We start from the raw sequence: 125,000 nt of genomic DNA, 5'->3' as shown, positions 1-125,000 counted from the left end.
GAAAAATGTAACGCTCTGCTCCCCTCCCTTCCCTCTCTCTACCCCCTCTCTCTACCCCCCTCTCTATTTTTGCTCCCCCCTCTCTCTCTCTCTCTTCCCCCCCTCTCTCTCGCTCTCCCCTCTATCTCTCTCGCTCTCCCCTCTGCCTTTCTCCCGCTGCCTTTCTTTTGTCAGCGCTAGATGACTCTCTCTCTCTCTTGCTACCTCTCTCCCTCGCGCGATGGCACGAGCGGCCGCGTAACGAGAGTCGTGTCACCACGTCCGGAACGACGAAGGATGAGGGGCCTCTGATGCACTGCATCGTCAATCCGAGGAGCTCACGGTTTCGGGGTGATGCTCAGCAGACGCACGGTCTGGAAAACGGCCACGTCCAAGTTGCACGTCTAATTGTATCCGGAGCGCGTGCACTGTTTAAGTTTACATCCCACAGACTCCCCACCCACCCACGCCTCTATCAGCTGTGGGTGTGAACCCTCTTGGCCACGTTTGTTATCTTGGGCAGAACTCGCGGTTAGAAGGGACTATGACCGATGGTCAGTTGCGTAGCTAAAGGATGATGATGGTGGTGGTGGTGGTAGTGATGATGATGGTCATGATGATGATGGTGATGATGGTGGTGGTGGTGGGAATGATGATGGTGATGATGGTGATGATGATGGTGATGATGGTGGTGATGATGGAGATGATTATGATGATGGTGGTTGATGGTGGTGGTGATGATGGTCATGATGGTGATGATGATGGTGGTGGTGATGATGGAGATGATTATGATGATGGTGGTTGATGGTGGTGGTGATGATGGTCATGATGATGATGGTGATGATGATGGTAGTGATGGAGATGCCTATAATGGTGGTGGTGATGATGGTGATGATGATGGTCATGATGATGGTCATGATGGTGATGATGATGATGGTGATGATGGTAGTGATGGAGATGACTATGATGGTGATGATGGTGATAATAATGATGGTGGTGGTGATGATGGTGATGATGATGATGGTGATAATGATGATGGTGATGATGGTGATGATGATGGTGATAATGATGATGGTGGTGATGGTGGTGGTGATGATGGTCATGATGATGGTAGTGATGGAGATGACTATGATGGTGGTGATGATGGTGATGATGATCATAATTGTCATCATAACACCAAGCACGATTCTTCCTCCTCCACCCCTCCGAGGTTCCCTCCCTCCCCCTCCTTTTCTTTCCCCAAAGATGTTGGTTGTCTTCCCCACCTACCCTCCCCCCTCCCCATATGAACTTTCATGTCGCTGCTGGTAGTCCCCACTGATCACGACCAGTGACTGAATGGGGACTGGCAAACACTCCATCATCCAGCAGTAGACAGACCACGGCTAAACACGACCAGTGGTTTGAATGGGGATTGGCAAACACTCCATCGTCCAGCAGTGGACAGACCACGGCTGATAATGATGAGGGTGATTGTCAATAGCTGGAGAATTTCGTACAATGGTCAATCAACAATGCAGCCGATTCATTGCAACGTACGAGCAATGGATAAAAACAAGGCAACATGACTGACAGCAGAAATGAAAGGAGTTTATTTGGTATTAATTTTTAATTAATTTAGATCAGCCCAACCTTGGTAATCGTCACGAATTAAAATTGTCGGTACATTGCGTTTTCGGCCTCGTTGCATGCAGCGCAAGTCCCTTGGTGATATTTTCAAAAGTAAAAATGTGGATGTACATAGAACAATTTTGAACGTTGGCTCTGGTGGTGGTGATGCTAAGCTGGCATCCGCGTACAAACAACAACATCTCAACACGCTCGCCAATTCTGCGGCCGTCTGGAACGCTCTTGTTTCTGACATTCGGAAGCCACTGGAGCTACGCACTTTTAAATCATTCTGGATGGACAAACCCATTTCTTTAGAACTGCTGTTTGTCTTTATGTTGGTATCCTTTCCTCCGCGCCTCCGATTACGTACGGTGCGAAAGAAGTTCAATATAAACCCGTACGTACAATAACACTGCGTGTGGCCTTATAAGGAACACAAATAATAGATAATAGGCGACGTTTCGGGCGATGGCACTTCTTCATGGCCCATATGAAGAGAGGCCAGTAGAGAGACAGAGTGAATGATAGACCAGTTTTAAAATGTCAATTTGCATAATTACGCTCCGAACAGCTATTCAAACACATTGTCCTGCGGAGGGAGCTGGTAGGAACGTTGGGTTGCTCGGGCAATGGCCTGCAGGGTCAACGGCGGCGTGGTGTATTCCGCACATATGGCCGACTGTGAGGGCGGGCACAAGCCGGCGTGAGTAGGTTAAACGTTGAGTTTTATAAGGGCACCACGGGGTGACCAGCCCCTCCCCAACCAGCCCCACCCCTCCCACCTCCCACACAGCCCCACCCTCCGCACCCAGCCCCTCTCCACCCAGCCCCTCCCTCCCCACCTAGCCCCTCCCTGCACGACGGACGGACGGACACAATAATCCCCTGTGGGCTGGTGTAACCAGGAGGTTCCAACCAGTAAAAACGTACTACTACGACTACTACTACTAAATGAACTAATTTACGTAAACGGCAACGTTCTGCAACGTTACTGATCTAGGATCTGTCTCCGACACGTCCACAAACACGGGCGGTGGGTGGCAACGCCGTCGCAGGAGCCGTACCTCGGGGTCGCCAGGTGAAGGTGGGAACGGAAAAGTTGCGGACCAATCTCCATCTGTTCCATCTGCCTTCCCGTGAACGTCGAGGCGGAGCCGTTCCCCGGATCGCCAGGACAATGCGACAGGACTCAACTCTGCACCTGTTTCCATGTGAATGGGATCGAGGGTTGCCCCCTCGCACGCACGAGTAAAATTTACTCCGGGTGCTCCGGTTTCATCCCACGCGTATACACTCTCATCACGTGGCCGATAACACCTTCACATACAGAGGGCCGCAGAACTTGGGGAATTGTTTGGTAGGGGCGGGCGGATCACCGTCCGTCTGTGGGGGCGTCTCTGAGTCGTCTTCTCTCTCGCTCGCTCTCTTGGACAGCGAGCGAGCGAGCGAGTGTATGATGCCAAAATAGCATCGAGGAAACAGTCGTTGTTGTTGTTGTCGCACGTGTCGTGTTTCTTTCGATTTGTACATTTGTATTTCGTTTGCACGAGAAACGATCGTGCAACTCCACTGAAGACGACGAGGATCGTTTTTTTTTCTTTCTAAAACAGGATGCGTGGTATTCACCTGGGCCCAGTCGCGTAACGAGCGTGGGGGCAGGGGTGCCTTGGCCAAGCTACGAGTTGGGGAGGGGGGGCCCCCTTGTCAACCACCATGAGCGCCCCCCACAGCGTTCAACGTTCGGAGCCGGCGCGACCGTACGAGACAAATCACAATGTGGGGTGTCCTCACCTGACCGACCGCTGCCGGGTACGGGTACGGGTACCAAACGGTACCCGTTTGCGACCCTGGTGCGGCCGGGTACGGGTAGACCGTGAGTCACTGGTGAGTAACCGTTTGTCACTCATTTCTCAACGTCTTGTCTCTTCTCACAATTCAAGTTCCTAGAATCAACTCACCCGCGCCTGCAACATGGCTTCATCCCAGAGGTCGCAATCGGGTACCCGATACCCGTACCGTACCCGATACCCGGCTACCCATACCCGGCCGGGTATCGGCTACGGGTAGGCCGTGAGTCACTGGTGAGTAACCGTTTGCCACTTATTTCCCAACGTCTTGTCTCTTCTCACAATTCAAGTTCCTAGAATCAACCCACCCGCGCCTGCAACTTGGCTTCATCCCAGAGGTCGCAATCAGGTACCCGATACCCGTACCCTACCCGGCCGGGTACGGGTACGGTACGGGTACCTGTTTGCGACCCTGGTGCGGCCGGGTACGGGTAAGGAATCAAAACCCGTTTGCGACCTCTGGCCCAGAGGTTGACGAAGCCTTTGCTGCCCTGGTGCCAATACCGTAATCGTCTGCCTTGCACGGCAAACGTGCACGCGTTCCCCAAACCCTCGTTCCCAATCATGAATTTTGCGACGATGCCTGGCCCCGCTAATACCACGGCGGGCGGGAGAGGCAGGAGGAGGAGGGGGGGGCAAAAGAGCGAGCGAGCGAGCGGAGTTCTGCAAACAAATCCCAAAGCAAAACCACATGTGCTCGGAGCAATTGTGTCCAATGTGGGGTGGGTGCTGGGGGGGGGGTGGTAGATGGAAGGTGGGGTGGGGGGCGAGTGAAGTGGTGGTGGGGGGGGGGTTACGACGTGAATTAACTCCACACACGTGTTACTGTTTATGCCCCAGACTTTTCACCACGGAACGAACGCATTCCTTATTTCATTTTTTTTCTGTTCTAATTTAATACGTCCATGTGAAATTCTACAAATGTACGCTCATTTTTATTGTAGATATATATTTTTTTGCAAATGGAAACTCGGTTATTGTTGTTGTTGTTGCAATGTCGCGCGCGCAATATCACGTTTCAGTACAAACACGAGGAGGGAGGTGATGGTGGTCGGTCCTGGGCATCCCCTAGGTCGACTCAGCCTCAAATTAGTACCTGGTGCGGTGCGTAAAATCATCGCCACTGGTGAGACAAAGGCGGCCGGGCGTGATGCTGGCCACCCACCCCTCGTGTGACGTGTTGGCCTTCATAGGTTCTGCTCACTAACAGCACTTGCCCCAAAAGTCTGTTAAGGCTATACGGGGGATCTTTGGTGCATTTCTCATACAAACTAAGTTATATTTGACCAGGTAAGGCCCACTGAGATATATAGCTCTTTTTCAGAAGCGACCCGGCCACAAATAACATCTCAACGAAGTGGCTTATCACGTCGAAATGTGTAGAAGTCAAATACTCTTTAAATAATGTTCATAAATGTGGAGGGAAAACCCGGGGGACCCGGATAAAAAACCACGCGATCACAGGGAAAATACGCAAACTCCAAATATACAGCAGCAGGCGTCAGTATCAGGATAGAACCCACGACCTCCTGTATACCAGGTGAGGTTGTGAACATCTCGTCACCGCGTGTGAGTGGAAGTTTGTCTGCCCGCGTGTCACGATGATGACGATGAGAGTCTGTAACTCTCCCTGCGTCGAGAGGAGGTCCCAGAAGATGTATAATCATCATCATCATCAACATCTTCTTGGTTCCTTAGGTAAAGTCACGTAGAAGGAAAATAATAAAATAATAAAAATAAAACATAATAAAATAATTCTCACGACGTTTCGGCCACAACGCAAGCAGCCGTCCTCAGGTGAAGAACAGATCTGTCAAGTAGACAGAGTCATTCAGACTCTGTCTACTTATTATGTTTTATTTTTATTTTTGTTCTTCACCTGAGGACGGCTGCTTGCGTTGTGGCCAACACGTCGTGAGAATTATTTTATACTTTCTTTTTATTATTTTATTATTTCCCTTCTACGTGACCTTACCGAAAGAACCAAGAAGATGAATCCCTGCAGTCACGAAAGCTTTAAATCGAAATCATCATCATCATCGTTTTATGCAGAACACCGTTGTATAGACGGAGTGCTCTTGCTAACAACACCTGCAAAGGAAACCGCACGTGTGCTTAATTTCTCAATCGATATTTCCCGGAAGTTACTGCGATACTTATTGACTTCGGAGTAGTCAGACTAGGCTGCTGACGAGACACTGCGATGTCGAAACCGGTCCATTTGGGTCTCGCTTGTCTTCAAGTTCAATTTCTTTTCTTTGGTATAGCCCTGTGAGCCATTCGGCTCTTGAATCCGGTGCAACCGCAACAAACAAAAAACTAAAACATGAACAAGAAAACATCTTAAAGTGAATATGTGACTGTGTGCAAACAGAAAATCCAAGAAAAAACTGTAAAATATTGCAGAAAAAGCACCGTACACCAATAATGTGCAAAAATTCCAGTGGGATGCAAGTCAAACAACAACAACCACAAGACAACTTAGATTAAGGCCATCAGTCTAACTCTGTACTACAACAAACAGACATGGCCAAACCAAAAATCTTATCGAAAATCACCAAAATAAAGCTATTAAAGCAATGAAACAGTAATCATAGGAACTGTGACCGAATTTTCACAATAAACGACATAAACAACATGTACTAACTACCAAACTCTGCGGCCATAGCTGGCTGCATGAGTCACTCCACAACAGTAGGAGCATCAGTCAGAGTATCAACATTTTTCAATGCACCTTTAAGATCAGCACACTAAATCAAAACACAGATCATACTTTGAATCAATGCTGCTGAAATTATACAATCCGCAGAAGGCCATGTGCGTGGCTGATGGGTTGTGTCGGAAATATTTAGCATTTCTTTTATTAGGTGGTGCCATGGTGGCAAAGAGATGTTAACTACCTCGCTTGATATACAGGAGGTCGTGGGTTCGATCCCGACAATGACGCCTGCTGTACATTTGGAGTTCCCTCTGCACGTGATCGCGTGGATTTTTACCCGGGGTCCTCCAGTTTTTCCCTACACATGTGGAAACATGCGTTTAGATTATTTGGCTGCTATACATATCCGCATGTGGCCTGGCCGCTTCTGAAAAAGAGCTATGTAGCTCAGTGGGCCTTACCTGGTAAAAGTAGTTTAAAACAGTTTTATACTATGAGACATCTCCTTTACCAGTGGCAAAATATAGTAGTAGGTTTTTACCCTTTCAACTGGTACAAAAACTGACACCTTTATACAAGGCATCATGTTTGCAATAACCGCAACACAAGCAGTCATAATGCAAACAAAAAGAAACAACTCTGATGATGATAATGATATGCACTGCCCTTGAAGTTGATTGGTCCACACCCGAGACAGCTTTTCTTAGAGCCTAGTCTCCATTGGTGTTGGACCAGATGACGCTAAAAGGCGTACAACTCAAAGACAGCGCACTATCAGAGTATTGAGAGATCGGGATAAGCATTTACACTATGAGACATCTCCTTTACCAGTGGCAAAATATAGTAGTAGGTTTTTACCCTTTCAACTGGTACAAAAACATGATGCCTTGTATAAAGGTGTCAGTTTTTGTATATGTTGAAAGGGTAAAACCTACTACTAGTTTTATAGTTTAATGGATAAAAAAAAACATGTTTTTTACAGTAAGGAATCATGATCGGGGCAAGGCACTACCTTGAAGCGCTTGTCCTGAAGGGCATCTGGTGACCCTGAGACACCCAATATCCACGCACGTGTTTTGCACACCACAAAGACAAAGGTGCCCTGTGTAGCCCACACAGGATGTTGGGGCAAGTGCTGTTGGCGAGTATCACCTATGAAGGCCGACACGACCACACGAGATAGGGGGGGAAGTGGGGGAGGGGGTTTGGGGGGTGGCCAGTACCACGACCGGCCTCCTTTGTCTCCCCAGTGCTCATGGTTTACACATCGAGGCGCTGATATTTAAGGCCTAGCCTACTTAAGGGATCCCAGAGATCGGTACGGATGTTTGTCGCCTACCTTGCCCTCGATGGCCAATCGAACCCGATTCGCCGGGGGGTTTTCGCAGCGTAAGTGCTCCAACCGCGGCACCACCGCTCCCCGTGTGTGAAGTTGTGATCGGGGCTTGAAATCTCCTCCGTAAATCTGAGCAGCGTTCATTTGATCCCCAGCTAAGTAGTCGACCTGTGGCCCCATCTGCGGCGGGAAAGCCGTGCTGTTTCTGCGTGCTGCTCGTATTCGATCCTATGCCTTTATTACCTTAAATCAGCGGTCGGGAACCTATGGCTCGCGAGCCATATATGGCTCTTTCGGTGACGGCATATGGCTCCCAGACAATTTTGAGTTGAAAAAAATAAAATAAAAAATCAGTTTGGAACTGATTTTAAAATACTTGTGATATTGCTTAATAATACTGTGTCATTTTTAAGTAAACGGAAATTAGTTTTGAAGATAAATGTCACGGGTCACGGGGCCTCAACGCCTGCATGAAGCTCAACCTCACCACGTCGTACGAACCAGACTACAAGGCCATCAGCAAAACCATGCAGCACCAGAAGTCGCATTAAAAGTAAGACATATTTAATTTATTATACGTTAAAAATACTATATGGCTCTCAATGCAATATATTTAGAAATATTTGGCTTTTATGGCTCTCCCAGTCAAATATGTTCCCGACCCCTGCCTTCAATCAACGTGGAAATTCAACCTCTGTAGCCCCTCCCAAACCCTCTTCATCTTTAAGCCCCGCCTCCTTTTTCTTTGGACACGCCCCCTTCCCCCTGATGTCACTTCCCCTTACTCAGTATGCCCCCAACTTGTTCTCGAATAGGCGTCTTGTTTTTTACTTCCGGTTTCCGCCCCTTTCTGCTTTAGGCTCCGCCTCTTTATGTTTAGGCCCCGCCTCTTTATGTTTAGGCCCCGCCTCTTCCCTTGGACACGGAGTTGGGCTTGCTTCACTCACGGTGGACGTTGAAGATTCGCTGACGTCATTCACCTGCTAAAATTCCTATTGATATGCAAATTATTTTGTCAAGGCACTTTTCCTCCTCCCTCCCAGCTTAAATAGACGCTCCAAGCCTAGGACGTGTCATTCAGACTCTGTCTTCTCGACAGACCTGTTCTTCACCTGAGGACGGCTGCTTGCGTTGTGGCCGAAACGTCGTGAGAATTATTTTATATGTTTTATTTTTATTATTTTATTACTTACCTTCTACGTGGTTTCTCTGTGTCCCTATGTATGTCTCTCTCTCTATGTATCTCTGTGATATCTGTCTCTACTTATATGTCTGTCTATATGTCTCTGGTTCTGTGTTTGATCTCTCTCTCAAATGTAGCATTCTCAGGAAGAACGTAATCAACCAGGTAGGGTGTTGACCGTTATGTTATCCGACTCTCTGTTGTATTACATTACATTTCTAAGTATACTAGATTTGTGTTTCTATTTCATTTATACCTGATGATGATTGCTTGTGTTGCAATCGAAACGTCGTATGCTAGTATTTAATTTATTATTTTCTCTTTATACGTGACTTTACCGAAAGAACCAAAGAGTAATTCCCGCAGTCACGAAAGCTCCAAATTAAGTATGAGTGCTCACCTGACAAGGTAGAGAAAGATGAACGGAGGTGCGGGTGGTGAAGACAATGCACAGTCCAACAACGATGCCTCTGCAATTTTTTTTTTATATTTTTGGTGATTATTTTATTGATACTGCCACGAATACAGTGAGACCCCCCCCCCCCCAAAAAAAAAAAATTTGAGAAGTAAAGAAGATATATATTTAGCCGTAGGGTTTTCTGTACATACAACCTCCCTCCACGAAAAAAAAAGAACACAGTGAAACGTAAGGGGCAGAAGAAATGAAACAAAAACCGACAGACGACTCAATGCACAGACGCACGCTATTGTCTAAGTGATGACGACACGTCTACGCCTGTGACGTCACCACGTTCACTATATGTACCGAACCGACCACGTGGTTCCCCCGACTATACACGCACGAGTCGTTTTGCTATTTTCGAGTTATTAGACCTCGTTAATAATATATTCGCTTTAAGTGTGATTTTTTTTTTTACTATTTTCATTATCATTTCATTTGGGTTTAGTATTGCACGATCATCATCTTTAAGAACTACAGTACACAGGATTTCAACATCCACCTCCCACCTCTAATAAACAGCCCCTCCCCTCACCTACCCCACCCACCTAACCCATCCCACCCCAATGCAAAGCAAAAATGCCATTGCAACTACGCACCCGATTCAGGGGTCGATCGCTATTACAATTGTACGCAACAATGGCCGTCTTTCTCTCTCTCTCTCTGTGATTTCACTAGGGCAGGCGCGCAAGTTTACGATCCGTGTTATTTGAGAAGCGACGGAGCGAGATTATAACGTGTGCATGCGAGTGCACCACACACAAACCCGGCGACTACAGTTCGACTTCCACTTACGGTCACAAACGACTGATCCTGGGCCTCTCCTAAGTCGACTCAGCCTCAAATGAGTACCTGGTGCGGTGTGTAAACATCGCCACTGGGGAGACGAACGCGGTCGGGCGTGGTGCTGGCAACCCATTCCCATGCCGACATTCAAAGCTGCTCGCTGACAGCACTTGCCCCAACAGGCTATATATTATTTGGCAATGATTAGATTATTTGGCTGCTATACATTTTCACGTAAGCCACTTTGTTCACGCTAACATTTGTGGCTAGGTCGCTTCTGAAAAACAACATCTTCTTGGTTCTTTCGGTAAAATCACGCAGAAGAAAAATAATGAAATTATAAAAATAAAACATAATAAGATAATTCTCACGCTGTCTTCCCGACAGACCTGTTCTTCACCTGAGGACGGCCGCTTGCGTTGTGGCCGAAACGTCGTGAGAATTGTATTTTATTATGTTTTATTTTTATTATTTTATTACTTCCCTTCTACCTGACTTTGCCGAAAGAACCAAGAAGATGAATCCCTGCAGTCACGAAAGCTTTGAATCGAAATTTAACAGCTATATAGCTCAGTAGGCCTTACGTTGTCCGATGTATAGACTAGCCACCGTCATAGGAATGCGGAATTTCCACCACTATGGCTCAACACGGCTGTGAAACACACGAGCACCGATTGCCTCAATGAGCATGGAAAATGACTTTTGACTTTAAAAAAAAAACTTGTTTAACTTGCGCACGTGACCTAAACCCCGAGAGAAAGAGAGAGAGGGCCCTTCTTGGTATGACACGGGCCCGTGTATAGAAACTGCACTCGGCTGCACGTCACTAAGTCGGTAATATTACACTGGTCAACACACTTTTTCTGGCATAAGGTACTCCAATGGTTTTAAGGTAATTTTGGGGGGTGCTGATTCCAAATCTGGCATCAGTTTTTGTCTATCACATCAGGTTTTTGAGATATGAAATATAGCATTTTCAATAGAAACTGCAGAAGAAAAATATTAAATAAATGTGGATATCTACATAAAATGATATTATTAACACACTATCCTAAAAATACAGCACCATATTTTAACACTAAAGCAGTCACCGACTCGCAAACACTTGCAATCATAAGTGACAGAGTTAATTTCGGGTAAAATCAATGAAAATGAGGTATGCCGATAGCATAAAAATGAGATGTGATGGAGCAAATCTGAGATCAGATTTGGAATCGGCACCCTGAAATTAGTCCAGGCCAGAAAAAATGTTTTTTGTTGTTGTTGACCAGTGTTATTCATTACACGCACACACGCAACGCACGCACGCGCATACACGTGCGCGCGCGTGCCACCAGTTTTCCACCACTTTGTAATTATCATTATCATCACGCGGTCACTGATAGAAGCAGGAGGTTGTGGAATTGACAGCGAGACACTCTCGCAACGGTTATGTACACAAGTTTCCTTGGCGAATCCTGGTGGATGCTATCGATCGATCGGTTAGTTTGTTGTTGGTGTTGTTGTTGTAGTGTGTGTAGACCACAGGGTCTGGAATCTCACTTCAACATCACTGGCCGAAAGAGGAACACCCTGCTGTAAAGCTTTTTTGCAGTGATGGATTAGGAAGAGGATAGCATCCGAGAATTGTTGCCCCCTTTATAACGACAACAACACAATGGACGAGAACGCGAATCCCGAAAACGTTCAAAGTTTGGTTTCTGTAAGGGTTGTTTTGTCTTTGTGTTTTTTTTGTTAGTTCTGTTATCACGCGGTATAGTACATTATTACACATTTCATTTCCCACGTAACTTATTCATCATCGTCGTTATTATCATTATTGAACAATTATTACTGTATTTAAATAAAGCCAGACCAGTTTGAAACGGTAAATCTAACCACTAATTTATATTCAATATTCACACACGCGCGCACAAGCACCGTACTGATGATACCGAATAACTGCAAGACGAGAGAGGGTAATATTCGCGTTAAAAACTACACGCGAAGAAAAATACAAAAAAAAAATTCAAATCGAGGGAGAACGTGAAGTCGCTCGCCTCAAGCCTTCGCATCGGACGATATCGCAAAGGGATTAATGAGGTTAGATCTGTTGGAGGTTTGACACGCGGGGTCTCTCACCCAGTCCTGGAGCTCACCTCAACCTCCCATCGTTTGAAGAAATTTATCAATGGATGTGGTACCCAGCGCCGCACGTCCGACCCAAGGTCAAGCCAACGGCTCAACTCGAACAGCGCAGAGGTGATGAGTAAGGAAATTGACCGGCCGAAATTAAGAAACAGCAAAGAGGCACCCCCCCCCCACCCACCCCCCTATTTCTTGCAAAATGGTTTGTTCCGCTACGAGTTGTACCAACTGCTGGGGCAATGCAAGTTGTTGGAACGTATCATTTGAGTGTGTTGGGGGGGTGAAGATGAGGTTATGCTGCTCTTTCTAGATTTTAAGTTTTCGTGACTGCAAGGATCCATACTTTTTGTTTTTTTCGTTAAAGTCACGTAGGTAAAAAATAAAATAAAATAAATAAAAATGAAAACGTTTCTGAAGCAACACCAGCCTCCCGTCTTCAGGTGGAACCGCCACAGAAAAAATGCTGTAGTGAATAAATAATTTATTTTACTTTTTTACCTACGTGACATTACCAAATAAAACAAACTGTATGCTGCTTGAAGTGCCGAGTCGGTTTTTGCTGCTCGCTGGTGAGAGACCTTTGCTATGTATAAAGCCATACCTTGGAGGCAATGCTGTTTTGGTATTCTGATATTTTTTTATTAAAAAATGGTTTGGTTTTATTTTTTAAAATCATTATTATTTCTATTCAACGAGGTCCATGTCTGTTGGTTTATTAAAGCAGAGAAAGTGAGGACGTTCAAAGAATAACGCGTAATTAAAATAAAAATACGAGTTTTTACTCGGGCAGAGCATCTAAATCACGACTCTCTTGCCGTATCTTTGAACGAAGAAAAAACAACTTCCACTGTGAATACTTTTCAAAAGTATTCGTTTAAAGTAGTCTCCGAAAGTCATTTTGCTATTGTATTCCATTTCCACGTACACACATATTTGTTTTTTGGTTTTCATCTTATTTTTTTGAAAACGCCATTCGTGATATTTGAGGAGGTGGAGGTGGCAATATATATTTCAGTGGGAATATATCATATATACACACATCTCGGTAAGCGGTCTGGTTTCTTCTAGATTTGAAACTTTCGTTTACTGCAAGGATTCATACTCTTAGTTCTTTCGGTAAAGTCACGTAGGTAAAAAATGAAATTAAAATTAATAAAAATAAAAATTAAAAAAATCACGACGTTTCGGAGGCAACACAAGCTTCCGTCTTCAGGTGAAACTGTCACAGCAAAATATCTGTATCTTTTCACCTGAAGACGGAAGCTTGTGTTGCCTCCGAAACGTCGTGATTTTTTATTTTTTTATTTTATTTTATTAATTTTTAATTCATTTTTTACCTACGCGACTTTACCGAAAGAACTAAGAGTACGGTCTCGTTTCATCATGGGGCCCAGGGTTTCGGAGTTTCAATCCCATGCATACGTTCCTGTGCTCGGGACCTTCCAGAAACACCTACAGCCACGTACATCAGAGGTACGACCGCACGTCACACTGCTACCGAGACGAACGCGTGTTCACCCACTCTGCCGGAGCACATCCGGGTAAGGTGCGAAGCCCAGCACCTGCAATTGCTCCGCTGACACCGCTGCTAGCAGAAGGGTTGTTCTGCGAGGTTTCTCAAGAGCTCCCCTCTCCCTCTTCCGCACACACGCGCGCGCGCCCTTTAAATCCCGCAAAGCTGCGATCTGCTGCCAATCTCCAAACTGAACGCCCATTATTTAACCACACGTGTGTTTGCGCTTAAGATTCACGCGTCTGGCGAGAGATCACGCGCCTGGCTTTTGCGTCAGCGCGGGCACCGATTTGCCCGACGGTTCATCGCGCGGATCGACGCGTTCGCCGCTGACTCACGGAAGCAATACAGAAGGGGCAAAGCCAGACGAGAACACAGTCGGCTCCTACCGCCACCGCCACCGTCACCGATTAGCACGGCTGGCTACGTACGGTGCGAAAGAAGTGCAACATACTCACCCACATCATCACCAGCGGCAGCAGCAGCAGCAGCAGCAACAGCGCCACTTAAAAGCGAACCAAAACAAACAAACTGCAGTCCGGCACGGAAGAGTGCCTGGAGAATTTTGGGCAATTGAGGAGAATGCCGACATCAGGGATGGACCAACGCACGAGCAGTTGCAACATCGTCGAGCGGCGCACGGAGTGGCAGAGGTCGCAAACGGGTTTTGATTCCTTACCCGTACCCGTACCCGGCCGCACCAGGGTCGCAAATGGGTACCCGTACCCGTACCCGGTCGGGTACGGGTAGCCGTTCCCTACCCGTACTCGTACCCTACCCGAAATGAGTGACAAACGGCTATTCACCAGTGACTCACGACCTACCCGTACCCGTACCCGGCCGCACCAGGCTCGCAAATGGGTACCCGTACCCGGTCGGGTACGGGTAGCCGTTCCCTACTCGTACCCTACCAGAAATGAGTGACAAACGGTTACTCACCAGTGATTCACGGCCTACCCGTACACGTACCCGGCCGGGTACGGGTAGCTGGGTATCGGGTAGGGTACGGGTATCGGGTACCCGGTTGGGACCTCTGCGGAGTGGGCCCCATCGAGCGCGTGGGGAATCATCACCACCCCTACACCTGACCCTCAGGGGTGTGTGCGCGTGTGTGTGTGGGGAGCGGTAGTGTAGTGGTTAGCGCTACGCTGCGCTATGAACCTGGCGACCCGAGTTCGATTCCCGCTCACGGCCAACACCCAGTGACGATCATCTGAACCGGTGCTGGGTCTCCCCTAGGTCGACTCAGCCTCAAATGAGTAGCTGGTACGATGTGTAAACATCGCCACTAGTTCCAGAGCCGAATCACGCGAGGAGCTACTTGTACACACACACACACAAAGCAGTCAAAATGCAAATCCATTGGTTGTTCGGCATCTAGCATAGTCGGAGACTAGACTCTAAGAAAACAGTCCCGGGTGTGGACCAATCAACTTCAAGGACAGTGCATATCATTATCATCATCAGAGTTGTTTCTTTTCGTTTTCATTTTGACTGCTTGTGTTGTGGTTATTGCAAACATGATGCCTTGTATAAAGGTTGTCAGTTTTTGTACCAGTTGAAAGGGTAAAAACCTATTACTATATTTCGCCACTGGTAAAGGAGGTCTCATAGTTATCAGAGTTGTTTCTTTTTGTTTGCATTTTGACTGCTTGTGTTGTGGTTATTGCAAACATGATGCCTTGTATAAAGGTGTCAGTTTTGTACCAGTTGAAAGGGTAAAAACCTATTACTATATTTTGCCACTGGTAAAGGAGGTCTCATAGTTATCAGAGTTGTTTCTTTTTGTTTGCATTTTGACTGCTTGTGTTGTGGTTATTGCAAACATGATGCCTTGTATAAAGGTGTCAGTTTTTGTACCAGTTGAAAGGGTAAAAACCTATTACTATATTTTGCCACTGGTAAAGGAGGTCTCATAGTTATCAGAGTTGTTTCTTTTTGTTTGCATTTTGACTGCTTGTGTTGTGGTTATTGCAAACATGATGCCTTGTATAAAGGTGTCAGTTTTTGTACCAGTTGAAAGGGTAAAAACCTATTACTATATTTTGCCACTGGTAAAGGAGATGTCTCAGAGTACAAAAAAGTTGATATTTTGTTGTTCGGCATCCAGCATCGTCGGGTGTTCCAACATCAGCTCAGCTTTCTCGTGTAAATAGCTCCCTGATACGGGTCCTTCATGAGTTGCCCTGATATAATCAGTACGGCCCAAACAATAAAAATTATTGACATTATTCCACCACTCGATGCGACGATCTAACCCAATGGAAACGAATGACGAACCGTGAATATTTTCTCGCGAGAGGCCCACGACGTCGACAAAACGATCGCCTGCTTTGAAACGCAAAAAAATTTAACCCGCAAAAACAAAGTTTTTCACTATAAATCCTTTATATGCGTGGCGGCTAGAGTCCTCTCGTCCTCTGGCTTGAGATGGCTGCCACCTATGGGTCAGATGATTGTCTGCCCCCATTAAGCAATTGGTAATTAAATATTTTTTTTTCCCTTAACAGTGTAAAATTTTGGAATTTTTTTTTCACGAAAATGCATTGTCACGCACAACGAGTCTGTGTGCAAAATGTCAGCTCGATTAGATCACGGGAAGTGGGTTAAGAAACGACCGAAAGATTTGCACGGTCCTAAGCAAGCAAGTGAACTTAATATAAAGGATTTAAAAAAACACGAGCGCGAAATCATCATCGGCATCATCAGCAGTACTTCACGAGCAACGCAGATGCGGCGTTCGGTGAATACGAGACCCGGTGGTGCTTACGAGAGGGCATTAACGCTGCGTGATGGCTCGGGTTGATTTGGCGGCTACGCGTGCTGGCGAAATGCACCTTTGACTCATCGGATGGTGGTGCATCGAACAGAACGGCCTCGGTCGCTGTTGACGACACGTGAACATTTCGATTTAAAGCTTCTTTCGTGACTGCAGGGATTCATCTTCTTGGTTCTTTCGGTAAAGTCACGTAGAATGGAAATAATAAAATAATAAAAATAAAAGATAATAAAATAATTATTTAATTATGATTTTTATTTTATTTTTATTTTACTTTCATTCATTAAATTTTTTTACCTACGTGACTTTACCGAAAAAAAACCTTACACACACACACGCACTCAACTTTATCGTTATTGGATACTGACTCGTCTCAATACGATAAATCGTACACGGGCGGCCACCTGTGGCGTCAGAACTTACCACGTGCTCTGGCTACTTACTAAAGCGGTCACCTCGTGCTGTCTCGGGCGAGTTACCGGGCTGAGGTTTCATTGGGCAGGCGCCGCGTGAGGATAACGCCAGGGCTGGTGAAGATGTTTGAGGTCAGGCCTTTGAGCAAGATAGGCCCCATGAGCTCTGGCCAAACGTTCATCAGCACCAATGTCATTTTTGGGATAATTGCGAACGTTTATAGCATTTCACGCGGGGCACCGTGCAGCGTAATTGTATTCCGTCTGCACCGATTGTAATTATACATAGTGGTTTTTCTCACGTCAAAACTTTTGGTCCTTGGGTTTATTCTTTGGTAGCACGAAGGGCATGATCTATTTAATTATTACCGTATTCTCAGCATGATGAGGCGCTTCTTTCCACCTCCATCCTACCTCCGCACCCTCCCACCTCCCCAGGAATGTTGAAGCAAAAGGTAGGAAGTTGCACGTGTGTGTGTGCCACGAACCAAGCGACTCGAGTTTGATTTCCGCGTACGGCCACCAACACCAATGACGATTATCTGAACCGGTCCTGGGCCTCACCTAGGTGGACTCAGCCTCAAATGAGTACCTGGTGAGGTGTTTAAACATTGCCACTGGGGAGACAAAGGCGGCCGGGCGTGATGCTGACCACCCACCCCCTCGTGTGCCGCGCCCACCTTCATAGGTGCTACTCGCCAGAGGTGTGGACTCGAGTCATGTGACTTGGACTCGAGTCAGACTCGAATCATGAATTTGATGACTTCAGACTCGACTTGGACTTGCATAACAATGACTTTGTCCCACCTCTGAGATGTGGACTCGAGTCATGTGACTTGGACTCGAGTCAGACTCGAGTCATGAATTTGATGACTTCAGACTCGACTTGGACTTGCATAACAATGACTTTGTCCCACCTCTGCTACTCGCTAACAGCACTTGCCCCAGAAGTCTGTGAAGGCTACACGGGGGATATTTACCTTGTGTATGTGTAACCGGATCTGAGTTAGTTCATTGACATCGGACACCGGTTTGTTTTTGCGGGGCGCATCTTACTTTCCGAAGCGTCTTACAATCCGGAGAATACGGTAATGGTCACTATAGATTAATATAATTTTCAGCAATTACTTTTCTTAATTACCCACCGCATCTGTAGGTATAAAGGGGGCATGCACACAAGCTGGGACAAGAGGTCAAGCAGGTTAATTTCTTCGAGCTGTGGCGTTTGTCATTGTTCATCAACGTTTGAACGTGACACGTTGTATATTTTAATGGGCGCAATCAGTCGACTGGATAACTACTAAACGATTTACATTTAAATTTCGATTTAAAACTTTCGTGACTGCAGGGATTCATCTTCTTGGTTCATTACGGTAAAGTCATGTAGAAGGGAAATAATAAAATAATAAAAATAAAACATAATAAAATATTATTTTATATTTTTTTACCGAAAGAACCAAGAAGATTTACATTTATTTTATTTAACCAGGTAAGGCCCCACTGAGCTATACAGCTCTTCTTTTCAGAAGCCACCTGGCCACAAATGATAGCTCAACGAAAGTGGGTTGTCACGTGACATTTATCGTGGCCAAATACTCTTAAACGCATCACTGTGTGCAAACAACCACTTTACCCGTAATTATGATGCTACCTGCGATGGGCTGGGCGAGGAGCTATTCGATTTAATTGAGTGGTGAACTTACTTCCTATTTACTTTGTATTTACGAGCGGCAGATTTCCGAAAACCAACAACAAATGCCACCGGGGGAAAATAATTTGAATTTCGTTAACCTTTTCAGAGAAATTTCACGATGTTCTTTAACGTGGCAACAGTGGAAGGAACACAAATCCATGCACTCGGAATGGGTTGCGGATTAAACTAAAAAAAATTCGGATTTGTTTTTTCAGATTTGTGGATTGTTGACATCAGTCTGATTGAATCAAGGTAAGCCTCCTGTAGATGACGTGATTTGTATGTGACCACCCCCATTCTGAACCCACCCCCTCTCATCCATAGATCTCTCACTCGAAACCAGCTCAAGCCTACCGTAAATCACGTGACTTCTGTATGGCCACCCACACTCTAAACTCCTCCCCTCTCATCTATATATCTCCCCCTCTCTCCGTATAAACCAGCTTACACCTCCAGTAAACCACGTGGCTTCTGCGTGACCACCCCCACTGAATCCCTGCCTTCTCCACCTCCACCCCCTGTGAAAACAGACACTTCTCCCCTGTTTAACACGTAGCAGGCTTTCGCGACCAATATTATTCATAATCAACGTTTTTGGGTTTAGATCGCGTTATTTATAAATGTGTCGTAACCCTCCACCACCCGACACGGCCAATCAGTAAAAAAGTGTCACGTTGACAAAAGACAAATAGTTCACTGCTTTAGCCCACTGGTGTGTTGAAGCGTGAAACCACAACATTTACACTATTTGAGTAGTACGACGTTTCGCTGGTAATTGCATCCAGCATCATCATCGGGCAATTCGCCAGAATTGTGCAGAAGCAGCAGCGTCTGGGATCTTGTGTAGCCTCCTCCTCCCGATACTCATCTCTCCTGACCCTTCGCTCCCGATTTTTTTCCACGTCTTTTCCCATGACGGTATTCCTTCGTCATTCACGAACTTTCTCTCCGGTATTCTTGGCTGTCCGCGAATCGCATCTGGAACTCTACGCGACTGCATCGAGACAAACCGATGATATAAATCCATGAGATGAAGTGATGAAACAACGTGGCGAGATAAAGTGGTGACAGGTATGATAGCTCATTTAGGTATTTACTTGAGGTATTTAATTAAAAAGCTAGGTTTTCGTAGGGCAATATCATTATCCGCAACATTTGCCATTCACAAGTGTCTCCGGAAGGTATCACTCGCGAATAATGAGGGAATTACTGTCTTTTCCTTATTCTCTCGTCCCTCTCCTTCCCTCATTCCCCCACACATTACATCCTTGACTCCACTCCCATTCCCCGTGGTGTGTGCCACGGGTACAGAGTTGCCCGTCAGGTACGAATCTACCACTCAGTCGTGCACCATTGGAACCTCATTTGCCAGTAAAAAAATTACGATAATAGTTTTTTTACCCTTCTATCTGGCAACAAAACTGACACCTTTTTTAACAAGGGGTCATGTTTGCATAGACCACAATACCTGCAGCCATAATGCAAACAAAAAAACATAACTCTGATAATGTATGCACTGTCCTTGAAGTTGATTGGTCCACACCCGAGACAGCTTTCCTTAGAGCCTAGTCTCACATGGTGTTGGACCAGATGACGCCAAAAGGCGCACAACTCAAACACAATGCACCATTGCATACACTCCGTCGTGCTCACAATGGTGACGGATTACCCAACGCTGCGTGACGTCACCTTGGGCGAGAAGAATCATGTGAACGTGACGTTACTTCCTGCGACGAATTTTGTGTTTCCCCGGCGAAGTTAGTTATTTTCTACAAATACTCATCAAATTGTAACGTAAACAAAAATTACACTCAGAAAGTGAGAAAGCCACACAGAGAGAGTGGCGACAGACAGAGAAGAGGTCAAGGTCGCATCACAGCATTCGCTCGGTGCAAGTGAAATCCATAGCGGGTGGAGCATTGCATGCACAGCCCTTGCCAAGTAACACAACACCGGGCGTGATGCCAAGAGGTGAAACTGCGTCGGTGAAATGAGTAATGCTTCGCTTTCCCCCCTCCTCTACGTCAAGTCCACAGCACCAAACAATACAGGTTATTTGTAAGTGTATGTATAAATATCTATATCACAATATATATGCAGAACATTTCGATGGCTCTTGAGAGAGCGGACGTCGTCCGTTTGTGAAATTAGCCTCCCTTTCTTATTCTTAGGTTTTTTCGGTAAAGTCAAGTAGGTAAAAAAAATTAATTAATACAAATAAAATAAAAATTAAATTAAAATCACGACGTTTCGGAGGAAACACAAGCTTCCGTCTTCAGGTGGAACCGTATCACTTGATACAGCAATCGGGCTGTGACGGTTCCACCTGAAGACGGAAGCTTGTGTTGCCTCCGAAACGTTGTGATTTTTATTTTATTCTACATTTATTAATTATAATTTTTTACCTACGTGTCTTTACCGAAAAAACCTAAGAATATGAATCCTTGCAGTCACGAAAGCTTCAAATCTAGAATTAGCCTCCCTTTGTTTTTTCGACGGCGAGGTACGATGGGGGCGAGAGCCAGTGCTCGCCGAACATTCGACGGAGATATTCCCAGCGCTGTTCGTTTCCACAGCGATCGCAAACCTCCGGGGGTCATCGCACAGCGACCCATGGCAAGCCATTGGCACAACTACACCCTGACCAGCTGGCCATCATTAAAGCCCGTTTTTTTGTTCATGTTTCACGTGTGCCTAGAAGATTACCAAACCATATTCTTGGCTTTTTTCGGTAAAGTCACGTAGGTAAAAAAATAAAATTAATAAAAAATAAATAAAAATAAATAAAAATCACGACGTTTCGGAGGCAACACAAGCTTCCGTCTTCAGGTGGAACCGTCACAGCACGAAAGCTGCATCAAGTAAGACCAAACAATACTTGATGCAGCAATCGTGCTGTGACGGTTCCACCTGAAGATGGAAGCTTGTGTTGCCTCCGAAACGTCGTAATTTTTATTTTATTTTTTATTAATTTAATTTTTTTCCTACGTGACTTTACCGAAAAAACCCAAGAATATGAATCCTTGCAGTCACGAAAGCTTCAAATCTAGAATTACCAAACCAAACGCATGTCCTCGTGGCTTTCCAATGTGCTCGAAGCATCGTACCCGCGTTTTGTTCGGCACGATGTCCGACGTTTCGCTTCCACGAGCTTCTTCAAGGAACTTGATCGAAGCTTCTGCCTCCGCAGCCTCTAGCGGCCACGGAGGCAGGAGCTTCGATTGGTGATTGTCACCTTGTCGTTATCACGACCCACTCTCTCGCCTTGCCTTGCCTAGCTTCCTGCATCAACCCGAACTGAAGCTCACCGTTGCATGGTGGGGTGAAATGTCTGACTTGGCGCTGTACGACGCACGGCGCGACCCGAAGACGCATCGGAGAGATATCCAGCAGCGCAAATCGGCGATGCACCAATAAGCAAATGCGCGGTGTTATAAAAGTTAAAAAAATAACCCGTAAAAACTAAGTTTTTCACTATAAATCCTGTATATGCGTGGCGGCTAGAGTCCTCTCGTCCTCTGGATTGAGATGGCTGCCACCTATGGGTCAGATGATTGCCTACCACCATTAAGCAATTGGTATTTAAATATAAAAAAAATTCCTAAAAAGTGTAACATTTTGGAAAAAAATTTCACGAAAATAAATTGTCACGCACAACGAGTCTGTGTGCAAAATGTCAGCTCGATTGGATCACGGGAAGTGGGTTAAAAAACGACCGAAAGATTTGCACGGTCGTAAGCGCGCAAGCAAGCGAGTGAACTTAATATGAATAATTTAAAAATGACACGAAACAACGTTCATTACGAATGAGTGGGATGTCGGTTGGTGGGCTCCTGCTGTAAATACGTTGAGGTCGGCCAAAGGGAGGAGGCAGAGAAGGAGGAAGAGGGGGAAGAGACGGTAGGATAATGAAGAGGAGGAAGAGGAAGGAGGAGGTCTGTTCATTGTGTGCAGCCACTGCATCAGCATGAACGTGCCTGCACATTGAGATGGGAGAGGCGCTTTAACCTTGCGACTGACGATCAATGTCACTACTGACGATGCGCTCCCCAAATTTCACCAGGCTCACTGTTCATGAACTCTTGGAAGTGCTTGCACAAAGGATAGTAACATCTCATCCTGTGTTCTTTGGAATTCCGAGCGACCGATCTGGATTCCTCGCAGTGAGAGCATTCGCTGAGTTGAACGACGGCTAAATTTCGATTTAAAGCTTTCGTGACTGCAGGGATTCATCTTCTTGGTTCTTTCGGTAAAGTCACGTAGAATGGAAGTAATAAAATAATAAAAATAAAACATAATAAAATAAATTTCGATTTAAAGATTTCGTGACTGCAGGGATTCATCTTCTTGGTTCTTTCGGTAAAGTCGCGTAGAATGGAAGTAATAAAATAATAAAAATAAAACATAACTAAATAAATTTCGATTTAAAGATTTCGTGACTGCAGGGATTCATCTTCTTGGTTCTTTCGGTAAAGTCACGTAGAATGAAAATAATAAAAATAAAACATAATGAAATAATTCTCACGACGTTTCGGCCACAACGCAAGCAGCCGTCCTCAGGTGAAGAACAGGTCTGTCGATAAGACAGAGTCTGAATGACACGTCCTGGGCTTGGAGCGTCTATTTAAGCTGGGAGGGAGGAGGAAGAGCGCCTTGACAAAATAATTAGCATATCAAGAAGAATTTTCTTATTTTATTATTTCCATTCTACGTGACTTTACCGAAAGAACCAAGAAGTTTGACGACGGTGTCAGGTGACCGATTGTTAACGGCGGCGGGGAGACGCGCTTTGATGAGGTAGCTGTCCGATGAGGTGTTTCTCTATACCTGCGCGTTCGTTAAGTTTCGGCTCAACGTGCTCGCTGCGTATTGACTTCCTGAAGAAGCTCGCGGCCGATTGGAGCGGAACGTCTGGCTTCGCACCGAAACGGCAACGTGCGTGGCTCAACCAGGAGGGGAGAGGCACGCGGCATCAACAACCGCGGGAAATCCTGCACAGCAGTACGCCGAGTGGCGATGAGTATAGGGTTACTTTTGGGATTATAGCATTTTGGGAGCTTTTGATGAATTCACATTTTTCGGGTAATTTCCAAAATGTAATGATCATGTAATAGTATTACTTGTATTTGTGTTAGTATAAGCAACAGTGACATCGCGCCCGGTGAGATCGCCCATGGCAAGAAAAAGCCAGGAAATTACGCGAGGAATGGCATTACTTGCTGTTGACGTCACGTTTTGGGAACGTCCTCAATTGGGATTTCACGGATTAATCCGGAACATTTAAAAAAAAACTGCCGAGGTGTTGAGGAATGGCTCAGTTTATTACAACAAGGAGGGGGCTGGTGTGGGACCCCTTGAACCAGGTTGGTTTGTCGCCCAAAGCCACCAGGGAGGGACCACATTTCGCGCTCCGATTTGGACGCTCGATTTGCTTTCGCGGGTCAAGCAAAAGCGACGCACGTGAATTGCTCCCACGACCGCCTCCGGGCAGATCTACTACTTATGCGTGGCCGCGCCGATGCTGGCAACAGAGGGGAAACATAAAATTAAAGCTTAAGTGAAAGGTTAGAAATGTTCAGTGTTGCTGCCCGCGAGTTTGTAACCGCGAGCCGAGAAATCAAGGTAATTTCGGTATCGAACGACCTCGCAGCACCATCTTCGAAACCGCACTCACCGGCCGAAAGATCTGCTTTACGTGACCTCTCGGCCATAGCTCCCGGGCAAGGGTCACCAAGGGTCACTGGACACAAGCAGAACCAAGCCGATGTTTAGAGCCCCGAGCGGCTCAGAGGGCCCCAGATTTACGCCGAATGGGCGAGACCAACATCAGCTCGTCTTTCAATCCTAATCGACGGCCACGAGTAGAATTAACCCATCATGCGGTTCGACCTTTACTCCCGTCCCTCTCTTTCCCGCATCTCTCTAATGCACATCTCCTCTGTTATCTCACGCCCGCGTTTATACATTTAAAGCGGGGTGGTGGTCGGCGCGAATGGGACGTATTAATAACTTCGACTTAGGGTCCTCATTGGACCAGCATCACCAGCACTGTCTCCACGACGACTGTGCTCTTCACCGCCACGCCTGAGGTTCTTTTGCGTGGCTTCATAATTACCCTTGACCTGTGCTGTCATCTCTGATATTTGGTTCGTCGATTTGGGGGGGTGGGGGGTGGGGAAGGGGGGGGGGGCACCGGAATCTGCATGTCCAAGCCAGTCATGGTTGATGTTTGGTATCTCTTCGGATGTGTCCGTCCGTCTTTCCATCAATCCGTGGGCTTCGTTTTTTTTGGACGTTTTGCCGAACACTTTGTTTCAGCGCGGCGGTGCAGCTTGGCTTCAAGGTGAATAGCTGCATCTCCCGCTTGTTTTTGACCAAGTAGTTCGCAACAAAACGCGATTACATCACGGCTTCAGTTGTTACTCTTTTGTCTTGGGCTTTGTTGCCCAGCCACACGCGGTACGGGAGAGTTCTGCGTTCTCTCGTTAAGCCAAAGAAGAATTTGCTTTTACCAATACACCGCTCGAGCAAAACGCGTTTGCGCAAAAAAATAGAATTCCTGTTGTCCTCAGATCGATGAATTCGCACGAAAATAAAAAGTCAAAACGAGAAAAAAAGCATGGGTGGTAAAAATTATAATAAAAAAAACCAAGAAGACACGGATGACAACAACAACAACAACAAAAGTTGAGAGGTCAAAAGAAATACCGGCCTTAATTCTTTCAGACGCATAAATAACAGACGTGACCGCCGTCAAAAGGTAATCAAGTGCACAGAGAACGTGTTAGGGATAAACGCAGGCAGGCAGTGGCTGGTAGGCCATCACCGGCCCACACCTGCCTTTAAATAAGAAATTTAAACGCATCGCAAATAATCAACAACTAACAACAACAAATGTCTGGATTTAAATGAAACCCACAATGAACAAAAATCATAATCACGTAGAATGGTAGGCGATGGAGGACAGAACGCAGGATGAAAAACAACAACAACAACAAAATCGCAAGGATGAAGAGCAAATGTTGTCCGCGGTCTGCGTCACTGTGAATTAAACATAAGCGCAGAACTGTGAGGAGTTGGGGTGGGGGCGCTTTGAACATCCAACCCAGCTTTCGATCAGTCCTGCAGGGTCAGTGAGCCGCTTGACGAGTACACGGTTCTGTGCGCGTCTTCACTTGCGTTCCATGAAATTCACCGGGTCTACACATTTCCACGAAACGAACGTGCGTCTTTGAATACAGAAACATGGATTTTACATTGGCTTCGTTTGTTTGAAGTAACGTATTTTTTTGGCTGTCACCTTTTTCATGAAAGGTGCCGATTCATTGGTGGTGATTTCTCCCCCCCTCCACCCACCCACCACCCCCCCGATGAGGTTTTGCAGGTATACGTGTGCCGCCACCAACACCGCCATCATCATCGTCGTGACATCACAATCGTAATCTCATCATCGTCGTCGTCGCCACCATCGTCATCATCACCGCCGCCACGAACGTCACTCTCATGCAAATGATCATAACCATCGTCATCATCATCATCATATGCCGCGCATCGCCACCATTGCCACCATAATCATCATCATTTCCGGAAAATCCAACCCCGACCATTACGCACTCTGACAATGAAATCAGCTGCATTGTTCGAAAGCTCCAAAACAAAAATAATCATCGCAATCATCATTATTATTATTATTATGCAGTGATAACAATAACTTAAAAAAGAAAAAGCTTTACCCGACCAACTTTGGAACGCGCACGATGCTTGAGAGGACTAAAACTGAGCACGGGAAACGAGCGTGTGGCTTTGGCGACAGAGATCCCACCCGGTGCGGCTTTTTTTTTGATATAACGACGCGATTTCACGCGTACAATTTGGTTTCACTTGTGCATAAAACCAGCGTCACTAAAAGTATTGACAGACACCCCCAACGCAACAAAATGAATGTCACGCTGTGATTTGGAGTCACCGACCAAACATAATCCCTCTGGAGTGGGAAAATTCCATGGCCGGGTCTTCCACAGGACCTGGGGAACGTCGGGAGGAGGAACTTCCCTTTCTCCCTCTGCCCTATGAATCGCAAAGGTTTCCGCGCAAATTCTGGACCGGACTACCCTGCGGAGTTTGGTTACGGAGTTCCGATCGAAACTATTTTTTTTTTGTATAAAGGTGTCAGTTTTTCTACCAGTTGAAAGGGTAAAAACCTATTACTATATTTTGCCTACTGGTAAAGGAGGTCTCATAGTGTAATTTTTGGGGCTTAATCCCCCCCCACCCCAAATAAATAAAGGCAAGCGACTTGCTGTGGGTTCACACACACAGCAAGTCGCGCACACACACACTGCAGCTCTCACCAATAAAATGCAACTGGGCGGACATAGGGCAGAGGAGGCAGCAGTTGAGGCGCTGCGGTGTGGCTAGGAGATGTTAACTACCTCGCCTGGTGTGCAGGAGGTCGTGGGTTCGATCCCGACCCCCGACGCCTGCTGCTGGATATTTGGAGTTTGCGTGTCTCTCTCTCATCATCATCACGGTGGCTAGGAGATGTTAACTACCTCGCCTGGTATGCAGGAGGTCGTGGGTTCGATCCCGACCCCGACGCCTTGCTGCTGTGTATTTAGAAGTTTGCGGTGTCTCTCTCTCTCTCTCCCCGTGGCCGCGTGGAATTTTTTATCCGGGTCCTCCGTTTTTTTCCCCCTCCACGTTCAGTTAGAATCGCCGGCGCGAGTCTCAGAGTATTTGGCTGCTAGAAATTTCCTCGTGACGAGAAGCCACTTTGTTGAGCTACCATTTGTGATGGCCAGGTCGATTCTGAAAAACAGCGACATAGCCCAGCGGAGGCTTTAACTGGTAAAATAAAATAGTTTTTTGTTTTAGATTTCATAGTTGGGAGGGGGGGGGGAGGTAGCGGTGGTGAGAGATTGCTAAATTGCCATGATTGTGTGTGTCTCTTGCCTTTGGCCAAACTTGACGTAAAGTCAGAGGTCATAACCGGTTACCCGATACCCGTACCCTACCCGATACCCGGCTACTCGTACCCGGCCGGGTATGGGTACGGGTAGCCGTTTGCGACCCTGGTGCGGCCGGGTACGGGTAGGCCGTGAGTCACTGGTGAGTCACCGTTTGTCACTCATTTCGGGTAGGGTAGGGTAGGGAACGGGTACCCGTACCCGGGTACCCATTTGCGACCCTGGTGCGGCCGGGTATGGGTAAGGAATCAAAACCCGTTTGCGACCTCTGACGTAAACTCACTCTTTGCAGAAGACAGAACGGGGGGATGGGGGGGGACAAAGGGGGGGGGGGGCGAGATCGCTCGACCACCACGACGGTCAGGCGGTCGGGTGGCTGAGGGCTGGACGACACAGGACGAGGTCAGTTAAGAGAGATGCTTTCACATTTCACTTTGGGACATTTCCGGGGGAGGAGAGCGTCGTTACGCCACGAGTTATAACTCAAGCAACGCGTCTTTTGACCGCTACATTTTCTTTAGACTTTCTTGACCCACCAACCCCCCCTCCCCATCCCTCCCCCACCTCCTCCCAAAATGTAACAGCACAAAACGAAATCAATCCATTGGCACGCACCACAACCACTCGTTTTTCAAGCGCGATTAGTACAAAATGTTGAGTTTGGGGGGCGAGGGGTGGAGGGCTGGTTCGGCTCTGTATTTTTACTGGTTGCGACGTCGCAGAGTTGAACGCCTTCTTCTTAAAAACAAAAGCCAATGCCCCCCCCCCGCACCACAAAAGAGGTTAGTTTACGAATCGGGTGCCGTCTCTTTCACGATTCTCTTCCTCGTCAAAGTCTGACAGAGGCGGCGATGTCCGTGACATTGCCAATGGAGGTCACCGTCGTCAGGGTGGCAACATCATCAGGTAGAGCGTCGTTTGCTTGCGAGCATTGTTGTTGTTTGTTCGTTGTTGTGCCTTCTTCAAAGCCTCTTCTCGCTCGTAATAAATTTTATTATTCCGAGTGTTTGGGGATGCCCCCGCCCCCTTCACCGAGAGCAGCCTATTGTTGAGGAGACCGCGTCTGGCGAATGAGCCCCCCACTTTCTTGCACCCCCCCACCCACTCCCTGCATCCCCCCCACCCACCTTGCCCCCACCTCGCCCTCCACCTGTGCGGAGAGTGTCGGGAAGGGGGATTTTTCGTTGTCATGGAAATGCAAAATCTAGGCCGAGGCCTTGTCCACAGCCGCCTGAGCCTTTCCTAGAATGCAACAAGATTCCACAACAACAATAGCAACAACAACGAAACATCTCTCTACTCCTCAACAAATCAACGGAAGTGTGTAAAAAAGAAAAAGCTGAAGCCCTTACAAAAACCAAAAACAACCCTGCTGCACGCGGTTTCTGTTTGTTTGTTTGTTTATAACGTAACGAGTTCATTTCCCGGTAGGCCCAGCGGGCGGGCCAGACATCGTTCTCCGCCGCCGCCGTCGTGCGGGCGAACGGGGCCAAGGAGCCCACAACTCAGCGAGACGCCGCCGCTGCGCTCTCCACCACGATCGGCGAGTCGGGTCGTGGCGGTGGCGGCGGGGCAGAGACAGCGGCGGCGATAACCCCATCATCCGGTGAACCACCAACCCTACCTCCGCCGCCGCCGCTGCTGCTGCTACCGCCTCCTCCTCCTCCACCTCCTTTGACCGATCCGGCCGTTTGAACGATGAGGTCAGCTGAGGGTTGTGGAGATGGTTCAACCTTGGGCTGTTGTTGTTGCTGCTGATGATGACGCTGATGATGACGATGTTGTTCCTTTTGTGGTTGCTGCTGCTGCTGCCGCTGCCCGCAAACGTGGTGATGGCGCTCCCAGTCCTTGTGTTGACAGAAGGCGCCGCAGTAGCGTGCCGTGTTGCAACCCGAGCACGTCTCGCTCGCCTTGCGGCCGCAGTTCCAGCAGCTCTGCGGGCGAGGAGACACGCGCCCTGAGTACACGAGCCTGAGTATGAGCCCGAGTACACGCGCCCTGAGTACACATCTGCGAGCACTCCATGCGTGCGTGCTCCTCCATTACCCTCCATCTCATCCTCCCCTCTCCTCCACGTCCACCTCCTCATCCTCACTCCTCATCACCACCCCCTCATCCTCCTTCTCCTCCCCCCCCTCCACTTCACCCTCCCCAACTCCCCCATCCCTCATCCTCCTCCCCAACTCCTCCATCCTAACCACCCCCCTCCCCCACCCCTCGTCCACCTCATCCTCCCCCAGAGGTCGCAACCGGGTACCCGATACCCGTACCCTACCCGATACCCGGCTACCCGTACCCGGCCGGGTACGGGTAGCCGTTTGCGACCCTGGTGCGGCCGGGTACGGGTAGACCGTGAGTCACTGGTGAGTAACTGTTTGTCACTCATTTCCCAACGTCTTGTCTCTTCTCACAATTCAAGTTCCTAGAATCAACCCACCCGCGCCTGCAACATGGCTTCATCCCAGAGGTCGCAATCAGGTACCCGATACCCGTACCCTACCCGTACCCGGCTGGGTACGGGTAGGGTAAGGAATCAAAACCCGTTTGCGACCTCTGTCCTCCCCTCTCCTCCTGGTCCACCTCCTCACCTCGCTGGAGTCGTCCTGCCGCGCCACGATGGCGATGGCGTCACTGGCCGCCTGCCGCTTGGCGTCTGCGAGCGCCCGCTCCATGCGTGCGCGCTCCCCCTCGATGGTGCTGCGCGCCTGCCTCTCCGCGTCCGACACGGCCTTCTGCAGCTCCGACATGGCCCGCCGTTTCACCTCGTTCACCGCCTCCTCTGCCCGGCGCGCGCGGGGAGAGATAATCGTCGTCGTCGTCATCGTCGCAGCCATCGCCGTTGTCATCTTCGTCGTCGTCGTTATCGCCGTCGTCGTCACTGTCATCGTTGTTTACATCGTCATCGTTGTCATCACCGTCGCTGTCGCCGTTGTTGTCATCGCTGTTCTTCGCGTGGCTGATGTTGATATCGGGCCATAGCTGTGATTCGACACCGAGGTGGTTAACGAGCCAGGCAATTACATCAGGAGTAGCGGCGGAGTGCTGTATCATCGCCGTGATGATTCCTCCTTCGTATCTGTGAATCATCGCCGTGATGATCCCTCCTACGTATCTGTGAATCATCACTGCGATGATCCCTCCTTCGTATTTGCGAATCGAGGCATTGAGTCTCTGTAGTTCGTTCCGTGGTTCTGCTCTGGGTGGTGATCACAATCGCCGCACACTGCCTGGAGAGTTCGTAATTTAGCATTTTTGCATCAGCAGCAGCATCATCATCATCATTGTCATCAAGTTATCTGTTTCATCTGCTGCAATGCTTTGTGTGCAGTGGATGATGTAGTGTAGGGTTTGTAGCCCGCCCAGAAGTTTCATGGTGGCAGATGGGAGCCAGGAATCTTTTGTATCGTCTGGTTTTCATATGCCCATTGAGAGCCTACGTAGGAAATCCACAAGCTCTTGTTTATTCGCTGTCAGATTAGCCCACAAATGTCCTCACCTGCTTTTCTCCAGATATCTTCGGGCATGTAGCGCGTTCCTGGCCTCGACAAGAATTCCTGGTGCGTGTCTGAAACGAAGCGATGAGATGATACCTTAAAATCAAATCAAAGCTGTCGTACACTCTGGACACGCGGCTGGTCTAGTTTCACAGTAACGGGGGCGACGCTGCTGTGTGATCTACCAGTTGAGTAATTTACGGTGTTATATAAAAAAATGATATTTTTGACCCTGACGCTTGTGGTCCGTGACGGCCCGCTCCTTTGCCAAATTATGTCACGGGATCTTTACCGTCCACTGTGGTGCAGCGGACGGCACCCTGTTTAGTGTTCATCATTCACAAACCCACGGCATTAACCTGCGAGGAACTAAACCGCGGCAACCAGCGGCTAGACGTGCTACCACCCTGGTGCCGTGTTCAACTTGTGCCGAACAGGGTCTGCTGCCATTGTGGGGGCGGGGGGGGGGGGTGGTGGTCACCGAGGTTGAGATGTTTATTCCGTTCTGCGCGCGATAGAAAGGCAAGCCTCCTCCGCCAGTCTTATTTCCCAAGAGCCTCTCTGAAGCAGTTCTACGAGATCCGCTTCCTCGGCACCGGTCGCTTCCGACTCACCCAGCAGAAGCAGCGACGCGGTCGACGCCAGCCCGCCCGACGAGACGGCTGCCACCACCGGCGCCAGCTGCTGCTGCTGCTGCTTGGAAATCCCGGACACGGACCCGGAGCCGAGCGTGGAGCCGGAGCCTCCGACCGCGACATGGCCCAGGCCGTTCTTCTTGCCGACGGGGCCGGCACTGGCGCCGGCGCCGGGAGGGTCGGCGGCCTCCTCGGAGCAGCAGCGGCGTACCCAGCGTGCCAGCTCCTGCCGGTCGGTCTCCTGGCAGCGGCGGAGGACGGAGATGGCGCGCCGCGTCTTCTCCACCATCTCGAGGATGCAGGAGAGTAGCTGTGGGCGGGACGGTGGGTGGGACGGAGGGAGTCGTTAACGCGGGAGCGGTACGCGTGTTCCAAGTATCGTGGAAACAAGGAGGTAGTGTTGAGCCACGGCTGCTGAAGGTGTAGCGGGGTGTGTGGGTCTCCAACTGCGACTTGCACATACCCACTCACCCATCCATACCCACCCATACCCCTTACCCATCCACCCGCCCATACCCACCCATACCCATCCACCCATCCATACCCACCCATACACCTTACCCATCCACCCGCCCATATCCACCCATGTCCATCCACCAACCCATACCCACCTATACCCATCCACCGACCCATACCCACCCATGCTCATCCACGCATCAGTACCCACCCACCAATACCCACCCACTCGCCCATACACATCTACTCACCCACTAATACCCACCCATAATGCACTCAACGACCCATACCCATCCACCCGCCCATACCCACCCAAACCCATCCACCGACCCATACCCACCCATACCCATCCACCGACCCATACCCACCCATGCTCATCCACGCATCAGTACCCATCCACCAATACCCACCCACTCGCCCATACCCATCTACTCACCCACTAATAACCACCCACCCATAATGCACTCCACCACCCATACCCATCCACCCGCACTCACCCACCCACCCTCCATGCTTACGTGGTCGAGGTGTTTCCACTCCTCGGCCCACTCACGCTCCGTCAAGCGGTGGTCGATCACCTCTTCGGGACGTGACACGGGCAGGGCTGGCGGAGAGAGAGATGGAGGAGGAAATGGGAATGGGGTCATGGCTGCCCTCATTAACCTTTGACCCCGATCATCTGTATTTGCTACTCGCGAGGCGGCAAGTTGAGACGCCATTTTTTTATGGCAGAGACTTTAGAGAGCGTTTAGTTTCGTATGTATGTATATTGAACTTCTTTCGCACCATATGCAGCCAACCGTGCGATTTGGAGGTGCGGGGAAAGGCAGTTACACGGCTTCAGAGTTTAACGTTATCATTAATATCAGGAAGCTGCTGATGTAGACCAGCATAGCCCGTTCATCCCTCGGTAGACATATCTCCGTAGCAAATACCTTTCAGAATATGTGTTTAGTGATCATTGTTCGGAACCATCTCCCAGAAGACGTCTCTCCCCATTGTAAAAGCAGCGCGTTCACAACCATGATCAGAATCTTTATTGAGACTGCCGGAGGAGGCCGAATTCGATGAGCTATTAAGCACTTTATCACCGATGTCCACAGGGATAGCAAGTAACGATGTAACCATGCGGAGGTTGGCTCTGCGTCACCAGTACCATGATCTCCCGATTACAAGACACTCTTTCCTTTTCTCAAAACGAACCCCGCCAAAGCTCGCTTGGGGCTTTGTCGGTGTCTTACTTCCCCGGAGCATCTGTAATCCAGAGAATACGGCAGCGGCGGCGGCAACGCTGTCACCAACCAACGCGGGAGCTACTGTCGGGCTGCAACGGTTGCTAGGAGATGTTAACCACCTTGCCTGGTATACAGGAGGTCGTGGGTTCAATCCGGAACATGCTGCTGTATATTTGGAGTTTGCGTGTCTCTCTCATCATCATCACGGTGGCTAGGAGATGTGAACTACCTTGCCTGGTATACAGGAGGCCGTGGGTTCAATCCGGAACCTGCTGCTGTATATTTGGAGTTTGCGTGTCTCTCTCATCATCATCACGGTGGCTAGGAGATGTTAACTACCTTGCCTGGTATACAGAAGGTCGTGGGTTCAATCCGGAACCTGCTGCTGTATATTTGGAGTTTGCGTGTCTCTCTCATCATCATCACGGTGGCTAGGAGATGTGAACTACCTTGCCTGGTATACAGGAGGTCGTGGGTTCAATCCGGAACCTGCTGCTGTATATTTGGAGTTTGGGTGTCTCTCTCATCATCATCACGGTGGCTAGGAGATGTGAACTACCTTGCCTGGTATACAGGAGGTCGTGGGTTCAATCCGGAACCTGATGCTTGTATATTTGGAGTTTGCGTGTCTCTCTCATCATCATCACGGTGGCTAGGAGATGTGAACTACCTTGCCTGGTATACAGGAGGTCGTGGCTTCAATCCGGAACCTGCTGCTGTATGTTTGGAGTTTGCGTATCTCTCTCATCATCATCACGGTGGCTAAGAGATGTTAACTACCTTGCCTGGTATACAGGAGGTCGTGGGTTCAATCCGGAACCTGCTGCTGTATATTTGGAGTTTGCGTGTCTCTCTCATCATCATCACGGTGGCTAGGAGATGTGAACTACCTTGCCTGGTATACAGGAGGTCGTGGGTTCAATCCGGAACCTGCTGCTGTATGTTTGGAGTTTGCGTGTCTCTCTCATCATCATCACGGTGGCTAAGAGATGTTAATTACCTTGCCTGGTATACAGGAGGTCGTGGGTTCAATCCGGAACCTGCTGCTGTATATTTGGAGCTTTCATGTGCATGTTCTCTCTCTCCCCGAGGTCGCAAGGATTTTTCTCCGGGTCTCCGATTTTTCCCTCCACATTTGGAATCAACATCGTTATGATAAGCCACTTCGTTAAGCTAATGTTCGTGACAACCAGGTCGCTTCTGAAAAATATCTGTCAAGCTCAGTGGGCCTTGCCTGGAAAAATGTTAGTTTTATCGTTTAGAAGTCCTCACCGAGCGAGTGGTGCCGTTCCCGGTGCTCCCGCATCTCGCACGCCGCGTCCCGGTAGAGCCCGGACGGCGAGGCCGCCATGGCCGCCCCTCCGTGCGGGATGTTGTGTGCCGCCCTCCCTCCGTGCGCCATCTCCTCCGCCCGCCTGTGGTGCCCGCCGCCACCGCCGCCGCCGCCCAGCGAATACAACGTCGCCGGCTGAGACAGCCCCACCACCGCCGACTGGCCGTGGACCCCTCCGCTCGACGCCGGGCGCTGCGCCGTCGACCCCGCGACCCCTGCGCCGCCGCCGCCGCCGCCACTCGGGGCTAACTGGAGGAGCCAGCGCCAGGGGAGAGGCCAGAGCGGCCAGGGCATTGTGGGAGGAAGCGGACGAGCCGTTGAGAGGCGGCCCGTTGCCGCCGCCGCCGATGGACGGCGGTGGGGGAGCGAGCGGAGGGCACAGGCGCTTGCTGCTCGGCGCATCGTGGCCCAGCCCATTTTCCCGGCTGACCCTGTGGTGGAGGGCGGCAATGGGGAAGGGGCAGCGGCGTTAGTTGGGCGCAGGCGGGCAGCGACGACGGTGCGAGCGAATTGCTCCTCGCCTGCACGGTGGATGGTGTAACGGCGTGCCTGAGGCACCGGGGTAGCGAGATGTTAACTCCCTCGCCTGGTATGCGGGAGGTCCTGGGTTCGATCTCGATCCTGATGCCTGTATATTTGGGGTTTGTGTGTCTCTGTCCCCGTGGTCCCGCGGATTTTATCTCCGTGTCCTCCGGTTTTTCCCCTCCATATTGAGGATCGACATGCGTTTTGGAGTTACTAACAATTGCCCGAGTTCTGCAGTCCACGATACATTCAGGTGTTATCAACCAATGCATTTTGAGAGAGGAAGACACAAAGGTGTGAAGAGGAACCACAGACAATCGGGGATGGCAGCAGCAGCAGCCACGCAATGAGGAGCCGGTGCTACCAACAATTGCCCAAGCTCTGCAGTCCTCTATACGTAGTCCTCTATGCATTAGTATAGAGGACTATACTCATGTATAAATCCGACGATGCATGACCGCCCAGAGGACAGAAGATGCCACCAGCCGAATCATCGTCTGGATGACTCACCCCAACCCTCCCACCCTCACCTGTCCCCCCAATCCTCACCTGCCCCCCCCAGCCCTCACATCTGTGGCTCGTCCTCCCACACTCACCTGTCACTCAGAATCCTCTTCCCATTCTCGTTGACCTCCAGTAGAGGCTCGGCAGAGTCGAAGGGCGACGGTGACTGCTGCTGATGCTGTTGCTGGTGGTGCTGCTGCTGCTGCTGCTGGTGGTGGTGGTGGTGCGGCGTCGTTGCGGTCCCGTGGTGCGGTGGGTGGTGCTGGTGGTGGTTCTGGTGGTGGTGCTGCTGGTGGTGCTGGTGGTGGTGCTGGTGGTGGTGGTTGTGAGATCCCGCCATCGTGCCGCCACCGTGGGACGAGGTTCCCGCGCCGGGCGCTAGCGGCGCAGCAGGAGGAGCAGGAGGGATGCCCACGTCAAGTAGCAGGAACTGGTTCTGCGCCAGGTATTGAGCCGGGGACAGCTTGGCGGTTCGCGCGCATTGCAGCAGCTCGCGCTGGAGGAGCGGCAGATTGGCCTGCGCGCGCGCACGCGAACACCCACGCGCCGATAGACAAATGTTACACCACCAGTCTGGTGGCTACACGTTAGTTTGACGCGCATTTCCCTCCCCAATGCTCTTGTGCGACACAGAGAAAGCACTGCGTTGGCCGGCCCATGATGACTTCCAAAAGGATCGGGGGGATTTTTGTGTGCACTCCACCGCGTTGCACGCCACCACGTGCACACCTCAGCACGTGCACTCCTCAGACAGCGCGTGCACACCACCACGTGCACACCTCAGCGCGTGTACACCTCAATCAGCGTGCGCACACCACCACGTGCACACCTCAGCACGTGCACTCCTCAGACAGCGTGCGCACACCACCACGTGCAACACCGCAATATTCCAAGATCGGACACCAGGCCACGCCGTGTCTGGTGACGTCCAGCGCCGATCACGTGTCCGGGAGGGTCGTGGTCTAAGCGCACTGTCACTCTGTCCACGTGCCGTTTAATCCTGCCTAGCTTACAATGTTAATTTGGTAGGGAGTCTTATTAGACGTTTTGCCACAGAAAGACACATGTAGCGATGCATGTTGAACTTATTTCGCACCGTACGTAGCCGACCGTGCCCATCGGAGGACAAGAAATGATAACGAGCTGACTCATCGCGTGGCAAATTCATAGAAGTCAAATACTCGAAACGCATGTCTGTAAACACGGAAGGAAAAACTGGATTTACGCAGAGGAAAACCAACGTGGTCATGGGGAGAACACGCAAATTCAATTTTACAGGCATCGTCAGGGTCGGGATCGAACTCAGTACCTCCTGCATACCAGGCGAGGTAGTTAACACCAAGCAACCATGGACCCCCCCCTAGTATAGCCTCAACAGACTGTTGGGGCAAGTGCTGTTAGTGATTAGCAGCACCTGTGATGACCGGTACGACACACGAGGTGGTGGGTCCCAAGCCAGAAATCGCCACGCCTAGTCGCCTTTGTCTCCCCAGCGCTGATGTTTATACACCTCACCAGGTACACACTTGAGGCTGAGTCGACCTAGAGCAGACCCAGAACCGGCTAATATAATTGTGGCCGTGAGCGGCACTTGAACACGGCTCTCGCCGGGTTCGCAGCGCACGCAGCGCGCTAACGGCTGCGCCACCGCTCCCCCGTAACATCTCATTTGAAGACAAAGTCAAAGACGCCCCGTATAGCTTGTAACTGTTGGGGCAAGTGCAGTTAGCGGACACCTATGAAGGCCAGAACGGATGACGAGAGAGTGGTTGGCCAGCACCACCACGGCCGCCACCTTTGTCTTCCTAGTGGCAACTCTTTGTACACATCGCACTTGGCTGAGTCGACCTAGGAGAGGCCCGGGACTGCTTCAGATAATCATCACTGAGGTTGGGCCGCGAGCGGGAATCGAACACGGGTCTAGCCGGGTTCGTAGCACACGCAGCGCGCTAACCGCTGCACCACGCCTCCCCCGTAATGTCTCTTGTATAAAACACGCACGCTAACACACGTTTTCTCACCCCTACAACAATAGAAAGTGGCAAAGAAAAAGATAACATTTCAATGATAACCGGTACTGGCAGTCGGAGCGTTGATAATAATAATAACAACGATAACCTGGACGCTATGCGGAGAGAGTTGAGAAAACTCACGTCGCTCCAGCAGAGTTTGCGGAACAAGTGTTTCTGATTTATCTCCGATTTTATATTTTGCAGACGCGCCTGGCGCTCCTCGGGCTACGGAACCCAGGAACACATGTCCCTCTCGGCAGCGCCAAGGCAAACACAGCTCATGTGTGCTGGTGGTTGTGCTGGTGGTTGTGCTGGTGGTTGTGGTGGTGGTGGTGGTTGGACCTGGGGAGCGGTGGTGTAGCGGTTAGCGCGTTGCGTGCGCTACAAACCCGGCGACCCGCTCACGGCCAAAATCAGTGGCGATTATCTGAACCGGTCCTTGGCAATCCCCTAGGTCGACTCAGCCTCAAATGAGTACCTAGTGCGGTGTGTAAACATCGCCACCCCCTCGTGTGCCCTGCCGGCCTTCATAGGTGCTCGCTAACAGCACGTGCCCCAAACAGTCTGTTACAGACAATACGGGATATTTTTGGTTGTGGTTGGACCGTAATGCACAACCAGAATTCTACAGCAGCAGCAACAACAACAACTACGTCAATGTTGTTGTTGCATTTTGCAGAAGTTAAAAATACAATAAAGCAGAGCACGGTACATTCCTGCACATTAAACTGGGGGAGGGTGGCGGTGGGGGGGGCGCTGTGGGGGTGGTGACATTTTAATTGGAAATCTTATTCAGGGGAAAACGTTAACGATCGATGCTTGTGATAGTGCCGCTTGCATTGGCAGCAAGACACACAGAGGCACAAACGACAAACAAAAAACACACCATTGGAACCTCATTTGCCAGTAAAAAATTATGATAATTGTTTTTTACCCTTTTATCTGGCAACAAAACTGACACCTTTTTTTACGAGGAGTCATGTTTGCATAGACCACAATACCTGCAGTCATAATGCAAACAAAAAACACAACTCTGATAATGTATGCACTGTCCTTGAAGTTCATTGGTCCACACCTGAGACAGCTTTCCTTAGAGCCTTTTGGCGTCATCTGGTTCAACACCATGTGAGACTAGGCTCTAAGGAAAGCTGTCTCGGGTGTGAACCAATCAACTTCAATGACAGTGCATACATTATCAGAGTTGTGTTTTTTGTTTGCATTATGACTGCAGGTATTATGGTCTATGCAAACATGACTCCTGGTAAAAAAGGTGTCAATTTTATTGCCAGATAAAAGGGTAAAAAAACAATTATCAAAAAACACACACTCAACGCATTCGTTGAGTGTGGCTCTGCGTGTTCTGCAGATGTAGATGATACCACTGTCGCCTATTGCGCGGTGGTTGAACTTATGACCTCTCGGTCCAAACGGGCAACTGGACATACGGACAGGTTCGTCGTATCTCTGGAAGTTCGTAAGTGTGGAATGTTCGGAAGTAGAGGAGCTACTGGTACAGCCCTTGTTTTTTTAGAAGCGACCTGGCCACAGATGATAGCTAAACGAAGTAGCGTATCATGATATGGACATTTCATAGCAGCTCTGAAGGCGTGATGTTGATTCTAAATGTGGAGGGGAAAACCCAAAGGACCCAGAGAAAATCCATGCGACCACTGAGAGAGAGAGACACGCAAACTCCAAATATACAGAAGGCTTCAGGGTCGGGATCGAACCCACGAACATCCTGTATACCAGGCGAGGTAGTAAACATCTTGTAATCTTGTTGAAGGCAGCAAAACGGTATTGTACCAGGATCGATGTCGCTAAATATTGTGTGGGGGTGAATCTTAGCCATATCTACAATTCTAACAGTTTAATGAAGTTTTTTTTTATATATAAAGTTGTTCACCGTTTTGCATAATGTATACAAATCGCATCTCAAAACAATCTCGTAGGGTTAATCTTGATTTGGAGCTTTCGTGACTGCAGGAATCCATACTCTGTTTCTTTCGATAAAGTCCCGTGGCTAGAAAATTCATAGATCACGACGTTTCGATCGCAACGCAAGCAACCGTCATACAGCAGGCTAACTGCTGACGTAACTGCTGACGTAGCAGTTGGCCTGCTGTGTTTGTGTCACCTGATGACGGTTGCTTGCGTTACGATCGAAACGTCGTGATCTATTCTCTTAGGGTTAGTCACGCGCTGGGCTTTCGCACAGAGGGCGAGAGTTGGCACCACGGACACGCGCTTGGCAAGTGCGGCCAGAACTGGCGCTCTACGAACAATTGCCCGAGTTCTGCCGTCCCTGCATTGGGGATTCGATGTTTGCCCAACCCCATTCACGAGCTGTGCATTACGCGTAGACGCGAGAGTGAGCGCGCTTGTATGATCTCTTAGCCATATCTACGAAATATGTTTGGGGTGAGGGCGGGGGATGGGGTGGAAGCTGGCTGAACAAAGACAAAGATCACCCGTATAGCCTCGACAGACTTTTTTTTCGGGGGCAAGTGCTGTTAGCGAGCAGCACCTGCGAGGGCGTGTTTACTGCGCACCGCACCAGGTCGAGTAGTTATTTTGAGGCCGAGTCGACCTAGGGGAGGCCCAGCACCGGGTCAAATCGGGTAGGGGAAGCAAACACGCCAGTGGGCCGGCTGGGCACAACCCATGGGGGCTAACATCGCCTGCCTCCCTTCCTACCTCCCTCCAACCCTCCAACCCTCCCCTACCTCCCTCTCCTACCCCCATCCCTCCCTACCTCCCTGCAACCCTCCCCTACCCCCTCCCCTCCCTCCCTCCCTTCCTACCTCCCTCTCCTACCCCCATCCCTACCTCCCTCCAACCCTCCCTACCCTCCTTCCATCCCTACCTCTCTCCCTCCCCTCCCTCCCTACCATCCCTCCCTCCCTACCGCCCTCCCTACCTCCCTCCCTACCTCCCTACCTCCCTACCTCCCTCCCTACCTCCTCCCCTCCCCTCCCTACCTCCCTCCCTACCTCCCTCCCTCCCTACCTCCCCTACCTCCCTACATCCCTACCTCCCTCCCTACCTCCTCCCCTCCCCTCCCTACCTCCCTCCCTACCTCCCTCCCTACCTCCCCTACCTCCCTACCCTCCCTACCTCCCTCCTCCCCTCCCCTCCCTACCTCCCTCCTACCTCCTCCTCTCCCCTACCTCCCTACCTCCCTACCTCCCCTACCCTACCTCCCTCCCTACCTCCCCTGCATCCCTACCTCCCACCCTACCTCCTCCCCTCCCCTACCTCCCCTACCTCCCTACCTCCCTACCTCCCCTCCATCCCTACCTCCCCTCCCTCCCCTCCAACCCCCCCCCCCTCCCCTTCTTCCCTCCCTACCTCTCTCCCTCCCTCCCTTCCCTACCTCCCTCCCCCCAAAGCAAGGAATTCGCGACTCGCTGCTGCTGCTGCTGCTACGGGCGTCTGGACCGCGTTAGCGCGCCGCGGCCCCGGCGGTAATTAGGCGATGGGGGGGGGGGCGGTGTGGGAAGGGCCGCTGTGCGTTCCACCGAGGCTGTCCAGCTAAACATCTGGTTCATTGCAAACGCTGTCGTTTCTAAGAATCACGTCCCGTGGATCGGGAGGGTGGGGAGGGTAGCGGTGGTGGGGGTGGGGGGGCGTCGTTGGACACCAAATATTCACCCCCCCTTCGTGTGCCACAGGCCACAGTGACGGCCTTCGTAGGTGCTACTCGCTAACAGCACTTACCCCAACAGTCTGTTCAAGGTTATTCGGGTGGGGGGGGGGGGTCTTTGTCTTTGCGTGTGAGCGCACGTTTGTGTGTATGTGTTTGTGTGTGAACGCATGCGTGTGTGTGTTTGCGTGTGAGCGCATGCGTATGTGTTTGCGTGTGAGTGCACGCGTGTGTGCGTGTGTTTGGGTGTGAACGCACGCGTGTGTGTGTGAGTGCACGCGTGTGTGTGTGAGTGCACGCGTGTGTGTGTGTTTGCGTGTGAGTGCACGTGTGTGTTTGTGTGAGTGCACGCGTGCGTGTGTGTTTGCGTCTAACAACAATCTGTTAAGGCTATACGGGGGATCTTTGTCTTTATTTGCATGCATGTGAGCGCGCAGCCTGTGTGTGCGTGTGTGCGTGTGAGTCCGCTGTGTGCGTGTGTGTGCGTGTCTGTGTGTTTGCGTGCGAGTACAAACTGCCCCAACAGTCTGTTACAGGCTATACGGGGAATCTTTGTAGGGAGCGGTGGTGCAGCGGTTAGCGCTACGTTGCGCTACGAACCTGGCGACCCGCTCACGGCCAAAATCAGTGGCGATTATCTGAACCGGTCCTGGGATTCCCCTAGGTCGACTCAGCCTCAAATGAGTACCTGGTGCGGTGTGTAGTAAACATCGCCACTGGGGAGACAAAGGCGGCCGGGCGTGGTGCTGGCCACCCACCCCCTCGTGTGCCGTGCCGGCCTTCATAGGTGCTCGCTAAAAGCACTTGCCCCAACAGTCTGTTATAGGCTATACGAGGGATCTTTGTCTTTGTTTGCATGTGAGCCTACGCGTGTGTGTGTAGGTCTGTGTGTGTGCGCACTGTGTGTGTGTGCACTGTGTGTGTGTGCGCACTGTGTGTGTGTGCACTGTGTGTGTGTGTGCGCACTGTGTGTGTGCCGTGTATGTGCGCAGACGAGCCTAGACCAGAGTCGAATCTGGAAGCAATTTACAATTTACAAAAATAAAAAAAAGAAACGCAAACCTCAAGCTGGGCTGCAGGATGAGGTGTGGTCTTCAAATATAAACAATAGCTACGAGAAAACAACCCCCACCGTGCATTTATATATATACGTGTGCTGCTTACCGTTGCCTAGATAATTTTACTATTAAAACTATGAACGCGTATTTGTTTTTACTTGATCAGGTAAGGCCCACTGAGCTGTATACATAAATAGCTATTACTGGTAGGAGCCTCCTGGTTACACCAGCCCACAGGGAATTATTGTGTCCGTCCGTCGTGCAGGGAGGGGCTAGGTGGGGAGGGAGGGGCTGGGTGGGGTGGGGAGGGTGGGGATGGGCTGGTGGGGAGGGTGGGGCTGGGTGGGTGGTGGGAGGGGTGGGGCTAGGTGGGGAGGGTGGAGAGGGGCTGGGTGGGGATGGTGGAGAGGGGCTGGGTGGGGACGGTGGGGAAGGGCGGGGAGGGGAGGGTGGGGAGAGGCTGGGTGGGGTGGGGCTGGGTGGGGACGGGCTGGGTGGGGAGGGTGGGACTGGGTGGGGGGTGGGAGGGGTGGGGCTGGGTGGGGAGGGGCTGGTCACTCCGTGGTGCCCTTAAAAAACTCAACGTTTCACCTACTCACGCCGGCTTGTGCCCGCCCTCACAGTCAGCCATATTTGCGGAATACACCACGCCGCCGTTGACCCTGCAGGCCATTGACCGAGCAACCCAACGTTCCTACCAGCTCCCTCCGCAGGAATGTGTTTTTTTTCAGAAGCGACCTGGTTATCACACGCATTAGACTGTTTAACAGCGTGGCTTACCAACGTGGAAATGTGCGGCTCCGATTAGCGTGGTTGATCAGCTGCGTACGGCGCGAAAGAAGTTTCGACATTTGTGCAGTAAGTGGGTGAACGCTAGTATTGTGTGAATCCGAATCGGCGGCATGTTGAACACGTGGGCTTTCGCGACTGTTTTTACGAGATCTGACCTCACGCAAAAACGAGACCTCTATGATGGATATTACAGAATCGGAATATTACAGGAATACATTGTTCCAATTTCGTCTGGTTAGGGACCATAGTATGGACTAATCGGAGCCTTGATTAGCCTTGATCGTTAAGTTTGACTATGCCAAGCTCTTCTTGCAATTTGAAAACCTCATGGGTTCTCTTCGCTTTGCTATCACCACACTCAGGACCCATTATGAATATATCAAAGCACAAAATGAGCACAGCATGAATACTGTGCACGTGTTATATAATCACGAAAATAACTATAAACACTGCAATATTCTTCAGTTTTCACAAAATAACGATGAATTGTTCACAGTATAATCACAGAAATAAGTACAGTATTAACAACACGTGAACACACACACATACAAGAGATGCTGCTCATTGAACGACTTCTACTCAAAGACTGAACGAACAAGACGGCGCGTGCCGCGAATTGTCGTGGAAGATTAGGGGATGAGAGCCACGTGAACGAAATTTGAAATGTGGTCACCGTTGAAAACGGCGAAGCGACGAAAGTCAACGTGTCGCCGTGTACTGGAGGAATCCGATGAGCTATGAAGCTCTTTGGCATCGATTACTACTGGTTGGGAGGGGGAGGCTTTGCAACAAGGCATTGCATGATTTTCAGGGCAATCGAAACGGATCTGATTTGGCGTCGCAAACGTATCGTCTCCTCCCCACTCTCCTCTCCTCTGTCCAGCAGTAGAATCACCGTCGCTGGGAGGTGGTGGTGGTGGTTGTGGTGGTTGGTGGTGGTGGTGGTGGTTGGTGGTTGGTGGTGGTAGTTGGTGGTGGTTGGTGGTGGTTGGTGGTGGTTGGTGGTAGTGGCTGAGCAAATGCTCCCGGCGATTTACGAGAAGGGGTTTGACCTCGGAGGTCACGGGGGTCACCGTCCTCAGCTGTTGCACGAGGCAGCGATGTTCAAGTGGATTACAGCCACTGGTGTGCTACTTGCGTCTGATCACTGAACGATAGCCATCATGATATCAATCGCCTATGACAATATATAGGACGTGTGTGCGTGTGCGTGCCTATAGTACAAGCAGGAAATATACTCAGCTCCCTCCTGTGGTGGACGCTGTCTGTGGTGGACACTGCTCGTGGTGGACACTGATCGTGGTGGACAATTCATCTTCGTTCGTATGCCTGATGTAGATGCAGAGCTTCAACTGCAATGGCACGCTCAGGTGGTCAAGCGTCAGGGCTAGCGGAGTGAATGGCTGTGCTGTCTCCTTCATGTTTGTGGATCGGGGCATTGCGTCGTCACATGAAGGTGGTGATGGGGCCTCGAGTGACGGACACAGGAGGCATCGCCACGGTGGCTAGGAGATGTTAACTACCTCGCCTGGTGTGCAGGAGGTTGTGGGTTCGATCCCGACCCTGACGACGCCTGCTGCTGTATATTTGGAGTTTGCGTGTCTCTCTCTCATCATCATCATCACGGTGGCTAGGAGATGTTAACTACCTCGCCTGGTGTGCAGGAGGTTGTGGGTTCGATACAGACCCTGACGGCGCCTGCTGCTGTATATGTGGAGTTTGCGTGTCTCACATCATCATCATCACGGTGGCTCGGAGATGTTAACCACCTTGCCTGGGTTCGATCCCGACCCTGACGACGTCTGCTGTATATTTGGAGTTTGCGTGTCTCTCATCATCATCATCACGATGGCTAGGATATGTTAACTACCTCGCCTGGTGTGCAGGAGGTTGTGGGTTTCGTTCCCGACCCTGACGACGTCTGCTGTATATTTGGAGTTTGCGTGTCTCTCATCATCATCATCATGATCACGGTGGCTCGGAGATGTTAACCACCTCGCCTGGTGTGCAGGAGGTTGTGGGTTCGATCCCGACCCTGACGACGTCTGTATATTTGGAGTTTGCGTGTCTCTCATCATCATCATCACGGTGGCGAGGAGATGTTAACCACCTCGCCTGGTATACAGGAGGTCGTGGGTTCGATCCCGACCCTGACGACGCCTGCTGCTGTATATTTGGAGTTTGCGTGTCTCTCTCTCATCATCATCATCATCACGGTTGCTAGGAGATGTTAACTACCTCGCCTGGTATACAGGAGGTCGTGGGTTCGATCCCGACCCTGACGACGCCTGCTGCTGTATATTTGGAGTTTGCGTGTCTCTCTCTCTCTCATCATCATCATCACGGTGGCTAGGAGATGTTAACCACCTCGCCTGGTATACAGGAGGTTGTGGGTTCGATCCCGACCCTGACGACCTCTGCTGTATATTTGGAGTTTGCGTATCTCTCATCATCATCATCACGGTGGCTAGGAGATGTTAACCACCTCGCCTGGTATACAGGAGGTCGTGGGTTCGATCCCGACCCTGACGACGCCTGCTGCTGTATATTTGGAGTTTGCGTGTCTCTCTCTCTCATCATCATCATCACGGTGGCTAGGAGATGTTAACTACCTCGCCTGGTATACAGGAGGTCGTGGGTTCGATCCCGACCCTGACGACGCCTGCTGCTGTATATTTGGAGTTTGCGTGTCTCTCTCTCTCATCATCATCATCATCACGGTGGCTAGGAGATGTTAACCACCTCGCCTGGTATATTAGGAGGTCGTGAGTTCGATCCCGACCCTGACGACGCCTGCTGCTGTATATTTGGAGTTTGCGTGTCTCTCTCTCTCATCATCATCATCATCACGGTGGCTAGGAGATGTTAACCACCTCGCCTGGTATATAGGAGGTCGTGAGTTCGATCCCGACCCTGACGACGCCTGCTGCTGTATATTTGGAGTTTGCGTGTCTCTCATCATCATCATCATGATCACGGTGGCTCGGAGATGTTAACCACCTCGCCTGGTATATAGGAGGTCGTGGGTTCGATCCCGACCCTGACGACGCCTGCTGCTGTATATTGGAGTTTGCGTGTCTCTCATCATCATCATCACAGTGGCGAGGAAATGTTAACTACCTCGCCTGGTGTGCAGGAGGTTGTGGGTTCGATCCCGACCCTGACGACGCCTGCTGCTGTATATTTGGAGTTTGCGTGTCTCTCTCTCATCATCATCATCACGGTGGCTAGGAGATGTTAACTACCTCGCCTGGTGTGCAGGAGGTTGTGGGTTCGATCCCGACCCTGACGACGCCTGCTGCTGTATATTTGGAGTTTGCGTGTCTCTCTCTCATCATCATCATCACGGTGGCTAGGAGATGTTAACTACCTCGCCCGGTGTGCAGGAGGTCGTGGGTTCGATCCCGACCCTGACGACGCCTGCTGCTGTACATTTGAAGTCTGCGTGCGTCTCTCTCTCTCCCCGTGGTCGCGTGGATTTTTGGTCCTACGGTTTTTTCCCCACCACGCGTTTAGGGAGTTATTTATTTGCCTGCTGCTATAAATGTCCACGCGGAGGATGCTGCTGCTGATGATGATGATCCACCACTTTGTGGAGCTGCTGTCATTTGTAGCAGGTGAGGCCTGCTCACCTGCTACAGATAATAAACAGTGATTATTTATTTAAAAACGAAACGAACAACTATTTATTTGAATGTGAAATAAAATAATAATAAAATAAATAACAAAATATTCCAGCATCTGCCGCACAGCGCGAGCTGCGACTCGCAGCTTGAGAACAAAATCTGGAGACGCGCGCGTGCGCGTGCACGTGTGCGCACACAGACAAAGGTCCCCCGTATAGCCTTCAACAGGCTGTCGGGGCAAGTGCTGTTTACTGCGCACGAGGGTGTGGGTGGCCAGCACCGCGTCCCCCACGGACCGCTTTTGTCTCCCCGCCCCCCGCCCGCCCCCCCCGAGTGGCGATGTTTTGACACACCGCGCCAGGTATTCAATTGAGGCTGAGTCGACCTAGGGGGGGGGGGTGGTTAGGCACAGGGCGGGTTCGGGCGTTCTTCAGCGGCGTTGGCCGCGAGCGAGCATCGAACTCGGGTCGCGGCTTGGCTTCGCACCGCTAACCGCTGCGCCACCGCTCCTCAATAACAAAGACAAAGATCCCCCGTATAGCCTCCCCACTACACACATACACACGCACGCACGCGCGCGTGCAGAGGACCACAGGAGGCCACAGCAGGGGCAGATGTTTTCCTTGCAGTTCTTGGAATTTGAGAAAATAAACATAAACAAATATCCCCCCACCCTCCCCCTCGCAGCCCCCCCCAACCCCCTCGCAGTCCCCCCCCACCCCCCTCGCAGCCCCCCCCCACCCACCACCACCTACCAACCCCCTCGCAGCCTCCCCCCAACCCCTCGCAGCCCCCCCCCACCCCCACCCACCCACCCTCCCCCCACCCCCACCAACCTCACCCCCACCCACCCCCACCACCCCCACCACCCACCCACCCCCACCACCCATCCCCACCACCCCCATCCACCCCCACCCATCCCCTCGCAGCCCCCACCCTCCCCCTCCCAGCCCCCACCCACCCCCACCCACCCACCCCCACCCCCACCCACCACCCACCCACCCCCACCCACCCCCACCACCCCCCCCCCACCACCCACCCCCACCCACCCTCCCCACCCCCACCACCCGCCCACCCCCACCACCCACCCACCCACCCACCCCCCCCACCCCCACCCCCCACCCCCCCCCCACCCACCCCCACCCCACCCACCCTCCCCTACCGCTTCGTGATAAACAAAAACACGCGGCTCGGGACAGCTGCGCCCAGATGCCCGTGCCAGCAGCGCGGGTATCGTGTGTGTGTGTGACGTCATCAACACCTCCAGCCGTGGTCGATCCGCTGCTGGATGGAAGGCCAATAGGGAGGGGTGGGGGAGGTGGTGGGGGAGGTGGTGATCGTTGTATTTGCAACGGGGGGAGCGGTGGCGCGGCGGTTAGCGCTACGCTGCGCTACGAACCTGGCGACCCGGGTTCGATTCCCGCTCACGTCTGCCAACGCCGGTGACGATTTATCTGAACCGGTCCTGGGCCTCCCCTAGGTCGACTCAGCCTCAAATGAGTACCCGGTGCGGTGTGTAAACATCGCCACTGGGGAGGCAAAGGCGGCCGGGCGTGGTGTTGGCCACCCACCCCCTCGTGTTGACGTGCCGGCCTTTACAGGTGCTCGCTAACAGCACTTGCCCCTACAGTCCGTGAAGGCTATACGGGGGATCTTTGTATTTGTCTTTGTGCTTCTCCTAGGTAGACCCAGCGGTGTGTGTGCGTAAAACGTCAAAGCTGGGGAGACAAAGGCGGCCGGGCGTGCGGTTGTTCGCCACCCGCCCCCTCGCGTGCCCTGCATAGGTGCTACTCGCGAACAGAACTTTCCAGACGGCCGCAGGAGCGCATTTGAAAGCGCCGCGCGATGGCGCGGTGACCACCGCTTTTGTTCGACGCTGGGCACCGCTGCTGCTGATGATGCTGATGATGATGACGAGCGGAGTCCTCGTGACGACGGTTGATGTGTGCGATTTGTGTGGGTCTTGGCTAAATCCCCACCACGTGGCTCTGAAAGGCCGGGATCAACCTCTTGCAGAAGCCACACAGGAGGACACGTGACCGTGTGCGTCATCTGTGACGGTCTTTGTTCCTGCTAGCGAGGATGAGCGGAGTTCGCGCGGCGAGAGCTTTATGCCCGCCTCGACGAGATCGGCAAGGTAACGGCACTTGCCCCGAGAGTCTGTTAAATGCTCTACCTGGGGGATCTTTGTCTTTGCAGCCGGGCACAATTGACAAAAGGCTGGACTCTGTAATTCGAGGTTACTCAATCAGCACGTCGGCGCTGCTGATAACCGCGATGATCACTGTCGTTATCCTCATGCCGCTGATTGCAGTGATCTCGCTGACAGGGCTCAGACGCAGGGGGCGTTCGACCTTTTTGTTTGCAGAGCGTCGCGGTTCGAAACCGGCGGGCAGCCCCGGTTAATTAGCGCGCTTGAGTTAGCCATGAAAAGAATATATGTATATACGACTACTACCCGCCGTTCGGAACGAGAAGGCCATCATCATGGGCTTTGCCTAGTAAGATAAAAAAATAAAGATGATGATGATCATGACGATGCTTGCTGATGACGATGATGACGATCACGACGATGATGCTGATGATGATGACGATGATGACGGTCACGACGATGCTGCTGATGATGATGATGATGACGATCACGACGATGATGCTGATGATGGTGACGATGATGACGATCATGACGATGATGCTGATGATGGTGACGATGATGACGATCATGACGATGCTGCTGATGACGATGATGACGATGATGACGATCATGACGATGCTGCTGATGACGATGATGACGATGATGACGATCACGACGATGCAGCTGGCCCAACAGGGGAGAGTGGAGGGGGTGCACAGCATTATTTATGCAGCCTGCGTCGCCACGCCAACCCCACACCCCCTCCTTGTGATGTATAAACTCCTTGCCGTGAGGATGACCCAAGGGATGAAGGGAAGAGATAAGAGACGCAGCAAGACGAGCGAGAGAGAGAGACACGGAGGCAAGAGGCGAGCGATGCAGCGATGATGAGATACGCTCATTCACTTCATCGTGATAAGTCGCTTCTTGTTGTTGTTGTCATGTTCGGGAGAATGTCAAAGCTCTTATTTCCTTGCCCGCCCCCCCCCCCCCTTTATTCGCTCATGGATCTGAGCTCATCGTCTTGAGCTGCTTGAGGAGCTGAGCTTTGGCTTGGTACCCCTCCTAGACTAGATTTTAAGCTTTCGTGACTGCAAGGATTCATATTCTTGGGGTTTTTCGGTAAAGTCACGTAGGTTAAAAAATTACAATTAATAAAAGTAAAATAAAAAGAAATAAAAATAAAAATCACGATGTTTCGGAGGCAACACAAGCTTCCGTCTTCAGGTGGACGATGATGACGATCACGACGGTTCCACCTGAAGACGGAAGCTTGTGTTGCCTCCAAAACGTCGTGATTTTTATTTTATTTTTATTTTAATAAATTTAAATTTTTTTACCTACGTGACTTTACCGAAAAAACCCAAGAATATAGCCCTCCTAGACCTCAACCCCCCCCCACCCCTGCCCCCCCCCCTGGCCCCCCCTGCCCCCCCCCGCCCGGACCCCGTCCGCGTTACCTTCAGGAAGGGGATGACGAAAGGCCTCAGCGGGAAGTTGGTTGCTTCCTGCAGCTTTGAGTGGAACTCCTCGATGGTCACACTCGAGTTCTGCAAGGGAGGAGGGCGGCCCACAGCGTGAGAGTCGCGGACTCACGCGGACTCACGCGGATACTCACGCAGACTCACGTGTACAAAGACAAAGATCCCACATATATAGCTGGAAGCATCGATTTCAAGCTTTCGTGACTGCAGGGATTCATCTTGCAGCCAGAACAAGTGCGGATTTCGTTAAACCCTTTCCGCTGTAATCCATCGGAGAAGAATAAGAATTAGAGGAAGAAACAACAAAACAACTCACAGCCTGAGAGGAAGGGGGGATAAAACAGTCACTTATCTAAGAGCATTGGAAAAAAAACATTTTCTTTCAGACAGTTAAATTTCGATTTAAAGCTTTCGTGACTGCAGGGATTCATCTTCTTGGTTCTTTCGGAAAAGTCACGTAGAAGGATAATATATTATTTTATTATGTTTTATTTTTATTATTTTATTATTTTCCTTGCTTCCCCCCCTTTATATAATATATTAATATATTATTTTATTATGTTTTATTTTTATTATTTTATTATTTCCCTTCTACGTGACTTTACCGAAAGAACCAAAAAGATGAGCTGGAAGCATATGATATTTTTTTGCGACGTAGAATTGTAATGTATTACTTACTGTTAGTAGCTCAGCTTATTGGAAAGTATATTTAGTATACTGATGATACTATGTAGTTTAGTTACTGCAGCTAAATACTATTAACATTACTTCCCTTTATTAATGCTACCCCTATCCCCTCCCTTTGATGCTGCTAATCCTGCATAATGCACGGGCATAATATGACTTTGAAACCCCCCGCCCACCTCCTACGCATTTCACAAGTAGTACTAATCCCATATATGCATTCCCCATAAATATGCTAAATTCCTCTTGATATGCAAATTATTTTGTCAAGGCGCTCTTCCCCCTCCAACCCAGCTTAAATATACGCTCCAAGCGTGGTAGTGTTTCATTCAGACGCTGTCTCCCCGACAGACCTGTTCTTCACCTGAGGACGGCTGCTTGCGTTGTGGCCGAAACGTCGTGAGAATTAATTTATTATTATTGTATTATTATTTTATTATTTTATTATTTCCCTTCTACGTGACTTTACCGAAAGAACCAAGAAGATGAATCCCCCATATAACCTGATCAGGCTGTTGGGGCAAGTGCTGTGAGCAAGCACCTATGAAGGCAGGTACACGAGGGGGTGGGTGGCCCAGCAACCACGCCGGGCCGCCTTTGTCTCTGTAGAGGCGATGTTTTACACACCGCAACAGGTACTCATTTGAGGCTTAGTCGACCTAGGGGAGGCCCAGGACTGGTTTAGATAATCGTTACTGGTGGTGGCCGTGAGCGGGAATTGAACTCGGGTCGCCGGGTTCGTAGCGCAGCACGCGGACTACTACACCACCGCTCCCCACGCGTACACACACACACCCGGACACACATGGACACACACGTGTACACACACACACGTGTACACACACACACACGCGCGTACACACACACCCGGACACACATGGACACACGTGTGTACACACACACACGGACACACATGTGTACACACACACACGTGTGTACACACACATACGTGTCTACACACACACACACGTGTACACACACACACACGTGTCTACACACACACACGCGCGCGTACACACACCCGGACACACATGGACACACTCGGACACACACACACACCTGTGTACACACACGTGTACACACACACACACGTGTACACACACACACACACGTCTACACACACACACACACACGTGTACACACACACACACACGTGTCTACACACACACACGTGTCTACACACACACACGTGTACACACACACACCTGTGTACACACACGTGTACACACACACACGTGTGTACACACACACGTGTCTACACACACACGTGTCTACACACACACACACACGTGTCTACACACACACGTGTGTACACACACACACGTGTGTACACCACACACACACGTGTACACCACACACACACGTGTACACCACACACACGTGTCTACACACACACACGTGTGTACACCACACACACGTGTGTACACACACACATACGTGTACACACACGTGTACACACACACGTGTGTACGTACACACACACGTGTGTGTACACACACACGTGTCTACACACACACACGCGCGTGTACACACACACACGTGTACACACACGCGTACACACACACGTGTCTACACACACACGTGTCTACACACACACACGTGTGTACACACACACACACGTGTACACACACACACGTGTGTACACACGTGTACACACACACGTGTGTACACACACACACGTGTGTACACACACACGTGTCTACACACACACACGTGTGTACACACACACGTGTACACACACACGTGTACACACACACACGTGTCTACACACACCACACACACGTGTGTACACCACACGGACACACGTGTGTACACACACACACGTGTCTACACACACCACACACACGTGTGTACACCACACGGACACACGTGTGTACACACACACACGTGTACACACACACACACACGCGCGCGTACACACACACACGTGTACACACACACACGCGCGCGTACACACACACACGTGTACACACACACGCGCGCGTACACACACACACGTGTACACACGTGTACACACACACGCGCGCAGAGAGACTCACCACGAGTCCGAGCACCAATCCTCGCACTCGCTCTCCGATCTCGGGCGAGATGTCGGAGCCGAACTGCTGCAGCGTCGCCAGGAATCTCTTCAACTTGCTCAGCTGCCTGGCACCGCAAGCCGCCGGCACCGGCTGCTGATGGTGCTGCTGCTGCTGCTGATGATGATGCTGCTGCTGCTGATGATGATGCTGCTGCTGGTTGCTGTGGTGGTTGTGGTGGTGATGGTGGTGATGCTGTGACTGGTGGTGCTGCTGCTGCTGCCCGAGTGTTGACGCGGCGGACAAGGAGAGTGACGCAGACGACGACGACGATGAAGACAGCGAAGAGGAGGAGGACGAGGACCCAGACGAGGGCGAGGGAGAGGGTCCGTGGTAGCCGTGCGGAGGGGACGAGGGAGACCCTCCGATAGAGGCAGCGGTGGGAGAGTGGCTGGAGCCACCGTTGATCACTGCGTAAACACGCGGGGCGGGAGCGACCGTGTGAGCTTGGAGACACGTGTTGGACCCAGAGGTCGCAACCGGGTTCCCGATACCCGTACCCTACCCGATACCCGGCTACCCGTACCCGGCCAGGTACGGGTAGCCGTTTGCGACCCTGGTGCGGCCGGATACGGGTATGCCGTGAGTCACTGGTGAGTCACCGTTTGTCACTCATTTCCCAACGTCTTGTCTCTTCTCACAATTCAAGTTCCTAGAATCAACCCACCCGCGCCTGCAACATGGCTTCATCCCAGAGGTCGCAATCAGGTACCCGATACCCGTACCCTACCTGTCCCCGGCCGGGTACGGGTACCCGTTTGCGACCCTGGTGCGGCCGGGTAGGGAACGGGTACCCGTATCCGGCCAGGTACGTGGGTTTCGCGTAAACGAACTAATTTGTTGTTGATGTTGTTGTGAGTTTCAACATTCACACCATTCTGAGACGGGGGGGGGGGGGGGAGAGAAAGAGACAGAGCATCGCCGTGGAATCGTGGAGCCAACGCATGTGCTTGTGCGGATGGACTGGCCACCGCCACAGTAACGTGGAATTCCTGTGCTCAGGCGAAGATGGCGATGTACAGAACGAGAAAAAAGATGCTGGAAGGTGACACTGACGGCTGCTCTGTGCTTCCAGCGTTCAGGGGCCTGCTCAAGGCGCGGCTCCGGCTGGAGCACGCCATGTACCACACACATGTCGGTGATGTGCACGTCTTCTTCGAACGCTGGGGAGCCGGAAAAGCCCCTCTCAGTACCAGCGTGGACGGCACCCTCGTGGTGTTCACCTTCTGAAGCGCTCGCTCGTCACCGTGGCGTGCGCGATGACCACCACCATCACCAACACCACCACCACGTGACTTTTCTTTCGCGTTGTGCGCGGTGCTTTTAGCGCTACAGCGCGTGGATTTGTAGCGTTAATTTTCATTTGTGTTGCTGGTGACTTTGTGTGTTTCATATCGGAATCGCCTCCAGTGCTTTTGCTGCTGGCGGCAATAAAAGTTGTTTAAAAATTCTAAAAGTCTCCCCGTGGTCGCGTGGATTTTTCTCAGGGTCCTCCGTTTCTCTCGCCCACATTTAGAATCACCGTCACATGCGTTCGGAGTGTTTGTACGCAATGCGTTTCCTAAACGACGAGTCTGCTTCGTTGAGCTATCACTCGTGATGGCCACGTCGCTTCTGAAAAAGAGCTACACAGCCGAGTGGGGTCTTACCTGGTGAAATGAAAATAGGAAATTTAAATCGTTTATCTTGGTGTGGTCTGGGACATATTCGTAGGGTTTTTTCGGTAAAGTCACGTAGGTAAAAAAAATTAAATTAAAATTAATAAAAGTAAAATAAAAATCACGACGTTTTGGAGGTAACACAAGCTTCCGTCTTCAGGTGGAACCGTCACAGCACGATAGCTGTATCAAGTGAGAGAAATTCCAAGAAAACAGTCCTTAAATTTCGATTTAAAGCTTTCGTGACTGCAGGGATTCATCTTCTTGGTTCTTTCGGTAAAGTCACGTAGAATGGAAATAATAAAATAATAAAATTAAAACATAATAAAATATTATTACGTATAATAAAATATTATTATGTTTTAATTTCATTATTTTATTATTTCCATTATACGTGACTTTACCGAAAGAACCAAGAAAAAAACAGTCCTTGTATATATACTGGTTGAGGGTGGGAGGAGCCAAGGTAGGCCCTGGATATTATTTTTGTGAGGCTCGGTGCGGCTGAAGCACGCTGCTAGGAATGAGCCTTTGTTGTGTAAACTAGGTGCGGATGATGTAAAGGTGCGTGCAAATGGGACTGAGCCTTTTGTTATGTAGAGGTGGTGCGGCTGATATCCTGCCAGGAATGAGTCTTTGTTGTGTAGAATGGTTGAACTGGGAGGTTCTGGTCTGGGACTGTTTTTTAATCCTTTATATTAAGTTCACTTGCGTGCTTGCTTGCGCGCTTACGACCGTGCAAATCTTTCGGTCGTTTTTTAACCCACTTCCCGTGATCCAATCGAGCTGACATTTTGCACACAGACTCGTTGTGCGTGAATTTTTTTCCCCAAAATGTTCCACTTTTTAGGGAAAAAAAAATCATATTTAATTTAAAATACCAATGTGATAAAAATGAAACTCTTACTCAAGAAAAACAGAAATGAATAATCAAATAAAACCGATGCCACGCATATAAAGGATTTATAGTGAAAAACTTTGTTTTTACGGGTTAATTTTTTCTGCCTTGCTCAAGCTTGACAAATCGGACTTATATCATGAAGTCGTTTATCATTGATTTGTAGTTGGTGACTTACTCACCTTTTGCTCTATTTAGCACTCCTTTCGTTTATTTGCGTCTCGTTCGCCGAGCCCCCCGTGCCCACGCTGGACATTTGTGACAAAGAGCTTCATAGCTCATCGGATTCCTCCTCCTGCTGCAGTCTAAAACATTCTGATTCTCTTTCTCTCGAGTCGCTCTCCTCTCTCTCTCTGCCACCCAGCCTGTCTGCCGCTCTCCCCTACAGCTTCCTACCCCCCCCTCTCGCCTCCCTCTCTCGGCCTCTCCCCTCTGCATCGCTCATTCCTTTCACCGCAGTGGCCGCCACCTGCCTTGCTGCTGTCATCGGGCTCAGCGAGACGCAATCACTGCCGTCCCCCCACCACACACACAAAGACAAAGATCCCCCGTACAGCCTCATAGCAGACGGTTGGGACAAGTGCTGTTAGCGAGCAGCATCTATGAAGGCCGGAACGGTACACGAGGGGGTGGGTGGCCAGAAACCACGCCCGGCCGCCTTTGTCTCCCCAGTGGCGATGTTTACACGCCGTACCAGGTACTCATTTGAGGCTGAGTCTACCCAGGGGAGGCCCAGGACCGGTTCGGATAATCGTCACTTGGTGTTGGCAGACGGGTCGCCGGGTTCTTAGTGCAGGGGCGGCGAGGCGTTACAGGTTGTTGACATTATTGTTGTTGTTCTTGTTACCTGTTACGTCTTGGGATGTGACGGCGGTGGTTGGTAGGGGGTGATGGGTGGGTGGTGGTTGTTGGTGGGTGGTGGATGATGGTGTGTGGTGGTGGTTGGTGATGGGTGGGTGGTGGTTGTTGGTGGGTGGTGGATGATGGTGTGTGGTGGTGGGTTGGTGGTGGTGGTGGTGGTGGTGATTGGTGGTGGGTGGTGGTTGGTGGTGAGTGATGATTGGTGGGTGGTTGGTGGGTGGTGGTTGTTGGTGGGTGGTGGATGATGGTGTGTGGTGGTGGTTGGTAATGGGTGGGTGGTGGTTGTTGATGGGTGGTGGATGATGGTGTGTGGTGGTGGGTTGGTGGTGGTGGTGGTGATTGGTGGTGGGTGGTGATGGGTGGTGGGTGATGATTGGTGGCTGGTTGGTTGTGGCGGGTTGGTGGTGGTGGTTGGTGATGGGTGGGTGGTGGTGGGTGGTGGCGAGTGATGATTGGTGACTGGCTGGTTGGTGGTGGCGGGTTGGTGGCTGGTGGGTGGTGGCGGGTTGGTGATGGTGGTGGTTGTTGATGGGTGGGTGGAGTTGGGTGGTGGTGGTTGTTGGCGAGTGATGATTGGTGGCTGGTTGGTGGTGGCTGGGTAGCTGGCTGGCTGGTTGGTGGTGGCTGGGTAGTGGCTAGTGGCTGGCTGGTGGTGGTCGTGGTGGTGGCATTTAAATTTAGAACTGGAATTGTGACTTGCCCTAAAAAGTGTGCGCGTGCTCTGCAAATACGACCGCTATCACCGAGCCAGCCTCGTCCCGAGTCGCCTGCCCTCCGATGGCTCTACGGGTACCCGCTTGCTTATTTATACATGCATTGCACAGGCAAAGATCCCCCGTGTAGCCTCAACGGATTTTTCGGGGCAAGTGCCGTTCGCGGAGTGCTGCCGTACCCATGAAGGCGGGCACTGCGCACGAACGGGGATGGTTGGCCAGAACCACGCCCGGCCGCCTTTGTCTCCCCAACTGCCGATGTTTAACACAACTCATAAGCGGGTGCTCATTTAAAGCTGTTGAGTCCACCCCGGGGTGGGCGAGTGTGGGCGCAGGACCGGCTCAGATGATGATCGAGAACCGGTGAATGGTGGCCGTGGCCGGGAATCGAACTCGGGTACGAAGGAGTTCGTCGCGCAGCGCGCTAACCGCTGCATCTCCGCTCCCCACGCAAAGATCCCCCGCATAGCCTGCAACAACTGTTGGGGCAAGTGCCGTTAGCGGGCACCTATGAAGGCCAGAACGGCACGCGAGGGGATGGGTGGCCAGCACCACGCCCGGCCGCCTTTGTCTCCCTAGTGGCGATGTTTTTACGCACCGCGCCAGGTACTCATTTGAGTCGACCTAGGGGAGGCCCAGGACCGGTTCAGATAATCGTCACAGATGTTGGCCCGGAGCGGGAATCGAACCCGGGGCTCGCGAGGTTCGTAGCGCAGCATAGCGCTAACCGCTGCACCCCCGCTCCCCACACACGCACACACACACACGCGGACTGACACACGCGCACACGCGCGGACTGACACACACGCGCACACGCGCGGACTGACACACGCGTACACACGCGGACTGACACACGCGCGCACACGCGCGGACTGACACACGCGCACACACGCGCGAAAAATACCCGCGAACTCACGCGCACCACCGGGGGACACAGATGTCAATGTCCATCAGAGATGACGCTCTAATTTCTTCTCTCTCTCGCTCTCTCCATTGCCTCTCCCCCCTCTCTCTCTCTCTCGTGATACCGTCGTTACAGGCTCACCCCCAGGGACCGGGAGGTGCGGGGCCCAGGGCAAGCTACAACTGCGTGCTGACCCCCCCCTCCCGTCGCCTTCAAACTCAATCGGAAGCTTTGCATCTGATGACGCCGTGACGTCGAACACGCGATCCCCCCCCTCTCCCCCCTCTTGCCACAGGCGCAGGGCCCAGGGCTCTCGCCCTGATTCGCCGTCTACCCGAGGGATGGCTCTGATCTCACCTGCGCGCGTGTCCACTGCACGTGGGCGTGTAGGTGCGCGCGTGTGTGCGCTGCACGTACTGGCGGTGGGCGTGTAGGTGCGTGCGTGTGCGCTGCACGTACTGGCGGTGGGCGTGTAGGTGCGCGCGTGTGCGCCGCACGTGGGCGTGTAGGTGCGTGCGTGTCCGCCGCACGTACTAGCGGTGGGCATGTAGGTACGTGCGTGTGCGCTGCACGTGGGTGTGTAGGTGCGTGCGTGTGCCGCACGTGGGCGTGTAGGTGCGTGCGTGTCCGCTGCACATGGGTGTGTAGGTGTGTGCGTGTGCGCCGCACGTACTGGCGGTGGGCGTGTAGGTGCGCGCATGTATGCGCTGCACGTACTGGCGGTGGGCGTGCAGGTGCGTGCGTGTGTGCCGCACGTACTGGCGGTGGGCGTGTAGGTGCGTGCGTGTGTGCGCTGCACGTACTGGCGGTGGGCGTGCAGGTGCGTGCGTGTACGCCGCACGTGGGCGTGTAGGTGCGTGCGTGTGCGCCGCACGTACTGGCGGTGGGCGTGTAGGTGCGGGCGTGTGTGCCGCACGTACTGGCGGCGGGCGTGTAGGTGCGTGCGTGTGTGCCGCACGTACTGGCGGTGGGCGTGCAGGTGCGTGCGTGTGCGCCGCACGTGGGCGTGTAGGTGCGTGCGTGTGTGCCGCACGTACTGGCGGTGGGCGTGTAGGTGCTGGCTCGCGGGGCTCCTTGGGCGACTGCGGCAGGAGGTGGAGGCATGGCTGGAGGTGTGGCGCTGGAGCGAGCTGGAACCTTCACGTCCACCGGTGAGTCTGGCATGCTGCTGCTGCTACTGCTGCTGCTGCTGCGGCTGCTGCTGCTGCTGCTCGCCCTGCCGAAGCTGTCTGCACGCCAAAGAAAACAAACACACACACACCAACACACGTTTCGATTTAAAGCTTTCGTGACTGCAGGGATTCGTCTTCTTGGTTCTTTCGGTAAAGTCACGTAGAAGGGAAATGATAAAATAATAAAAATAAAAATAAAACATAATAAAATACAATTCTCACGACGTTTCGGCCACAACTGCAAGCAGCCGTCCTCAGGTGAAGAACAGGTCTGTCGGGAAGACAGCGTCTGAATGAGACAGACCCGTTCTTCACCTGAGGACGGCTGCTTGCGTTGTGGCCGAAACGTCGTGAGAATTGTATTATTATGTTTTATTTTTATTATTGTATTATTTCCCTTCTACGTGACTTTATCGAAAGAACCAAGAAGACACGCACACATTTTTAAAAGTAAAAACGGATTCCACCGTACAGCCTTGACAGACTATCAGGGTCAAATGCTGATCTCGTCAAAGGAGCTAATAAACTCGGGTCATCTTCGCGAGCGGCTGCGACTTGTGGCTGGTCGCGGCATTATCAGAGTTAAATAGCGACATAGAATCTAACCAGAAAACTATAGACAGACATATAAGCAGACAGATATCACCAAGATACATAGAGAGAGCAACCCAGGTACAGAGAGGGGTGATCGTCTCTGTGGGGTGGCCTTAAATAGACAGAGGGCACCCCACAGAGACGATCACCCCTCTCTGTACCTGTGTTACTCTCTCTCTATGTATCTTGGTGATATCTGTCTGCTTACATGTCTGTCTATAGTTTTCTGGTTAGATTCTATGTCGCTATTTCATTATACCTGATGATGATTGCTTGTGTTGCAATCGAAACGTCGTATGCTATTATTTAATTTATTATTTTATCTTTATACGTGACTTTACCGAAAGAACCAAAGAATAATTCCTGCAGTCACGAAAGCTCCAAAATTAAGATTATCAGAGTTGTTTATTTTTGTTTGCATTTTGACTGCTTGTGTTGTGGTTATTGCAAACATGATGCCTTGTATAAAGGTGTCAGTTTTTGTACCAGTTGAAAGGGTAAAAAAACAATTATCATATTTTTTACTGGCAAATGAGGTCCCAATGGTGTAAATGCTTACCCCGAGCTCTCAATACTCTGACAGTGCGCTGTCTTTGAGTTGTACGCCTTTTGGCTTCATCTGGTCCAACACCAATGGAGACTAGGCTCTAAGGAAAGCTGTCTCGGGTGTGGACCAATCAACTTCAAGGACAGTGCATACATTATCAGAGTTGTGTTTTTCATTTGCATTATGACTGCAGGTATTGTGGTCTTTGCAAACATGACTCCTCGTAAAAAAAGGTGTCAGTTGTGTTGCCAGATAAAAGGGTAAAAAAACAATTACCATATTTTTTACGGGCAAATGAGGAACCAATGAAGAGCTACACCTGTATACTAGGCGAGAGATGGAGCCAGCGAGCATAGCATGACAGAGCGAGAGGACGAAAGACTTTCAAACAATTTTTATTGCCGCCAGCAGCAACAGCACTGGAGGCGATTCCGATATGAAATACACAAAGTCACCGGAAAACGAATGAAAACAAACGCTACAAATCCACGCGCTGTGGCGCTAAAAGCACCGCGCACAACACGAAATAAAAGTCACGTGGTGGTGGTGGTCATCGCGCACGCCACGATGAGGAAACGAAGGAGAGTGGGCGAATGAGCGAAAGAGCGAGGGGGAACGAAAGAGAAAAAGAGCGACATGGAGTAAGGAGAGAGGGGGTAGAGAGAGAGGGGGTAGAGAAAGTGAGCGAGAGAATGAGCGAGAGAGTGACAGAGAGAGTGAGCGAGAGAGTGACCGAGAGAGTGAGCGAGAGAGTGAGCGAGAAAGTGACCGAGAGAGTGAGCGAGAGGGTGAGCAAGAGAGTGAGCGAGAGAGTGACCGAGAGAGTGAGCGAGAGGGTGAGCGAGAGAGTGAGCGAGAGGGTGAGCGAGAGAGTGAGCGAGAGAGTGAGCGAGAGAGTGACCGAGAGGGTGAGCGAGAGGGTGAGCGAGAGAGTGAGCGAGAGAGTGAGCGAGAGGGTGAGCGAGAGAGTGACCGAGAGAGTGAGCGAGAGAGTGAGCGAGAGAGTGAGCGAGAGGGTGAGCGAGAGAGTGAGCGAGAGGGTGAGCGAGAGAGTGAGCGAGAGAGTGAGGGAGAAAGTTAGCGAGAGAGTGAGCGAGAGGGTGAGCGAGAGAGTGAGCGAGAGAGTGACCGAGAGAGTGAGCGAGAGGGTGAGCGAGAGAGTGACCGAGAGAGTGAGCGAGAGGGTGAGCGAGAGAGTGACCGAGAGAGTGAGCGAGAGGGTGAGCGAGAGAGTGAGCGAGAGGGTGAGCGAGAGGGTGAGCGAGAGAGTGACCGAGAGAGTGAGCGAGAGAGTGAGCGAGAGGTTGAGCGAGAGAGTAACCGAGAGAGTGAGCGAGAGAGTGAGCGAGAGAGTGAGCGAGAGGGTGAGCGAGAGAGTGAGCGAGAGGGTGAGCGAGAGAGTGAGCGAGAGAGTTAGCGAGAGAGTGAGCGAGAGGGTGAGCGAGAGAGTGAGCGAGAGAGTGAGCGAGAGAGTGAGCGAGAGGGTGAGCGAGAGGGTGAGCGAGAGGGTGAGCGAGAGGGTGAGCGAGAGGGTGAGCGAGAGGGTGAGCGAGAGGGTGAGCGAGAGGGTGAGCGAGAGGGTGAGCGAGAGGGTGAGCGAGAGGGTGAGCGAGAGGGTGAGCGAGAGAGTGAGCCAGAGAGTGAGCGAGAGATGGGGGTTTACTTAAAGCAAAGTTATTAAAAAATAAAACATTACGAAAAATAATAATAAAAAAATACAATAAAAAAAGAGAGTGAGAGGGAACGAAAGGGAGCGAGAGAGAGAGTGGGCGAATGAGTGAATGAGCGAGCGAGCGAGAGAGCGCCGATCATGCGAGTAGCGAGAGTCACTCTGCCACCTGCTACCCCCCACCACCTAATTTGGATGGTAAGTGCAACAGGTTCGGTCTATCCTGGGAAGAACAAGGGGGGGGGAGGGTGGGGGGTTAAGGGGGGTAGTAGTGGGGGGGGGGGGCAGCAACAGATAGAGGCAGCGGCAGCCCCCCCCCCCCCCTCCAGAGAGAGAGAGGGTAAGCGAGAGGGTGAGCGAGAGGGTGAGCGAGAGAGTGACCGAGAGAGTGAGCGAGAGAGTGAGCGAGAGAGTGAGCGAGAGAGTGAGAGAGTGAGCCAGAGAGTGACTGAGAGAGTGAGCGAGTGAGCGAGAGAGTGAGCGAGAGAGTGACCGAGAGAGTGAGCGAGAGGGTGAGCGAGAGAGTGAGCGAGAGGGTGAGCGAGAGAGTGAGCGAGAGAGTGAGCGAGAGAGTGAGCGAAAGAGTGAGCGATTGAGTGAGCGAGAGAGTGACCGAGAGAGTGAGCGAGAGAGTGACCGAGGGAGAGTGACCGAGAGAGTGAGCGATTGAGTGAGCGAGAGGTGGGGGTTTACATAAAGCAAAGTAAATAAAAATAAAAAAATAATATGTTTTTTACGAAATGATGAACGAAGCAAAGTGCCGACTACACCGAGCATCTTCTTGTTTCCACTGATCGAAGAAGAGAGGGAGGGAGGGAGGGAGCCGGGCGGCTGTGCAGGGAACAGCTGGCGCTGGGGGGCTGAGCCATAGGGCCTCCAGGGAGCCCCTGCGGCTCGGAGCCTGTGGGCTGGAGCCTGGGCGAGACCGAGCCCACGATCAGAATCTTTACTTTGTACCGGAGGAATCCGATGAGCTCCGAAGCTTTTCGATGTAAAGCTTTCGTGACTGCAGGGATTCATCTTCTTGGTTCTTTCGGTAAATTCACGTAGAAGGGAAATAATAAAATAATAAAAATACATTTATCATGTTTTATTTTTATTATTTTATTATAATAATAAAAAGAAATAATAATAGTAATAAAAACTTTAATTTTTATTTTTTATTATTTTATTATTTCCCTTCTACGTGACTTTACCGAAAGAACCAAGAAGATGACTACGAACCTTTGTTGGTTTTTTTGCTTTTTTACGGATGTCCAGAAGAGCGGGTGGCAAGCCACGTGACCCAGTGCTTACACACGCACGCATATACGCGCCCACGTGCACACGTAAACAAGACAAAGATCCCCTGTGTAGCCTTAACAGACTGTTGGGGCAAGTGCTGTTAGCGAGCACACGAGGGGGTGGGTGGCCAGCACCACACCCGGCCGCCTTTGTCTCCCTAGCGGCGATGTTTACACATCGCACCAGGTACTCATCTGAGGCTGAGTCGACCTAGGGGAGGCCCGGGACCGCTTCAGATAATAACACTGGTCAACACACTTATTCTGGCATAAGGTATTCCAACGGTTTTAAAGTAATTGTTGGGTGCCGATTCCAAATCTGGCATCAGTTTTTGTCTTTCACATCAGGTTTTTGAGAAATCAAATATTGCATTTTCAATAAAAACTGCAGAATAAAATATTAAATAAATGTGGATATCTGCATAAAATTATATTATAAACACACTATCCTAAAAATACAGCGCCATATTTTAACACTAAAGCAGTCACTGACTCGCAACAACTTGCAATCATAAGTGACAGAGTTAATTTCGGGTAAAATCAATGAAAATGGGGTATGCCGATAGCATAAAAATGAGATGTGATAGAGCAAATCTGAGATCAGATTTGGAATCAGCACCCTGAAATTAGTCGAGAACAGCTGCAAAAGTCCAGGCCAGAAATTAACTCCGTCACTTATGATTGCAAGTTTTTGCGAGTCAGTGACTGCTTTAGTGTTAAAATATGGTGCTGTATTTCTAGGATAGTGTGTTTATAATATCATTTTATGTAGATATCCACATTTATTTAATATTTTTCTTCTGCAAGTTTTTATTGAAAATGCAATATTTGATATCTCAAAAACCTGATGCGATAGACAAAAACTGATGCCAGATTTGGAATCAGCACCCTGAAATTAAATTGCAAAAGTCCAGGCCCGAAAAAAATGTCTTTTTTGTTGATCAGTGAAAACGTCACTGGTGTTGTCCGTGAACGGAAAATCGAACCCGTGTCACCCGGCTGCCTAGGCGCAGTGCTCTGACCGCTGCACCACCGCTCCCTACCTCACCCCGACTCCCACACACTCACTCAGTCTCTCTGGTCCTCGCTCGCTCGCTCACACAACAGGTGTGAGACATGGCACCTTGCCCAGCCATCTGGTGAACCCCTGCTCTGAGTACCCCCCCCTCCATCACTCCTACCCCACCAAACTCATCCACTCACCACCCATCACCCCCCCCCCCCAACATCAATTGGCATGGTAACCGAAATGTGTGTCTGCAGTCTAGACTAGGTATGAGATTCTGGTTAAAAGATTGAGTTGTTTTTACGGGTTTTTCTTTACGTTTTGAAACGGCCAATTTCGGTATATTTTTCCCCCCTTCTGCTATAGTTTGACGCCGGATATGTCGCATCTCGAAGGCGGGAAACCCCCGTATGGCAAGTCCTCGCTTAACGCGTGGAGGTGTTCACATCACGACGCGTTTTCGCGGAACGTGCACCATTATGACGCAGAACGCGCCCGTTATAACGCAGAACACGCACCGTTATAACACGGAACACTCGCGTTATAACGCAAAACGCGCTCGTTATAATGCGGAACGCACCCATTGTAATGCAGAACGAGCGCTGTTATAACACGGAACGCGCCCGTTATAACGCGGAACGCGCACCGTTAGAACAGAGACGCGCCCGTTATAACGTAGAACGCACCGTTATAACGTAGAACGCGCCCGTTATAACACAGAACGCGCCCGTTATAACGCAGAACGCACCGTTATAACGCAGAACGCACCGTTATAACACAGAACGCACCGTTATAACGCAGAACGCACCCTTATAACGCAGAACGCACCGTTATAACACAGAACGCGCCAGTTATAACGCAGAACGCACTGCTATAACGGGGACCGTCCCCGTTATAACGCAGAACGCACCGTTATAACGCAGAACGCACCGTTATAACGCAGAACGCACCGTTATAACGCAGAACGCACCGTTATAACGCAGAACGCGCCCGTTATAACGCAGAACGCACTGCTATAACGGGGACCGTTCCCGTTATAACGCAGAACGCGCCGTTATAACGCAGAACGCAGTGTTATAACGCAGAACGCAGTGTTATAACGCGGAACGCGCCGTTATAACGCAGAACGCAGTGTTATAACGCGGAACGCGCCGTTATAACGCAGAACGCAGTGTTATAACGCGGAACGCGCCGTTATAACGCAGAACGCAGTGTTATAACGTGGAAACGCGCCGTTATAACGCGGAACGCGCCGTTATAACGCAGAACGCAGTGTTATAACGCGGAACGCGCCGTTATAACGCAGAACGCAGTGTTATAACGTGGAAACGCGCCGTTATAACGCGGAACGCGCCGTTATAACGCAGAACGCAGTGTTATAACGCGGAAACGCGCCGTTATAACGCAGAACGCAGTGTTATAACGTGGAAACGCGCCGTTATAACGCAGAACGCAGTGTTATAACGTGGAAACGCGCCGTTATAACGCAGAACGCAGTGTTATAACGTGGAAACGCGCCGTTATAACGCAGAACGCAGTGTTATAACGTGGAAACGCGCCGTTATAACGCAGAACGCAGTGTTATAACGCGGAACGCGCCGTTATAACGCAGAACGCAGTGTTATAACGTGGAAACGCGCCGTTATAACGCAGAACGCAGTGTTATAACGTGGAAACGCGCCGTTATAACGCGGAACGCAGTGTTATAACGTGGAAACGCGCCGTTATAACGCGGAACGCAGTGTTATAACGTGGAAACGCGCCGTTATAACGCAGAACGCAGTGTTATAACGCGGAAACGCGCCGTTATAACGCAGAACGCAGTGTTATAACGTGGAAACGCGCCGTTATAACGCGGAACGCAGTGTTATAACGTGGAAACGCGCCGTTATAACGCGGAACGCAGTGTTATAACGTGGAAACGCGCCGTTATAACGCGGAACGCAGTGTTATAACGTGGAAACGCGCCGTTATAACGCGGAACGCAGTGTTATAACGCAGAACGCGCCGTTATAACGCAGAACGCAGTGTTATAACGCGGAACGCGCCGTTATAACGCAGAACGCAGTGTTATAACGCGGAACGCGCCGTTATAACGCAGAACGCAGTGTTATAACGTGGAAACGCGCCGTTATAACGCGGAACGCGCCGTTATAACGCAGAACGCAGTGTTATAACGCGGAAAACGCGCCGTTATAACGCAGAACGCAGTGTTATAACGCAGAACGCGCCGTTATAACGCAGAACGCAGTGTTATAACGTGGAAACGCGCCGTTATAACGCGGAACGCGCCGTTATAACGCAGAACGCAGTGTTATAACGCGGAAACGCGCCGTTATAACGCAGAACGCAGTGTTATAACGCGGAACGCGCCGTTATAACGCAGAACGCAGTGTTATAACGTGGAAACGCGCCGTTATAACGCAGAACGCAGTGTTATAACGCGGAACGCGCCGTTATAACGCAGAACGCAGTGTTATAACGCGGAACGCGCCGTTATAACGCAGAACGCAGTGTTATAACGTGGAAACGCGCCGTTATAACGCAGAACGCAGTGTTATAACGTGGAAACGCGCCGTTATAACGCAGAACGCAGTGTTATAACGTGGAAACGCGCCGTTATAACGCAGAACGCAGTGTTATAACGTGGAAACGCGCCGTTATAACGCGGAACGCAGTGTTATAACGTGGAAACGCGCCGTTATAACGCAGAACGCAGTGTTATAACGTGGAAACGCGCCGTTATAACGCAGAACGCAGTGTTATAACGCGGAACGCGCCGTTATAACGCAGAACGCAGTGTTATAACGTGGAAACGCGCCGTTATAACGCAGAACGCAGTGTTATAACGTGGAAACGCGCCGTTATAACGCAGAACGCAGTGTTATAACGTGGAAACGCGCCGTTATAACGCAGAACGCAGTGTTATAACGTGGAAACGCGCCGTTATAACGCAGAACGCAGTGTTATAACGTGGAAACGCGCCGTTATAACTCAGAACGCAGTGTTATAACGCGGAACGCGCCGTTATAACGCAGAACGCAGTGTTATAACGTGGAAACGCGCCGTTATAACTCAGAACGCAGTGTTATAACGTGGAAACGCGCCGTTATAACGCGGAACGCAGTGTTATAACGTGGAAACGCGCCGTTATAACGCGGAACGCAGTGTTATAACGTGGAACGCGCCGTTATAACGCAGAACGCAGTGTTATAACGTGGAAACGCGCCGTTATAACGCAGAACGCAGTGTTATAACGTGGAAACGCGCCGTTATAACGCGGAACGCAGTGTTATAACGTGGAAACGCGCCGTTATAACGCAGAACGCAGTGTTATAACGTGGAAACGCGCCGTTATAACGCAGAACGCAGTGTTATAACGCGGAACGCGCCGTTATAACGCAGAACGCAGTGTTATAACGTGGAAACGCGCCGTTATAACGCAGAACGCAGTGTTATAACGTGGAAACGCGCCGTTATAACTCAGAACGCAGTGTTATAACGTGGAAACGCGCCGTTATAACGCGGAACGCAGTGTTATAACGTGGAAACGCGCCGTTATAACGCGGAACGCAGTGTTATAACGTGGAAACGCGCCGTTATAACGCAGAACGCAGTGTTATAACGTGGAAACGCGCCGTTATAACGCGGAACGCAGTGTTATAACGCGGAACGCGCCGTTATAACGCAGAACGCAGTGTTATAACGTGGAAACGCGCCGTTATAACGCAGAACGCAGTGTTATAACGTGGAAACGCGCCGTTATAACGCAGAACGCAGTGTTATAACGTGGAAACGCGCCGTTATAACGCAGAACGCAGTGTTATAACGTGGAAACGCGCCGTTATAACGCAGAACGCAGTGTTATAACGCGGAACGCGCCGTTATAACGCAGAACGCAGTGTTATAACGCGGAAACGCGCCGTTATAACGCGGAACGCAGTGTTATAACGTGGAAACGCGCCGTTATAACGCAGAACGCAGTGTTATAACGCGGAACGCGCCGTTATAACGCAGAACGCAGTGTTATAACGTGGAAACGCGCCGTTATAACGCAGAACGCAGTGTTATAACGCGGAACGCGCCGTTATAACGCAGAACGCAGTGTTATAACGTGGAAACGCGCCGTTATAACGCAGAACGCAGTGTTATAACGCGGAACGCGCCGTTATAACGCAGAACGCAGTGTTATAACGTGGAAACGCGCCGTTATAACGCGGAACGCAGTGTTATAACGTGGAAACGCGCCGTTATAACGCGGAACGCAGTGTTATAACGTGGAAACGCGCCGTTATAACGCGGAACGCAGTGTTATAACGTGGAAACGCGCCGTTATAACGCAGAACGCGCCGTTATAACGCGGAACGCGCCGTTATAACGCAGAACGCAGTGTTATAACGCGGAACGCGCCGTTATAACGCAGAACGCAGTGTTATAACGCGGAACGCGCCGTTATAACGCGGAACGCGCCGTTATAACGCAGAACGCAGTGTTATAACGCAGAACGCGCCGTTATAACGCGGAACGCGCCGTTATAACGTGGAAACGCGCCGTTATAACGCAGAACGCAGTGTTATAACGTGGAAACGCGCCGTTATAACGCAGAACGCAGTGTTATAACGTGGAAACGCGCCGTTATAACGCGGAACGCAGTGTTATAACGCGGAAACGCGCCGTTATAACGCGGAACGCAGTGTTATAACGTGGAAACGCGCCGTTATAACGCAGAACGCAGTGTTATAACGTGGAAACGCGCCGTTATAACGCAGAACGCAGTGTTATAACGTGGAAACGCGCCGTTATAACGCAGAACGCAGTGTTATAACGTGGAAACGCGCCGTTATAACGCGGTTTCTGAGCGGCCGATGACCAGCGACTATCTGGAGCTGCTTCAGCTGAGCGTCACCGTGATGCGGCAGTGAGGCGGGATGATCCAGTTGGACGACGGGGTTACCGAAGCAAAAAAATTAACCCGTAAAAACAAAGTTTTTCACTATAAATCCTTTACATGCGTGGCGTCGGTTTTATTTTATTATTCATTTATGTTTTTCTTGAGCAAGAGTTTCATTTTTATCACATTGGTATTTTTAATTAAATATGATTTTTTTTTTCTCCTAAAAAGTGGAACATTTTGGAATTTTTTTTCACGAAAATTAATTGTCACGCACAACGAGTCTGTGTGCAAAATGTCAGCTCGATTGGATCACGGGAAAGTGGGTTAAAAAACGACCGAAAGATTTGCACGGTCGTAAGCGCGCAAGCAAGCAAGCAAGTGAACTTAATATAAAGGATTTAAAAACAGAACAAGTTGGGCGAGTAATGGAGTAGAGGGACGTCTCCGTTGGGAGGAGGAGGAGGAGACGGAGGGAGGCATCGTCAAGGAATTCGAAATGCACTGAAGTGGAACCCAGCCCAAAGTTTACCCGCCCACCACTGAACTTCCCAAACCTTCCTTGAACGAGCTGCCTCGCACCAATCATTTGAATGATCTGGCAACAACAACAAAAACACACACACGAAAAACACATTCCTGCGGAGGGAGCTGGTATGAACGTTGGGTTGCTCGGTCAATGGCCTGCAGGGTCAACGGCGGCGTGGTGTATTCCGTAAATATTGGCCGACTGTGAGGGCGGGCACGAGCCGGCGTGAGTAGGTAAAACGTTGAGTTTTATAAGGGCACCACGGGGTGACCAGCCCCTCCCCACCCAGCCCCACCCCTCCCACCCCACACCCAGCCCCCCACCCTCCCTACCCAGCCCCACCCTCCCCTCCCAACCCAGCCCCTCCCCACCCTCCCAACCCAGCCCCTCCCCACCCAGCCCCACCCAGCCCCACCCTCCCCAGCCAACCCTCCCTCCCCACCCAGCCCCTCCCTCCCCACCCAGCCCCTCCCTGCACGACGGACACAATAATCCCCTGTGGGCTAGTGTAACCAGGAGGTTCCTACCAGTATAACCCACCACTAGAATAGCCTATTCTGCTGCTGTCATTCCCATGCCGCGCAATGCGGTCTAGTCTAATCATCTAATTCGATTCTAGATTTGAAGCTTTCGTGACTGCAAGGATTCATATTCTTAGGTGTTTTCGGTAAAGTCACGTAGGTAAAAAAATAATTAAAATAAAAGTAAAATAAAAATAAAATAAAAATACTGTTTTCTTGGAATTTCTCTCACTTGATACAGCTATCGTGCTGTGACGGTTCCACCTGAAGACGGTGGCTTGTGTTGCCTCCGAAACGTCGTGATTTTTATTTTATTTTTATTTTACTTTTATTAATTTTAATCAATTTTTTACCGAAAAAACCTAAGAATATGAATCTAATTCGAACCATGCCCGGCACAACAACAACAATTCACGATCGTTCTCTGGTTAGCATTTTTAAAACATTTTTTTAACAATTTTAATTTTGAAGCTTTCGTGACTGCAGGAATTATTCTTTGGTTCATTCGGTAAAGTCACGTATAAAGATAAAATAACAAATTTAATAATACCATACGACGTTTCGATTGCAACACAAGCAATCATCATCAGGTATAATGAAATAGCGACATAGAATCTAACCAGATTTTGATTTTTTTTTACACTCGATGCTGAGGTGGGGGCGTGGGGGGAGGGAGGGGGGGTAATGAGAACCAGACGGTTGGCACGCTGACATCCGACAATGTGGCCACCACGTGTGGCAACTCATGCAACATGTGTGTGCCACACGGACATGGGAAACACACACACACGACACACACGACACACAGACACAAAGACAAAAGCTCCCGCCGAACTGCATAACCTCTTAACAGACTGTTGGGGCAAGTGCTGTGAGCGGGCACCTATGAAGGTCGGCACAGCACGCAGAATCAGAATATTTATTTATACCGCAGGAACCCTATAAGCTATAAAGGGGGCGTCCATAAATGACGTCACGCGATTTTGGACGATTTTTGACCCCCCCCCCTCCTCGTCACACGACGTCACAAAAAGTCAGACCCCCCCTCAAGTATGACGTCACAAAGCTCTGCCCCCCCTCGAAAAAAAAACATGCTTCAAATGGCTTTAAACTATTGTGATTGTAGTGCGTATTAAATGTGCCGCTGCACTCTGATGTTGTAGGAGAAAACATTTATTAAAAAGTCGATTTAATTAAGTAGAACGTGTTGTCTGTATTTATTTAAAGTTGCGCATTTTGATGTGACGTCACATTTCTCAACCCCCCCCCCCCTCGTCACACATCGTCACAAATGTCTGACCCCCCCCACCCCCCAGGTGCGTGACGTCATTTATGGACAGCCCCAAAGATCATTTTTCACAGATCTCCAGTAGGGGCGGATCAAGACGCTACAACAACAAACAGTGCAAAACAACGATAGGAGCGCAATGCATAGGAAAAGTAAATCAATCACGTACAAATATATACGCAAATTAAACTACACATTGTTTTTATCTTACCAGGCAAAGCCCGCTTGATGTGGCCTGGCCACAAGTGATAGCTCAACAAAGCAGCTCATCCACATTTTTTCGCAGCAAAATAACGCAAATAATACCAATGCACGTTTCTAAATCTGTAGGGAAGACCCGGGGGATACGGAGAAAAATCAACGCGACCACGGGGAGTGAGAGAGAGAGACACGCAAACACCGAATCAACAGCAGCAGGCGTCAGGGTCGAGATCGAACCCACGACCTCCTGTACACCAGGCGAGGTAGTCAACATCTCCTAGCCACCGTGATGATGATGAGAGAGAGAGACGCAAACTCCAAATACACAGCAGCAGGCGTCAGGGTCGAGATCGAACCCACGACCTCCTGTACACCAGGCGAGGTAGTCAACATCTCCTAGCCACCGTGATGATGATGAGAGAGAGAGACGCAAACTCCAAATACACAGCAGCAGGCGTCAAGGTCGGGATCGAACCCACGACCTCCTGTAGACCAGGCGAGGTAGTTGACATCTTATCACCGTGGCCCAGGACCGGTTCAGATAATCGTCACTGGTGTTGGCCGTGAGCGAGAAGCGATCTCGGGTCATCGGGTTTGTAGCGCAGCGCGCTAACCGCTACACAACACAAAGACAAATATCCTCCGTATAGCCTTAAAAGACTGTAGGGGCAAGTGCTGTTAGCGAGCACCTATGAAGGCCGGCACGGCACACGAGGGGGTGGGTGGCCAACACCACGCCCGGTCGCCTTTGTCTCCCTCGTGGCAATGTTTACTACACACCGCACCAGGTACTCATTTGAGGCTGAGTCGACCTAGGGGAGGCCCAGGACCGATTCAGATAATCGTCACTGGTGTTGGCCGTGAGCGGGAATCGAACCTGGGTCGTCATATTCTTAGTGCAGCGCGCTAACCACACACACACAGACACACATACACAGACACACACACACAGAGACACACACAGACACACACACACAGAGACACACACACAGACACACACAGACAGACACACAGACACACACACACACACATAGACACACACACAGACACACACACAGACACACAGACACACACACAGACACACACACAGAGACACACACACAGACACACACACACAGACACACACACAGACACACACAGACACACACAGACACACACACACAGAGACACACACACAGACACACACACAGACACACACACGCAGAGGCTCTCACACATGCGGGCCACGTGAATGTCCGCACATTCTATCGGGCACATCTGAGAAAAATGCCCCCCACCCCACCCCCCTTGGCGCTCCTCAAGTTGTTTTTTGTTCAGTATTTTTGTCGGCGTGCAGGACCAACTAGCATGTGTGGAACCACACGTCACCGATAAAGCAGCGTGCGTGCACGTGTGTGTGTGCACGTGTGTGCGTGCACGTGTGTGTGTGCACGTGTGTGTGCGCGCACGTGTGTGTGTGTGTGCGTGCACGTGTGTGTGTGTGCACGTGTGTGTGTGCACGTGTGTGTGTGTGTGCACGTGTGTGTGCACGTGTGTGTGTGTGCACGTGTGTGTGCCTGCACGTGTGTGTGCACGTGTGTGTGTGTGCACGTGTGTGTGCACGTGTGTGTGTGCACGTGTGTGCACGTATGTGTGCCTGCACGTGTGTGTGTGCACGTGGTGTGTGTGCACGTGTGTGTGCACGTGTGTGTGCACGTGTGTGTGTGCACGTGTGTGCACGTGTGTGTGCCTGCACGTGTGTGTGTGCACGTGTGTGTGTGTGCACGTGTGTGTGCACGTGTGTGTGTGCACGTGTGTGTGCGCACGTGTGTGTGTGTGCACGTATGTGTGTGCACGTATGTGTGCACGTGTGTGCACGTGCGTGCGTATGTTTTTTCTTGTAGGGAGCGGTAGCGTAGCAGGTTTGCGCCCTGCACTACGAACCCAGCCACACGAGTTCGATTCCCGCTCATGGCCAACACCAGTGACGAATATCTGAACCGGTCCTGGGCCTCCCCTAGCTCGACTCAGCCTCAAATGAGTACCTGGTGCGATGTGTAAACATCAGCACAGGGGAGACAAAGGCGGCCGAACGTGATGCTCGCTAACAGCACTTGCCCCAGCCAGATAGAAGGGTAAAGAACCAATTATCATATTTTTGCTGGCAAATGAGGTTCCCATAGGGAGAATCTTTGTCTTTGTGTGTTTCTTGGCACGGTGGAGCAGCAGCAGCATCAGCAGGTCAATGCTGTCCGCTGCAGAGATGCTGGCTACAGCACGTGGAGTCATCTCAACCCTCCCCACCCCGACTCCCCCTCCCCGAACAACAAAAAAACATTGAGGAGTTACCCATCAAGAGAAGGGCTCTCAGTGCGGAAACGCGTGGCGGTGCTCACGCTACAACGCGTTTTTGCTATAACGCGTTTTCGCTACAACGCGTTTTCGCTACAACACGTTTCGCTACAACGCGTTTTCGCTACAACGCGTTTTCGCTATAACGCGTTTTCGCTACGACGCGTATTTGCTACAACACGTTTTCGCTACAACGCGTTTTCGCTACAACACGTTTCGCTACAACGCGTTTTCGCTACGACGCGTTTTCGCTACAACGCGTTTTCGCTACAACACGTTTCGCTACAACGCGTTTTCGCTACGACGCGTTTTCGCTACAACGCGTTTTCGCTACAACGCGTTTTCGCTACAACACGTTTCGCTACAAGGCGTTTTCGCTACAACGCGTTTTCGCTACAACGCGTTTTCGCTACAACGCGTTTTCGCTATGACGCGTTTTCGCTACAACGCGTTTTCGCTACAATGCGTTTTCGCTACAACACGTTTCGCTACAACGCGTTTTCGCTACAACGCGTTTTCGCTACAACGCGTTTTCGCTACGACGCGTTTTCGCTACAATGCGTTTTCGCTACGACGCGTTTTTGCTACAACACGTTTCGCTACAACGCGTTTTCGCTACAACACGTTTTCGCCACGACGCGTTTTTACTACAACACGTTTCGCTACGACGCGTTTTCGCTACGACGCGTTTTCGCTACAACACGTTTCGCTGCGACGCGTTTTCGCTACAACGCGACTTTTCTAATGGGGAACACTTTTCGTACAGCGTGGAAGGCGTGCCCAGCCCCGCCCCCGACCCGCCCGTGTATAGTGTAGTGTATAGTGTAGTGTATAGTAGTGTATAGTGTAGTGTATAGTGTAGTGTATATGACCGGTTCAGATAATCGTCGCTGGTGTTGGCTGTGAGCGGGAATCCAACTCGGTGTGTGGGTGGGTGTGTGGGTGTGTGGGTGTGTGTGTGGGTGTGTGTGGGTGGGTGGATGGGTGTGTGGGTGTGTGTGTGTGTGGGTGTGTGGGTGTGTGTGTGGGTGTGTGTGGGTGGGTGGATGGGTGTGTGGGTGTGTGGGTGTGTGTGGGTGGGTGGATGGGTGTGTGGGTGTGTGTGTGTGTGGGTGTGTGGGTGGGTGTGTGGGTGGGTGGATGGGTGTGTGGGTGTGTGTGTGTGTGGGTGTGTGGGTGGGTGTGTGGGTGGGTGGATGGGTGTGTGGGTGTGTGTGTGTGGGTGAGTGTGTGTGGGTGGGTGGATGGGTGTGTGGGTGTGTGGGTGTGTGGCTGGGTGTGTGGGTGTGTGTGTGGGTGTGTGTGGGTGGGTGGATGGGTGTGTGGGTGTGTGTGTGTGTGGGTGTGTGGGTGTGTGTGTGGGTGTGTGTGGGTGGGTGGATGGGTGTGTGGGTGTGTGTGTGTGTGGGTGTGTGGGTGGGTGTGTGGGTGGGTGGATGGGTGTGTGGGTGTGTGTGTGTGGGTGTGTGTATCTGGGTGTGAGTGTGTGTGTGTGGGTGTGTGTGTGGGTGTGTGGGTGTGTGTAGGTGTGTGTGTGTGTGTGTGAGGGGCACCTGGGTCTGCCCCGTGACCTCTTGCCAGCGGGCGTTCGACACTTCACGTGGCCTCAAGGTGCACATGGCCTGGCACAAGCGTCGTGGTGACGTCACCGCCACTTAGTGGCGAATTGCGGTTGTTGTTGTGTGTGGGTGTGTGGGTGTGTGTGTGGGTGGGTGTGTGTGTGGGTGTGTGTGTGGGTGTGTGTGTGTGTATGGGTGGGTATGTGGGTGGGTGTGTGTGTGGGTGGGTGTGTGTGTGGGTGTGTGTGTGGGTGGGTGTATGCGTGTGGGTGTGGGTGGGTGTGTGTGTGGGTGGGTGTGTGTGTGTATGTGGGTGTGTGGGTGTGGGGGTGTGGATGTGTGTGTGTGTGAGTGGCACCTGGGTCTGCCCCGTGACCTCCTGCCAGCGGGCGTTCGACACTTCACGTGACCTCAAGGTGCACATGGCCTGGCACAAGCGTCGTGGTGACGCCACCGCCACTTAGTGGCGAATGGCGGTTGTTGTGTGTGGGGGTGTGTGGGTGTGTGTGTGGGTGTGTGTGTGGCAAGGAGCCCGAGAGCGGAGAGCGATTTCAACTCGGACCCGACACAAGTTGGACACTCGCTGTGAACGTACAAGCTTGCAGTTCGCCGTTAAGACGGCGTCAGATTTTTTGTTGCAAATCCTAAAACTCCCCCCGGTGGATTTTCGTAAAAGGAAAAAAAAAATTGCTCACTTAATGGACTCGTTCTGACCCAGCTTGTAATTACAAACCCCCGAATTATTTTTCAACAAAAAATCTTGACCCCCCCCTCCCTCCTTCGCTCCCTCCCTCCCTCCCTCTATCCCTGTTCCTTCAATCTGTAAGGCGCAAGGTCGCCCCAGGCATAAGGACGGGCGGGATAAGAGGCGATAAGAATCGCCTCTTTAATGCGGTGGCAGAGGCCGGCAGGCAGCCGAGTCGGTAACGCGCGCGTGCTCTCACGGAACGGAGAGGGAGGGAGGGAGGGGAGGGCAGGGAGGGAGGGAGGGAGGGAGGGGAGGGGAGGGAGGGAGGGAGGGAGGGAGGGGAGGGGAGGGAGGGAGGGAGGGGAGGGAGGTTTCCCAACTTCGCTCTCTCTCCATGTGTTCCTCCTGTTCTCCCTCGTTCCTTCCAGCCTCCCCGTCCACACCGCTGCCTCCCCCGTCCCTCTCATCTCACTCCACTCCCCTCCACGCACTCTCCTGCCTCTCCCCTCTCATCTCACTCTACTCCCCTCCACGCACTCTCCTGCCTCTCATCTCACTCTACTCCCCTCCACGCACTCTCCTGCCTCTCCCCTCTCATCTCACTCCACTCCCCTCCACGCACTCTCCTGCCTCTCATCTCACTCCACTCACCTCCACGCACTCTCCTGCCTCTCCCATCTCATCTCACTACTCCCCTCCACGCACTCTCCTGCCTCTCCCCTCTCATCTCACTCCACTCACCTCCAAGCACTCTCCTGCCTCTCCCCTCTCATCTCATACTACTCCCCTCCACGCACTCTCCTGCCTCTCATCTCACTCCACTCACCTCCACGCACTCTCCTGCCTCTCCCATCTCATCTCACTACTCCCCTCCACGCACTCTCCTGCCTCTCCCCTCTCATCTCACTCTACTCCTCTCCACGCACTCTCCTGCCTCTCCCCTCTCTTCTCACTCCACTCCCCTCCACGCATTCTCCTGCCTCTCATCTCCCTCCACTCCCCTCCACGCACTCTCCTGCATCTCCCCTCTAATCTAACTCCACTCCCCTCCAAGCACTCTCCTGCCTCTCCCCTCTCATCTCACTGTACTCCCCTCCACGCACTCTCCTACCTCTCCCCTCTCATCTCACTCCGCTCCCCTCCACGCACTCTCCTGCCTCTCATCTCACTCCGCTCCCCTCCACGCACTCTCCTGCCTCTCATCTCACTCCACTCCCCTCCACGCACTCTCCTGCCTCTCCCCTCTAATCTCACTCCACTCCCCTCCACACACTCTCCTGCCTCTCCCCTCTCATTTCACTCTCCTGCCTCTCCCCTCTCATCTCACTCCACTCCCCTCCACGCACTCTCCTACCTCTCCCCTCTCATCTCACTCCATTCCCCTCCACGCACTCTCCTGCCTCTCCCCTTTCATCTCACTCTACTCCCCTCCACACACTCTCCTACCTCTCCCCTCTCATCTCACTCCGCTCCCCTCCACGCACTCTCCTGCCTCTCATCTCACTCCACTCCCCTCCACGCACTCTCCTGCCTCTCCCCTCTCATCTCACTCCACTCCCCTCCACACACTCTCCTGCCTCTCCCCTCTCATTTCACTCCACTCCCCTCCACGCACTCTCCTGCCTCTCCCCTCTCATCTCACTCCACTCCCCTCCACGCACTCTCCTGCCTCTCCCCTCTCATCTCACTCCACTTTCCTCCACGCACTCTCCTACCTCTCCCCTCTCATCTCACTCCACTCCCCTCCACACACTCTCCTGCCTCTCCCCTCTCATCTCACTCCACTCCCCTCTACGCACTCTCCCACCTCCCCCCTCTCTTCTCACTCCATTCCCCTCCACGCACTCTCCTGCCTCTCCCTTCTCATATCACTCCACCCCCCTCCACGCACTATCCTGCCTCTCATCTCACTCCCCTCCACGCACTCTCCTGCCTCTCATCTCACTCCACTCCCCTCCACGCATTCTGCTGCCTCTCGCCACGTGCTCGCCACGTGCTGCCTATGACACGCGAGCCACGTGACAACTGGCGGTGGTGGTGGTGGTGGCGGTGGGGGTGGTGGTGGGGGTGGCGGTGGTGGCGGTGCTGGTGGCGGGGGCGGTGGTGGTGGTGGCAGTGGTGGTGGCGGTGGGAGTGGGGGTGGTGGTGGCGGTGGTGGTGGGAGTGGTGGTGGCGGTGGGAGTGGTGGTGGCGGGGGTGGTGGCGGTGGTGGTGGTGTTGGCGGTGGTGGTGGCGGTGGGGGCAGTGGTGGCGGTGGGGGTGGCGGTGGGGGTGGTGGGAGGATAACCGCGGTCGCATCGTGTTGCGTTTCCGCATCCGTGACACGGAAATCGTGTCAACATGCGAGCCATCGCCACCTTCATACAGCACGCAGGCTCGGCACACTTCACATCACAACCCGTCTCAACATCTTTGAAAGGGGCACCCCCAGCGGCAGCAGTCCATGCGAGGCATAGATTGACTCAGCTACCCGTCGGAGGCCGTCTGACTGCGAGAAGGGCTGCGTGCAGAGTGAGAGAGTGAGCGAGAGGGTGAGCGAGAGAGTGAGCGAGAGAGTGAGCGAGAGAGTGAGAGAGTGAGCGAGAGAGTGACCGAGAGAGTGAGCGAGAGAGTGAGAGAGTGAGCGAGAGGGTGAGCGAGAGAGTGACCGAGAGAGTGAGCGAGAGAGTGAGCGAGAGTGAGCGAGAAAGTGAGCGAGAGAGTGACCGAGAGAATGAGCGACAGAGTGACCGAGAGAGTGAGCGAGAGAGTGAGCGAGTGAGAGAGCGAAAGAGTGAGCGAGAGAGTGAGCGAGAGAGTGAGCGAGAGAGTGAGCGAGAGAGTGAGCGAGAGAGTGAGCGAGAGAGTGAGCGAGAGAGTGAGCGAGAGAGTGAGCGAGAGAGCGACCGAGAGAGTGACCGAGAGAGTGAGCGAGAGAGTGAGCGAGTGAGAGAGCGAGAGAGTGACCGAGAGAGTGAGCGAGAGAGTGAGCGAGAGAGTGAGCGAGAGAGTGAGCGAGAGAGTGAGCGAGAGAGTGAGCGAAAGAGTGAGCGAGAGAGTGAGCGAGAGAGTGACCGAGAGAGTGAGCGAGAGAGTGAGCGAGAGAGTGAGCGAGAGAGTGACCGAGAGAGTGAGCGTGAGAGTGACCGAGAGAGTGAGCGTGAGAGTGAGCGAGAGAGTGAGCGAGAGAGTGAGCGAGAGAGTGACCGAGAGAGTGAGCGAGAGAGTGAGCGAGAGAGTGAGCGAGAGAGTGAGCGAGAGAGTGACCGAGAGAGTGAGCGAGAGAGTGAGCGAGAGAGTGAGCGAGAGAGCGACCGAGAGAGCGACCGAGAGAGCGAGCGAGAGAGTGAGCGAGTGAGAGAGCGAGAGAGTGAGCGAGAGAGTGAGCGAGAGAGTGACCGAGAGAGTGAGCGAGAGAGTGAGCGAGAGAGTGAGCGAGAGAGTGACCGAGAGAGTGAGCGTGAGAGTGACCGAGAGAGTGAGCGTGAGAGTGAGCGAGAGAGTGAGCGAGAGAGTGAGCGAGAGAGTGACCGAGAGAGTGAGCGAGAGAGTGACCGAGAGAGTGAGCGTGAGAGTGACCGAGAGAGTGAGCGAGAGAGTGAGCGAGAGAGTGACCGAGAGAGTGAGCGAGAGAGTGAGCGAGAGAGTGAGCGAGAGAGTGACCGAGAGAGTGAGCGAGAGAGTGACCGAGAGAGTGAGCGAGAGAGTGAGCGAGAGGGTGAGCGAGAGAGTGAGCGAGAGAGTGACCGAGAGAGTGACCGAGAGAGTAAGCGAGAGAGTGAGCGAGAGGGGGGGGGGGTTTATAAAGCAAAGTTTAAAAATAAAAAAATAAAAATGTTTTACGAAATGATGAACGAAGCAAAGTGCCGACTACACCGAGCATCTTCTTGTTTCCACTGATCGTAAAAAATAAAATAAAAAAAGACTCAGCACATGGCCTGCAATCCAATGTGGCATTCATCTGAAGCCAGTCGAGGGTAATGATTGCTGCTGCTGCTGTGTGATCACTCCCCACCACTCACTCCTACCCTGTCCACTCTGAAGAGGCGTCAGCTGGAGTTGTCTGCCTACAACGACCTACAGCCCGTACTGATTGCGCTTGCACACTGATTGTCGTTCTTCCGATGTTTGCACAACCGGCTACGTACGGTGCAAAGGAAGATCAGCGTTAAAGATCCCCCGCGCCTCCTTGGGGTGAACGGCGGTGGGTAAGTGACGTCGGCGAGACAACGTTTGAACGTGTGTTGGAGGGGTCTTTGACTTCGTGCTGGTCTCACAGCAAGGGAACACGCGCGGTGCATCTGCCAGTCATCTCGGTCAGTCAACCCGCGGCACCTGGGTCTGTCCCGTTGATCTCTTCATGGATACTTCGCGCGGGAGCCTCGAGGTGCACCTAGCCTGGCACAAACGCTGCGGTGATGCCAACGCCGCGTAAGTGCGGATGTTATTGCTGCTGATGTTCTATAACTGCGGTGACTAGGAGATGTCATCTCCCTCGCCTGGTGTACAGGAGGTCGTGGGTTCGATCCCGACCCTGACACCTGCTGCTGTATATTTGGAGCCTGTGTCTCTCTCTCTCTCATCATCACCACGGTGGCTAGGAGATGTTAACTACCTCGCCTGGTGTACAGGAGGTCGTGGGTTCGATCCCTACCCTGCGGTCTGCTGTATATTTGGAGTCTGCATCTCTCTCTCATCATGATCATCACGGTGGCTAGGAGATGTTAACTACCTCGCCTGGTGTACAGGAGGTCGTGGGTTCGATCCCTACCCTGCGGTCTGTTGTATACTTGGAGTCTGCATCTCTCTTTCATCATCATCACCACGGTGGCTAGGAGATGTTAACTACCTCGCCTGGTATACAGGAGGTCGCGGGTTCGATCCCGACCCTGACGATTCCTGTACATTTGGAGTTTGCGGTGTCTCTCTATCTTTCCCTGTGGTCGCGTGGATTTTTCTCCGGGTCCTCCGGGATTTTCCCTCCACATTTAGAATCAACATCACCACGCGTTTAGAGTTACTTGTGTGCTATAAAATGTCCACGTGATAATAATGATAATGATGATAAGCCACTTCGTTGAGACCTGTCATTTGCAATATGCCAGGTCGCTTCTGGAAGAAGAAAAAAAAATACATATACAGCCACAGCGGTAAACTAAAAATAAAATTGTCTTAAAGTTTAGTTTTATGGTCCGGGAATTGGCCAAACATCACAGCAACCAGGACCTCAAGACTCCCTCGGGCGTTCGAGACTTTGTATTTTCCCCGACCATTGTTATTCTCATTACCGCTGCTGCTGTTGTTGTTGTGTGTTTGTTATTGTGGTTGTTGTTATTAATAGGGGAGCCGCAGTAACGCGCTGCCCTACGAACCCGTCTCAGCCACAAGTGTGTTTACCTGGTGCGCTGTGAAGTTAACATCACCACTGGGGAGACAAAGACGGCCGGGCGTGGTGCTGGTAACGCCCCCCCCCCACCCTCGTGTGCCGTGCCGGACTTCATCAGTGCTCGCTAACAGCACTTGCCCCAGCAGTCTGTTGAGGCTATACGGGGGATCTTTGTCTTTTGTTATTCATAGCGGAGGGTGGGGGGGTATGAGGTTAAGAGGCTGTAGTCTCAGTGGTTCGCAAACCTGCGTATCCGAGGCCCAACGCGGCTCTTTAAAAATAAATGGGACTGCTTTTCGTGGTGATGTTATCTATTTAAGGGTGGCGATGGCTCGCAATGCATTGCGCGGAGACTTCTTGAAATGTCGATTTGTGTCACGTGTTTCGTTTGCTACTACTCCTGCAAAAAAATCGAATTACATTTTTTAGTCTCTTCTCGTTATTTTTGGTTGTTCGACCTCCCCCCCTCCCTCGTTGTAGCAAAGCAGAGGGCCCCCCCCCCCCACCTCGTCCTAAATACCCCTCCCCTCAACCGCTTCGCCCCCCCCCACCCCCCATCCACCCCGCCCCCACCCCCCAACCCCCACTCCACCTCTGAGCCCGTTGCCACATCTCCACCTATGGAGCCAGCTGCGTGCCCAGGTGAACCGTTGCCATGGGAGACGCGCCAACATCCGGGAGACGAGACATCCCCCAGGCAATGCACGCGCGCGACGAGCAAAGACAAAGGTGCCCCAGCCGCGCCCGGAGGGGCAAGAGCTACCTGTGTAGCGAGGTCGTCGGTTCGATGCCGACCCTGACAATGCCCGTTGCATATTTGCGTGTCTCTCTGTCCGTGACCGCGTGGATCGTTATCCGGGGTCCTCTGATTCTTACTCTTAGGTTTTTTTCGGTAAAGTCACGTAGGTAAAATAACTAAATTAAAATAATAAAAGTAATGATTAGAATAAAATAATAAATCACGACGTTTATATTTCGATTGAAAGATTTCGTGACTGCAGGGATTCATCTTCTTGGTTCTTTCGGTAAAGTCACGTAGAAGGGAAATAATAAAGTAATAAAAAATAAAACATAATAAAATAATTCTCACGACGTTTCGGCCACAACGCAAGCAGCCGTCCTCAGGTGGAGACCAGGTCTGTCGCGAAGACAGCGTCTGTCTTCCCGACAGACCGACAAACCTGTTCTTCACCTGAGGACGGCTGCTTGCGTTGTGGCCGAAACGTCGTGAGAATTATTTTATTATGTAATATTTTTATTATTTTATTATTTCCATTCTACGTGACTTTACCGAAATAACCAAGAAGATGAATCCTTGCAGTCACGAAAGCTTCAAATCTAGAATCCTCCGATTTTCTTTTCCCCCACCCCACCCCTCCCGTCCACGTGGAGAATGAACATGCCACGCGTTTTGGACTTATTTTGGCCGCTACGAATGTGCGCGTGCTAACGAGCCACTTCGTTATTTGCGGCCGGGTCGCTTCTGAAAACTAGCTGCGTATACCGCGGGTGGGGGTCCTTATCTGGCAAAGAAAATTGACGAAAGTGCCGGTTGAGCGAGCCGCACTTACGGAAGGACGTCGCAATGCACGTGGAGTCGTGTTGTTGTTTGACTTGCATCCCACTGGGATTTTTGCACACAGCGTTGGTGTACGGTGCTTTTTTTCTGCAATATTTTGCTGTCTTTTCTTGGATTTTCTGTTTGCACTTAGTCACATAGTCACTTTAAGATCTTAATTTTGGAGCTTTCGTGACTGCAGGAATTATTCTTTGGTTCTTTCGGTTAAGTCACGTCTAAAGATAAAATAATAATGCTATTATTTAATTTATTATTTTATCTTTAGACGTGACTTAACCGAAAGAACCAAAGAATCACTTTAATATGTTTTTGTTCATGTTTTTGTTTTTTGTTTGTTGCGGTTGCACCCGATTCTAGAGCCGAATGGCTCACAGGGCTATACCTAATAAATGAACTTGAACGCCCCGTCGCCTTTGTCTCCCCACTGGAGATGTTCAATACCCACCGCATCGGGTACTCATTTAAGGCTGAGATGTCCCACGCGAAGGCCCGCGATTGATTCAGGCATTTTGCCAACCAAAGTTGGCCGTGAGCGCGAATCGATCTCGAGTCGCCGAATTCGTACCGCACGAACCTCGGGACAGTCCGGGAATCGAACTTAGGAGGGCAGGTTAGTAGTGAGAGCGTGGGTGGCCAGCGCCACGCCCGACCGCCTTTGTCTCCCCAGTGTCGATGTTTTACACACCTCACCAGGTACTCACTTGAGGACTAGTCGACCCGGCTCCAGTAGAGGGCAGGTGAGACGCACACAACAACGACACCAGCTGTACTGCCCCACACTGTGCCAACTCGCTGTGTTTTAGCCGCCCAAGCGCTCCGCTCGTTGTTGTGAGCGTCGCTCCTCTGCCCACCGCTGTTGCTGGAAGGCGACTGCCTCTAACTGCCCAGTAGCGTCCTTCACGAGCCTCCTCCTCCACAGAGGCCGATCTTGACACCGCTGGTACCGCTCATCGGCAAGTCCGCTCAGCTCCACGTCCTCCCGTACCACATCACTCCATCTCTTCTCTAGCCCGTGTGGCACCCGTTTATCCCCCTCGATCCGGCCAAACAGAAGCTGCTTGGGCATGCGGTGGCTGGGCATGCGGGCGATGTAACACAGCCAACACAGCCTCGCTTGCCGGAGGAGCTCACCCATGATGGAGAGTGTGTAAACGATTGTAGGCATGCCAGCCTAAATGTTTCACACGTTTCGCAATCATAGCGAATGGAGGGCATAACACACACACGCACAAAGACAAAGATCACCCATATCGCCGTAACAGGCCGTTGGGGCGAGTGCTTGTCACGAATATCACATAATGAAGGACCGGTACACGAGGGGGTGGGTGGCCAGCACCATCCACGTTTACACGCACAAAGACAAAGATCCCCCGCGTAGCCTGAACAGGCCTTTGGGGCAAGTGCTGTTAGCGAGTAGCCACCTAACGAAGGCCGGCACGGCGCACGGGATGTGCGGACGATCGAAAAGGCGTTCCGAAAAACGAGGACATTTCTGAAAATTCTGGAAGATTCGAGCCGCAGGCGACGGGAGATTCCACGGATAATGAGGTTCGTTTGCATTTATTTTTCGCGGATAAAGGGGAGTTTTCGCGGATGCCATGCTTGCAGATGAGATGCTGTGTCAAGTACAGCCACAGCGAGACAGGTCAGATGAGCGTGTAAAGTCAAGCCGTGATCAACGCGGTCACCGCTGAACCATCTTGCGTACGATGCCCATCAGATAATCCAGACGCGACGCGAGGTTGATCCCCCGGCCATCACTTGGACGGGATGATAGAGCGGACTGAGATGAAAAAAATTATAACGGCGGATTCCTGAATCTATCCGTGTGGATCTTTGGGAGAGTCATGCTCTCTCCCCCCACCCCCCACCACCACCACCCTCTCTCGAGACTCGGCAGCGATGCTCGCGTGGCTCAACGTCGCTGCTATTAAAGGTGAATGGTTGTGGAATGGTGACGACCGCTAGTGCACCGCGGACAAATCGTCGGCAACGTCTCTCGTGGAAGGCCCTTCGAGGCCAATTCGTGACGGGCTTTCTCACGTAGAAGGGAAATAATACAATAATATAAATATAAAACAATAAAAAAATTCTCACGACGTTTCGACTGCAACACAAGCAATCATCATCAGGTGTATTTCCCTTCGACGTGACTTTACCGAAAGAACCAAACATATGAATCCCTGCAGTCACGAAAGCTTTAAATCAAAATTTGCTTGTTGTTGTGTTTAGTTTGCCGTCACCCCCCCCCATCTCCCCCGTTACCATCCGATCAACACGTACGGCGCGAAAGAAGTTCAACATACACACGCGAAACGCGCGCGCATGGAAACAAACGTGCTCGTAATTCACTGCCGAGCGACGCTGATTCGGTCTGCCAAAAGGGAGAATGTCTCGCGAAAGGTAGTCTCACGCGGTCAAATAGAGGGCATTGATTTATCGACTTTATTCTGAGAGTGCACTCAACTCAGTGCCACCGCACATACACACACACACGCACACTGGAGACCACCACATGGACATCGGAGTTGGCTACACCGATACCGGCCAGCAAACGCTGCCAGCATCAGTCACGCGTAAGTGATGCCACTGCCACTGATTGTTATTGTTACGATCGGTGGCTTCATCGTTCAAATTCTTCGGGACGTGTTGGGTTCGCCGTTTGCATGGGTATGCCACCAGCACGGCACGGCATCGTCCCTAAGCTGTGCTGAGGTCGGTGGCTGTATGGGCATGCTGATATGAGCTACCCGTCGGAGGCCGTCGGACTGCAAGAAGGGCTGCGTGCAGAACGAGAGAGAGCGAGTGAGTGAGAGAGTGAGAGTGAGCGAGAGAGTGAGCGAGAGAGTGACCGAGAGAGTGACCGAGAGAGTGACCGAGAGAGTGAGCGAGAGAGTGAGCGAGAGGGTGAGCGAGAGGGTGAGCGAGAGAGAGAGAGCGAGAGAGTGAGCGAGAGGGTGACCGAGAGAGAGCGAGAGAGTGAGCGAGAGAGTGAGCGAGAGAGTGACCGAGAGAGTGACCGAGAGAGTGAGCGAGAAAATGACCGAGAGAGTGACCGAGAGAGTGAGCGAGAAAGTGACCGAAAGAGTGACCGAGAGAATGACCGAGAGGGTGAGCGAGAGGGTGAGCGAGAGAGTGAGCGAGAGGGTGAGCGAGAGAGTGAGCGAGAGAGTGAGCGAGAAAATGACCGAGAGAGTGACCGAGAGAGTGAGCGAGAAAGTGACCGAAAGAGTGACCGAGAGAATGACCGAGAGGGTGAGCGAGAGGGTGAGCGAGAGAGTGAGCGAGAGGGTGAGCGAGAGAGTGAGCGAGAGAGTGAGCGAGAAAGTGAGCGAGAGAGTGAGCGAGAGGGTGAGCGAGAGAGTGACCGAGAGAGTGACCGAGAGGGTGAGCGAGAGGGTGAGCGAGAGAGTGAGCGAGAGAGTGAGCGAAAGAGTGAGCGAGAGAGTGAGCGAGAGAGTGACCGAGAGAGTGACCGAGAGGGTGAGCGAGAGAGTGAGCGAGAGAGTGAGCGAGAGAGTGAGCGAAAGAGTGAGCGAGAGAGTGAGCGAGAGAGTGACCGAGAGAGTGACCGAGAAAGATGAACGAAGCAAAGTGCCGAATACACCGAGCATCTTCTCGTTTCCACTGATCGTAAAAAAAAAACGCAGTCAGTTTGCGGCGAGGGTGCACGTCAAAGGCAAAGATCCCCCGTGTAGCCTGCACAGAGTGCTGGGGCAAGTGCCGCTAGCAAGGGGCGTGGTGCTGGCCATCATCTCATCCAAGTGATGGCCGCGCCTCAACCTCGAGTAGCGTCTGAAGATCTGATGGATATCGCACCCAAGCTGGTTCAGCTGTGACCGCATTGAAGGGCCTTGCACGAGAAGCGTTGGCGACGATTTGGCTGCGGTGTTAATCGCAGCCGAGGTTTAGCCAGGCGAGCATCGCTGCCGAGACTCGAGACCTTTACCAGAGAGAGAGAGGGTAGAGGGGGGTGGGCAAGCATGACTGTCCCAAATATCCACACGGATAGATTCAGGAATCCGCCGCGATAACTTTCATCTCTCAGCCACGGCAGTAATCCCGTCCAAGTGACGGCCGCGGCTCAACCTTGAGTAGCGTTTTGAAGATCTGATTGGTATCGCACGCAAGCCGGTTGAGTAGTGATCGCATTGATCACGGCTTGACTTTACACACTCGTCCCGCCTGGCTCGACAAAGCATCTTATCTGCAAGAATGCTATCCGCGAAAACTCCCTTATCATCAGCGAAAAATAATAATTACAAACGGACCTCGTTATCCGTGGAATCTCAGATCACCCGCGGTTTCAATCTTCCGTGGCCCGCGATCATTTTCAGAGACGTCCTCGTTTCTCGGAACGCCTTTCGATGATCCGCACATTGATGCCATCTCGCTAACAGCACTTGCCCCAACAGTCGTTGGAGCCTATACGGGGGGGAACCTACGCCTTTTTGTTGTTGGTGATGATGGTGGTGGTGGTGATGATGATGACATTACGCGAAGCAGCACACCAATGGCCATGTAAACGGCAGCATGTTCGCGCTCACGTATGTTGCATGCGTGTTGAACTTCTTTCGCACCGTACGCCGCGCACCGAGCTAATCGGAGGTGCGGGGGAAGGGCAGCAAACTAGACCGGACGGGGCGGCTGGTTGGGTGGAGGAGAAGGGGGTGAATCACACACGGTGTCAACATCGAGGATTGCTCGCAGACTCAGACCACTTGATACAGCTATCGTGCTGTGACGGTTCCACCTGAAGACGGAAGCTTGTATTGCCTCCGAAACGTCGTGATTTCTATTAAATTTTTATCTTACTTTTATTAATTTCAATTTTTTACCTACGTGACTTTACCGACAAAAAAAAACTACGAATATGAATCCTTGCGGTCACGAAAGCTTCAAATCTAGAATTAGACCATAGATCTTAGAGGTCATCATTCAGCTTCGTCAGCACCGCGGACAGTGGCTGGTGCGGCTGGAGATTTAAACGAAGGTCAGCTTGGGATGTACTCATGTACGACGGGAGGAGAGGGGGGGGTGCAGGGGGGTGCAGGGGGGGGGGGGCGAGGGTATAGGGGGGGGGTCACCGGTCACTCACGACTTACCCGACTATTCACGCTTCATCCCACGAGTCTTCGTTGCAGTCGACTTTTTGCATTTATTATTAAGCAAAGGCTTCGGTTTTAAATCTCCCGTCCCGGTCACGACCAGCCTCCACGCTCGGCAACCAGCAAGGTCACTCGGTCACTCGCTCGGTCATCGGCGGCTCTCACATCTCGGCTCGATCGACTCCCAGAATTGAAAATTCGCAGCGCGGGCCGAAGCTCCCATCAAACCAAACCCTGCCCCCCCCCCTCCCCCCGCGTTCTTCCTCTCGTCTCGTCTCTCTCTCTGCCCCTCGCCTCGCCTCGCTCGCTCTGTCGGTAGCCACACAGGGAGCCGGTAAAGCCACCGCGGTATAAACCACTCAGCCGCTCGTCTCCAACCAAACCTCCCCCACACAGTGACCCCTGGCCTCCTCGTCACAGCCAGCCGGCCAGGATCACTGCGTGACCGTGGCAGCAGCAGCGGTGGTGGCTGTTGCCTTGGACTGATGGAACCGGTGGCTGCTGCTGCTGCTGCTTCTGCTGCTGCTGCTGCTGCTGCTTCTGCTGCTTCTGCTGCTGCTGCTTCTGCTGCTGCTGCTTCTGCTGCTGCTGCTTCTGCTGCTGCTTCTGGACTGCCACGCGCTGATGCACGCAATGCCACATCACTCCTTAACGAACGGCGCTACGGTGGTGGTGGTGGTTGTTGTTGTTGTTGGTGGTGGTGGTGTTGGTAGCGGCATCCGTCCACCGTCCGGAAGAGGAGAAGGACGTGGAGGTGGTGGTTGGTTGGTGGTTGTGGTGGTGGTTGGTTGATGGTGGTGGTGGAGCGAGAAGAGACCGCGTAGCCAATGCTGGGAGCTCGAGCCGTGCGCTGCTGTGAATGTGCGTGTCGTGTGTGTGATGCTCGTACAGCCGGGGAGAGAGCGAGAGGGGGGTGGGGGAGATGCTGGGTGGATGGGTGGGGGAAGTGTTTGCCTGAGCGCGTGTGTGTGAATGTGTGTGTCGTGTGTGTGTGAATGTGTGTGTGTGTGTCGTGTGTGTGTGTGAATGGGGAGCGGTGGTGCAGCGGTTAGCGCGCTACGCTCCCACTGCCGCACATTGCCGACACCAACACCGAGTGACGATTACTTGGACCGGTCCTGCGGCCTTCCCTAGGTCGACTCGGCCTCAAATGAGTACCTGGTGCGGTGGGTAAAAAAAAAACATCGCCACTGGGGAGACAAATGCGGCTTGGTGTGGATGGTGCTGGCCACCACACCCGCATCGCGCGCCATGCCGGACTTCATAGGTGCTACTCGTCGAACAGCACTTGCCCCGGCAGTCTGTCACGGGCTATACACGGCGAGAGGGAATCTTTGTCTTTGTCTGTGTGAATGGGAGGGAATGTGTGGTGGTGGTGGGGGGGGTGACTGCTGAGGAAGGAGGAGGAGGGGTGGAGGGGAGAAGGGGAAGGAGGCGGGGGATTGTGGTTGAGAGGGGCTTGGGGGGGGGGTGCATTGGGAGGAGTTCTGGGTACCGTTAAACGCCCCGCTGAAGAAAGCCAGATGTCAGCTGTAATCAGTTTCATTGGGGGGCCGCTGCCACTGGAGTGTGTATAGACACACACACGCGTACACACACACGTACACACACACGTACACACACACACGCGCGCACACACACGTACACACACACACACGCACATACACACACACGCACATACACACACACACGCGCACATACACACACACACGCGCGCACACACACGCGCACACACACGCACATACACACACGTGCACACACACACGCGCACACACACACGCGCACACACACGCGTACGTACACACACACGCACACACACGCACATGCAGACACGTACACACACACGCACACACACACGCGCACACACACGTACACAGACGCACACACACATACAGACACGTACACACAAGAACACACACACGCACATGCAGAGACGTACACACACGTACACACACGTACACAAAGATCCCCCGTATAGCCTTCACAGACTGTAGGGGCAAGTGCTGTTAGCGAGCACCTATGAAGGCCAGAACGGTACACGAGGGGGTGGGTGGCTAGCACCACGCCCGACCGCCTTTGTCTCCCTAGCGGCGATGTTTACACACCGCACCAGGTACTCATTTGAGGCAGAGTCGACCTAGGGGAGGCCCAGGACCGGTTCAGATAATCGTCACTGGTGTTGGCCGTGAGCGGGAATCGACCCCGGGGCGCCAGGTTCGTAGTGCAGCGCGCTAACCGCTACACTACCACTCCCCACACACACACACACGCACACACACGTACACACACACGCGCACACACACACACGCACACACGTACACACACACGTACACACACACGCACACACACACGTACAAAGACGTACACACACACGTACACACACACGTACACACACACGCACATAGAGACACGTACACACACATACAGACACGTACACACACACACACACGTACACACATACAGACACGTACACACACACGCACACACACACGTACACACACACGCACATGCAGACACGTACACACACACGCACGCACATCCCAATACATACACGCACCCGCATCCCAATACAAAAAAAGACAAAGATTCCCCGTGTAGCTTTAACTGATTGTTGTGGCAAGTGCTGTTAGCGGGTACCTATAGAAGCCGGCACGGCACACGAGGGGGTGGGTGGCCAGCACCACGCCCGACCGCCTTTGTCTCCCCAGTGGCGATGTTTTTTGCACCGCAACAGATACTCACTTGAGGCTGAGTCGACCTAGGGGAGGCACGAGACCGGTTCAGATAATCGTCACCGGTATTGGCCATGAGCAAGAATCGAACTCGGGTCGCCGGGTTCGTAGCGCGGCGCGCTAACCACTACACCACCGCTCCCCTCCAGCACCACGCACAACACACACACTCACATCCCAACACAAATGCCAACACACACACCCTCACGCTAGACACACACAGGCACACGTGTGTGTGTGTAGAGAGAGAGAGTGTATGTGCCAAGTGCTGCTGTATAGGAGGTGCTCGCTAACAGCACTTGCCCCTACAGTCTGTTAAGGCTATACGGGGGATCTTTGTCTTTGCCAGAACCAGTCAGCCAGGCAACTCCACTATCCGCCCTCGCCCCCCGCAATTGAAATTCCTCGTGGGTGTACTGCGTTCCACGGGATAACACTGGTCAACACACTTTGTCTGGCATAAGGTACCCAACGGTTTTAAGATAATTTTGGGGTGCCGATTCCAAATCTGGCATCAGTTTTTGTCTATCACATCAGGTTTTTGAGATATCAAATATTGCATTTCAATAAAAACTGCAGAAGAAAAATATTAAATAAATGTGGATATCTACGTAAAATGATATTATAAACACACTATCCTAAAAACACAGCACCGTATTTTAACACTAAAGCAGCCACCGACTCGCAACAACCTGCAATCATAAGTGACAGAGTTAATTTCGGGTAAAAGCAATGAAATGGGGTATGCCGATAGCATAAAAATGAGATGTGATAGAGCAAATCTGAGATCAGATTTGGAATCAGCACCCTGACATTAGTCTAAAACAGCTGCAAAAGTCCAGGCCAGAAAAACATGTTTTTTTTTGTTGACCAGTGATATCAGAGCATGTTTTTGTCTGCATGTTGTACACATGTACGTGTGGTTATTGCCGTAGCCATTGAGTCAACATGGGGGGGGGGGGGGGAAATCTTCCAGGGTGTCTGGGAGTCACCCCCCCCCCAAAAAAAATCTAAATTTGAAAACTAATTTCCTGCCATTTCCTGCCTAAAATATAAAAAAATTCACTAGCACATGGGATGGACTTTTTATTTCTTTTTGACAATAATGTCTAATAGTGTATTGTATTACATTGCTCTGTTTTATTTATAAATTTTTACCTTTTCTTGTTTCATTGTATGTAATGACAGAGATTAGGGATTAAGAAAGTACAACTATAACCACAATCATATAAACAGAAATCTATGCATTGTTATATGAAGACAAGTCCAGATATTGTGGCCAAAGTTTAGCAAATTGTTGTTTTTATTTAAATAGCATAGCAATTTTTTTATATATTTTTATAGCAATATATTGGGGGGGGGGGAGGGGGGGACATTTTGAGCATATTTGAATATGGGGGGGGGGGGGGGGGGGGGTGGGGTGTCCAGGCCAAAAGTCTAGGCCAAAAAAAATGTTTTTTTGTGTGTTGACCAGTGTAATTGCGTGGGCATCTCTGTTGGCTTCGGTACGCGCGGTTCTGCCGTCGATGTGAATGTCGCGGTCCTGCGAGGCGAGGCGAGCGGGGATTCTTCGGTTAAAAATAAATAAAATAAACTCACGAGACCTGCGTTTCGTCTCACTGCTGTCCAAAGATAAAGATCCCCCGGATAGCCTCAACAGACTGTTGGCACAAGTGCTGCTGTATAGCGAGCAGCACCTATGAAACGTAAAAAATGGCTCAACAGACCTGCGTTTTGTCTCACTGCGGTCCAAAGATAAAGATTCCCCGTATAGCCTCAACAGGCTTTTGGGGCAAGTGCAGCACCACGTCCGGTAGACCACCTTTGTCTCCCCACAGCTGATTTGTACACACTGCGCCAGGTACTCACACAAGGGGCTCACACACACACGGGACACACACACACACACGAGGCTCTCTCTCACACACACACGAGACACACACACACACACGGGGCACACACACACACGAGACACACACACGAGACACACACACACACACGGGACACACACACACACCCACACACGGGACCCACACACACACCCACACACACACGGGACCCACACACACACACACACCCACACACATACAGGACTCACACACACACACATAGGACTCACACCCACACACACACAGGACACACACACACACGGGACCCACACACACACGGGACCCACACACACACCCACACACGGGACTCACACACACACACGGGACACACACACACACGGGACCCAAACACACACACACACATGACTCACACACAGGACACACACACACACACATGACTCACACACACACAGGACACACACACTCACGGGACACACACACACACGGGACCCAAACACACACACACACATGACTCACACACACACACAGGACACACACACACACACATTACTCACACACACACAGGACACACACACACCCACACACACACAGGACTCACACACACACTCACACACACCCACAGGACTCACACACACCCACACACACACCCACATACACCCACATACACACACACCCACACACACCCCCACACACACCCACAGGACTCACACACACCCACACACACACCCCCACACCCACGGGATACACACACACCCACACACACACACGGGACCCACACACCCACCCACACGCGCGCGGGGATGTGCGTGTGCGCGCACTCTGAGCTCTGCATGAACAGCTCCCAATTTAGGTAAAGAAGTGCGGTGGGAGTGGTGGCCACACGGGAAGAATGGGGAGGGTGGGGGGGTGGGGGGTGGGGGGGGGTGGGGGGGGTGAGAGCCCCACCACTCAACTCCCACGCACGGAGACTCCTCGCAGCTCACACCAGGCACGCGCGACTTGTCTGCCCCACGTGACCTGAAAGAGCCCCCCCCCCCCCACGTAACGTTGAAGAACCCCCCCTTACGTGACGTTAAAGAGCCCCCCCCCGTGTGTATGTGTGTTCGTGTACACCCGCAAATCGCTCAATTGGAATCACACACAGAGCAGCAGTAGCAGCAGCAGCAAGGTAGCAGTGGCAGCAGTAATAGCAGCGGTACCAGCAGTAGAGCAGCAGTAGCAGCAGTAGTAATAGCAGCAGTAGCAGTAGTAATAGCAGCAGTAGCAGCAGCAGCAGTAGCAGCAGCAGCAGTAGTAATAGCAGCAGTAGCAGCAGCAGCAGTAGCAGCAGCAGCAGTAGTAATAGCAGCGGTACCAGCAGTAGAGCAGCAGTAGCAGCAGCAGCAGTAGCAGCAGCAGTAGCAGCAGAAGCAGTAGCAGCAGCAGTAGCAGCAGTAGCAGAAGCAGTAGCAGCAGTAACTGCAGCAGTAGTAGCAGAAGCAGTAGCAGCAGCAGCAGTAGCAGCAGCAGTAGTAGCAGATGCAGTTGCAGCAGTAGCAGCAGCAGTAGTAGCAGCAGTAGCAGCAGCAGCAGTAGCAGCAGTAGCAGCAGCAGTCTTAGCAGCAGCAGTAGCAGTAGTATCAGCAGTAGTATCAGCAGTAGCATCAGCAGTAGTAGTAGCAGCAGTAGTAACAGCAGTAGCAGCAGTAGTAGCAGCAGTAGTAGCAGTAGTAGTAGCAGTAGTAACAATAGTAGCAGCAGTAGCTGCAGTAGTAGCAAGGGGATAGCAGCAGCAGCAGTAGCAGCAGCAGCAGTAGCAGCAGCAGCAGTACCAGCAGTAGCAGCAGCAGCAGTAGCAGCAGCAGTAGCAGCAGCAGTAGTAGTACCAGCAGTAGCAGCAGTAGCAGCAGCAGTAGCAGCAGCAGTAGTAGTACCAGCAGTAGCAGCAGTAGCAGCAGTAGCAGTAGTAGCAGCAGTAGTAGTACCAGCAGTAGCAGCAGCAGTAGCAGCAGCAGTAGCAGCAGCAGTAGTAGTATCAGCAGTGGCAGCAGTAGCAGCAGTAGCAGTAGTAGCAGCAGTAGTAGTACCAGCAGTAGCAGCAGCAGTAGTAGTACCAGCAGTAGCAGCAGTAGCAGCAGCAGTAGCAGCAGCAGTAGTAGTACCAGCAGTAGCAGCAGTAGCAGCAGCAGTAGTAGTACCAGCAGTAGCAGCAGTAGCAGCAGCAGTAGCAGCAGCAGTAGTAGTACCAGCAGTAGCAGCAGTAGCAGCAGTAGCAGTACCAGCAGTAGCAGCAGCAGTAGCAGCAGCAGTAGCAACAGCAGTAGTAGTACCAGAAGTAGCAGCAGTAGCAGCAGTAGCAGTAGTAGCAGCAGTAGTAGTACCAGCAGTAGCAGCAGCAGTAGTAGTACCAGCAGTAGCAGCAGTAGCAGCAGCAGTAGCAGCAGCAGTGGTAGTACCAGCAGTAGCAGCAGTAGAAGTAGCAGTAGTACCAGCAGTAGCAGCAGTAGCAGCAGCAGTAGCAGCAGCAGTAGTAGTACCAGCAGTAGCAGCAGCAGTAGTAGTAGCATCAGGGGCAGCAGCAGCAATCATCGCTGCCTACTGCAGATACGTTGCAGGACCCTGCTGAATAATCGTAATGGGACTCGGCGATTTGGAATTAATGCCGAATTAAATATAAAACCGAGACAACTTCTGAAAGAGCCAAACGCAGAAAATTCCTATGGGGGTTTCATCTTCCACGGAGCTGCCCATAGTCCCATCCTAAAGGGCACCTACTGCACACACCATGGCAGGAGATGCGGATGATACCTGATGCACGAATGCAGGAAGCAAAACTCTCTCCAATAGCTGTGGGTGCGACTGCTGTCACCCAGAACAGAGGCCACGCAAAGTGCAACGACGCAGTGCCTCGGTCCACACATACGGAGGAGACATCGCAGCGATGATGACGACGATGATGATGATGATGACGATGATGATGATGGCGATGTTGATGACGACGATGATGACGATGATGATGACGTTGACGATGATGATGATGACGATGATGATGATGACGATGATGATGATGATGACGATGATGATGATGATGACGACGAGGACGGTGATGACGATGAGATGATGACGATTATGATGATTGCAACGATGATGATGATGATGACGATGACGACGATGATGACGATGATGATGACGATGATGATGACGACGATGATGACGATGATGATGATGATGATGACGATGATGATGATGACGATGATGATGATGATGACGATAATGATGATGACGATGATGACGATGATGATGATGATGATGACGATGATGATGACGATGATGACGATGATGATGATTGCGACGATGATGATGATGATGATGACGACGACGATGATGACGACGATGATGATGGCGATGATGACGATGATGATGATGACGATGATGATGACGATGATGATGACGATGATGATGATGGTGATGATTGCGACGATGATGATGATGATGACGACGACGATGATGACGATGATGACGATGACGATGATGATGACGACGATGATGATGACGATGATGACGACGACGATGATGATGATGTTATCCGACTCTCTGTTGAATTACATTACATTTCTAAGTATACTAGATTTGTGTTTCTATTTCATTTATACCTGACGACGATTGCTTGTGTTGCAATCGAAACGTCGTATGCTAGTATTTAATTTATTACATTCTCTTTATACGCGAACTACCGAAATAACCAAAGAGTTTTTCATGCAGTCACGAAAGCTCCAAATTAAGTTTGAGCCAGACTCGAGTCCCAACACAATCGGAATCTGAACTTACACTGCAGGAGGAATCCGATGAGCTATGAAGCTCTTTCATTAAACAGATGTCCGGCAGGGGCCACGGGGTAAGAACGTTACGACAAACAGTACGAGAAAAATACGATAGGAGTGCAGAACACAGGAAAGGTAAATAAACCACCACAAAAACGTACAAATACCGCACTGAACCGCCCCTATCCTACCTGGCAAAGCCCTCGGAGCTATTTAACTTAATTGTCGGAAGCGACCTGGCCGCAAATGCCAGCTCAGCAAAGCGTCTCGTCACGCGAGAAAACGTCTCGCAGCCAAATAATGATCCACCTAATCTCAATGCGCGTCTCGAAATGTGGAGGGAAAAAATATAATCCACGTGACCGCGGGGAGAGAGAGATACACTTTTTTTTAACTTTTAAACAACTTTTATTGCCGCCAGCAGCAACAGCACTGGAGGCGATTTCGATGCGAAACACACAAAGTTACCGGCAAATAAATGAGAATAAAGGCTACAAATCCACGCGCTGTGGCGCTAAAAGCACCGCGCACAACACGAAAGAAAAGCCACGTGGTGGTGGTGGTGGTCATCGAGAGAGAGACGCAAAATCCAAATATGCAAGCGTCAGGATCGTGATTGAAAGAACGACCTCCTGTACACCAGGCGAGGTAGTTAACATCTCATAGCTACCGTGATGATGATGAGAGAGAGAGACGCAAACTCCAAATACACAGCAGGCGTCGTCAAGGTCGGGTTCGAACCCACGACCTCCTGTATACCAGGTGAAGTCGTTAACATCTCCTAGCCACCGTGATGATGATTATGGTGAGATAGAGAGACGCAGACTCCAAATGCACAGCAGCAGGCGTCAGGGTCGAGATTGAACCCACGACCTCCTGTACACCAGGCGAGGTAGTTAACATCTCCTAGCCACGGTGATGATGATGAGAGAGAGACACGCAGACTCCAAATATACAGCAGCAAGCGTCATGGTCGGGATCGAACCCACGACCTCCTGCACACCAGGCGAGATCGTTAACATCTCCTAGCCACCGTGATGATGATGAGAGAGAGACACGCAGACTCCAAATATACAGCAGCAGGCGTCAGGGTCGAGATCGAACCCACGACCTCCTGTACACCAGGCGAGGTAGTTAACATCTCCTAGCCACGGTGATGATGATGAGAGAGAGACACGCAGACTCCAAATATACAGCAGCAGGCGTCAGGGTCGAGATTGAACCCACGACCTCCTGTACACCAGGCGAGGTAGTTAACATCTCCTAGCCACGGTGATGATGATGAGAGAGAGACACGCAGACTCCAAATATACAGCAGCAAGCGTCATGGTCGGGATCGAACCCACGACCTCCTGCACACCAGGCGAGATCGTTAACATCTCCTAGCCACCGTGATGATGATGAGAGAGAGACACGCAGACTCCAAATATACAGCAGCAGGCGTCAGGGTCGAGATCGAACCCACGACCTCCTGTACACCAGGCGAGGTAGTTAACATCTCCTAGCCACGGTGATGATGATGAGAGAGAGACACGCAGACTCCAAATATACAGCAGCAGGCGTCAGGGTCGAGATTGAACCCACGACCTCCTGTACACCAGGCGAGGTAGTTAACATCTCCTAGCCACGGTGATGATGATGAGAGAGAGACACGCAGACTCCAAATATACAGCAGCAAGCGTCATGGTCGGGATCGAACCCACGACCTCCTGCACACCAGGCGAGATCGTTAACATCTCCTAGCCACCGTGATGATGATGAGAGAGAGACACGCAGACTCCAAATATACAGCAGCAGGCGTCAGGGTCGAGATCGAACCCACGACCTCCTGTACACCAGGCGAGGTAGTTAACATCTCCTAGCCACGGTGATGATGATGAGAGAGAGACACGCAGACTCCAAATATACAGCAGCAGGCGTCAGGGTCGAGATTGAACCCACGACCTCCTGTACACCAGGCGAGGTAGTTAACATCTCCTAGCCACGGTGATGATGATGAGAGAGAGACACGCAGACTCCAAATGCACAGCAGCAAGCGTCAGGGTCGAGATTGAACCCACGACCTCCTGTACACCAGGCGAGGTAGTTAACATCTCCCAGCCACCGTGACACCCATGTAGCAACACCCTGCATCACAGATGTCCAGGAAGGGAGTCAGGGGGGTGGAGGGGGTACGACGTCTTCACGACGTTTCGGGGCAGGGCATAATCAGCAGCAGCAGCAATGCGCTGTCTAAGAAACTCACGCCAATCGGCCGCTTGCTCACAAACTTGAACCGGCCACGAGGAAAACAAAATCCTAAAGAGCAAGAGACTCGTCATCGCGGTAGACGCATGTTATCGACGGGGTCTGCTACGGACGCGATAGTGCACGGGGGGAGTGGTGGGGTGGTGGGGGGGGGGGTGGGGGGGGTGGGGGTGGTGGGGGTGGTGGAGGTGGTGGGGGTGATGGGGGTTGTGAGGGTGGTGGGGGTGGTGGGGGTGGTGGGGGTGATGGGGGTTGTGAGGGTGGTGCGGGTGGTGGGGGTGGTGGGAGTGGTGGAGGTGGTGGAGGTGGTGGGGGTGGTGGGGGTGGTGGCGGTGGTGAGGGTGGTGGGGGTGGTGGGAGTGGTGGGGGTGGTGGTGGTGGTGAGGGTGGTGGGGGTGGTGCGGGTGGTGGGGGGTGGTGGGAGTGGGTGGGGGTGGTGAGGGTGGTGGGGGTGGTGGGGGTGGTGGGGGTGGTGAGGGTGGTGGGGGTGGTGGGGGGGTGGCGACTGGGGTGGGCCTGGCCTCTATCATCGTGAGCTCGAGTCGAGAGCGGCTCTCTCTCCCCCTCTCTCTTTTTTTATTTACGATCAGAGGAAACAAGAAGATGCTCGGTGTAGTCGGCACTTTGCTTCGTTCATCATTTCGTAATTTTTTTACTTTGCTTTATGTAAATCCCCACCTCTCGCTCACTCTCTCGGTCAATCTCTCGGTCACTTTCTCGCTCACTCTCTCGCTCACTCTCTCGCTCACTCTCTCGGTCACCCTCTCGGTCACTCTCTCGCTCACTCTCTCGGTCACCCTCTCGGTCACTCTCTCGCTCACTCTCTCGGTCACCCTCTCGGTCACCCTCTCGGTCACTCTCTCGCTCACTCTCTCGCTCACTCTCTCGGTCACTCTCTCGCTCACTCTCTCGCTCACTCTCTCGGTCACTCTCTCGCTCACTCTCTCGCTCTCTCTCTCTCTTGCTCACTCTTTCGCTCCCTCTCTCTCTCTCGCTCTCTGCTCACCTCTGATTAAAATTGCGGCCCAGTTTGCCGTTGCTGTATGTACGTGTGCGTGCGTGCGGGGAACGGTGGTGGAGCGGTTAGCGCGCTGCGCTACGACCCGGTCGACTCGAGTTCGATTCCCGCAAAGGCGGCCGGGCGTGGCCACCCACCCCCTCGTGTGCCGTGCCAACCTTCATAGGAGCTCGCTAACAGCACTTGCCCCCACAGTCTGTTACAGGCTATACGGGGGATCTTTGTCTTTTGTTATTAATAGCGGAGGGCGGGGGGCATGGGTTTAAGAGGCCGTAGTCTCAGCGGTCGGCAACGTTTAACCTACTCACGCCGGCTTGTGCCCGCCCTCACAGTCGGGCATATTTGCGGAATACACCACGCCGCCGTTGACCCTGGCCATTGACCGAGCAACCCAACGTTCCTACCAGCTCCCTCCGCAGGAGGAATGTGTTTATTTTAAAGCCACACAGTGTTGTTGAAGAGTGTTGAGGTCTATTTCTTTTCATCTGTTTTTATTACTATATTTGAAAAACATTTCAGAGCAAAGTGACTATAAAATTTCTCGTTTATTTCGGTAGCAGATCCTGAAAAACGGCACGTCAAGCGAGGAATCGCCGCACAGTGTAGACATTGCAGGGCATTAATAATACAAAATAAAACAACAACAACATCGTGCTAATTTGAATCGCATCTGCACCATAAAATCAGCCTTGAGGCAAGTGCTGTGAGCGAGCGGCTATGAATTTCGGAACGGCGCACGAGGGGGTGGGTGGTCAGCACCACGCCCGGCCGCCTTTGTCACCCCAGTGGCGACGTTTACACACCGCACCAGGTAACTCATTTGAGGCTGAGTCGATCTAGGGGCGGCCCGGGACCGATTCAGAAAATCGTCAATTGGTGTTTTTGGCCGTGAGCGGGAATCGAACTCGGGTCGCCGGGTTCATAGCGCTAACCACTACACCACCGCTCCCCATACTCTTACAAAGACAAAGATCCCCCGTATAGCCTTAACAGACTGTTGAGGCAAGTGCTGTGAGCGAGCGGCTATGAATTTCGGAACGGCACACGAGGGGGAGGGTTGTCAGCACCACGCCCGACCGCCTTTGTCTCCCCAGTGGCGATGTTTACACACCGCACCAGGTACTCATTTGAGGCTGAGTCGATCTAGGGGAGGCCCGGAACCGATTCAAAAAATCGTCACTTGGTGTTTGGCCGTGTGCGCTAACCGCTACACCACCGCTCCCCATACTCTTACTCACACTCGCTCACACGCAATCACTCACTCACTCACGTGGGCACAATCACACCGCGTTGCGCATTCACAAATGGCGCCAAGGCGGTTGATTGGTGACACGTGTGATGGAATTTGCTACTAGTAACCACCATGGGTAGCATTCACTGTCGTCAGTGTCCACTCTGGGCATTGTCCACCACGGGCAGTATCCACCACGGGAGTGTCCACCATACCCTGCTAAGGGGCACGCATCCTAATCTGTCTTCGCAGTGCCTCGGCGCTGTTTCGGTCCCACAATTCGTGCTGCTGCTGCTGTTGTTGTTGTTGTGAACATGTAGTAGTACTAGTAGTATTATTATGATTCTCTGCTCAGATGCGAATGCGCCAGCTACTACCGCGGTGACCTCGGATACCGCGTGGCGGTTCGCGATCAAGAGGCTGGTGGGGTGATGGTGGTGATGATGGTGATGGTGGTGGTCGTTTTAGCCCGTGGTTTACACGAAGCGAACGGGGCAAAAGTGAAACTCGTTGTGTGCATCGTACGCTCGGCGTTTCTCGAGGGAGAGGACCGACCCACCCCACCACCACCACCATCCCACCACCACCACCACACCCCAACCATTTGTTTTCGGAAGGAACTACTCACGCCAGCGCTCCAGCTTGCGTTGCCGATAAGCTCCGGCCGAGCCTCAGAAGGAGAAATGCTACGCACCTGGATAAGCACGCTTGGCTACGTACGGTGCAAAGGAAGTTCAACATATGCGCGCACGCATACGCACAGCTGGTTCAATGGGACCGCAGTAGCGTGCGAGAGAGTGGCCAGCCTGGAAATGCGTTTCATCCAGCAGTGGATTGTTGTTGTTGTTTTATAGAGAGACTTGTCCCCGCCCCCCATTCCCCCTACCGTCACCAGAGGAATGTGGAATTTCCATGACTGCACCTAGCAGGGCCGAATGCAGAAGATCAGTACCAACCAATGAAGCAACGGATCGATGGTCATTTGAGTAGCAATTCTATTCGACTTTTCTGCTATTGATTTATGTATATCGATGCATCATATATAGTGCACATATACTGGTAGGAACCTCCTGGTTACACCAGCCCACAGGGGAGTGTTATGTCCGTCCGTCCGTCGTGCATCCAATCATGGGAGGAGTGGGGCTGGGTGGAGAGGGGAGGGTGGGGAGGGGCTGGGTGTGGAGGGTTGGGAGGGGCTGGGTGGGGAGGGTGGGGCTGGGTGGGAGGGTAGGAGGGGTGGGGCTGGGTGGGAGGGTAGGAGGGGTGGGGCTGGGTGGGGAGGGGCTGGTCACCCCGTGGTGCCCTTATAAAACTCAACGTTTAACCTACTCACGCCGGCTTGTGCCCGCTCTCACAGTCGGGCATATTTGCGGAATACACCACGCCGCCGTTGACCCTGCAGGCCATTGACCGAGCAACCCAACGTTCCTACCAGCTCCCTCCGCAGGAATGTGCTACCGACATCAGCATTTCACTAAATCTTTTTTTTCTGTTGGTGGGTAGGATGAGAGAGGCAGGTGCGGTTGTGGTGATATTGTTCTGCATCTGAATAGAACAAAAAAACCGTCAATAATAAAAAGTTAATCATCGTCACCGCTGGCGAGATGTTTGCTACCTCGCCCGGTATGCAGGAGGTCGTGGGTTCGATTCGATCCCGACCCTGACGATGCCTGTTGGATATCATTTCTCTCTCTCTCGCTCTCTCTCCCCGTGGATTTTTCTCCCGCACATTTAGAATGCACATCACGCGTTCAGAGTAATTGGCTGCTGCTATGCATGTCCACGTGATGATGATGATGATAAGCGTACTTTCGTTGAGCTATCATATGCGATAGCCAGCTCCGCTTCTGACAAAGAGCGACATGGCCTTACCCAGTGCCGGATGAAACGAGTGCGGGGTCGGTAACATGATGTTATAAAGGGGCCTTAAATAAAAAAAAATATTAAAGAACAATTTTTTTACTTTCACAGTAAAGCAATTGTATTTTTTTCATTTGCCATGAAACCAGGTAATACGACAAATCGGTAACCTTAAACACCCGGTCGTTCATAAAAGCTGAAGGCGGTATAGGACTATAGTAATAGAGCAAGTGCAGAATCACTGAACCGGAATTGAAAGCTTGAAAGGAGTTCAGGCGCGAAGCAGCGTTGGGGCGATGTCAACACAGCTGCATTGCTCGCACGTGCGCGTGCGTGTGCGTGCGTGTGTGCGTGTGTGTGTGTGCGTGTGTGTGTGTGCGTGTGTGTGTGCGTGTGTGTGTGTGCGTGTGTGTGTGCGTGTGCGTGTGTGTGCGTGCGTGTGTGTGTGCGTGTGTGTGTGTGCGTGTGTGTGTGCGTGTGTGTGTGTGCGTGTGCGTGTGTGTGCGTGCGTGTGCGTGCGTGTGTGCGTGTGTGTGTGCGTGTGTGTGTGTGCGTGTGTGTGTGTGTGTGTGCGTGTGTGTGTGTGCGCGTGCGTGTGTGCGCGTGTGTGTGTGCGTGTGTATGTGTGTGTGTGCGTGTGTGTGTATGTGTGTGTGTGCGTGTGTATGTGTGTGTGCGTGTGTGTGTGTGAGCGTGTGTGTGCGTGTGTGCGTGTGTGTGCGTGTGTGCGTGTGTGTGCGTGTGTGTGTGTGCGTGTGTGCGTGTGTGTGTGTGCGTGTGTGTGCGCGTGTGTGTGAGAGTGTGGGGAACGGTAGTACCTGGTGCGGTGTGTAAACATCGCCGCTAGGGAGACAAAGGCGGTCGGGCGTGGTGCTGGCCACCCACCCCCTCGTGTGCCGTTCCGGCCTTCATAGGTGCTCCCCACTAACAGCACTTGCCCCAACACTCTGTTAAGGCTATACGGGGGATCTTTGTCTTTTGTGTGTGTGTGTACGTGAGTAGCGATATGAGAGCTTCGCCCCAACAGCTCGTCGAGGCTATAGGGGGGACCTTTGTCTGTTTGTGGTGGCGTCCATCCGGCCCGTGTCTCATGACTAACAGTGAGAGTCAGCGTGTAAGGTCGCAAGGAGCGTGTGTGTGTCTGTGTGTGTGTCTGTGTGTGTCTGTCTATGTGTCTGTGTGTGTGTCTGTGTGTGTCTGTGTGTGTCTGTGTGTGTGTCTGTGTGTGTGTCTGTGTGTATGTGTGTGTGTCTGTGTGTGTCTGTGTGTATGTGTGTGTGTCTGTGTCTGTCTGCGTCTGTGTGTGTGTCTGTCTGTGTCTGTGTGTGTGTCTGTGTGTGTCTGTGCGTGTGTCAAACACCATCGGTGACAATTATCTGAGACAGTGTGGTCTCGGGCCTCCCCCTAGGTCGACTCAGCTTCAAACGAGTACCCGGTGCGGTGTGTAAAACATCGCCGCTGGGGAGACAAAGGCGGCCGGGCGTGGTGCTGGTCACCCACCCCCTCGTGTGCCTTGCCGGCCTTCGTAGGCGCTCGCTAACAGCACTTGTCCCAAAAGTCTGCCAAGGCTATACGGGGGATCTTTGTCTTTATCTTTGTCAGATGTGCCACTTGCAGTAAGTTGTCTTACGACTCTTGCCACCACGATACTATTACAGTATGTGACATAGGCATGTGACATAGGCATGTGACATAGGCATGTGACATAGGCATGTGACATAGGCATGTGACATAGACACGACTGCAAAAAACACACATTAAGTGTTGACTGGACCGTGAAAACATCGCTGGATGGAATGATGATGGAAGATGGTTCAGGAGCGACCCGGCCGCAGACAATAGCTTAACGATGTGGCTTATCATCGTCATCGTAATCATCACGTGGAAATGTAGCAGCTCAAAAAAAAGAGACTCTAAACGAGTGATGTTGATTTTGAATGTGGAGGCTTAAACAAAAACACCGAAGCACCCGGAGAAAAATCCACGAGACCACGGGGAGAGAGACAGAGACACACTCCAAATATACAGGAGGTGTCAGGGTCCGAATCGAACCCACGACCTCCTGTACACCAGGCGAGGTAGTTAACATCTCCTAGCCACCGTGATGATGATGAGAGAGAGAGAGACACTCCAAATATACAGCAGCCGGCGTCAGGGTCCGAATCAAACCCACGACCTCCTGTATACCAGGCGAGGTAGTTAACATCTCCTAGCCACCGTGATGATGATGAGAGAGATACGCAAACTCCAAACATACAGCAGCAGGCGTCAGGGTCCGAATCAAACCCACGACCTCCTGTATACCAGGCGAGGTAGTTAACATCTCCTAGCCACCGTGATGATGATGAGAGAGAGAGAGACACTCCAAATATACAGCAGCCGGCGTCAGGGTCCGAATCAAACCCACGACCTCCTGTATACCAGGCGAGGTAGTTAACATCTCCTAGCCACCGTGATGATGATGAGAGAGATACGCAAACTCCAAACATACAGCAGCAGGCGTCAGGGTCCGAATAAAACCCACGACCTCCTGTACACCAGGCGAGGTAGTTAACACCTCGCCAGCGATGAAGATGATTGACTTTGTATTAATTGACTTTTTTTTCTATTCAGATGCAGAACAGTAATCACCTCCCTCCGTCCCTCCCTCTCCCCACCGAAAGAAAAACGACGAAGTGAAATGTTGATGTCGGTGTATGTACGTGTGTGTCTGTGTGTACGTGTGTGCGTGTACGTGTGCGTCTGTGTGTACGTGTGTGCGCGTCTGTGTGTACGTGTGTGTGCGTGTGTGTGTCTGTGTTTACGTGTGTGTCTGTGTGTGCGTGTGTGTACGTATGTGTGGGGAGCGGTAGTGTAGTGGTTAGCGCGCTGCGCTACGAACCCGGCGACACGAGTTCGATTCCCGCTCACGGCCAACACCAGTGACGATTATCTGAACCGGTCCCGGGCCTCCCCTAGGTCGACTCAGCCTCAAATGAGTACCTGGTGAGGTGTGTAAACATCGCCACTAGGGAGACAAAGGCGGTCGGGCGTGGTGCTGGCCACCCACCCCCTCGTGTACCGTTCCTGCCTTCATAGGTGCTCGCTAACAGCACTTGCCCCTACAGTCTGTCAAGGCTAGGCGGGGGATCTTTGTACGTATGTACTTGTGTGTCTGTGTGTGTACGTGTGTGCGCGTGTGTGTGCACGTGTGTGCGCGTGTGTGTGTACGTGTGTGCGCGTGTGTGTGTGCGTGTGTACGTGTGTGTGCGTGTGTACGTGTGTACGTGTGCGTGTGTGCGTGTGTATGTGCGTGTGTGTGTAGCCGGAAAAGACAGGGACTGCGTGTGCTGGGGAAGTTTGGCGACTCACTGATAAGAAGCCTTGGGACGTAACGAGCACGTACATATATACACACACACACTCACACACACTCACACAACAAAGACAAAGATCCCCCGTATAGACTGAACAGACTGTAGGGGCAAGTGCTGTTAGCGAGCACCTATGAAGGCCGGAAGGGTACACGAGGGGGTGGGTGGCCAGCACCACGCCCGACCGCCTTTGTCTCCCCAGTGGCGATGTTTACACACCGCACCAGGTACTCATTTAAGGCTGAGTCGACCTAGGGGAGGCCCAGGACCGGTTCAGATCATCGTCACTGGTGTTAGCCGTGAGCGGGAATCGAACCCGGGTCGCCAGGTTCATAGCGCAGCGCGCTAACCGCTACACTACCGCTCCCCACACACTCACTCACTCGCACACACTCGCACACACACTCACTCGCACTCACTCGCACACACACTCACTCGCACTCACTCGCACACACTCAGACACTCACTCGCACACACTCACACACTCGCACACACGCTCACTCGCACACACTCACTCGCACACACACTCACACACTCACACACTCGCACACACTCGCACACACACTCACTCGCACTCACTCGCACACACTCACACACACACTCACACACTAACACACATTCACTCACACACTCGCACACACACTCACTCGTACACACACTCACACACACACTCACTCACACACTCACACACACACACTCACACACTCGCACACACACTCACTCGCACACACACTCACTCGCACACACACTCACTCGCACACACACTCACTCACACACTCACACATGCATCAATCACGTGCACAGTGACAAAGATGACCCGAGTAGCCCGCGCGTGCCGTCGGGGCAAGGGCTGTGAGCGAGCGCCACCACATGATGACGCTGAAAACGAGGGTGTGAAGTGGTCAGCACCACATGCCCGGCCGCCTTTGTCTTCCTCTACACCCCTCTCGCATCCTTTTCCCTCGCCAGTGTCGCGCGGAATGTTTGCGTGGTATTTGTCTTTTTTTTTGGGGGGGGAGGGGGAGTAAAAAACAAGTAAACTATAATTAAAAGTCACGTAGAAGGGAAATAAAAAAATAAAACATAATAAAATAATTCTCACGACGTTTCGGCCACAACGCAAGCAGCCGTCCTCAGGTGAAGACCAGGTTGCTTGCGTTGTGGCCGAAACGTCGTGAGAATTATTTTATTTTATTAAGTTTAATTTTTATTATTTTATTATTTCCCTTCTACGTGACTTTACCGAAAGAACCAAGAAGATGAATCCCTGCAGTCACGAAAGCTTTAAATCGAAATTTTATAATGTTTAAGTTTTATTATTTTATTATTTCCCTTCTACGTGACTTTACCGAAAGAACCAAGAAGATGAATCCCTGCAGTCACGAAAGCTTTAAATCGAAATTTAACTAATTGTTCGTATATATATTTTTTTTCACGAGCTAAGGTCCCACTGAGCTATTAGGGTTTTTTTTATCAGGAGCGACTCCAAATGATATCTCAACGAAGTGGCTTACCACGTGGAAATGTATGGCAGCAAATAGACTTTGAATGCGCGTTGATTCTAAAAAAACAGGATGGAACCCGGACACAAATCCACGCGACAAACGTGGGGACGGGGAGAGATACAGAACACACGCAAACTCCAAATACACAACAGCAGGCGTCAGGGTCGGGATCGAACCCACCACCTCCTGCACACCAGTCGAGGTGGTTAACATCTCCTAGCCACCGTAATGATGATGAGAGAGAGAGACACGCAAACTCCAAATACAGCAGCAGGCGTCAGGGTCGGGATCGAACCCACCACCTCCTGCGCACCAGGCGAGGTGGTTAACATCTCCTCGCCACCGTGATGATTATGAGGGAGAGACACGCAAACTCCAAATATACAGCAGCAGGCGTTAGGGTCGGGATCGAACCCACGACCTCCTGTACACCAGGCGAGGTAGTTAACATCTCCTCGCCACCGTGACGATGATGATGAGAGAGAGACACGCAAACTCCAAATATACAGCAGCAGGCGTCAGGGTCGGGATCGAACCCGCAACTTCCTGCACACCAGGCGATGTAGTTAACATCTCCTAGCCACCGTGGGTATTTTTCGATATTACGGAGATAAAACAGTGGCAATGTTGGTTTTTTTATTTGTTATGTTTTTGTGTGTGCCAGAATCAACGAAAACATTACGCGTCATTTAAAGCAGAATATCTTACACCGACGTCACGGCCAATTTTAAGCAAATGTGTTTCTGGCTTTGAAATCTGCCACATGTGGATGTGGCAGATAAGGGTCTCGATTAGAGCGGGCAAGTCTCCCAGTGACAAAGACAAAGTCCCCCCGTGTAGCCTTAACAGACTGATGGGGCAAGTGCTGTTAGCGAGTAGCAGCTATGAAGGGCGGGACGGAACACGAGGGGGTGGGTGGTCAGCACCACGCACATACACACACACGCTCACCATGAACATTCACCACGCACACTCACCACACACGCGCTCACCACACACGCTCACCATGAATACTCACCACACACACTCACCACACACTCACCACACACACTCACCACACTCACCACACACACTCACCACGCACACTCACCACACACACTCTCCACACACGCGCTCACCACACACACTCACCACACACACTCACCACATACACTCACCACACACGCTAACCACACGCTCACCATGAACACTCACCATACACACTCACCACACACTCACCACACACACGCTCACCATAGACACTCATCACACACTCACCACATACACTCACCACACGCACTCACCACACACACTCACCACACACACTGACCACACAGTCACCACACTCACCACACACTCACCACACACACTCACCACACACGCTCACCACACACACTCACCACACACACTAAACACACAGTCACCACACTCACCATACACTCACCACACACACTCACCATACACTCACCACACACACTGACCACACACGCTCACCACACACACGCTCGCCACACACACTTAACACACACTCACCACACACACTCACCACATACTCACCACACAGTTAGAACAACAACAACAACAAATATTTTTGGTTCTTTCGGTAAAGTCACGTAGAAGGGAAATAATAAAATAATAAAAATTAAACATAATAAAACATAATTAAATAATATAATATTAATATAATATATATTTTTTAAATGTTTTATTTTTATTATTTTATTATTATAAAAAATAAAACATAATAAAATAATATAATATATTAATATAATATATTATTTTATTGTGTTTTATTAGTATTTATTATTATTTTATTATTTCCTTCTACGTGACTTTACCGAAAGAACCAAGAAGATGAATCCCTGCAGTCACGAAAGCTTTAAATCGAAACAACAACAAAACAACACAAAAATAGGACGGTAGGGCAGAGTACAGGAAAGGTAAACAAATCGCCCCAAACACATACAAATACCACACTAAATCATCCCCATCCTACCAGGCAAAGCCAAATTGATCTATGTAACGTATTCTTTCGGAAGTGACCAGACCACAAATGACGGATCAACAAAATGTCTCAACACGTGGGAAATGTTTCGCGGCCAAAATAATCTGAATAATCTCAAACGCGTGTTTCTAAACTTGGAGAGAAAATCCAGAGGAGCCAGAGAAAAAAATTCCACGCGACCTTTGGGGAAAAAGAGAGAAAGAGAGAGACACGCAAACTCCAACCATGCAAACGTTAGGGTCGGGATGGAACCCACGACCTCCCGTATACCAGGCGAGGTAGTTAACAATCTCACCACGGAGAGAGACACACTCCACCTATACAGCAGGCGTCAGGGTCGGGATGGAACCCACGACACGACCTCCCGTATACCAGGCGAGGTTGTTAACATCTCCCAACCACGGAGAGAGAGAGACACACTCCACCTATACAGCAGCAGGCGTCAGGGTCGGGATGGAACCCACGACCTCCCGTATACCAGGCGAGGTAGTTAACATCTCACCACGGAGAGAGAGAGACACACTCCACCTATACAGCAGCAGGCGTCAGGGTCGGGATGGAACCCACGACCTCCCGTATACCAGGCGAGGTTGTTAACATCTCCCAGCCACGGAGAGAGAGAGAGACACTACACCTATACAGCAGGCGTCAGGGTCAGGATGGAACCCACGATCTCCCGTATACCAGGCGAGGTAGTTAACATCTCACCACGGAGAGAGAGAGACACACTCCACCTATACAGCAGGCGTCAGGGTCGGGATGGAACCCACGACCTCCCGTATACCAGGCGAGGTAGTTAACATCTCACCACGGAGAGAGAGACACACACTCCACCTATACAGCAGGCGTCATGGTCGGGATGGAACCCACGACCTCCCGTATACCAGGCGAGGTTGTTAACATCTCATCACGGAGAGAGAGACACACTCCACCTATACAGCAGCAGGCGTCAGGGTCGGGATGGAACCCACGACCTCCCGTATACCAGGCGAGGTTGTTAACATCTCCCAGCCACGGAGAGAGAGACACACACTCCACCTATACAGCAGGCGTCAGGGTCGGGATGGAACCCACGACCTCCCGTATGCCAGGCGAGACATAGCCTTGGACACGCGGTGAAGCACTTTCTGGGTGAAAAAAAAACACAAATGTCATTCCTACAAAAGCCTACTTGAGTGCAAGAACGGAACGCCCAGCGGCGGAGACGGAACGGTGATTTGCAGTTCACGTGGTGGTGCTTGTGGGAATATTGGGGACAAGTGGGCGGACAGAGTCCTTCACGTAGCAGTCGATCTCCTGCTGATGCCGATGTGAGTGAGTGTGCCCTTTGCTATCTGGCAATGTGTACTCGAGCAGTGCGCGATAATTACCACGCGTTATTGCAGAGATTGGCACTCTGTGTAACATTGCAATTAAGATGTGGCGGGCGGGGGGGAGGGCGGGGAGCGGTGGCGCTGCGGTTAGGCGCACTGGCCTGTGAACCCTGGAGAGCCGAGTTCGATTTCAAGTCGTGGAGGGGCGATGTCTGAACGGCGGCAACACACACACACAGTTGAGACTTGGGCAACACACACACACACAGTTGAGACGTAGACAGCACACACACACAGTGAGTAGGTGGGCAGCACACACACACAGTGAGTAGGTGGGCAACACACACACACACACACATAGTGAGTAGGTGGGCAGCACACACACACAGTGAGTAGGTGGGCAACACACACACACAGTGAGTAGGTGGGCAACACACACACACACAGTGAGTAGGTGGGCAGCACACACACACAGTGAGTAGGTGGGCAGCACACACACACAGTGAGTAGGTGGGCAACACACACACACAGTGAGTAGGTGGGCAACACACACACACAGTGAGTAGGTGGGCAGCACACACACACAGTGAGTAGGTGGGCAACACACACACACAGTGAGTAGGTGGGCAGCACACACACACATAGTGAGTAGGTGGGCAGCACCCACACAGTGAGTAGGTGGGCAGCACACACACACAGTGAGTAGGTGGGCAACACACACACACAGTGAGTAGGTGGGCAACACACACACATAGTGAGTAGGTGGGCAGCACCCACACAGTGAGTAGGTGGGCAGCACACACACAGTGAGTAGGTGGGCAGCACACACACACACAGTGAGTAGGTGGGCAACACACACACACAGTGAGTAGGTGGGCAACACACACACACAGTGAGTAGGTGGGCAGCACACACACAGTGAGTAGGTGGGCAGCACACACACAGTGAGTAGGTGGGCAGCACACACACACACAGTGAGTAGGTGGGCAACACACACACACAGTGAGTAGGTGGGCAACACACACACACAGTGAGTAGGTGGGCAACACACACACACAGTGAGTAGGCGGGCAACACACACACACAGTGAGTAGGTGGGCAGCACACACACAGTGAGTAGGTGGGCAACACACACACACACAGTGAGTAGGTGGGCAACACACACACACAGTGAGTAGGCGGGCAACACACACACAGTGAGTAGGTGGGCAGCACACACACAGTGAGTAGGTGGGCAGCACACACACACAGTGAGTAGGTGGGCAACACACACACACAGTGAGTAGGTGGGCAACACACACACATAGTGAGTAGGTGGGCAGCACCCACACAGTGAGTAGGTGGGCAGCACACACACACACAGTGAGTAGGTGGGCAGCACACACACACAGTGAGTAGGTGGGCAGCACACACACACAGTGAGTAGGTGGGCAGCACACACACAGTGAGTAGGTGGGCAGCACACACACACACAGTGAGTAGGTGGGCAACACACACACACAGTGAGTAGGTGGGCAACACACACACACAGTGAGTAGGTGGGCAACACACACACACAGTGAGTAGGCGGGCAACACACACACACAGTGAGTAGGTGGGCAGCACACACACAGTGAGTAGGTGGGCAGCACATACACACACAGTGAGTAGGTGGGCAACACACACACACAGTGAGTAGGTGGGCAACACACACACACAGTGAGTAGGTGGGCAACACACACACACAGTGAGTAGGCGGGCAACACACACACACAGTGAGTAGGTGGGCAGCACACACACACAGTGAGTAGGTGGGCAACACACACACACAGTGAGTAGGTGGGCAACACACACACACAGTGAGTAGGTGGGCAGCACACACACACAGTGAGTAGGTGGGCAGCACACACACACAGTGAGTAGGTGGGCAACACACACACACAGTGAGTAGGTGGGCAACACACACACAGTGAGTAGGTGGGCAGCACACACACACAGTGAGTAGGTGGGCAGCACACACACACAGTGAGTAGGCGGGCAACACACACACACAGTGAGTAGGCGGGCAACACACACACACAGTGAGTAGGTGGGCAACACACACACACAGTGAGTAGGTGGGCAACACACACACACAGCGAGTAGGTGGGCAGCACACACACACAGTGAGTAGGTGGGCAGCACACACACACAGTGAGTAGGCGGGCAACACACACACACAGTGAGTAGGCGGGCAACACACACACACAGTGAGTAGGTGGGCAGCACACACACACAGTGAGTAGGTGGGCAACACACACACACAGTGAGTAGGTGGGCAACACACACACACAGTGAGTAGGCGGGCAACACACACACACAGTGAGTAGGCGGGCAGCACACACACACAGTGAGTAGGTGGGCAACACACACACACAGTGAGTAGGTGGGCAACACACACACACAGTGAGTAGGTGGGCAACACACACACACAGTGAGTAGGTGGGCAACACACACACACACAGTGAGTAGGTGGGCAACACACACACACACAGTGAGTAGGTGGGCAACACACACACAGTGAGTAGGTCAGTGAGTAGGTGGGCAGCACACACACACAGTGAGTAGGTGGGCAACACACACACACAGTGAGTAGGTGGGCAACACACACACACACAGTGAGTAGGTGGGCAACACACACACACAGTGAGTAGGTGGGCAACACACACACACACAGTGAGACAGTGAGTAGGTGGGCAACACACACACACAGTGAGTAGGTGGGCAGCACACACACATAGTTGAGACGTGGGCAGCGAGGCAGACGGGGGGGGGGGGGTTAAGGGCAGGCAGGCGGGGGGGGCTCTCTTATCGCGGCGCCATGCGTGTGAGATGGAGGGGAGGGGTAGCGAGGGGGAGGGGGGTGAGGGGGGGGGGGGTGGGTGAGGGGGGGGCATGGGGGGGGGGGTGAGGGGGGTGAGGGGGGGTGAGGGGGGGTGAGGGGGGCCATGGGGGGGGGGGGGCATGGGGGGGGGTAAGGGCAGGAAACGGCGCGTGGCAAGGATTGGGCTGAGCGGCTGTGCGGGGGAGATTACCGCTATCGCCCTCATGCACACAGGCGACACGTGCGTGTGTGTGTGTGTGTCTGTGTGCGTGTGTACGTGTGTGTGTGTCTGTGTGCGTGTGTACGTGTGTGTGCGTGTGTACGTGTGTGTACGTGTTTGTGTGTCTGTGTGTGTGTGCGTGTGTATGTGTACGTGTGTGTACGTACGTGTGTGTGTACGTGTCTGTGTGTGTATGTACGTGTGTGTATGTGTAAGTGTGTGTGTGTACGTGTGTATGTGTGTACGTGTGTGTGTGTACGTGTGTACGTGGGTGTGTGTATGTATGCCCCGTGACCTGCCAGCGGGCGTTCGACACTTCACGTGGCCTCAATGTGCACTTGGCCTGGCACAAGCGTCGTGGTGACGTCACCGCCACTTAGTGGCGAATGGCGGTTGTTGTTGTTGTTGTTGTCTCTGTGTGTGTCTGTGTGACTGTCTGTGCGTGTGTGTGTCTGTGTGTGTGTCTCTGTGTGTCTGTGTGACTGCGTGTGTGTGTATGTGACTGTCTGCGTGTGTGTGTCTGTGTGTGGGTCTGTGTGTGTGTCTGTGTGTGTATCTGTGTCTGCGTGTGTGTGTCTGTGTGTGTGTCTGTGTGTGTGTATCTGTGTGTGTGTGTCTGTGTGTGTGTCTGTGTGTGTGTATCTGTGTGTGTGTCTGTGTGTGTGTCTGTGTGTGCCTGTGTGTGTGTCTGTGTGTGTGTCTGTGTGTGTGTCTGTATGTGTGTGTCTGTGTGTGTCTGTGTCTGTGTGTGTGTCTGTGTGTGTGTGTGTCTGTGTGTCTGTGTGTGTGTCTGTGTGTGATTCCGTGCGTTCGCTGGCCACACACGCGCGTCGCTTCGCCCCCTGCCGCCTTCCCCACCCACCACGTGACACCTGCCTCTGTGTGTGTCTGCCTGTGTGTGTCTGCCTGTGTGTGTCTGTGTGTGTGCCTGTGTGTGTCTGCCTGTGTGTGTCTGCCTGTGTGTGTCTGCCTGTGTGTGTCTGTGTGTGTGCCTGTGTGTGTGTCGCCTTCCCCACCCACCACGTGACACCTTGCCTCGCACAGGGGAGATCCTCTGCCGAGCGACAGATAGCGACACAATGGACACCAAATAATAATATAATTAACACGCCAGACGAACCCCCGTCCACGCACACTCTCTCTGCTCTAAGCCCCTTCTGCGTACAAAAGAGAGCGGGTCATTATTTTGCCATAGAGCCACTTGGCACGCCAGCCCACCAGTCCATTAAATGAGTCTCCTGCTGTGTGTGTGTGTTTGTGTGGGTGTGTGTGTTTTAAATAAAATGGTCTAATTCAGTCCAGGCGTGCCACAGCGTGATAACACTTTCAATCTTCACACTTCACAGAATCAGTGGCCTGGGTTCGCTACGGTGGTGAGATGTTAACCTCCTCGTCTGGTGTACAGGAGGTCGTGGGTTCGATCCTGATCCTGACGACGCCTGCTGTGTTTTTGGAGTTTTCGTGTCTCTCTCTCATCATCATCATCACGGTGGCTAGGAGATGTTAACTACCTTGCCTGGTGTACAGGAGGTCGTGGGTTCGATCCTAATCCTGACGACGCCTGCTGTGTTTTTGGAGTTTTCGTGTCTCTCTCTCATCATCATCATCACGGTGGCTAGGAGATGTTAAGTCCCTCGCCTGGTATACAGGAGGTCGTGGGTTCGATCCCGACTTTGACGACGCCTGCTGCTGTATATTTGAAGTTTGCGGTGTCTCTCTCCCCGTGGTCGCGTGGATTTTTTCTCGGGGTTCCACGGTGTTTCCCCTCCACATTTTGAAACATTCACTTAGCAGTATTTGGGCTGCTTTTGATTAGGACTGTTTTGTCGATGAGCCACTTCGTTGAGCTATCGTTTGTGAGAGCCAGGCTACTTCTGAAAAAAAATCGCTTATTATCTCAGGTGACCTGGTAAAATAAAGAAAACAAAATCGTAATTGTATTTTGAGATTCTAGATTTGAAGCTTTCGTGACTGCAAGGATTCATACTCTATTCCAGACGCGCGTCGCGTCGCTGTTCTGTGTGTATGTGGAGTTGGTATGCTCCCCCCCCCCGTTCTGCAGTGTATATGTGTGTGTCATCTCAGTCAGTCGACCTGTAGCACCTGGGTCTGCCCCGTGACCTCCTGCCAGCGGGCGTTCGACACTTCACGTGGTAGCCTCAAAGTGGTTGTTGTTGTTGTGTAAGTGTGCGGGGCGCGGTAGTAGATAGGTTAGCGCGCTCCCCTACGAATCCGGCGAAACGAGTTCGATTCCCGCTCTCGGTCATCAACAGTGACGATTATCTGAACCGGTTCCGGGCCTCATCTAGGTCGGCTCGGCCTCAAATGAGTAGCTGGTGCGGTGTGTGAACATTGTCACTCGGGAGACAAAGGCGGCCGGGCGTGGCGCTGGCCACCCACCCCCTCGTGTGTCGCGCCAATCTTGAAAGGTGCTCGCTAACAGCACTTGCCCCAAAAAGACCGAGTAATGTACGTGAACACGTGTGCATATTTATTGATTAAAGTTGGTTACTTGGACTGGGAGGAGGCGAGGGGTGGGGGTGGTGGGGGAGGGGAGGGGGGTCCGGGGGGTGTGCGGGTGGGGGGTAGGGGGGGTAGGGGGGGCTTAGTCTCCCTTGAAACATGATACATTTGGAAACTCCACATTTGCAATGTTCATTAAACAGCAGAATTCGATATTCCAGATGTAACTTTTTTCGTTCAAATGAATTTTCAAACGGCAATATTTAGACTGGACCGCACCCGAGTGCCATGTTCAGCCGTCGAACCCAGGACATTAATAAATTGTTTCAATATTTAAAGAAAAGAAAATCGTTACCAAAGAATTCAAAATTGAATTACGAAAAAAAAATAGATGGTCAAGGTTTTTTTTGTTTTACTAGCCACGGTGAAACGGAGGTTCGTAGGTGCTGTCGCTGCTACTCGCTAACACCGCTTGCCCCAACACTCTGTTACATCTGTTGAGTAGTTCCGACGGAGGTAAGTTAAGGGCTTTCGCCAGAGTTTATTAAAGCTTATCAATAACACAGCAGGGTACACAACTCTCAGGGGCTAGGGGTCCTACTCTGAGTCCTGGTCCCTGCCGGCTAGCTCCGGTCTCTCTCTCTCTCGTATTCTTAGGTTTTTATCGGTAAAGTCACGTAGGTAAAAAATTAAAATTAATAAAAGTAAAATAAAAAATTAAATAAAAATCACGACGTTTCGGAGGCAACACAAGCTTCCGTCTTCAGGTGGAACCGTCACAGCACGATTGCTGCATCAAGTGAGAGAAATTCCAAAAAAACAGTCCTTGTATATATACTGGTTGAGGGTGGGAGGAGCCAATGTAGGCACTGAATATTATTACTGTGAGGTTCGGTGCGGCTGAAGCACGCTGTTAGGAATGAGCCTTTGTTGTGTAGAATGGTTGAACTCTCTCTCGTGTCGGATCGTGAACTCTGCCGACTCCACCGAGCGGAGAGAGAAACACCTCTACGGCTACTACCACCGGCTTCTCCCCAGACTCACCACTCGATCCCCTCTCTCTACCCACTGGTTCCCTCTTTACCCTGCTTACTCTACCCCATGGGTCGGGAACCTTTTTGACTGGGAGAGCCATAAAAGCCAAATATTTCTAAATATATTTCATTGAGAGCCATATAGTATTTTTAACGTATAATAAATTAAATGTCTTACTTTTAATGCGACTTCTGGTGCTGCATGGTTTTGCTGATGGCCTTGTAGTCTGGTTCGTACGTGGTGAGGTTGAGCTTCGTGCAGGCGTGACCCGTGAAATTTATCTTCAAAACTAATTTCTGTTTACTTTAAAATGACACAGTAGTATTGAACAATTTCACAAGTATTTTAAAATCAGTTCCAAACAGATTTTTTAATTATTTTTTTTCAACTCAAAATTGTCTGGGAGCCATATGCCGTCACTGGAAGAGCCATATATGGCTCGCGAGCCATAGGTTCCCGACCGCTGCTCTACCCGTTCCCACAGTGACCCCCGCTTACGTCACGGGGTATCCCTTAAATACCCGAGGAGACGTGACGTCATGTGCACTGTTCAGCGCGCGTGACCCCACGTCCCGTGACGTCATCGCACTGCTGGATAGCGCACACGACGCTACTCCTCTACACATCCGATACGGGGGTGGGTCTTTGTCTGTGTGTCTGCGACAAAATCTGGGATGGTCACCTCTGATCCTTCCGCAGAATACCGCCACAGTAACAGAACCAACGTTGAGCCGGTGGCGAGCGAGGGCACGAGCCTGAACCCACCGTACCTGAGTTAAACTCCGGGCGAGGGCCAAAACCGGTGTTGAGTTTCATTCTCGAGACGAGGTCGCGGGTCGTACATCGAACAACACGGGATCAATACATCCATTCATTCTCGAGGAATCCGATGAACTATGAAGCTTTTAAATTTCGATTTAAAGCTTTTGTGACTGCAGGGATTCATCTTCTTGGTTCTTTCGGTAAAGTCACGTAGAATGGAAATAATAAAAAATTAAACATAATAAAATAATATAATATACGTAGAATGGGAAAAAAATAATAAAAAAATAAAACATAATAAAATCAAATTATTATATTATTTTTTCTTATTTTATTATTTCCATTCTATGTGACTTTACCGAAAGAACCAAGAAGATGAATCCCTGCATAATAAAATTATATAATATTATTTTATCATGTTTTAAAATAAAAAAATTAAAAATAAAACATAATAAAATAATATAATATTATTTTATAATGTTTTATTTTATTATTATTTTATTATTTCCATTGTACGTGACTTTACCGAAACAACCAGGAATATGAAGCTCTATTTCACAGATGTCCATGGGGGAGAAAAGGGGCAAGGTTCGGGCCCTCGGGCAAATCACACGGAGTGACCCCCCCCACCTCCAAAAGCCTGGGGCCCGGGGCTTTCGCTTAGATTCGCTGTAACCATCGGCACGGCTCTGAATACGCGGACCTCTAACAAGGCTGTATCGAGCTGACACGCGTATTGACACGGGGGATATCTTAGCCCGTTGTGTTCGTGTCAGTTACACGGAATAAATAAACACCCCGAGGCTCTGTGATGGCATTGGCATGCGTAACGTGAAGTCGATATCGCATTGACTGCGATTGACCAACCAATAGCACCACCAGCACCAATGCCACCACAAATACCACCACCAATAACACAAATACCACCACCATCACCACCAATACGACCACCACTATCACAAATACCAAAAATACCACCACCAATACCACCACCAATACCACCACCACTACCACAAATACCAAAAATACCACCACCACCAATACCACCACCACCAATACCACCACAAATACCACAAATACCAAAAAATACAACCACCAATACAACCACCACCAATACCACCACGACCACCACAACCAATACCACCACCACAACCAATACCACCACCACTACCACAAATACTAAAAATGCCATCACAAATACCACCACCACTACCACCACGACTACCACAACTAATACCACCACGACAACTACCAAAACCACCACTACCACCAATACCACCACCACAAATACCACCACCACTACCACAAATACCAAAAATACCACCACCAACACCAATACCACCACCAATCCCACCAAAAATACCACCACCACCAATACCACCACCAATACCACAAATACCAAAAATACCACCACCAATACCACCACAACCACCACAACCAATACCACCACCACAACCACTACAACCAATACCACCACCAATACCACCACAACCACTACAACCAATACCACCACCAATACCACCACAACCACCACCACCAATACCACCACCAATATCACAAACCCCAAAAATACCACCACAAATTCCACAACCACTACCACCACGACCACCACAACCAATACCACCACCACAACCACCACAACCAATACCACCACCACAACCACCAAAACCACCACTACCACTAATACCACCAATACCACTGCAAATACCACCAGCAGCACCACCAGCACCACCACCCATACCACCACCACCACCACTACTGCTGACCGCACAGAAGCGCATCTGGCTACTTACTGCTCTTCGTATTATGCTTTTGATTCGTATTAAAGTCCGCGACTCGCCATTATCACGCGGCAATTAGCGTGCTCTGAATGACCTTCGATCTAATCCCAGGGCGAGGTGGGAGGAGTGGGTGGTGGGGTGGGGGTGGTGGGGTGGGGTGGTGACACCGGTACAGATCTTCACGTCTGCCCCCCCCACATCCCTCCCCCAACATCCCCTGCCCCCCACCCTCCCACCTCGCCCGCCCCCCCGGCCCACAGCTTGCCCTGCATCACCGCCACATCACCGCCACCGCCACCACCGCCACCACCTCGCTCCCTCCCCCCCCAGTCGATGGGTGGTCGCGATAAACTCCCCCGTGGGGTTATCGGGGAAACCCAGCAGCGATTTCACAATGGGCTGGGAGTTGGGGGGGGAGGGGCGGGAGGTTGGTTGGGGGGGGGAGGTTGGTGGGGGGGAGGTTGGTGGGGGGGGGGGGGAGAAGGTGGGGGGGAGGTGGTGGGGGGGGGGGAGGTTGGTGGGGTGGAGGTTGGTGGGTGGGGAAAAGGTGGGGGGGGGGGGAGGGTTGGAGGGGGGTTAGTGGGGTTGGTGGGGGGGAGGTTGGTGGGGGGAGGGAGAAGGTGGGGGGGGGAGGGTTGGAGGGGGGGGTTAGTGGGGTTGGTGGGGGGAGGTTGGTGGGGGGAAGGAGGTGGGGGGGAGGGTTGAAGGGGGGGTTAGTGGGGTTGGTGGGGGGGAGGTTGGTGGGGTTGGTGGGGGGGAAGGAGGTGGAGGGGTAGGGTTGGTTGGGGGGGTTGGTGGTGTTGGTGGGGGGGAGAGGGTTGGTGGGGGGGTTGTTGGTGGGGGGGGGTGTGTGCAGGAGACGGGACTCCCGCCTGCATCCGGACAAGGCGGCGACTTCCCGACCCCCCCACGGGCGCCGTGAGCGAGGAAGCTGCGCGGGGCGGAGACCGCGAGACGGTGGCGCGCGGTCTCTGCTCACCACCAGGGGATCATGATGCTGCTACTGCTGAAGCTACAGCTGCTGCTGCTACAGCTGCTGCTGCTACAGCTGCTGCTACAGCTGCTGCTACAGCTGCTGCTACAGATGCTGCTATAGCTGCTGCTACAGCTGCTCATGCTGCTGCTGCTCATGCTGCTGCTACAGCTGCTACAGATACTGCAGCTACAGCTAATACTACAGGCTACTGCTGCTACTGCTGCTGCTACAGCTACTGCTTCAGCTACTGCAGCTACAGCTACTACTACAGCTGCTGCTGCTACAGCTCCTGCTGCTACTGCTACTACAGACACTGCAGCTACAGCTACTACTACTATAGCTGCTGCTGCTACAGCTACTGCTGCTACTGCTACTACACCTACTAGGACAGCTGGTGCTGCTACAGCTGCTGGTGCTACTACAGCTGCTGGTGCTACTGCTGCTACAGATACTGCAGTACAGCTACACTACTATAGCTGCTGCTGCTACAGCTACTGCTGCTGCTGCTGCTACTACACCTACTAGGACAGCTACTGCTGCTACAGCTACAGCTGCTGCTACAGCTGCTGCTGCTACTACACCTACTAGGACAGCTGGTGCTGCTACAGCTGCCTGCTACAGCTACTGCTGCTGCTGCTACTACACCTACTAGGGCAGCTGGTGCTGCTACAGCTGCTGCTGCTACAGCTACTGCTGCTACAGCTGCTGCAGCTGCTGGCTACAGCTACTACTGCTACTAAAGCTAATCCTGCTGCTACGACTGCTGCAACCATTTCCTTTCCGTTACCACGCATTGTTGTTGTGTGTGTACGCGTGTGTGCAGTGGCGAATATTTGAACCGGTGTTGGGCCTCCCTAGGTCGACTCGGCCTCAACTTGGTACCCGGTGCGGTGCCTAAACATCGCCAATCGGGAGACAAATGCGGCCGGCGTGGTGCTGGCCACCCACCCCCTCGTGTGCTGCTACTCGCTAACAGCACTTTGCCCCAACAGTCTGTTGAGCCTACACGGGGGATCTTTGTCTTGCAACCCGTGGCACGTGACCTCTGGCAGCAGCGAAGCCTCTTGACACTTCGCGTGGCCTCGAAGTGCACCCAGCCTGGCACGAAGCACCGGGGGGGGGGACGTCACCTCCACTCGATGACGAATTTCGGATGTTGTTATTGTTTGCTGTGCATGAGTGTGCATGCGCACGCGTGTGTGCGCGCGTGGTTTTATTTTTTATCATGGCCACATTTGTGTCCGGTTTGTTGGTCCTGTTGTTGTGAGTGCAGTTGTGGGCGCCACGGTGGCTAGGAGATGTTAACTACCTCGCCTGGTGTACAGAGGTCGTGGGTTCGATTCCGACACTGAGGGCCTGCTGTATATTGGAGTTGCGTGTCTCTCTCTCTCCTCATCAGCATCACCACGTTGGCTAAGAGACGTCAACTACCTCGCCTGGAGTAACAGGAGGTCGTGGGTTCATCCTGACCCTGACGCCTGCCTGTATATTTGGAGTTTGTCTGTCTTTCTCTCTCTCTCTCTCATCATCAATCATCAACGTGGTGGCTAATAGATGTTAACTACCTCGCCTGGTGTACAGGAGGTTGTGGGTTCGATCCCGACCATGACGCCTGCTGCTGTATATTTGGAGTTTGCGTGTCTCTCTCTCATCATCATCATCAACCCGGTGATTAGGATATGTTAACTACCTCGCCTGGTATACAGGAGGGTGTGGGTTCGATCCCGACTCTGACGCCTGCTGCTGGATATTTGGAGTTTGCGTGTCTCTCTCTCTCATCATCATCATCACCACGTTGGCTAGGAGATGTTAACTACCACGCCTGGTGTACAGGAGGTCGTGGGTTCGATCCCGACCCTGACGCCTGCTGCTGTGTATTTGGAGTTTGCGTGTCTCTCTCTCCTCATCATCATCATCAACACGTTGGCTAAGAGATGTTAACTACCTCGCCTGGTATACAGGAGGTCGTGGGTTCGATCATGACCCTGACGCCTGCTGTATATTTGGAGTTTGCGTGTCTCTCTCTCTCTCTCATCATCATCATCAACACGTTGGCTAAGAGATGTTAACTACCTCGCCTGGTGTACAGGAGGTCGTGGGTTCGATCCCGACACTGACACCTGCTGCTGCTGTATATTTGGAGTTTGCGTGTCTCTCTCTCTCTCTTTTCATCATCATCACGGTGGCTAGGAGATGTAACTACCTCGCCTGGTGTACAGGAGGTAGTGGGTTCGATCCTGACCCTGACGCCTGCTGTAGTTTGGAGTTTTGCGTGTCTCTCTCTCTCTTTCATCATTATCACGGTGGCTAGGAGATGTTAACTACCTGGCCTGGTGTACAGGAGGTCGTGGTTCGATCCTGACCCTGACGCCTGCTGTGTATTTGGGAGTTTATGTGTCTCTCTTCATCATCAATCATCATCAACACTGTGGCTAGGAGATGTTAACTACCCTCGCCTGGTGTAGGGTTTTCCTAGTATTGTTGTTTAATGTTGTTGTTAATGTTATTGTTGCTAGTGTTGTTGGCGTTGTTGTTGGTGTTGTTGTCTGTGTTTGTATTGTTAGTGTTGTCGTTGTTGTTGTGTTAGAGTGGCTGTGTTAATCGGAGTGGCGAGGCGCTACGAATCCATCCCCCCACCACCACCACCACCACGTGGCCCCGAGCCCTGGCAGCAAGCCCGCCAGCCCAGCATGGCGAGTGCCAACCAAACTTCCTCTCGCCCGCTATACTCAACGAAACACCGTGAAAATAACAACGTTTTATTTTAAATGAATCTTGACTTAAAGCTTTCGTGACTGCGGGACTTTCTTATTCTTTGGGGCTTTCGGTAAAGTCACGTTGATAGAACACATTGTCCTGCGGAGGGAGCTGGTAGGAACGTTGGGTTGCTCGGACAATGGCCAGGGTCAATGGCGGCGTGGTGTATTCCGCAAATATGCCCGACTGTGAGGGCGGGCACAAGCCGGCGTGAGTAGGTTAAACGTTGAGTTTTATAAGGGCACAGGGTGACCAGCCCTCCTCACCCAGCCCCACCCCCTCCCTCCCACCCCCCACCCACCCCACCCCCCACCCTCTCCTCCCCACCCAGCCCCTCCCCCCTCCCCACCCAGCCCCTCCCTACCCTCCTTTCTCCACCCAGCCCCACCCCTCCATTTTTGGATGCACGACGGACGGACGGACACAAGTGTTTCTTTGCCCGCCCCCACCACCAACACCACCTCACCCACTCAAACACCCTCCTACCCCGTAGCTCCCACCGCCTCGCCCCCCACGCTTCATACCTCGCTGATGCCCCCCGGGGTCTCCCTCGCCGGTGTTGCAGGCCTCGTGAACTTCATGCGTCATCGCGATGACGGAAAACCGAGCGCGCCCGGTGGCGTCATCGAGACTCCAATTTGACACCGCCGGACGAGACAGGGAACCACCCACCCACCACACAGCCACCTACCCCTCGTCACCCCCCAACACAGCACCTACCTACCCGTGCCCTCTCTTCTCCCCTCCGGTCAAACTCCGGGGGTGCGGTGCGAGCGAGCGAGCGGGCGGACGGGCGGCAGATGGCACAGGTCCAAAAATGACTCCCCGTGACTGGGACATTTAAATACAAATACAAAAAAA

At 51.7% G+C, this 125,000-nt stretch overlaps 1 protein-coding gene across 1 annotated transcript; it reads right to left on the bottom strand.

The window, feature by feature from the left end:
- Window positions 1-28,512: 28,512 nt before the first annotated feature.
- LOC133358036 (protein CBFA2T3-like) lies at window positions 28,513-89,249 on the bottom strand. The gene is given in 12 exon segments (XM_061576311.1): window positions 28,513-29,286; window positions 29,941-30,131; window positions 30,849-30,917; window positions 31,461-31,791; window positions 32,456-32,541; window positions 34,445-34,774; window positions 34,776-34,936; window positions 35,627-36,051; window positions 50,260-50,349; window positions 53,007-53,455; window positions 59,117-59,308; window positions 88,408-89,249. Coding segments are annotated over 11 exon segments (2,628 nt in total). The 5' UTR covers window positions 59,184-59,308; window positions 88,408-89,249; the 3' UTR covers window positions 28,513-28,857.
- Between the last annotated feature and the right edge of the window lie 35,751 nt (window positions 89,250-125,000).

This window comes from Lethenteron reissneri, chromosome 60 (genome assembly GCF_015708825.2).
Source record: "Lethenteron reissneri isolate LAM-NWPU_2019-01 chromosome 60, ASM1570882v1, whole genome shotgun sequence".
Lineage (NCBI taxonomy): Eukaryota > Metazoa > Chordata > Hyperoartia > Petromyzontiformes > Petromyzontidae > Lethenteron > Lethenteron reissneri.
Note: the sequence above shows the minus strand (reverse complement) of the source record. Positions and strands in the feature narration are given on the sequence as shown.